A 144,179-nucleotide genomic window follows, 5' to 3' on the forward strand; every position below is an offset into this window, starting at 1 on the left:
ACGGGTTCCCAGGTAGATGCCGTGTCTCTTGACTTCCGCAAGGCGTTAGATACAGTTCCCCACAGTCGTTTAATGAACGAAGTAAGAGATATGGACTATCAGACCAATTGTGTGATTGAAGAGTTCCTAGATAACAGAACGCAGCATGTCATTCTCAATAGAGAGAAGTCTTCCGAAGTAAGACTGATTTCAGGTGGGCCGCAGGGGACTGACATAGGACCGCTGCTATTCACAATATACTGAAACGCGTACGTTTCATATGTATTCGTTACCAGCAATGGCGAGGCGTGACAGAATCTCTGACCAGAGAGTTATTTATCGTTGCTAGTCTGCGCTTGACCGCGCGAGAGTTCAGTAGTGTGAGGTGAGTGGGCAGAGAGAGTGGTTCAGTTGCGAGTTGCACTCTGTCTGCAGTTGAAGTCAGTCGGCAGTAGTTGTAGCGAGTGGACGGTTGTACTGAGCGGGCGTCGGCATGCGTCGGCGGCGTGCTCTCCTTGCATCTCTGGTCACGGTTCGGGACGAGGTATATTGTTATAGAAGATAATGAAGCAGCATTGCGCTCAGCTGATAACATACGTTAATTGTAATTAATTTGTTCAAGAATTCCCTCAATAATAATTTTCTTATAAAGTAACTGTATTAAACAAAAAGATTCATTTCAAGTCAAGTAATACTTCCTATGCATTCCCTCCAAGAATTAAACATGGGCCAGCATTGCACGGAGCTGTGCCGAAAAATAAGAGCAGATATTGATGCAGTTTACTGATGTAAGAATTTTGGTTTTTGTGTTCAGGTTTAATTATTGCACAGGGCCGAAGGTCAGCGCCGCTGCCCTTATAAAATTTGTCAGGTTTAATTATTTGTGTTCAGATGTTACACATACTTTATGCTTCATTATTTAATTAATTTTATTGTGGGTTTAATGAGCAATCTTCATTAGTTAATGTTTGTGGGGAGTTTACATTTGGGTCATTATTATTCCTTTTATTTTGCAAGCAGGTTACGCTTGGTTCATTTTTATTATGCAGTTTTGTGGGAAGATAACATTTCACCTAACATTGACTTTCATATTCTTGCTTGGAGGTTAAAATTTCAATATTATTGACATTTAAAATTTTTGCGGGGAAGTTATACTTGGCGACATCCGGACCAGTATCGTATTTCTTTGATAATCTTCTGAAAAGTAGTCAGATATCTGCTCATGTTTACTTAAATGTAATTAGCACTTGGCGCAACGCTTTTACTAATTTTGTGACTTTATTCCACAGATCATCGGCAATTCGTTGTTCTCTGTTGTATTTGTGTTTGTTGCATTTTGTATTGTGTTTGTCTCATTTGTGAATAATTGTAACTAGTGTAAAAATGCCGCGAAAGACTATTAATAGTGCATCGCGAGGTATAATGAGTGAAATGGTCGACTTAAACAACTTGACCGATAGTACTTGCGACGCGCAGTGTATTGATGACAATCCTCCGTTTACTGACAATCAATACGTACCGACCACTAATAATGATTTTGATCTTTGTGCTGAACAGACGAATTCAGTTGTGTCCTCTGTTAATTCGACGACAATTGATGACGCGGGGCGTTCTGTTGCAATGAGCGCTGCCCACCTTAACACAACCGGTTTGCAAAGTTTACGTAATGAACAAACAAATTTTTCTAATGAAAATGAGCAGTGTAATCAGAGTACGACAAATTTATTTAATTCCGGTGTAGTGACTAACAGTACACATCCGATTGGGAAACCTTTTCAAGAATCACAGAATAACCAACTGGTTACACAAAACGTGACAATTGCAGGTACACCATCAAATAGCACAGAGAATAGAGCCGATATTTTTGGCTGGGATCGGCTTGTGGCAGTATTACTACTAATGAATGAAAGAGCGGAAAACGAGCTCGAACAACTTAAACTAACTAATGAAAGTTATAAACAGTCGAATGAAGGACAAGACAACATTAATAAAAAAATCAAACAACTTAGTGAACGGAATAAACAGCTTACTGAACAGATTACAGCCATTGCCGCGCGATGTCATAATACTAAAGAACAATTACGTGAGGATACCAAGGCTTGTGCTAATAACAGTAATGAAGTTGGAACTGTTGCACAAGAATTAGAGAATAAGCATGCAGTCACAACAGAATCACGTAGAGACGAAATTAGTGCAGTCACTGAACAATGTTCAGAAAACACGACACAGATACGAGACGAGTTTAATTTAAAATCAACGGAACTTTCACGCACTCTGAATAAAGAATTCGATAAGAAATTTGAACAACAGATCAGCCACAGTGACGAACGTATTAAAGTAACCGAAATGAAAAATGTTTTTGCCTTAGGGACAACAGAATCACTTAAAGATAAAATTGTAGTCACTGAACAATGTTCAGAAAATGCAACACAGATACGCGACGAGTTTACTTTAAAGTTACTAGAAGTTTCGTACACTCTGATTACGGAAGTCGATAATAAGTGAACGACAGAACAACCAAATTGACGAGAGTGTTAAAGTAACAGAAATGAAAACTATTTCAGTCACCAATACGTCACAGAATCCGCCACGTTGCGAGCATTTGTCACACTCACACAGCCAGTGTAACTTAAGCAATTTACAGAGACTACGCGAGTTAAAATCCGAAAAGCTACGCGACTTAAAATCTGAAAAGCTACGCAACTTGAAATCCGAAATGACGCAGACAAACAGATTTTCACACAAACCTGAACGTGTTCTCAAATTCAGTGATAAGAACGTTGATTATAAACAATTTGTATGTGTAAAAAAATCTAAGGAACTTAATAATGACAGAACACCAGGTACACGCTTTGAACTGGTTACGTCGATTTATTTTTTTACTTTCAATAGCATTGCCTGTAGTGAAGAAACAACAATTAGCATGGATGCAGCAATTTATTTCTGAATTTTTACCGCCATTGCCTGTAACACAAAAGCTGAAATGTATTTGCAGCGCGTAAATGACCTCAGGGGATTCATTACGCTTTAATGAATGTGCCGTAGCGTGCATAGGGCCCCGAGCTGTAGTAGTGCTGTTTCATCTTTAGTTTTCTGCACTGCTGCCTTTTCTTCTACTATCCTTTATATCTATCAAAATAGCTCTTTAACTATTGCTCTACCTAGAATTAAGAATGACTAATGAAAACCCAATACGACAAATGTTTACCGAAAGTGACATTTTATCATTAGGCACTCCAGAAATGACAAACACGAGAACTTTAATATAAAAAAATTTATAATCATCAGTATGTGTAAAATTAACAGCAAACGCATTTTTTGGTAACAATAGACGTTTTTCACCACAACAGCATGAAAGTCAGCCGGTTAGCATACGTAACCAACAATGCAGTCTACAAGGTCAACCAAACTTTAATGTTTCGCCGCGCGCACGTATAGTCTCAGCTCCAACAAATAGTAACGCACGGCAGCAAAGAAATAACTACGTACAGAAAACACACTATTTCAATTCCTATCGCAAATGCACCGTATAGAAGTGACTATCATGACGAACGTAAAGGTAATGAGCACAATTCTCAGCGTACATTTAATAACAGTCGATCTTTTCAGCAGCAAGAACATCAGCAACAACATATTATCATGAATGAACCAGACAGTAGGTATCATCCAGAGCGTAATACGTCAGGAAAAAATAACAGAACAGTTCAATTAGTCGAAATGCCACATAATTGTCCTGAGAATAATAACACGCCAGATAGCATTTAATTAAATACAGTACAGGTTGTATATTCCAGTAACGTAAGCAATAATTTTGACACGCAGAATCTTGTTCACGAGAATGTTATTTGAAACATGCTTTGTTAAATGCACCACTTTTGTCGCACACAGACCCTACCAGAAATTTTTCTATTGCCACCGACAGTTCTAACACCGCTTTAGGAGTACATATTTTCCAGGAAATTGAAGAAGATGGCTCTACAGTGATTAAAAACATCGCATTTGCAAACCGCATTCTGTCACCTGCTGAACGAAATTATTCTGTTACAGAACTGGAAACGTTGTGTGTTGTTTGGGCTTTTACGAGATTTAGGCACTTTCTTTATGGCAGACATACCACCGTCTCCACAGACCACAGAGCGATACAGTTTTTACTTTCGGCTAAATTTACACATGACAGGTTAAGCAGATGCAAGCTTTATTTACAAGAATTTAATTTCACAATTGTTCACATTCCCGGCACACAAAATATTGTAGCAGACGCACTATCTCGTTCTCTCGGTAACAATCAGCAAGACATCGCAACCAACTTCTGTAAAGCAAATTTCAGCGTCATGTACATTCAGCAAGTTGCATTTGAAAACTTTATTTCATCGTCATTACAGGACATAGCACAAGAGCAAAGTAAAGACAACGTGTGGCAAGATAGGAAAAATGTTACGATTAGAAACCATTACACTGTACGCAATGACATTCTATTTCGCCGCTCTCATCTGGACAGCAACAATTGGTTATTATGCATTCCTGACGAGCTTGTTAACAAATTAATCTGGTATACTCATTTAAGTTACTCACATTACGGAGCTAGAAAATGTTTTCTTATACTGAGACAGAACTGTTATTTTGCCAACATGGAAAAACGTATACGACGAGTTTTAGCGTCTTGCAAAATCTGCCAGAAAACTAAGTCACACAACTTCACATATACCTCCATTATATCCCATTGTACCTGTTAAATTAAGACATATGGCCGCTGTAGACATTTTTGGTCCGATTCCCAGAACTAATAGGTTTTTGCTACATCTTTGTCGCTGTTGAACTCACTTCAAAATTTGTTACCTTCACTCCGTTAAGCAAAGCTACTGGTAAAACTGTTTCGAAAGCATTTGTAAAACATTTTCATGTAGGGCATGTGATGAAAGTAATTTCCGACAATGGACCACAATTTCGTTCTGCTATATGGACACGTATGTTCCGAGCTAGAAACATTTCTCCGATCCAGGTACCATGCTTCTTCGAACCCTTGTGAACGATTAATGAAAGAAATTGGTAAACTGTGTAGAATATACTGCCATAAAAGACATATTGATTGGGACACACACATACTCTCATTCCAGGATGTAATTAATTCCATACCAAATGAATCTACTATGCTATCTCCGTCTGTTATACTGAAAAATGTTGAACCAACTAACAAAATTAAAGAATTAGTAACATTTCCTACATCTCGTCGACTACGACACCATGTAATAATTGACATTGCACTGAACAACATCAAACGTGCCGCAGAGCGCCGGAGAAGACAGCAAAAACGGGTTTGTATACGCCGTGACTTTCGCATTGGACAGAAGATATTAGTACGTACACACCATTTATCTAATAAAGGAAAAGGTAGGTGCAGTAAATTTGAACTTCTATACGCAGGACCATATCGGATTCGCAGCATTCCTCACCCCAATGTTGTACACGTCGAAACTTTGAGAACCAGAAAATCGAATGGAAACCACCACTGGTCAAACATAAAACCTTTTATTGAATAAAGATACTTTATGATTTAACATGCTATAATGCCATTTGCTAATTTTATGATCACTTATGCAATTATATTCACATGAACACTTACTGATGACTGTCGTATTTTTTCTTGGCAAGTGCCCGGCAAGGTAAGGTTAGCAGGTCGCTCTTCTTGTCGTTACATATCAGACTGTGCACATTTTTCCAGATAAACTTACGTACCTTATGAATAATTATGCAATTTTATCTAGTGACATATTAATTTTATTAAATTCTCTATCCATTAAAGTCTTTAATTCTCGCCTCTATTAACTACACAACATACAAGCTGAACTTAAAGGAGGTCACATTTCTTGTCATCATTTTTTTATGTATGTACGATTGTTTCATGTTTTGTTTGTATGCACTATGAAGTAGTTAAGATATAGCAAACATCAGTTGACTTTGACATTTTGCCTTATGATATCTCAACATCGTGACTATTTTGCTGCTGCATTGTGATATTCTGTGTACATTTTTGCATTTGAACACTGTCTATTTTTTTCACATATCACGTTTTCTGTCATGTTATGCTGTATGCTTAATTATGTTACCATAAACTATTCATTATTTAGTGAGTATATGATGTAAATGCAAGGCATTAATCTTTGTTCATCAATTTCAGAAAGAAATGATGTGTGAATGAAATAAATTAAACAAAATGGGAATTTCGCCATCGGAATGATTGAAAAAAGATGCAAACCTCCTGAGGAAGAGTAAATGGATCAGAATTAACAAGCATTAACAAGAATATACTATACACATCGGAGAATAGCAGTCTTAACTAATTTTTTCTTTCAGAATACAAGGCGATTGATGCAGGCTGTCACACAGAACTACACATTTTAGTTTTAGTGATGAAATATGATAGAAATAAGGAATAGTTGTATAATGAGTAATGAAGTGATTTTTTTGCAGATGATAATGAATGCTGATGAATAATGAAGAATATGCTACTATGGATAATGAAGTTTTCCTTTACAGGTGATGATAATGGAGTTATGATAATATAGATAATGAAGTGATGGATAATGAAGTTTTTTCTTTACAGATGAGGATAATGTTGAAGTTATGTATTTATGCTATGTAGTTATTTAAGTATTTGTTGCAGTTCGTTTTGACAGTATGTATTATTTTGCATAGTATGATGACTGAAGGTTTTGGAAGGGACAGCTATGGAACACAATTTTATACACATTTCATTACCTGTTAATTCGAAGTTCACTACTTTTCAGCATAAAATGCGTTGCTTCTTTCAGTTTAATAATCCATTTTTGTATATTTTGCAGGAGAAATTATTTATGAAATTAATGTGCTATAAGCAGTTGTTCATTAAATCTATCACATTTATGAATGTGATTATGAAACGAGTATATGTAATCTTGCTACAGCTGACTCATGACGAAGGACGTTACACATTTTCATTTACAGCAACAACCCAAAAGCAATTTTTTTTCATTCCCCTGTAATTACCCAACGCAATGCATTGATAACACAAGAAAAGTAAAGTATTACCAGTCCCAAATAATGCTACCAATTTGAGTTATGAGTAATACTAAATGATGTTTTCCAACCACAGACTTTGAGTAATGGTTACAGTATAATAATAATGCTTTGTAACTGGGAAATGAATGCTACTGATTACTGTATTGAGATGACCAATGATTAATTATGAACACTATTCTGTAATACTACGTTATTGACTACCTCCTGTTTTATGCTTTGTAACTGGGAAATGAATGCTACTGATTACTGTATTGAGATGACCAATGATTAATTATGAACACTATTCTGTAATACTACGTTATTGACTACCTCCTGTTTTATGCTTTGTAACTGGGAAATGAATGCTACTGATTACTGTATTGAGATGACCAATGATTAATTATGAACATTATTCTGTAATACTATGTTATTGCCTACCTCCTGTTTTAATTAATGACTTCTGATGATTTGTAATTAGGAAATGAGTGCCAATGGTCTCTGTAAAACACCAAATGAGTATAATTATGTAATGACTTCCGATGATTTATAATTAGGCAATGAGTGCCAATGTTCTCTGTAATACGGCACATGAATATTATGTAATATAATTAGGCAATGAGTGCCAATGTTCTCTGCAATACGCCACATGAATAGTATGTAATATAATTATGCAATGAGTGCCAATGTTCTCTGTAAAACGCCAATCTATGAACATTACTCAGTAGTACTACATACATGGTACAGAAATGTTCAATAACTGGGCAATGAATGCCGCAAACTACTAATGTAATTCTCAGTGAAGACTAGTATGTGACTTAATGTCCTTCACCTTCTGACCTAACTACCTTGAATTACTGCAATATCCGTTTGTCCTGTATATCCTCTTGATCATGGAGCACTATATTTGGTTTTTGCACTAATTCTACGTTGATGTACCTTACAAGAACGTGGTGTTGACACGACATGCTGTCCACCACTGTAAGCGATGGAGATGTTATTATGGTCCCACTGTTTGGTGTACCTAATGTACTGCCAAAATAACAACATGGAATATTACTACGACGTTTCAGTGTCTTAGCTACGCTGATAAATACTTCTGGGAAAAGAACTTCAGATTTTCACTTGGTGTTGTGCTTCTCCAGAAAGATACGGACTTTCAGTGCAGCTGTGTGCAACCTAAAGTGCTACAACCATGATGCAATCCTTCCCTTTCCTATCCTAATTCTTGTAACATAGTGAAAATCATTTTTTTGCTAATATGATTTGTATTCATGACCAATACATTTCTTTTATTTGCTGATATGTTCTGAACTACAGTACATGTGCACTTATGTCATTTGTCAAGAGATTTGTACTCATTATGTCTATTTTTTGTGAAAACTTTGAAGAATTTTTCATTGCATGTGCACTTATGTCATTCGTTAATATGTTTTGTACTCTTATCTTGTTATTGCCTAATATGTTTTGCACTCGGTGAATGTGCACTATATTTACTTCATGTTCTACATCTGTATATTCTCTGTTTGTAAAGTCAATTAGTTAAGAAAAATTTGTTGCTCATGGCAAGTCCAAATGACTCACCATCGCTGCCAAATTTTTGCCCCCCAGTGGAGGGTAATGAAACGCGTACGTTTCATATGTATTCGTTACCAGCAATGGCGAGGCATGACAGAATCTCTGACCAGAGAGTTATTTATCGTTGCTAGTCTGCGCTTGACCGCGCGAGAGTTCAGTAGTGTGAGGCGAGTGGGCAGAGAGAGTGGTTCAGTTGCGAGTTGCACTCTGTCTGCAGTAGCAGTCAGTCGGCAGTAGTTGTAGCGAGTGGACGGTTGTACTGAGCGGGCGTCGGCATGCGTCGGCGGCGTGCTCTCCTTGCATCTCTGGTCACGGTTCGGGACGAGGTATATTGTTATAGAAGATAATGAAGCAGCATTGCGCTCTGCTAATAACATACGTTAATTGTAATCAATTTGTTCAAGAATTCCCTCAATAATAATTTTCTTATAAAGTAACTGTTTTAAACAAAAAGATTCATTTCAAGTCAAGTAATACTGCCTATGCATTCCCTCCAAGAATTAAACATGGGCCAGCATTGCACGGAGCTGTGCCGAAAAATAAGAGCAGATATTGATGTAGTTTACTGATGTAAGAATTTTGGTTTTCGTGTTCAGGGTCAATTATTGCACAGGGCCGAAGGTCAGCGCCGCTGCCCTTATAAAATTTGACAGGTTTAATTATTTGTGTTCAGATCTTACACATACTTTATGCTTCATTATTTAATTAATTTTATTGTTGGTTTAATGAGCAATCTTCATTAGTTAATGTTTGTGGGGAGTTTACATTTGGGTCATTATTATTCCTTTTATTTTGCAAGCAGGTTACGCTTGGTTCATTTTTATTATGCAGTTTTGTGGGAAGATAACATTTCACCTAACATTGACTTTCATATTCTTGCTGGGAGGTTACAATTTTAATATTATTGACATTTATTATTTTTGCGGGGAGGTTACAATACATAAAAGACCTTATGGATGACATCGGAAGTTTGCTGAGGCTTTTTGCATATGATGCTGTGGTGTATCGAGAGGTTGTAACAGTGGAAAATTGTGCTGAAATGCCGGAGGATCTGCAGCGAATTGACGCATGGTGCGGGAATGGCAATTGAATCTCGATGTAGACAAGTGTAATGTGCTGCGAATACATAGAAAGATAGATCCCTTATCATTTAGCTACAACATAACAGGTCAGCAACTGGAAGCAGTTAATTTCATAAATTATCTGGGAGTACGCATTAGGAGTGATTTAAAATTGAATGATCGAATAAAGTTGATCGTTGGTAAAGCAGATGCCAGACTCACAAGGGGAGGCCGCCAATTGTGAAATTCAGATTCGATTCATACTGCGCATAATAAAAGCCCATGGCCAGAGGTGTAATGTGGCAAAGCACCAAGATGCACTTCTCAGCCGTTGTCGAGAAAATCGACAGTTAAAAGAAACCGTTGCGGTGAAATGCTCTCTACGATTAATAGTTCTCTGCAGCGTCGTGGGGCAGTGGTAAGCGCTCGGGTTCGTAATCCGAAGGTCGCCGGATCGAATCTCGCGCCATGCAATTTTTTTTAATTATTAGTTTTTGTAATTGAAATATATATATATATATATATATATATATATATATATATATATATATATATATATATTTGAATTAGAAAAAACAAATACTAAAAGAAAGGGTTGCATGGCGCGAGATTCGATCCGGCGACCTTCGGATTATGAACCCGAGCGCTTACCGCTGCGCCACGACGCTGTAGAAAATTATTAATCGTAGAGAGTATTTCACCACAACGGTTTATTTTAACTGTCGATTTTCTCGAAAACGGCTGAGAAGTGCATCTTGGTGCTTTGCCACATTACATCTCTGGCCATGAGCTTTTATTATGTGCAATATGAATCGAATCTGAATTTTACAATTGGCGGCCTCCCCTTGACAGATTCATTGGAAGAATCCTAAGGAAATGCAATCCGAAAACAAAGGAAGTAGGTTACAGTAAGAGTGTTCGCCCACTGCTTGAATACTGCTCAGCAGTGTGGGATTCGTACCAGATAGGGTTGATAGAAGAGATAGAGAAGATCCAACTAAGAGCAGCGCGCTCCGTTACAGGATCATTTAGTAATCGCAAAAGCGTCACGGAGATGATAAACTCCAGTGGAAGACTCTGCAGGAGAGACGCTCAGTAGCTCGGTACGGGCTATTGTTAAAGTTTAGAAAACAGTACATCGCTAGATTGCCTCTTTTTCAGCAAACAGCGATTGGGCCAGTGAACGCTCTACAAACCAAGAACAACCAGCAAAGGGTAAACAGTGCTGATATCACGATTCCGCCGAACTGAAGAGAGTTGTCGGCCGGAAAAGGCCACACCGCAATGCTCACCGTAATGTCGCGCTGTTCGGAGTGCTTCCAGCAGCGAACGGCCTGCACACTCAGACCTTTGTGAATTTTGGCACGCTCTGGCCGGCCCTCATTCAGAGGTAATATCACTGTCGAGGAAGTCGAATATGGCTAGGAGTACTACATTTCCAGTATTGTCCAACAGTAAGAGCAAGCGGAAAAAGAAGAGATTGGAATGAAAAAGGGCGAGCTGACAGTGTTAATATACGTCACGATGTGACTAAAAACCGGAACTGCGCTGTCTGCTCTGAGTGAAGCGGCTGAGCGTTTTGAGAGGACTGGAGTCCAAATGTCCGCTTCACTATCCTTGTTTAGGTTTCCCGTGATTTACCCAAACCGCTTAAGCAAATGTCTGGATGGTTCCTCTGAAAAGCACAGAACCCCCTCCCTGTCACATGTCTATTTGCGCTGGTGCTTCCATTGTAATTAGCTCGTCGTCCACTTGATGTCAAACATTAATCGTCACTCATATTGTAAGACTGCTCCTTACATTGGGAAATCTAGTCAAAACAATGCAGTATACCCATTACGACGCATCGCGGAGTTTTCTGTACATCAAATAAATAAATAGCCTAAATGTAAGGTCGGTTTTTTCACGGTGGAGTAAACGGATATCTTGAAACAGCTGTCCTCAGCAGAGCTGAATTTGGCACAAAGGCTTCGCCATGGTATGAGGCAAAGAAAACTTTCTTGTTTGTGAATAGACCAGTTGTGGTGAGCGTACTGTAAGACTTTCAGTACACACACCTTCAGAGTATTTGACTTGTCGCTCTAACGAAGTAGGCGAGTGTCAGCAATATGTCTCGTGGTCTTATCGTGGCGTGTTTATCTTCTGCCGTTAGGTAAGACGACAGAAATGCCACTTGCATGCTTAGAGTAGCAGATTGATGGTGACCAACTTTAAACAGAACTTGATTAATTTTCACACACATTTATTAAAAATTATAACAAGCATGAAAATTACTTAACTTGGTTCTGGATGTTATTTACAATTGACAATCTGAAGTTCCTATGGTATTGGTATGTTAATCTTATTCTCACATATATCTCTGATACTTGTCAAAAGTGTCTATACTTTTATCTTCATGGCTATGTACAGGAATATGGTAATCTTATTAGGCGCAGACTGAAACTTGACTATAGACTGGTACAGACAAATGTAGACTGGTGCAGACAAATGCAGACTGACTAATCGGAGGTCTGTACACTCGTTATAATACCTTGCGCGTTCATGTATCACTGCGCGAGTGTGATCCGCGAGGAGAAAAGCTTCTACATTAGCAGCAATGTCATTGGCTGCGTTACATATTAATACGCGGATCGGCGGAAGCAGAATTTGGTCCGTCTCTATGGCAGCGCCATCTCGTAATGTGGAGACGGACGAGCGCTGCGCCTGCGCTGTTGTGGTTCGCGGGGCACGCTCTAGTGGGAAAGTGGTGTACGCGCTTACTATGCGGAACTATGTACACAACGCCAGTTTAAGTAGTTTAATACATTTCTTTATGTACCACTCTTTATTCGCCGTCCATTCGTGTACTGACAAACATAGCTGCATTATTTTTGGCGTAAAACTCTTTTCTGCCATGCTGTAAGCCTCTGACATTGAGCTTCACTTCGATTGCATCTCTAATTGAGACAGCTGTAAGCTCTGCAGATTATTAACTTTCGTACGTCGCAAGACCGCGACGTTGTAAATGTTTTGTGAATAAAACCGTGTATAGCGTTTAATACGTATTTTTATATACAACGTAATTTCGGCTACTGCTTTCATGAGATCTGTAATTAAGATTAAAGGAACAAAACAAACGAGAGGTATGTGTTATACATTATCAACCCACAAAAGATGAAATACTAAAAAGTAAAAAGAAAAACTTTCGTAAAGTTCAACCTCACAAATTAAGAAGTTGTAAAATCTGTTTTACAATTCTAAGTTTTATAAGCTCTAAGTTTTCGTGTGTGAACTTTTAAATTTATCTTTTAACTTTGTAATTAATCATCCTTTACCACTTTATAATGTGTAACAAACATCTCTCGTTCTTCACGTTCCTTTAATCTTAATTAACTACTGAAGAGAGTGCCTACACTACACTTGTACGTTCTCTGCTACATAACGGCTATGCAGTGAGTGAACCTCGCTAAATACACTCCTGCAAATTGAAATAAGAACACCGTGAATTCATTGTCCCAGGAAGGGGAAACTTTATTGACACATTCCTGGGGTCAGATACATCACATGATCACACTGACAGAATCACAGGCACATAGACACAGGCAACAGAGCATGCACAATGTCGGCACTAGTACAGTGTATATCCAACTTTCACAACAATGCAGGCTGCTATTCTCCCATGGAGACGATCGTAGAGATGCTGGATGTAGTCCTGTGGAACGGCTTGCCATGCCATTTCCACCTGGCGTCTCAGTTGGACCAGCGTTCGTGCTGGACGTGCAGACCGCGTGAGACGACGCTTCATCCAGTCCCAAACATGCTCAATGGGGGACATATCCGGAGATCTTGCTGGCCAGGGTAGTTGACTTACACCTTCTAGAGCACGTTGGGTGGCACGGGATACATGCGGATGTGCATTGTCCTGTTGGAACAGCAAGTTCCCTTGCCGGTCTAGGAATGGTAGAACGATGGGTTCGATGACGGTTTGGATGTACCGTGCACTATTCAGTGTCCCCTCGACGATCACCAGTGGTGTACGGCCAGTGTAGGAGATCGCTCCCCACACCATGATGCCGGGTGTTGGCCCTGTGTGCCTCGGTCGTATGCAGTCCTGATTGTGGCGCTCACCTGCACGGCTCCAAACACGCATACGACCATCATTGGCACCAAGGCAGAAGCGACTCTCATCGCTGAAGACGACACGTCTCCATTCGTCCCTCCATTCACGCCTGTCGCGGCACCACTGGAGGCGGGCTGCACGATGTTGGGACGTGAGCGGAAGACGGCCTAACGGTGTGCGGGACCGTAGCCCAGCTTCATGGAGACGGTTGCGAATGGTCCTCGCCGATACCCCAGGAGCAACAGTGTCCCTAATTCGCTGGGAAGTGGCGGTGCGGTCCCCTACGGCACTGCGTAGGATCCTACGGTCTTGGCGTGCATCCGTGCGTCGCTGCGGTCCGGTCGCAGGTCGACGGGCACGTGCACCTTCCGCCGACCACTGGCGACAACATCGATGTACTGTGGAGACCTCACGCCCCACGTGTTGAGCAATTCGGCGGTACGTCCACCCGGCCTCCCGCATGCCCACTATACGCCCTCGCTCAAAGTCCGTCAACTGCACATACGGTTCACGTCCACGCTGTCGCGGCATGCTACCAGTGTTAAAGACTGCGATGGAGCTCCGTATGCCACGGCAAACTGGCTGACACTGACGGCGGCGGTGCACAAATGCTGCGCAGCTAGCGCCATTCGACAGCCGACACCGCGGTTCCTGGTGTGTCCGCTGTGCCGTGCGTGTGATCATTGCTTGTACAGCCCTCTCGCAGTGTCCGGAGCAAGTATGGTGGATCTGACACACCGGTGTCAATGTGTTCTTTTTTCCATTTCCAGGAGTGTAGAAGTGATGAAGGACATCGAAAAAGTTCAAAGAGCTGCTCGTTTCGCATTCTCACAAAGTGGGCAGAGAGTTTCACAGATATGAAAAGCGAGCTGGGTCCCAGTCACTACAAAAAAGGCGTAGTTCGTTGTGGCGAGATTTTTGCACGAAATTTGAATCACCAAGTTCCTCTCTCTAATTTCACAATACTTTTTTGTCGCCAACCTACAATGGGTAATCGAAATAAAATAAAATAAATAATAGCTCGTACAGAAAGATTAAACTTTATTTTTCCTTCGCGCTCTTAGGGAGTGGAATGGTAGAGAAACAGACCGAAAGTCGTCCGAAGAACACTATGCCAGGTACTTGAATGTGCACTGCAGAATAATCATGTAAATGTTGATGTACGAGGGAGTGCTGAAAAGCAGTGCCTCGGAATTTTTTATTCTGTTCACACTAGCAGCTGGGAGATAATATGTCATGCATATTACTTGGTCGACTTTCACACTTGGGTGATTAAGAGTAGCAACGTGGCGGGGTGCAACCTCACTATGGCGGCGTGTGAGAGACCTTCAAAAAATTGAATGAACGAATTTGAAAAGTTCGTCCACACACGGAGCACCCCCTCCTTCAGCATGGCAGTTGCCAACGAACACTGCGACTACAATCCGAAGTCTTGGGTTCACTATCATCGACCATCCTCCATACAGTCCCGTCTTCACCCCATCCGATTTTCATCCGCTTCCAGATCTTAAACATCATCTCAGAGGACTGTAATAGTGATGATGCGGTGCAGGCAGACTTAAAGTTGTGGTCCCCTGAATAAAGTCAAACATTCTACAGTGCTGGTGTCAGCAAACTGTTCCCTCGTTAGGGAACATTTGTTGGTCGCCAAAGTGACTGTTGAGAATTAATCAAAATCAAACGATGGAAAATCCATGATGGATTGTAACATTCGTATAATAAGAATAGTTGCTACTCACCATATATCTGAGGTGCTGAATCGCAGATAGGCGCAACAAAAAGCCTGTCAGGAAGTGAACTTTCGGCCGATAAGGGATTAGTCGAAAATAGACAAAGTAACACACACACACACGACCACAGCCTCCGGCTGTTGACGCCAGAGAAATAAGTGAAGAATAAAGACTTAGAATGCTAATAAATCTCATTTTATCTAAAAAGCTTTAAAAACTGTCGCAGAAAAAATTCCTTCGGATAGATTTAAAAGGGCTATTAATGGACTACGTTACCCACCAACCACTCTGAGGTATCTGCGACGAATCGCCGTTGAGCAGTGGAACAATCTGGAGCAACAGTGCTCGGTGAACTTGTGGATAGCATGTCACGATTAATGCAGGTATGCATCAATGCAAGAGGACGTGCTACTGGGTATTAGAGGTACCGGTGTGTACAGCAATCGGGACCACCACCTCTGATGGTCTCCCTGAATGGTGGTACAACATGCAATGTTTCATGAGCAATAAAAAGAGCGGAAATGATGTTTATGTTGATCTGTGTTCCAATTTTCTGTACAGTTTCCGGAACTCGTGGGACCGAGGTGACGCAAAACCTGCCTCCAGATCTCGAAGCCGAGCCTGTGTATACCTGTTATTAAGAAGAGCTCCGGCCACGCGAGAAATCGGTATATTTAGAACGCCGATACCATTTTCTGAATAGTTTCTGGTAGAGCTTAGGAGGGAGGATAATTCCCTAAAAATTTGGCAAAACGGGGACTTATACCGTGTTTTAAGCATTGTTCCTTCTTTGCTATTGTTGTCGGTAACAAGCGAAAACGATGCGAGTCGCAGCGAAACAGTGGATATGTACAGGACCAGCTTTTACATATATCGCACGCAGAGGGGCACCATCAAAATCACCGCATATTTTATTTAAAAACAGCATACAATCATGAACATTTTAATAGCATTAACTTTTAATTAATTGTAAACATAAGCGAACAAGTACTGTTCCAAATAAAGGAACGATCTACATCAACTGTGGCAACTGGCAGTGTTTGAATTTGGGTGCTACGTTGGCACTTATTGTTTCTGGTAAAAGTTCACCAGTCGTATTACGAGGGTAATCCCAAAAGTAAGATCTCCTATTTTTTTCTAAGCACATAGACCTGTTTATTTCTTAAATGCTTTACATCAGTTTACAGCTTGAACATTTAGCTATTTTTCGATATAATCACCATTTCTGTAGATGTATTTTTGTAGACGCTGTGGAAGTTTTTGTGTGCCCATGTCATACCAGCCGCCGTCATGCTGTTCAGGACGTTGTGAACTTCTTCTTTCACCTCGTCTTTGGAGCTGAATCGCTTTCCGGCCAAATGTTCTTTTAACCTAGATAACAGGTGATAGTCACTGGGCGCCAAGGCAGGACTTTAGGGTGGGTGGGTGGGTGATTATGTTCCACTGAAACCGTTGCAGGAGAGCAGTGGTTTGTCGAGCGATGTGTGGGAGAGCGTTGTCATGGAGAATGTGTACGCCCTTGCTCAACATTCCTCCCCTCCGGTTCTGAATTGCCCGTTTGAGTTTTTTCAGCCTCACAGTACCTGTCAGCGTTAATTGTGGTCCCAGTGGGTATAGAGTCGACCAACAATACACATTCCCGATTCCAAAAAAAGGTTGTCATGACTTTACCGGCAGCTGCAAACTCTTTACACCACTTACGAACATTTTTGACATCCATGCACGACTCATCATACACTTCCGTCAGTTGGCGATGGATTTCAATCGGCGCAGTGCTCTTTGCGTTCAAAAACCGAATAACTGCGCGCAATTCGCACTCGGCGGTAACATCCAACGGGACCTTCGTTCTCAACGGCTGCCAAGCCAAGACTGAGCGCCTCAGCGCGGCGTGCGCATGTTTACACACAGCGCGTGAAGCACTCTTCATAACAGTGTGACCAACTGCCACACAAACAGAGTTCTGTACTTATAAAAAAAAAAAGGAGACCTTACTTTTGGGGTTACCCTCGTAATAAAACTATGAGTTTTGCACAAGGGTTCAAATCCTGGGTTATTGGTTAAAATGTTTTCAAACTTTTATGTAAGTTTTCTTGGGAATACCTCCTGCAATGAAGAGTTAGTTAGAATAATCTTATTCCTTACTGAATAGATTCATTCAACGGCAAACCTTTTTAATACTTCCTGGTATATGGGAAAAATGAGTGGTAATCACAGCAATGTCTCTTTTAATACCGAAATCATTAAAAGCTTCCTTGCACTGGGAAACTGCCAAAGCCTCTGCACTATCGAAGTCGTTTACTACCCCTCCAATGGCTTCGAAATGTTCATTGTAAGAAACACAGCTTCAACCCACGTACCCTGACGAGTCACCACTGTTTCGGGAGGTAAAGGCACATTTTGTAGTTTTTCTTTGTAGGTATTGATGCGAGCAGGAGGCTTTAGAAACTTTTTTTGCGGATTGAATGAGTTTATCTACATTCACAAACGTCGAACGTACTTCTTCAGTGAGGCGATGTACTCCATGAGCAAAGCCCGTCACAAGAATGAAACTGGGGAAAATATTCGCAGGGCTTTTCCTGCTTTGATCATATAAGGAGCACCATCTGAAATAAACAGAAACACCCTTTCATCTGCAGAAGGTACTGGAAACATTTTTCTAATACCCTCATTCACAAATCTGGCAATCTTAGAATGATTTACTTTTCCAAATTCTTTGCAGGCCTCTAAATAGGAAGAAGGAGGCTCTCCGTTTAAAGTACCAACAACTAAATCTACAATGCAAAGGCCACAAGTGTCTGTAGTTCCGTCAACTGTAATCCAGATAATGGTGTCCTTGAGTTCATTGCGTATTCCTGCCAGAATATTCACATAAACTGTCGGTATGTAACTTTTACTGAATGTTGATCCATGTGGCATATTTTGATTTAAGAAATATTTGCGCAGGAAGCCTTTGAGGATACGTAATATTGATACTTCACGTATATCCACGTTAAACAAACTTTTTTGGTTACCTTTAAACAGATCCTCGCTATTACAACTTGATGTTGTCAGACATTATTGTCGCGGTTCTTTCTTCCACATTTCTGTGGTATGAAGACTTGTCTTGACATGCTAGTCTTTTGAAGCTTTTTTTGCACGAAACTTTTTTCTCGTAAACTTGACAATATGAAACAATTCCGTCAAACGTAAATGTTCCAGGATGGTCAGTTATCCACGAAACGTCTCTTTTTTCGGGCGGTATGGCGCTCAACACGTTACATACTACACATCGTAAACACGTTTAACTTTATACAAATGAATAGCAAGCTAAACTGAAACAATGGACGTGCGACTAAAAGCTTGCGTAGTTAAATTTGTTGCCGACGCGTACGGTGTGACGGCGGAGGGGATTAACCGGGGACGCGGGCGCAGGAGCATTCATTCTGTCCGCCTGTTGCTGTTCCTCTTCTGTAATTATTTCTCTAGGCAGCGGCCTCTCGGTTAGCGATTGCACGTGGTTCTAGGTCGCCGTCGATCTGCGAGACATCAAAACTACAATATTGGCCAAGAACAATTGCTACACCACGAAGATGACGTGCTACAGAAGCGAAATTTAGCCGACAGGAAGAAGAATGCTGTGATATGCAAGTGATTAGCTTTTCAGAGCATTCACACAAGGTTGGCGCCAGTGGTGACACCTACAACGTGCTGACATGAGGAAAGGTTCCAACCGATTTCTCATACACGAACAACAGCTGACCGGCGTTGACTGGTGAATCGTTGTTGTGATGCCTCCTGTAAGGAGGAGAAATGCATACCATAAGGTTTCCGACCTTAATAAAGGTTTGTCGTATCGCGACATTGCTGCTCGCGTTGGTCGAAATCCAATGACTGTTAGCAGAATATGGAATCTGTGGGTTCAGGAGGGTAATACGGAACGCCATGCTGGATCCCATCGGCCTCGTGTCACTAGCAGTCGAGATGTCAGGCATCTTATCCGCATGACGGTAACGGATCGTGCAGCCACGTCTCGATCCCTCAGTCAACAGATGCGGATGTTTGCATGACAAGAACCGTCTGCACGAACAGTTCGACGATGTTTGCAGCAGCAAGGACTATCAACTCTGAGACCATGGCTACGTTTACCGTTGACGCTGCATCATAGACAGGAGCGCCTGCGATGGCGCACTCAACGACGAACCTGAGTGTACGAATGGGAAAACGTCAATTTTTCGGATGAATTCAGGTTCTGTTTACAGCATCATGATGGTCGCATCCGTGTTTGGCGACATCGCGGTGAACGCACATTGGAAGCATGTATTCGTCATCGCCATACTGGCGTATCACCAGGCGTGATGGTATGGGGTGCCATTGGTTACACGTCTCGGTCACCTCTTGTTCGGATTTACGGCATTTTGAACAGTGGACGTTACATTTAAGATGTGACACGACCCGTGGCTCTACCCTTCATTCGATCCCTGCGGAACCCTACATTTCAGCAGGATAATGCACGACCGCATGTTGCAGGTCCTGTACGGGCCTTTCTGGATACAGAAAATATTCGACTGCTGCCCTGACCAGCACATTATGCAGGTCTCTCACCAACTGAAAACGTCTGGTCGATGGTGGCCGAGCAACTGACTCGTCACTACTCTTGATGAACTGTGGTATCGTGTAGAAGCTGCATGGGCAGCTGTACCTGTACACACCATCCAAGGTCTGTTTGACTCAATGCCCAGGCGTAGCAAGACCGTTATTACGGCCAGAGGTGGTTGTTCTGGGTACTGATTTCTCAGGATCTACGCACCCAAATTGCGTGAAAATGTAATCATACGTCAGTTCTAGTATAATATATTTGTCCAATGAATGCCCGTTTGTCATCTGCATTTCTTCTTGGTGTAGCAATTTTAATGGCCAGTGGTGTAGATCGAGCTATATGATCGCCCGTCTAAATTTTTAAAATATTGTAAACATACAGCGAAAATATGCAACGTCACTAGCTTTTAGTTAAAATATGCAATAACAAGTGAAAAGGAGCCAAATATGAAATGCATATGCAACTTGGAAGTGCATATAACAGTCTCTAGTAATGGGTACGAAATTAGCAGTTACCCAACGGGTTACCTGAAATAGTTCGTTCTTGAAGACAGGGTACATCAGCATGTAACAAATCGAATCAGTACACGTCGACCACTGGGAATGGGCAGTACAAATAACAAGTTACAAGCTTCCAGTGAAGAAAACTGCTGGCGTCACCGGCTAAGCAGGGGCATGAAAACCAAAACACTCTTTCAGCACCTGATAGACAACTCGTTTAGGCACAATTCGACCACCGTTACTTTCGTGTATAAAAAGAAGGAAAAAAACCACACAATTGCCAGCAGCCGCCTCTGCACGCTCAACACCAGCGTGGCACCCATTTTAAAACGTCTGGTGCACACTATGCCTGATACGACAGGCGGCTTCCTCCACTGCTGCCGGCGTCGCCTCGCGCGATGCGCAGTCAACAAGCCCGCACCCCGTTCACAGCCCACACCTCGTCCGCTCACGGAGCTGATAGATACGCTAGTTTCCGCCGGAGGGAGCAAACGTCATCTCTGCCCAGCTATACAAGGAACCAAAGAGGTAGCCAACCTTCTTGCAGAAAACGGTAACAAATTTCTGCGACCAGTGGAACACCGTGAAAGGTCGTCGAGCTGCCCATTACCTGCTGGCACGGTTGCCCCTGCTTGGGGGCAGAATAGCACAGCATCAGAGTAGGACAGAACCAGAGTAATGCCCCACAGGTCGGCGTGCAGATGTGGCCGCAGCAACAAGTGTTCCCGGCGATGTGCCACAGCACCACACGCACCAATCGTTCTGCGTTCTCTGTACGTGTCCGTATCGGAAAAGCTGTCTCCCGCCTGATGGCCAACACATTTGCAAAACTCTTTCTGGGTCCTCAGCCGTACCACTTTATTTCTGAGCCACTCTTTAAAGTTGTGCTCTCGATAATTGTCTCTACTTGTCTTCAGCGACCAATTGTGCTGAAGCCATATCAGACAAACTTCAAGAAGAAATAAGATTAATCGCATCATACCGGAATTATATACTCTTAATTTTATGATACCGTAATCGGTTTCGAGGCTTCCAGCCTCGTCATCTGATATACTTACTTCAGTGGAAATATACAATGAAGCAGTACAATACACACAACTATATTACATATTATGTGTCTGCCCACAATTTTATTGATGCCTTCTGGTCGTGAGATTCATTAACAGCTTTCACATTAACATCAAGGAACCTCATAAATTACACTTACGTGTAGTAACTGAAAATCCGCGTCAGCCCCACCAACTACTCCTTTTTCAACCAAGCATTTTTAAAATGCGTATACATCTTACGGAAGAACGACTGGTTTTAAAATTATTGAAACCGTTTTGACCAAAACGCAAAAAATTGCTTTGTTTCGTTTGTTTTCAGAATAAAAGAAAGGGTAAAACACTGTCTCCCTCTCGCTCTCGCTCTCCCCCCCCCCCCCCCCCCCCACACACACACACACTATGTAACGTCGCGAGTCAAACCGCAATAGCATTTGGTGCAGTAAGCTACCTTGCTCTACGGGCTCGTAGCTTTGGTGTCGGTGACAGCCGCTTGTATATCGGTGTGATTCACTCGCTCCTGTCGCTAGCACGACCGTGGGAAGAGCTAGTTGTGTCATTTACAGCGGCAGAATATTCAAACCCTTAACAATCTAAATAAACCATACTAAATCTTACACAATTTCGAAAAAACATTATATTTAGCCTTTAGTTACACGAAAGATGGTTGCAAAAACTCACCTTTGTGCCTGGGATACCTTCAAAGATAGAGAAAATTACCAAAAATACCAAAAACCGACGCTAGTAAGATTGAAGTCAGTTCGGATGAATAACAGTTTGCTATCAGTTGGAAACATTACTAAAGTTTACAAAATATTAGGTCAGTATGTTTTAATTTTTATACTTACATAACGTTCACTATTTTTCGTTTTCATAATAGAGAATTCAGTAAGAATTATTAATAATTTAATAACTATTTGTTTTGTTGTGCATGCAGGACATACGCAAAGATCCAATGTTATCTCCTGTCAAACATTATGTAACTTGGTCATGGGAAATTGTGCAACAAGCTGTTGCAACGAAAGCTGTAATTCTCCTTACTTGCTGATGACGTATGTCCAAGTGTGCTCGTTTTTGTAAGAAGGCAGCCAGCGTAGTTATATGTAATGTTTTTCTGAAGTTATTTCAAGATTCGTTTTGGCTTGGTTTGGTTTGGTGGAACATTTTATTAATATTTGCAGCATAAAATCACGTAAATGCATCTGTGGATGATGATTGGAGTAAAAACGTTATTGTTGTGGTCTTCACTCCTGAGACTGGTTTGATGCAGCTCTCTATACTACTCTATCCTGTGCAAGCTTCTTCATCTCCCACTACCCACTGCAGGCTACATCCTTTTGAATCAGCTTAGTGTACTCATCTCTTGGTCTCCCTCTACGATTTTTACCCTCCACGCTGCCCTCCAACGCTAAATTTGTGATCCCTTGATGCCTCAGAACATGTCCTACCAACCGGTCCCTTCTTCTAGTCAAGTTGTGCCACGAACTGCTCTTCTCCCCAATTTTATTCAATACCTCCTCATTCGTTATGCGATCTACCCATCTAATCTTGAGCATTCTTCTCTAGCATCACATTTCGGAAGCTTCTATTCTCTTCTTGTTTAACCTATGTATCGTTCATGTTTCACTTCCGTACATGGCTACACTCCATACGAATACTTTTAGAAACGACTTCCTGACACTTAAATCTATACTCAATGTTAACAAATTTCTCTTCTTCAGAAACGCTTTCCTTGCCATTGCCAATCTACATTTTATATCCTCTCTACTTCGACCATCATCAGTTATTTGGCTCCCCAGATAGCAAAACTCCTTTACTACTTTATGTGTCTCATTTCCTAATCTAATTCCCTCAGCATCACCCGACTTAATTAGACTACATTCCATTATCCTCGTTTTGCTTTTGATGATGTTCATCTTATGTACTCCTTTCAAGTCACTGTCCATTCCGTTCAACTGCTCTTCCAAGTCCTTTGCTGTTTCTGACAGAATTACAATGTCATCGGCGAAACTCAAAGTTTTTATTTCTTCTCCATGGATTTTAATACCTATTCCGAATTATTCTTTTGTTTCCTTTACTGCTTGCTCAATACACAGATTGAATAGCATCGGGGAGAGGCTTCAACTCTCACTCCCTTCCCAACCACTGCTTCCCTTTCATGTACCTCTACTCTTATAACTGCCATCTGCTTTCTGTACAAATTGTAAATAGCCCTTCGCTCCCTGTATTTTACCCCTGCCACCTTCAGAATTTGAAAGAGAGTAATCCAGTCAACATTGTCAAAAGCTTTCTCTAACTCTACAAATGCTAGAAACGTAGGTTTGCCTTTCCTTAATCTTTCTTCTAAGATACGTCGTAGGGTCAGTATTGCCTCAAGTGTTCCAACATTTCTACGGAATCCAAACTGATCTTCCCCGAGGTCGACTTCTACCAGTTTTCCCATTAGTCTGTAAAGAATTCGCGTTAGTATTTTGCAGCTGTGACTTATTAAATTTATGGTCGGTAATTTTCCCATCTGTCAGTACCTGCTTTCTTTGGGATTGGAATTATTACATTCTTCTTGAAATCTGAGCGTATTTCACCTGTCTCATTCATCTTGCTCACCAGATGGTAGATTTTTGTCAGGACTGGCTCTCCCAAGGCCGTCAGTGGTTCTAATAGAATGTTGTCTACTCCAGGGGCCTTGTTTCGACTCAGGTCATTCAGTGCTCTGTCGAACTCTCCAAGTAGTATCGTAACTCCCATTTCATCTTCATCTACATCCTCTTCCATTCCCATAATATTGTCCTCAAAAACATCGCCCCTGTATAGATCCTCTATATGCTCCTTCCACCTTTCTGCTTTCCCCTCTTTTTCTAGAACTGGGCTTCCATCTGAGCTCTTGAAATTCATGAAAGTGGTTCTCTTTCCTCCAAAGGTCTCTTTAATTATCCTGTAGGCAGTATCTATCTTACCCCTCATGAGATATGCCTTTACATCCTTACATTTGACCTCTAGTCATCCCTGTTTAGCCATTTTGCACTTCCTGTAGATCTCATGTTTGAGACGTTTGTATTCCTTTTTGCCTGCTTCAATCACTGCATTTTTGTATTTTCTCCTTTCGTCAATTAAATTCACTATCTCTTCCCTTACCCATGTATTTCTACTAGCCCTCGTCTTTTTACCTATTTGATCCTCTGCTGCCTTCACTATTTCATCCCTCAAAGCTACCTTCTCTTCTTCTACCGTATTTATTTCCTCCATTCCTGTCAATTGTTCTCTTATGCTCTCCCTGAAACTCTGTACAACCCCTGGTTCTTTTAGTTTATACAGATCCATTCTCTTTAAATTCCCACCTTTTTGCAGTTTCTTCAGTTTTAATCTACATTTCATAACCAATAGATTGTGGTCAGAGTCCACATCTTCCCCTGGAAATGTATTAAAATTTAAAATCTGCTTCATAAGTCTCTGTCTTACCATTATATAATCTATCTGAAACCATCTAGTATCTCCAGGGTTCTTCCATGTATACAACCTTCTTTCATGAATCTTGAACCAAGTGTTAGCTATGATTAAGTTATGCTCTGTGCAAAACTCTACCAGGCGGCTACCTCTTTCATTTCTTAGCCCCGATCCATATTCACCTACTACGTTTCCTTCTCTCCCTTTTCCTACTGTCGAATTCCAGTCACCCATGACTATTAAATTTTCGTCTGCCCCGTCTATCTGAATAATTTCTTTTATTTCATCATACATTTCATCAATTTCTTGATCACCTGCAGAGCTAGTTGGCATATAAACTTGTACTACTGTAGTAGGCGTTTGCTTCGTATCTATCTTGGCTACAATAATGCGTTCACTTTGCTGTTTGTAGTAGCTTACCCGCACTCTTATTTTCCTGTTCATTATTAAAGCTACTTCTGCATTACCCATATTTGATTTTGTATATATAACCCTGTATTCACCGGACCAAAAGTCTTGTTCCTCCTGCCACCGAACTTCACTAATTCCCACTATATCTAACTTTAACCTATACATTTCCGTTTTTAAATTTTCTAACCTACCTGCCCGATTAAGGGATCTGACATTCCACGCTCCGATCCGTAGAACGCCAGTTTTCTTTCTCCTGATAACGACGTCCTCTTGAGTAGTCTCCGCCCGTAGATCCGAATGGGGGACTATTTTACCTCCGGAATATTTTACCCAAGAGGACGCAATCATTTAATCATACAGTAAAGTTGCATGTCCTCGGAAAAAATTACGGCTGTAGTTTGCCCTTGCTTTCAGTCGTTCGCGGTACCACAACAGCAAGGCCGTTTTGCTTAGTGTTACAAGGACAGATCAGTCAGTAATCCAGACTGTTGCCCCTGCAACTACTGAAAAGGCTGTTCGTTTGATCAACCGATCAGACTGAAGTCTTTCCCGCGCTCTATCACGCCGTGAACAACGGCTTCGAGGCAGTCGTAGTCTCGCTGTCGGACGGGCAGATTTTGTTGAATGTGTCCGAAAAAGCTCTATGTAAAATGAAGAAGGTACTGTTATTTCACGTTCGATTTATATCACCGAGAAAACAGATGCATTTACGGGGAGATTGTGACAATTTGAGCGTTGTGAAGGAATTAGTTGGAGAGATAAACGCGTGTGAACTTTCGGCCATTGTGAAGAATTCCGCGTGGAACATTTCGTAATCGTTTACGGAATAGTTGGCTAGCCACTTCTTTTGAGGAAATCCACTGAATAGGACCGAAAGTAAAACTCATGTTGTAGCCGAGTGTAAACTGTGAAAATCGCGTAACAATTAGGTCTGAACTTTGGTACATTTCTGGCTGTCTAGCGTGTGTACTAGTTGGTATGAATTGTGAGATGAGGAGACTGATATTAGCTGTTAGTTTTAAATGCGAGTTGATGGCACCTATTTGATTTGGCATCTAAAGCAAATGAAGAAATATTTGGCGAATTGTGACATTTTTCTAAGAAATGAAACCATCTCCCTCCACCCGCAAATTGCTATAAGATATTTACATGACATTTAGCTACAGAGTTAATGAACAGTACCTACGTCGCAAAGAAGCGGGTTGGCGAGCAGACGCCGTGCTGTGGTAGGTGGAACTTGTTGACAGTACGACGAAAGAAGCAGTAAGCAGTTACGCAAATTTTAACCCAGCAACGACGCAACACACACGCGCGCGCGCGCCCACACACACACACACACACACACACACACACACACACACACTCTCTCTCTCTCTCTCTCTCTCTCTCTCTCTCTCTCAGTGCCTGACGCAAAGAGGAGCGCTCTGATGTATCACATTTCTATAAAACTTACCAGATTGAAGACATACATCAGAGTTACGTTGCACCCCCTCTGTGCTCCATTCATGCACTGATTTGGTTGGGAAGGATGTCATAAAGCCTTTGTATCTTCTAAAGCATCCTGATTCAGAACTGTTATAACTAGTCTTCGACTTCCTTGATACAAGCACTGCGACAGAATTCCGTGCAAGCTCGTACCGTCTTCTGCAGTGATAGTAACTTACGTGAGTTCAATCGGGTTCTCTTGTTTCATCTGCTTGATAGCCTTTACTTTCCAGGATTCTTTTTTGGGGGATACGAAATTTAAATTTTTTAATAATGATCTGGACGAAATTGTGGTATAGGCCTACATAGTTACCCATTTTCTGCGCATCTCAAACATGTCAACCAAGTACTGTCGCTGGTCCCACAGTAAAACCGTCTAATGTTAAACTAACCCGTGAGGAAATCTCCTTTCTAGGACTTTATTGGCGAGCAGTGGAGTTAAAATAGACTAAGAACAAAATGAGCCGAACTGAGAGTTTCAATCACCTAAATATAGGAAGGGGATCACCGCTTCGTAGGGACAGTGAATGTTTTTAGGTAGTTCGTACCTATATTTGCCCATCTGGCTGCACCATTGAACCAGTTACCTTAGAATGGTGAGGCGTTTCACTGGACTGGAAGCCAGCAGGCTGCATCATTTCATGCACTTGAATACGCCTAGTGTAACGCACCTGTTCTGGCTATCTTGGATTTTGATCGGTCATTCATAGGCCAGCTCGATGCATTTAATTCAGGCATGAGGGAAGTCTTGCTGCAGGAACAAGACGGTGACAGAGGTCCTACTGCATATGCCTCCAGATCTTTGTCTGCCCCGAGGTAAAATATTCGGTCTGTGAACTAGGGATGTTGGAAATCCTCTTTGCTCTAGACAAATTAAAGTTCTGTCTTAAGCATCGAGAGTTCTTCCTTGAAATGGAAAATGAGAGTCCCGGCTCGAGCACGTAAAACAATTTCGATTTCCATTGGGCCATTCGTATTTCAGAATTCTGTTCTTCTTTCAAACACATAAGAGGATCGAAAAATCCGGTGCCAATTCTCTAAGCCGCATATTGGAATAGGATGTTGGATATCTTGGTAATCTCTAAGACATCGAGGGTGGGGCTTGGGTTTCTGATGTTTCAGCTGAGATCCCCTCCTTATTTGGAGCCCTCAAAGAAAGAATAGGACCATAGCCACCATGGGGTGGGACTGCGACTTACTGCTGTGGAGGAAGTTCCTGGTTACTATCTACTAAAGGGATTGCTCTGCCACCTTGCCTGTGTGGCTTAGTGTTTGAAAATCTGCCTTCCATGGAAGTTAGTGCCAGAAATTTTCAAACATTTCCATACTTCGGTGCTCAGATGGCACGTGGGAATATATAAGACCACTCAGAAAGTTAAGGAGCATCCCACTTGACCATCCCTAATCGAAGACGTGAGGAGATTTGTGAATCAGTGTGAAGGTTGTAAGTTTCTCAACCAGACTCGAACAAACGAAGGATTTTCTTCATTCCAGTGGGCTTAGAAACCAGTGGTCAATGTGTTCATTGATTATGTAGGGACTCTGCGTTGTATGCAGAATGGTTACAAATACTCGTCATTGATGCCTTTTTGCTTTCCTTGTGGATAATCCCTACTGGAGGAGTATCAGAAGGACTTAGGATTATCCTTCTCGCTAACATCTTTTCCATATTTGGGACACCTAAGCCTATGGTGACTGACACTGCACCTGCTTTTGTTTCAAGAAACTTTAAGAGATTTTTGCTTTCAGAATGGAATATACTTCATATTCCATTCATTCCTTACTTACTTTAGGCCTTCTTGCTCCGAAAGGATGAATCGTCGTATCGTCTAATAATACACAAACTCAGATAAAAAGAGGCCAGACCTATTACTTGGTAGAACCTGGCATTTAATTCTGATACTCACGAGGCCCTTAAGACGATCCCAGTGTGTTTAATGTTCGCTTGTTCTTTCCATTCTTTGGTCTGTGAGCAACCTCCTCCTACAACAGCAGACCGCTGAAGCCATTACAGATAACTGGAGAAGAGCGAAGATTAATAATCAAAGAGATGCGGAGCGGTACAACTGGGATGGGCGCCCTACCAAACTGAATATTGGAGATATAGTTTTTATTAAGAATTTTGGTGCACAAGGGAAAGCCGACAAAAAAATTGAAATAAACTGTTACTCATTTTGTGGGGTTTGGCAAATAGTGGAAGTACTCATCCCAGTTAAACATTCTGGTTGAGGACCATTCCACCGGTAAGATGAACTGAGTACGCCTAAACCTAGTTAAGACTGATACTGTTACTTAAAATTTTGTAAACCTCACTCCAGGGGTGTTTTAGTTTAGGGGAAAATAGAATCATGTCGGTCCTTATCGATATTGCGAGTACCTAGACTCTTTGGCTGTTACCCAGCAGCCGGCCGCGGTGGTCTAGCGGTTCAGGCGCTCAGTCCTGAACCGCGTGACTGCTACGGTCGCAGGTTCGAATCCTGGCTCGAGCATGGATGTGTGTGACGTCCTTAGGTTAGTTAGGTTTAAGAAGTTCTATGTTCTAGGGGACTGATGACCACAGATGTTAAGTCCCATAGTGGTCAGAGCCATTTGAACCAGTTTGCTATTTGCCGGAACTTCACTCCGTACACGTCGGCTGTTCGTTTCATGCTTGGTGTTCGTTATTGGTGCTGGTAGTCTTGGAAATAGTTGATTATTTATTGTTATGCACTACAATATGACTGATGGTAAAGTTCTCTTGATGAATATATTTGGGTAACTGACGTTCGATCTTATAAACCTTTCGTTTCTGGTATCACTCGTAACTGGTAATTAACTGCAGAACCATTTTGCCTTAGCTTAAGATTTTTCGTATTACAAGGCAGCTACTTTGCCCTGCGGTGAACAGACCGTTCCTTCCCTCTGGTCCAATCTTCGTTCTGCTATGTCTTGAATGGACTCTCGCTCTCGACTTTTCACATCCACGTCTGTGTCTCCTAACACGGGAGTACGACGTAAGTCATGACAATACACCACATTACTCCCCAATTTGAATACGGACCATGTCTATACAGCAACATAACAGAGGTCGGATTCCAGAAAGTTGTGGAATATGGAATCGAGATCAGGATGTTCCTTGTTAACATCGATGTTCAAAATTCGCGTATACCCAACACTAAAAGACTGGAAAACTAACATCACTACATTAACACCTCTCAGGGACTAAGCTGAGGTGATTGTGACCACCTCACGGCCTGCTTTCTGCTAGCGTCATCATTGCAATTCAGACTATGATGTATGAACTGTATTTTTTTTTTTTTTTGTTCTTTGAATAATTTAGTGTGGTCAGTCTAATTATGTGAACAGAGAAGCCAAGTTCTTTTATCGACTATGACAGGTCGGATTACTGATAAAACGTTTCGTTTCACGATGGCGTGCTGAAAAGTAAAGCATTCGATTTTATTATTCTGTTCTCCGTATCGGTTTAGGTATTACATCACATGCATATACAAGGTTATTACAAATGATTGAAGCGATTTCACAGCTCTACAATAACTTTATTATTTGAGATATTTTCACAATGCTTCGCACACACACAAAAACTCAAAAAGTTTTTTTAGGCATTCACAAATGTTCGATATGTGCCCCTTTAGTGATTCGGCAGACATCAAGCCGATAATCAAGTTCCTCCCACACTCGGCGCAGCATGTCCCCATCAATGAGTTCGAAAGCATCGTTGATGCGAGCTCGGTAGAGGAGGTTTAAACACTGAATCTTTCACATAACCCCACAGAAAGAAATCGCATGGGGTTAAGTCGGGAGAGCGTGGAGGCCATGACATGAATTGCTGATCATGATTTCCACCACGACCGATCCATCGGTTTTCCAGTCTCCTGTTCAAGAAATGACGAACATCATGATGGAAGTGCGGTGGAGCACCATCCTGTTGAAAGATGAAGTCGGCGCTGTCGGTCTCCAGTTGTGGCATGAGCCAATTTTCTAGCATGTCAAGATACACGTGTCCTGTAACTTTTTCTCGCAGAAGAAAAAGGGGCCGTAAACTTTAAACCGTGAGATTGCACAAAACACATTAACTTTTGGTGAATTGCGAATTTGCTGCAGGAATGCGTGAGGATTCTCTACCGCCCAGATTCGCACACTGTGTCTGTTCACTTCACCATTAAGGAAAAAATGTTGCTTCATCACTGAAAACAAGTTTCGCACTGAACGCATCCTCTTCCATGAGCTGTTGCAACCGCGCCGAAAATTCAAAGCGTTTGACTTTGTCATCGGGTGTCAGGGCTTGTAGCAATTGTAAACGGTAAGGCTTCTGCTTTAGCCTGTTCTGTAAGATTTTCCAAACCGTCGGCTGTGGTACGTTTAGCTCCCTGCTCGCTTTATTCGTCGACTTCCGCGGGCTACGCGTGAAACTTACCCGCACGCGTTCAACCGTTTCTTCGCTCACTGCAGGCCGACCCGTTGATTTCCCCTTACAGAGGCATCCAGAAGCTTTAAACTGCGCATACCATCGCCGAATGGAGATAGCAGTTGGTGGATCTTTGTGCAACTTCGTCCTGAAGTGTCGTTGCACTGTTACGACTGACTGATGTGAGTGCATTTCAAGCACAACATACGCTTTCTCGGCTCCTGTCGCCATTTTGTCTCACTGCGCTCTCGAGCGCTCTGGCGGCAGAAACCTGAAGTGCGGCTTCAGCCGAACAAAACTTTGAGTTTTTCTACGTATCTGTAGTGTGTCGTGACCATATGTCAATGAATGGAGCTGCAGTGAATTTATGAAATCGTTTCAATCATTTGTAGTAGCCCTGTATTACTCGCTCGATGTTCCCGCTTCATTGACTCAAGTTGCAGCTCTTTGCCGCTACAGGTCCCCGAATCGTACAGAGTAATGTGGCAGTGTGTAACGAAAGCATGCCGCTGCCTGAGAACACCGTGCTGTAATAGAGTTTAGAGTTCTAAGCGTTCGTCCACACATTGAATACCCTGTACTTCAGCAGGACAACGCTAGACCACACAGACGAGCGCTGCGACATCTGCAGCAGTTCGACACCTTGGCTTCACTGTCATCGACCAGCCTCCATTTAGTCCGGACTTGGCTCCATCCCATTTTAATTTGCTTCAAAAACCTAACGAACCCGTTCGAAGCCTTCACTTGGACAGTGTTAAAGTGAGCAAGCAGAGGTGCTTCTTTAGTGACGGTATCGACAAACTGGTCTCTCGTTGGGAGAAATGAGTTCGTTGCCAAGGCTTTGTGTTGAGAAATAAATATGTAATCGAGATGGGGAATGTTAATAGCCATTATTTTATGAAAAGAAATTAAAGAGTTTTTTCATAAAAGAATCGAGGGCATTACTCTTCAGCACGTCTTCGTACATGTAACATTGCTTTCAGCTACAAATGTGAGTACCATTAAATTTATAGTTAAAGTATACCAGCCTACCACCGTTTCAAAAATAAAAGCTCAGCAGAATTCTGTAACGTCATGGCTATCATACCAATGTGATTGCTGCACTGTTACGAAAAGTTCACTCAGAGATCCAAGTGAACGAGAAGAAACACCACGTGAGCATCATGGTGAGATCGAACCAAGGAAGACAAACGAGTCTAAGTTAGCGAATGACATGAAATACTAAAGTTAATGATTTGGAAATTTGGTTGACATTATCAAGATGACTGAAAGAAGAACTAAACCAGAGTTCGGCTTCTGCACAATTCGTATTTTCTAATTAAGAAGATAAAATTACTTTCGCATCCAAACTGCACAAAGAACAATTTACATACCAGCAGCTGAGAGAACGGACACTGATATATTAAACTAACACCTCAGGCTATCAGCAAATGCGACAGTTACACCTTCAGTTTTCAACAGGATCTGACGACAGCCGGGAAGCGAATGATAGGAATTTCTCTGTACTCACTCCAAATTATCTTTGGACGGACGACAGCAAGCCTGAAACCAACCTGATGAATGTAAATGTGTGTCAAAGCATGAAAATAGAGGGAAACGTTGAGAAACATTCCGTGATATGGCGAAAAAATACGGAAAAATTAATAGGTTGGTACCGAGTTTAAGTAGTTCTTAACTATTGGTTGACGTAACACAAACATTGTGTAGTATGGAGGCAACACACTAGATTGGAAGGACAAATACTGTTAACATCTTGAGCACTTTTCACTTTTCATGGTATCGAAAAAGGCGGTGTTTTTGTTGACGTCCATGCTGAATAAATACTTGCTACATCTCAAGAGGCTAATTGGGAGCCAAGGCACCCATGTGTTCGGAAACTAAAACTTCGGAATACGCCGAGCAGGCCCAGGGAGCCTCTTCAGAATGCCTCCCAACTTGAAGCACTCTTTCCTGATGCTAACCCACAGAAAACACAATATGTCCCAGCATGCGTTTCCATATGCGAGGACCTTTCAGACAGCAATTAACAGGTTGTACTGCCCACTTTATAAACATACATTTTATAAAAGTGGATGTACGTATGTTTGTATGTTTGTATGTATGTACGTTTGTTCCACAAGTCCACCCAAGCAACTCGACCTATTTCAACCAAATTCAGTACTCAAAAAACTCACTACCTGCCATGAACCATCCATGTATCAGAGTTGTGGAGATTAGTCTGGAAAAGCAGAGTACCTCGCAAATCACCTATACCCATATTTTACTCATCCAGTATTTGCGATTGACAGTACTTAGTGACTTTCAACAAGCTTTACACATAATTACTCGTTGAAAACTCCCACAAAATGATCATAGGAAAAAAGTTTATCGCTTACTACATTTATGCTGTCCATGCAATAAAAGTGCCACATGAAACGTGACGTTTTGCTTTGTTACTTATTTACTACTAACTGTATTCAGAACACATTTCGCAGACGGTATCCATATCTACCACTGAATGTTCCCGCAAAATTATATAATTGTGCTACGTATACACTACGTGTTCAGAAGTATCCGGACAGCTGGTTAAAAATGACTTAAAACTTCGTGATGTCCTCCATCGGTAATGCTGGAATACATTATGGTGTTGGCTCACCCTTAGCCTTGATGACAGCATCCACTCCCGCAGACACACGTTCAGTCAGGTGCTGGAAGCTCAGAGCCACTTGAACCATTTGAAGAGCGGTGTGCTGACCACAAGCCCCTCCTTATCTGCATCTAGCGACGCCTGTGGGCTGAGGATGACACGGGAGCCGGTCGGTACCGTTGGGCCATCCGAGACCTGTGAGGACGGAGTGAGAGCTATGTTAAATTTATGTAAAACATTTTGACATGTACGCCAGCGGAGCCACAGGTAAAAAGACCATCCTATACCGCTTGAACGATTTCAACCAAATTTAGCACATGTATTAGTCACAGTACGGTAAGGAATGCTGTGGGGGTATCAACCACGGCGCTGTTGTTGGTGGGCAGGTGGGGGTTGGTAAATATACTAGTCACAAAATGTTAAGAAATACGCTGCGGCTAAGAACCACAAGTCTCCTGTAGGGGTGAGGGTGAAAACGTGGAGAGAGAAATGGACAGGAGACGAACATCGAGGGAGAAGAAGATAGACAGAGATAGGGGGAAGGAAGTGGACACAGAGCGGAAATGGGGGGAGGAAGAAGAGATGTTCAGAGAAGGGGGAGGAGGATATGGAAAGAGGAAGAATTTGAGAAAGGGAAGAGGATGTCATGGACAGAGAGCGGAGAGGCGGAGATGGACAGAAAGAGTTGGAGAAGAGATTGACAGAGGTGCAGAAGGATATAGGGTGAGGATGGAGGAGGTGAATAGAGACGGGGTGGAGGTCTTGGACAGATGGGGAAGAGGGAGAAAATCAATTGATATTAATTTGGTGAAGCTGATTACTCAACCAGGTATAAAAAATAAGTAACTGAGCTAACTTAGGATCGTGAAAAGATGTGTGCCAGTCATTTTAATGTATGAAAAATGTTGAAATTAAGTGCAACCTGCAGAGTGCAACGATAAACTGAAACCTCAAATATAGAGAATAGAGGCGTAGGTCAAAGAGTGAGCTCTGATGCCCATGAAAAACATAGAAAACCAATGACGTGTATATTATTTAGTGCCAAGCTAAATATGTTATCTTCACGCCAGTGAGGAAGAACATGAAATTTCTCTAATGTTTCTGAAATGAGAAAATGTGCGCATACGAAATTATTGTTTATATTTCGACTATTGGCCATTTTCGTCTTCTGCGCCATTCTCGAGTGGTACATTGACGAGGATGGTGTTCTGCTGCCAGCTGTACCCTACTGGCTGGGCATCTTGGCTGCGTGTCGTCGTGCATTTTAACTGCTTCTTCAGAATGGGCGATAGTCGAAAAGCAAAAATGGCTTGGTTCATGTGGCTCTGAGCACTATGGGACTTAACATCTGTCGTCATCAGTCCCCTAGAACTTAGAACTACTTAAACCTAGCTAACCTAAGGACATCACACACAACCATGACCGAGGCAGGATTCGAACCTGCGACCGTAGCGGTCACGCGGCTCCAGACTGAAGCGCCTAGAACCGCACGGCCACTCCGGCCGGCTCGAAAAGCAAACAACAGTTATATGCAGAGGCGGAATACTCGACATTCCAAAAACTTTTTAGCACTGTGATGTCTGGTCGACGAAAAGACATTGTCCAAACTATAAAGTAAAGCCCACTTATAAGATGTCGTGGTGTCATTAAAATGTTTCTGGGGACTTACAAATACGAACGTGTGATTCTTGTTGCATAGTCCACTCTAACCAAACCAGGAAACTGATGACTGCTGAGAATTATTCATAATGCCCAATCAGCTCAACGTCGCGGTAGAACACGTGCCTGAATATTCACAGCAACGTTCGGACAATATTGCGTCTCGGCTGCGCCTCATACCTATTCTTAACGAGCTGCGTTAGCAGCGCCGTGTTGTCGCTGCGTAATGAAACCATAACTCTCAGGGCAGTGACCGCGCGCGCGAGGTAAATAGCTGCACCGCTTCACTGTTTAGAACGAGCGTAGTTTGGACGCAGATAAAGCATGAGATTTAAAATTTAACGACGAGTGCCGTTATCTTTTAAACTTTGTAACCACCTTATTTTACAGAAAATTATCCTATGGTACATTTATCACCTTAATTTTCGAAAATCCCTTTGGCTATAACCCGTCAGAGAATATTTGCCCTAGTATAAAGATCTTTGAGTCGAATTAAAAGGCAAACACTTCTTTGTTACAGAAATATTTTTTTAATTAAAATTGATCAGGTTTAATCGCTATCAGAATTTTATTCTTCTTGTTCGTTACTGTTACTCGTTTGCTTCAATATTCCCTCAGCTTCTCTTTTCTTTATTCCACCCGTAATGCACCTATTTTCTTGCTTTCCTATCTGCTAGAATCAAGGAATAACTCTTCTGAGACTGATGACCTTAGCAGTTAAGTCCCATAAGATTTCACATAACTCTTCTGAACTACTTTTTGTTACTTATGTCTCTGAATATTTAACGAATATTCTCTGCTTAGCTAAAAGGTGAGTTTTGTAGGAATACTGAAAGCAGAACAACGGTTATCCATTCAAAGACGCTGCAGCTTAAAACGAAACATTAAAACGGTTATGAAGGTTACATTTGTCATACAACGTAAAGCCAGAAGTGTCTGTACCACTGCTTATTCGTTTTCACTTCTCTCATCTGTATTTCGGACTACTAACTGCTTATCCTCTTCAGCAGTTAATAGTCCGAAATACAGATGATTATCCGCTTCAGGCTGTATACACGGAAGAATACTGGAGATACTAGAAGGTATCAGATTATTTAATGGTAAGACAGAGATTTAGGAACCAAGCTTTAAATTGTAAGACACTCCCAGGGGCAGATGTGGACTCTGACCACAATCTATTGGTAATGAACTGTAGATTAAAACTGAAGTAACTGCAAAAAGGTGGGAATTTAAGGAGATGGGACCTGGATAAACTGACTATACCAGAGATTGTACAGAGTTTCAGGGAGAGCATAAGGGAACTATTGACAGGAATGGGGGAAAAAATACAGTAGAAGAAGAATTGGTAGCTCTGAGGGATGAAGTAGTGTAGGCAGCAGAGGATCAAGTAGGTAAAAAGACGAGGGCTAGTAGAAATCCTTGGGTAACAGAAGAAATATTGATGAAAGGAGAAAATATAAAAACACAGTAAATGAAGCAAGCAGAAAGGAATACAAACGTCACAAAAATGAGATCGACAGGATGTGCGAAATAACTAATCAGGTATGGCTAGAGGACAAATGTAAAGATGTAGAGGCTTATCTGACTAGGAATAAGGTAGATACTGCCTACAGGAATATTAGAGACCTTTGGAGAAAAGAGAACCACTTGCTTGAATATCAAGAGCTCAGATGGAAACCCAGTTTCAAGGAAAGAAAGGAAAGCAGAAAGGTGGAAGGAGTATATAGAGGGTCTATACAAGGGCGATGTACTCGAGGACAATATTATGGAAATGGAAGAGGATGTAGATGAAGATGAAATGGGAGATACAATATTGCGTGAAGAGTTTGACAGAGCACTGAAAGACCTGAGCCGAAACAAGTCCCTGGGAGTAGACATCATTCCATTAGAACGACTGACGGCCTTGGGATTCCCATTCCTGACGAAACTCTACCATCTGGTGAGCAAGATGTATGCGACAGGTGAAATACCCTCAGACCTCAAGAAGAATATAATAATTCCAATCCCAAAGAAAGCAGGTGTTGACAGATGTGAAAATTACCGAACTATCAGTTTAATAGGTCACAGCTGCAAAATACTAACGCGAATTCTTTACAGACGAATGGAAAACTGGTAGAAGCCTCGGCGAAGATCAGTTTGGATTCCGCAGAAATGTTGGAACACGTGAGGCAATACTGACCCTACGACTTGTCTTAGAAAATAAAGGAAAGGCAAACCTACATTTCTAGCATTTGTACACTTAGAGAAAGCTTTTGACAATGTTGACTGGAATACTCTTTCAAATTGTAAAGGTGGGAGTGGTAAAATACAGGGAGCGAAAGGCTATTTAAAATTTGTACAGAAAGCAGATGGCAGTTACAAGAGTCGAGGTACATGAAAGGGAAGCAGTGGTTGGGAAGGGAGTGAGACAGGGTTGTAGCCTCTCCCCACTGTTATTCAATCTGTATATTGAGCAAGCAGTAAAGGAAACAAAAGAAAAATTCGGAGTAGGTATTAAAGTCCATGGAGAGGAAATGGAAACGTTGAGGTTCGCCGATGACATTGTACTTCTATCAGAGACAGCAAAGGACATGGAAGAGCAGTTAAGCGGAATGGACAGTGTCTAGAAAGGAGGATATTAGATGAACATCAACAAACGCAAAACAAGGATAATGGAATGTAGTCGAATTAAGTCGGGTGATGCTGAGGGAATTAGATTAGGAAATGAGACACTTAAAGTAGAAAAGGAGGTTTTCTATCTGGGGAGCAAAATAACTGATTATGGTCGAAGTAGAGAGGATATAAAATGTCGACTGGCAATGGCAAGGAAAGCGTTTCTGAAGAAGAGAAATTTGTTAACATCGAGTATAGATTTAAGTCAGGAAGTCGTTTGCGAAAGTATTTGTATGGAGCGTAGCCATGTATGGAAGTGAAACATGGACGATAACTAGTTTGGACAAGAAGAGAATAGAAGCTTTCGAAATGTGGTGCTACAGAAGAATGCTGAAGATTAGATGGGTAGATCACATAACTAATGAGGAGGTATTGAACAGAATTGGGGAGAAGAGGAGTTAGTGGCAGAACTTCACTAGAGGAAGGGACCGGTTGGTAGGACATGTTCTGAGGCATCAAGGGATCACAAATTTAGCGTTGCAGGGCAGCGTGGAGGGTAAAAATCGTGAGGGAGACCAAGAGATGAATACACTAAGAAGATTCAGAAGGATGTAGGTTGCAGTAGGTACTGAGAGATGAAGGAGTTTGCACAGGATAGAGTAGTATGGAGAGCTGCATCAAACCAGTCTCAGGACTGAAGACAACAACAACAACATCCTCTTCAGAAGCTTTGAGTTTCATTCATCAGTTTGATTAATTTCCATATATACAATGACCCTTAATGTGAAATGGAGTAAGTTTGTTATATTTCTTCTGTATATAGATCGTTTATTCTTTTACGTTAGAAGATTCAATTTCTTCTGCACTTTCCGTGTCAGGCTAATTGCTGCCTGTCACGACTCCCATTTCTTTCTCGGTCGCGTCCCTTCTGGTGCAAAATTTATCTGACGTGGTACTCCCCCTGGATCCATTCTTTGTACATGTTGATTGCATTTCTCTTTGCTTTTTTTCTGGTTTTCTTTTCACACTCCAGTTTTCAACTTTCTTCACATATCTTCATTTCGTATTTTTATTTTTTTCTTTTACATTCCTCCACTGCAGTAAGATATTTCATTTCTACTTTTTTTGTTTTCTTGTCTTTTCCCAATACCTATGATTCACCTCTTTGCAATGGAGTTGGCAATGCGACTGTCTCATAAGTTCTGTTAACACTTCCGTAGATACTTTCAAATCTATTCAACTTAACATGCCTTTATTCTTCATTTACATATTTTACATCCATGATAGTCAAATATTTTCTCTTTTTTCATCGAATACTGTCTTAGTTGTCACTGAATATTTTCCACAAAATGTCGTTGACTCAGATTTACTAAAACATATTTCCATATATTTTTCAGTATATATTCCAATTACTTCATAAATTCCTTTTTATAAATCTTATTCTCTTGGAACAATCAGTGTAATGTCATCAGCATATAGGGGTAATTTGACCGTACGGTATTTATGCTAGAATTGAATCTGCGAACTGTATCACAAATATAAATACGAAAAAGTGTAGGGGTTCAACGACAGCATTGTCTCACTCTTTATTTATTTGTATCGGTTTGGTACATATCCCTCCTATACTTAACAGTCGTTACGTTTCTAAGTATGGGCTTTTGAGAGCTGATATAAGCTCTAAAGAGCAGCCTCTGTGTGCCGTTATAAGGAGAAGTGGACCGGAAGATAAGCTCTAGAAAGCTTTCATATGTGTCTTTTTCCTACTAAGAAATCACGAAAATAAAGGAAGACAACAGCACACTCTGTGGAAGATCATGTCATTGATAGATAGAAGTCACTAAATCAATTATACTCCTGTCAACTGTGGATAATAATGTATGGTATGTGTCCCACTGGGACTCTCGCTGTGAAACTGTAGATACATACTGTGGTTATGGCGTGTCATTTCTGTTTCAAAGGTATTTTCCGCAACCCATGGGTATCCGCAACATACAAAGCCTACGCTGCTCATTGCACCCCACAGGGCACAGATACAAGCGGGAACGTGCGAATACAACCACGAAAATGTCGCAAACTGAGAAAGGGTCGCTGCTCTGAGGGCCCATGTCGATTCCAGCGCACAGTTAAGGGAAAAACCAGCTGAGGCAGTAGATTCTGCGAGCTAAGATAGCACCATTCAGTCAGCTGTGCGGGGTATGCAACTGTGGCAGATGTTTACACTGTATAAAGCAGGCATCCTGAAGTGTGAGCGCAACCGTCTCCCGTCATGAAAGAGAAAGGACTCTGCTGTCCTATTACTTGCATCCATTTCCTTGCCTGCAGCATCCCACTGTCGCCCTACCTTTATCAAAACAATCCGTACCGCATGCTGGTGTGATAATGGCCTGACGATTACGGACATGAGCATACTTCTATGCCACTGCCCCAACTGATATGTTTACCTGGTGCCAGAAGTCCCACTGAAAAAGTCTGAGATGCAAGTTAGATTTTCGTGAGTTGGATCAAGTTGCTACAAACCTCTACCAGTTGTGGATAGGAGTCGTGGATTGCTGCCCTCAGTGTTACGTGGAGTCCATTCAGTCTCGCATCGTTACCATCGTAGGCGTAGCAAAGGATATCACACTAAGCTAGAAAGGTGGTTGGTTGGTTGGTTGGTTGGTTTGGGGAAGGAGACCAGACAGCGTGGTCATCGGTCTCATCGGATTAGGGAAGGATTGGGAAGGAAGTCGGCCGTGCCCTTTCAGAGGAACCATCCCGGCATTTGCCTGGAGTGATTTAGGGAAATCACGGAAAACCTAAATCAGGATGGCCGGTCGCGAGATTGAACCGTCGTCCTCCCGAATGCGAGTCCAGTGTCTAACCAGTGCGCCACCCCGCTCGGTGGAAAGGTGCCTGTCACGCGTATACAGGAGTAATGCAATGATGACACATACGTTGATGCCTGATGCACTTGGATGGTTATAAGCAGAGATCGCAAATGATGCAGTCACCTCCCTGACACATTTTCCCTCATGTTTCGAACCGCTTTTGGAGATTGTATCGATCCCCATGATGTTCTTGAACACCTATTTCTCTCATGAAAGGAACTTTGTTCAGCTGAGGTTTGACACGGTAGTGACAGATTCCCCCGTCTCATCGCAACACACTGCCCTTCCATACTAACAAAAACGTAGGTGAAGCGTTTTAAAGATTCTGGAACAGTAGTATTCACTGCTTGTTGCAATATCGCTCTATACAATCATCCCTCAGTCTCTGACGGTCGCGGTACGCAAAATTACTGTTATCTATGATAAACCTTTGAGCGATGAAATTTACAGATCTTCGAAAAATGTTTGGATCATGGTGAAAAGACTAGAAACTAAACATTCGTATATGAAGTAAATAAGTAAATTAGTGGTGGTGCACTTCGCTTCAGATTCAAAAAAATGCTCGTTTCAAATTTAGAATACATTTACTTTAAAACACACAAACACACACACACACACACACACACACACTCGTATTTTCTGGTCATCGGGGCTCTTTTCGAAGCGGGGCTCGTCACTGAAGAAATTCTATTCCAGTCACTGAGATTCCAGGCCGAAGACGTATCTGGTTCAAATGGCTCTGAGCACTATGGGACTTAACAGCTGAGGTCATCAGTCTTCTAGAACTTTGAACTACTTAAACCTAACTAACCGAAGGACATCACACACATCCATGCCCGAGGCAGGATTCGAACCTGCGGCCGTAGCGGTCGCGCGGTTCAAAACTGAAGCGCCTAGAACCACTCGGCCACTCCGATCGGCTACCTTGGCCAGCAGGGTCACCGGATCTCCCCTCAATTGTTAACATTCGGACCACTGTGGGCAGTGTCCTTCAACCAGATACGGATTCTGGCTACCTAACGCGCCAGTTGGACATAATTTGGCACGATATCCCCCAGGACATTTCAACAACCCTTTCAGTCAGCGCTAAGCCTAATAACTGCCTACATCTGGGCCAGAGGGGGGACCAACGCGTTTGTCCACATCTACATCTACATCCATACTCCGCAAGCCACCTGACGGTGTGTGGCGCAGGGTTCCCTGAGTACCTCTATCGGTTCTCCCTTCTATTCGAGTCTCGTATTGTTCGTGGAAAGAAGGATTGTCGGTATGCTTCTGTGTGGGCTCTAATCTCTCTGATTTTATCCTCATAGTCTCTTCGCGAGATATAAGTAGGAGGGAGCAATATGCTGTTTGACTCTTGGGTGAAGGTATGTTCTCGAAACTTTAACAAAAGCCCGTACCGAGCTACTGAGCGTCTCTCCTGCAGAGTCTTCCACTGGAGTTTATCTATCATCTCCGTAACGCTTTCGCGATTACTAAATGATCCTGTAACGAAGCGCGCTGCTCTCAGTTAGATCTTCTCTATCTCTTCTTTCAACCCTATCTGCCACGGATCCCACACTGCTGAGCAGTATTCAATCAGTGGGCGAACAAACGTACTGTACCCTACTTTCTTAGTTTTCGGATTGCATTTTCTTAGGATTCTTCCAATGAATCTGTCTGGCATCTGCTTTACCGACGATCAACTTTATATGATCATTCCATTTTAAATCACTCCTAACGCGTACTGCCAGATAATTTATGGAATTAACTGCTTCCAGTTGCTGACCTGCTATATTGTAGCTAAATGATAAGGGATCTTTCTTTCTATGTATTCGCAGCACGTTACACTTGTCTACATTGAGATTCAATTGCCATTCCCTGCACCATGCGTCAATTTGCTGCAGATCCTCCTGCATTTCAGTACAATTTTCCACTGTTACAACCTCTCGATATACCACAGCATCATCCGCAAAAAGCCTCAGTGGACTTCCGATGTCATCCACCAGGTCATTTACGTATATTGTGAATAGCAACGGTCCTATGACACTCCCCTGCGGCGCACCTGAAATCACTCTTACTTCGGAAGACTTCTCTCCATTGAGAATGACATCCTACGTTCTGTTATCTAGGAACTCCTCAATCCAATCACACAATTGGTCTGATAGTCCATATGCTCTTACTTTGTTCATTAAACGACTGTGGGGATCTGTATCGAACGCCTTGCGGAAGTCAAGAAACACGGCATCTACCTGTGAACCCGTGTCTATGGCCCTCTGAGTCTCGTGGAGGAATAGCGCGAGCTAGGTTTCACATGACCGTCTTTTTCGAAACCCATGCTGACTCCTACAGAGTAGATTTCTAGTCTCCAGAAAAGTCATTATACTGGAACATAATACGTGTTCCAAAGTTCTAGAACTGATAGACGTTAGAGATATATATATATATATATATATATATATATGTATATATATATATATATATATATATATATATATATATATATATATATATATATATATATAGAAAGAGAGAGAGAGATACATAGAGAGAGAGAGATATATATATAGAGAGTGAGATATATATATATAGAGAGTGAGATATATAGAGAGAGAGATATATATAGAGAGAGAGATAGAGTGTGGCCGGGCGGTTCTATGCGCTACAGTCTGGAACCGCGAGACCGCTACGGTCGCAGGTTCGAATCCTGCCTGGGGGATGGATGTGTGTGATGTCCTTAGGTTAGTGAGGTTTAAGTAGTTCTAAGTTCTAGGGGACTGATGACCTCCGCTGTTAAGTCCTATAGTGCTCAGAGCCATTTGAATCATTTTTTTGATTAGCTGATGTAGATTTGAAGTAAAAATAACTTTTTCTAAAAATTGTCTGGTCTGTTCATCTTATTTCCAGAACGCGGTGAATGTCATAATTTATCACTGAGTTTCACTCACAGTCACTAAGTTCTTAAAGATGAACTGTGTAGTTCAATTCAATATTCAACAGGGAAGCTAATAGAAACGTGAATTTCTATCACATATTACAATTTGTGCTTTACAGTCCTTCGTCAAAACACTGCATGTTAGTGTCTTTTTCACGTTGTAACGTTATTTATTTTACACTTCGTGAGCAGCGTCTTATAAACATGTTGGTCGTCGGCGGAGTCGCTAATTACTAGAGATCTGCAACAGACCGGTTTTCGCTGGACTCTCAGGCATATACAGGATCTTTCTAAACCGACTTCGAAAATTCGTATACATTTATTCACATGACTTACATATGTAGTTTTCGTGTCATGTTTTAGCAAACTGCACGAGATGGCTTTGCGTTACAGATGAACAGGTTGAGCATGGCTTGCGTTGGTTATGTTTAGCCGTGCATCATGCCAGGCACAGTGTGTTCAATTCTCCTAGATACTCCAGTAAGGGTGTTGCAAACACGATAAACGGGACGTATCCTCGCAAGAAGTAAGCAAGAGATATCCGATGAACGTCAGCCAATCCATTTACGTTGACACCGTCTACCGTTGGAAGATACGTCAACCACTCCACTTGTCTGAAAATCGGTTTGTGGAAACCCCGGACGTGGGTGAGGCAGTGCGGCTGTGCACCATCTTGCAGGAAGTTTGCACAGCACTCTTGCCTCGTCAATCGGCTGGATTAAGAGGTTTTGCAGTTTTCTCTTGGATAAAGAAGGGCAGTAATCTCTATTCTTGCTCAATGCCCAGAAGATGTTAATGTCTAGGTTATCATGAACATGTTCCAAGGTGTTTCCTTCTCTGCAGATAGCGGTGCAGATGGGACGTTAAACTCCAATCTTTGTTCTTTCCTTCGAAGGTTTGTCGTGAATTTTCGCTGTCGAAATTGTGTTGTAGTTATAAACTTCACCAGTTAGTAGAACGTCGACTCATCACTAAAGTTAGTTTCTAATCAAATCTTCGTCCTTATCCGGTCAATGTAAGAGTTCCCCATTTCATTGTCCTTTAGTTCTTCTACCACTGGTGATTTGTACGGTTTGAGAAGCACATAACTTCTGAACTAACGCCAAATAGTCGCATGTTGGACACACAGTTCGCAAGAAGTACCTCAGTCACATTGTGTAAGTCTGTTGATAAAGCTTTTCGTCACTTGCCCTGGACCGTTAACTAAGGTTTGCATCGCTTGCTCCACGACGTCATCAGACACGCTCGGTCGACTTGATGACCTTTTTTATTAGTTGCCGAGAATATAGTTCAATCAGAGCGCTTTCTCCCCTTTTCTTTCTGTCCCCGGTACGAAAGTTACGTTGTACAGTTGTCGCAGACATTGACGCTTCAAGTTAAAACTCGCAGCGAGCGCTCCAGGTGCTAGTGAAGACAACCATCCTCGCTAAAACTTTCGCTGACGCTCGTTGAGGTGTAAAATGTACTAGCCCTACTACGCGAATCAAAACTAGATCTACTTTGCAACAGAATTACGCCAAGGCTAGGTTTGTAAGTCGTGCGAATAGGTTTTTACGAATTTTCAGGATTGCAAGGTCAATTTAGGAACACCCTTAATGAGCAACGCAGAAGTTGTGGACGTCAGTGTAATCTAGCAATTAACAGTCAATGGTTCAAATGGCTCTGAGCACTATGGGACTTAACGTCTGAGGTCATCAGTCTTCTAGAACTTTGAACTACTTAAACCTAACTAACCTAAGGACACCACACACATCCATTTGCGCGGTTCCGGTCTGTAGCGCCCATAACCACTCGGCCACCCAGCCCGGCAATTAAGTCAGTCAAGAGTCGTGTGCGGATATGTAAGCAGTAAGGTTGCCACGACACAGTAACCTAGAATGTTTGACAACATCGATGGAGGAAGTTAGCAATCAAATTAAAATATTTTTAATTATAAAACAATCTATATCGCAAAGGCACATTTATTACAGGGTGACCAGTTTAGATCATCACATGACCATCTTCAGACGCCCAGTTGACTATCGTAGTTCAGCGGTTCCTGTTCCGTGTATAGGCTCTGACCATCAGTTTCGATCATCACATCAGCATCTTCAGATGTCCAGTTCACCATCGTAGTTCAGCGGTGCCTGTTCCGTGCACAGGCTCTGACCATGAATATTGTGTTGAAAGTCTGAAGATGATCATGCGATGATCGAAACAGGTCCCCCCGTAACAACGGTGCCTATGCGATCTAGACTGTTTTATAATTGCCTTCCTACGCAGAATGCTTGTACGGTTACAGGTGACGGGTCACTGCCCAGCTGCCTGCTACAGCCTGCCACAAACAGTACACGTGATGACGCACAAGCGGGGGGTGGGAGGAGGCGCCGCTAGGCGCGCGGTGTGAGACGCGCGCGCTGAATAATTGAAGTGGCGGCTGTAATTACGAGGCACCTGCGGGCGGCCCAAAGAGTGCCGCCTCCACTTAAATATTGTAAGGCCGGCGCCGCATAATGTAATGGGAATAAGGCGGCAGCCAGGTGCGCCGCTGATGGAAACCTGAAAACTTGATGAGCCGGAAAAGTCGGCCCGACGGCCGCCGTAACGCGCTTTAATTGCTAGCGCACGCAGTGCGGCCGCAAATTTTAATTTTCTCAGTTTCTGCTCCGGACGTTCTTCGCCGAATTTCTCCACTGCCTACACCGGCGGTGCTCCCTGCAGAGCACAGCCGATCCTGTACGCTCACGTTTATCAGACCAAAAGACCGAGTCAGCAGTTTGCTGTATCAGTCGCTTTCCACTTGTTCGTGAACGCAGATGTGGAGAAATTGGAAAAAAGCGATAAGTGCTTGAATTTCTTGACAGAGTGTGAATAGACAGATAGGGGTTAATAATAGTTAATATTAATTAGTTAATATGAATAGTAGTTAATACGAATTAGAAAGTGCAAACAGTTGAAAGGTCACTTCTTCGAAACGTATTTGTCTTGCTTTACGATGTAGAAGCTTAAGATTTGGCTTAAACGTGCCTCTAGCCACTTGTGTAATGGAGAAAAAGCGTGTCGCCCTGCAACCTACCCTTGGACTCGGCTACGCTTCGAGCAGAAATATGCTGACACAGGCGAAAAAAAAGTGATCAGAAGCTCATGCGAGCTACAATGTGGGATAACATATCACCTTGGTTTTAAAATGGATAAAAACAGCCTCGACTGCAAAAAATTTAAGTTTCTTGATAACTCGTTTCGGTCAGTTTTTTACCATCCTCAGATCGTCATATCATCAGACATGCCGTTAAATGCGTTCTATATTCATATTTCAGTTAGACACTCCGAGGATGGTAAAAAATGATCGAAACCGGTTTCCATCAGAATAAAAGTTTTTGCGATCGAGACTATTTGTGTGATTCTTCAACTTCTCCGGGCGTATCTCTTGCTCGAACAGTCCACGGGTGTACTGCCGGTCCATAGTGTCCAACGGGCACAGTATTTCGGCGATCAGGCGTATCGCCATCGTCCTATGGCGACATGTCTGATCGCGAAATATTGAGCCCGTTGGACACTATGGACCGGCAGTACACCCGTGGACTGTTCGAGCGACACTATTTGTGTACAGTTTTAATGTACTCTTTTCCTGACCGCTGTTCTCCACGAGAAATGTTCTCAAAAGTTACATCACATTGGCTCTGAATTTCACGAAAATACTTCCCAAACAATCAAGGACATGACACACTATGGTACGTTCGTCACACCCTTTCTTACTCAAATTTCTACCCATCTTTTGACGCCTCTGCGATGGATGTCAGAACTGCGACGCACAGTTTTAAAACCACGCGATTTGCTTGTGGGTGTCCAAGGAAAACAGCTCAAAGTGCTGCCTCAGAACCGCTACGAAAGGCTCTAGGGGGAGGCACAACTGGTGTCAATGAAGCTACTGTCCTCCCGGGGCCGTTGGTTGCTACGCATTATGCGATCGATTGCTCGCAGTGCGATGACAGACAGATCGACATTCTTGACGAACTTCAACACTGCTGATTCCCTCCGGACACCCTTGACACCCTCCGATTCAGCATCCCTGCTAGCAGGTGCGAGAGCAGCAGCGTAACATACCTGCAGGGGCGCAGGGCTCTCGTCAACAGTTTCTCATTTTTGAAGTGCTCAGTAAAGGCGGGCGGGTGACACTGAAGATATTGTGAACTGCTCCTCCCCCGCCTTCCCCCCCCCCCCCTCCCACCCTGCCACCCAGTGATCACGCCCACAGGATAGCTGAAAAAGCCCTAGCACCCACTGCTGCTTCGGATCGCGTTCACATTTCGTTGAATGGCTTCGAACGATCGTTGGATGTCCACGCTGTCCATCAGCTTAAAAACAGCGTTCACACTGCACTCCGAAGGGCTGTCACCGGGGTACAGTGCGGCTGCTGGCCCACGATGTCCATTTAGAACGGCTGAATTGGCAGTGCGGTGTGAGCAGTGTGGTACTGCATTGATTGGATTTGTCTACAGGTTTAGATAATTCCGTTAATGTAGGCAAAGGTGACGCAGTTCCGTGAAACTGAGGTACTTTCGTTGTAACCTCGTGAGCTACAAATACACTGACGGGAAAAAAGATCGCAGCACGAAGGAGGAGTTGTGCGACGTAAACAAAAGTTGATAGGCGAACCGTAAAATTACTACTGGTTCACCAAAGGTTATTAATCTCAATCAATACACAACATGTAAAGTGGAAGTAGGTGCCAAGGAATAACTGGTGAAATTACAATTTTCAGTTATACTTTTGTTTTCAGATTTGGTGCAAGACTTTACGATAAAGAAAAAACAATCATTTAACAAATAAGTCACAATTTACGAAAAGAAAGGACTTTCACATTATTGAATTATAAAAAGTATCTTACGCCAGCAAAAAGCAAGTACAGGCAAGCAATTTAACGTATACATCGCAACGCTGTATAATATTTCAACCTCAGCTAAATTACAGGTGAATTTCACGCCATTCATTAAATGGCGCAGAATTTAACTTGCCTGCAACATATTAAGACAAAAGTTCGCAAAATAGAAAAACCAAAACGCAAGTCTCATGCACACGGAGGGGGGACACTCACAGTTAATAACATTAACATTTTCAGAACACATAAAAAAACTAATTTTACAAATTTCTACCAGTTAACTTACGGCAAACACACACGCTCGCCAGGTAGGACATGCGAACTTCTACAACATTCTCCTGTCAAGGCAACAATTTCTACCCGTAATGAAATGGCGAACTTTTTCATGGCAAGTAAACACACAAATAACCAACTACCTGTATAAAACACATAAGCCCTTTGAGTAAAAGCCTTAAAAGGTACTGAATTGGAAAAATACAAAACAGTTTTTGCTGACTAGAAACAATATAAAAAAATCCACTACGGCGTACATTAACATCCTTGCTTACCTATAGCCAAATATACATAAACACAAATTTACGTGCGTTACAGCCTCCAGATTACCAGGAATTCGTTATGCAATTGACTAGTTCTTACCACGAGGCAAGAGGAATTTTTCTTCTTTCTTGGAGTACCTTTTACACGTGAGGCTAGTAGTACTAGTCATGACAGGCGAGAGAATGGATCAGGTCTTAGTGGCTTGCATGGTGCCTTTGACTTTCACACACATGGCTGACGTTAACAGTCGAATAAACCCGTAGGTAAGATGGGAGGGAAAGAAGCAAGCCGAACCACAGATTTACTCTGACCCCCCCCCCCCCTTTCGTCCTCAAAAGGGGACAAACGGACCATCCTTTCTAATATTACCACCTTCTCGCGGGTGGGCAGACGAGAATGATTGGCGGGAAACCCCCCCAAAAATACCGCTGGTATAATTAACAAAAATAAATAAATTGAATTCAGTTAAGCTTCATAAAATCTGTTAACGATCAATACTCAACTTCTGGTGCGTTACGACTCCCAGGACTGAACCAACGCAGCACCTCCAAATGCGCTGCCGGGCCGCCCGCTGCCAGCCGTTTCAAAGGACGCAGGAAGGCGCGCCGACTTTCAGAACCTCCTCGCCGGTCGACAGCACACGGCCGAACTGCAGATTAGGCCCCTTGTGGACCCACGCTCAGGAAGATTCCTTTCGCGACGAGCAGTTGACGCCCCATACCACGGAGCCGCTGCTCGCGTCGCTTACGCTGATGCCGCGGTCTGCGTGCTGTCCCTCTAGCACCGGCAGAGAAGTCGCTTCTCGATGCCCCACCCATCAACCCTCAAAAAGAGCCCATACAGCCACCTCTTAAAACCACGCGAACAGCCCACTTTCCCCCTTTCCCGCTAGAGGGAGACACCGAAGCCTTCAATTGCGACAGCGGCGCCACCGCCAGGAAACGAAGGGCGACTGCTTCACGCTACGAGCTGCGGTGCGCTTTTCAAAGCTAATTTTATTACGGCTCAGTAGGCGTGTTCTTACATCTGAAAGATGATTGTTCAAATTTCGCGCCTGTAGCATACGAGTGACATTAGTAGCGCCACATTAATGATGCTAATCAGGTTTACTTTAAATATCTGCCGTAACAATATGCGCTGTAACGGCCGTGAGCGTTAGTTTCCTTTGAGACTGGACGTGGTGAGTTTGTTACTCGAGAATGCCCTTAAGGCTACAAAGACGCGATTACCAACACCTCACTGAGTTGGAATGAGGTCATGTAACAGGGCTACATGTAACTGGATGTCCCTTCTGCGATATTCCAGAAACACTTGGCAGCATTGTAGCCACTGTATATGATTTCTGGTAGAGTTGGTGAGGAGAAGGAACGATAGCAAGAAGAACGATCTCCGGACGGCCACGTGGTACCACCCAGAGGGAAGACCATAATGCACCGTATATGACTCTGGCGCATTGTACTGCATCTGCTGCACCAATGTGGGTAGCACTTCCCACCATAGTGACATAACAAACTATTAGAAATCGGTTACTTCAACGACAGCTTCCAGGTAGACGTCCAGCAGTGTGCATTCCACTAACGCCAAACCATCGCCACTTGCTATTTCAGTGGTGTCAATCAAGGGCTCTTTGGTGGGTTTGTTGGAGATCTGTTGCGTTTTCCGATGAAAACTGGTTCTGCCTCGGTGCCAGTGACAGCCATGTGTTGGTTTGGAGGAGGTCAGTTGAGGGCCAGCAAACAACCTTTCTGCGTGCTAGACACACTGGATCTACATCCCAAGTTGCGATCTGGAGTGAGATTTCGTATTAAAGCAGGAGCTCTCATCGTTATGCCGAACACCCTGACTGCAAATTTGTACGTCTTGTGATTCGACCTCTCGTTCTGCCAATCATGATCAGCATTCCTGGGGGGGGAGTGAGTTTCGTAACAGGATAACGTTAGTCCACATACCGTTGTTGTAAAGCGACATGGTCTACAAGTCTCGACATGTTGCCATATCGAAGTTCGAAACCTCCAGTTGTCGAAAAATCGGCAGGAGAACTCATCGGTAACAGGTCTCATAAGTTTACAGAATAGTAACTTCGGATGAAGAACCGAAAATGACGTCATTACCGAGGCTAATCCACAGCACCGATCGGTATGAACGACACAGAATAGGGCCCTCGACTGCACAGCGAACAGTGGTGTCGTCACGAATCTCTGGGTGCACATGTGGCTGTTTCCCTATGCTTTGAAAACAGGTCTGAGGCATTGCTCACTGCTGAAATTTCATCTGCATCCCCGTGGGACACCTCAGGGTTACTGGGGTTGATCTTTCCGTAAGGTTCGAACAAGTGGAATTGAGATTTCTTATCATGAGGGGCTCCAACGTCAGGCAGGTGGTGGACCACCTTAGAGAAACAATGCGCAGGTCGGGAAAGACGGCCATTGTTCATTCTATTCCTCTGTCCCAGAGGGCGGTGCGGCGGGGGCAGCAGATGGGGCACGTACATGTTATGGACGAGGCCCTGATAGCAGCGATTGAGAACTCTGGTTGCAACCCGCTGCAAACTGTTTCTCAAGTCAGCATGAATGACTACTGCCACCTGGATTCAGAGGCCATCCTCGTTTCCTATGGGCTATTATTTACTAGCCCAATTTGCTGGGTGAAAGCACAACTAGCGTTTGCAGTAGAACATCGTTACCATAACAGATCACAGTCCTCTAGTTTGGAGCCAAGTGAAAGGCTTAAACCAGACGCTCAGAAGATTGTGTCGCTCTTGGATGTTGATTTCTCCACCTCCGCTATCGACTGGGAACTTGTCGGTGACGCGCAATAGATCAAGACGAGCACTACAAGCAGGCATCGGACGCTAGGGTTGTGGAGTACATCTCATGTACATGCGGTTTTTTTATGATAGCGGAATCCCACTACAGGCTCAATAAGATACAATCTGGTATCAGACGCTAAATAACATCATCCCCATTGGTTAAAAGGAGTGGCCTTCGTCATGGCAGATTACAGAAGCTGTTCATATACGATTATTTAACTGCAGGAGCGTCTTTATTGAGGTCTCCGAACTTGTCTCGCTTATAAACGGTAACAATCTCGATATACTACTAGGGATAGAATCCTACCTGAAACAAGATCTTAACAGCATTGAAATCCTAAATTCAAAACATAATGTATACCGCGAAAGGCCCAACGCCGTTAGTGAAGACGTGTTAGTAGGAGTAAAATCAGCTAAAGTACCTAGCAAAGCTAGTACACAATCTGAATGCGAAATAATGTGGATGAAGACGTTAAAAGTCTTTGTTGACCATCATTGACAGGGGACATCAGTGGTCAAGTAATGATCAATGAAATTCGCCAAGAGGGGTGTAATTTATTTTATTTTAACTACCGGTTCCGGCATTCCACTATGACATCTTCAGGTCCAATATGAATCTCTCAAAGATAAATTATATTGTCATATTGTGCAGTATATTCATAGATGTCGTTAATGCAAACCGTATACTAAGCGCTTCATTCGAAGACTTGACTGGAATCATATGTATTGCAATACATATTATAAAAATGGATGTGTGCGTACGTACGTAGTATTTGTGTATTTTCCAAATTTGCTCTTAACCATTGATTGGTAAAGATTCCTATGGCTGTAAGAAGTACCTAGTGGTGGAGGTGAGAAACAGTGTAGGACAAGACGCGTGAATACCCATCGTTGAGTCATCCAGTATTTGAGGATGAGAGCAATTAGAGACATGGAACGGACTTCATACATAATTTCAAATCTTTACGAAACTTCTCGTTGACAAAATGACGAAAGGAAAGAAGTTGACCGCTTAATATATTTTTCCTGTTCATGCAGTAAAACTACAGCATGAGCCATTACGTTTTAATTCTTTTTTTACTGCGGACTGTATTCGCGGCTTATTTTGCAGACAGTATTCAGATAAATCACTGAGTGTACCAGAAGTATTATTCACTCATCAAAAACTGTTTTGCTTCAACCCAAGTTCCAGAACTGGACTGTGGATATTTTATCACAAAAATGGTTCAAATGGCTCTGAGCACTATGCGACTTAACTTCTGTGGTCATCAGTCGCCTAGAACTTAGAACTAATTAAACCCAACTTACCTAAGGACATCACTCACATCCATGCCTGAGGCAGGATTCGAACCTGCGACCGTAGCGGTCGCTCGGTTCCAGACTGTAGCGCTTAGAACCGCACGGCCACTCCGGCAGGCTATTTTGTCACAGACACAGTCCCTTTTACATTTCTGAGACGTCACTAAACCCTCCCAAAGATGTAAACAACCATGCATTAGCAGCGCCCATTAGACGGAGGGGGTCCGACACCCGAGTGTTCCCGTCATTCCACATTCCACCAGGAAGGAGCTACGTGGCTTGTGTGGTCTGTAGCTCAACCATGCATAGACGGTCAATACCACGTTTCGATCACGTCCGCATTGTTACTTTAGGCCAGGAAGGTCTCTCAACAAGGAAAGTGCCCAGGCGTCTCGCAGTGAACCAAAGCGATGTTGTTCAGACATGAAGGAGATACAAAGAGACAGGAACTGTCGATGACATGCCTCGCTCAGGCCGCCCAAGAGCAACTACAGCAGTGGATGACAGCCGCCTTCGGATTATGTCTCGGAGGAGCCCTGACAGCGACGCCACCATGTTGAATAACGCTCATCGTGCAGCCACAGGACGTCGTGTTGCGACTCAAACTGTGCGCAATAGTCTGTATGATGCGCAACTTCACTCCCGACGTCCATGGCGAAGTCCATCTTTGCAACCACGGCGCCATGCAGCTCAGTACAGGTGGGCTCAACAACATGCCGAATGGACCACTCAGGATTGGCATCTCTTCACCGATGAGTGTCCCATATGCCTTCAACGAGACAATCGTCGGAGGCGTGTTTGGAGGCAACCCAGTCAGGCTGAACGCGTTAGACACACTGACAAGCGAGGGCAGTAAGGTGGAGGATCCCTTCCGTTTTGGGGTACCATTATGAAGGACCGACGGACGCCACTGGTGGCCATGGAAGGCGCCGTATGGCTGTACGATACGTGAATGCCCTCCTCCGACCCATAGTACAACCATATCGGCACCATTTTCGCGAGGCATTCGTCTTCATGGGCAACGATTTGCGCCCCAATCGTGCACATCTTGTGAATGACTTCCTTCAGGATAACATCGCTCGGCTAGATGATAATGATGATGTTGGGTTTATGGGGCGCTCAACTGCGTGGTTATCAGCGCCCGTACAATGATCCAATCTGTGCTCAGTCCAATTTCGCCACTTTCCTGGATGATGATGAAATGATGAGGACAACACAAACACCCAGTCATCTCGAGGCAGGTGAAAATCCCTGACCCCGCCGGGAATCGAACCCGGGACCCCGTGCTCGGGAAGCGAGAACGCCACCGCGAGACCACGAGCGGCGGACCGCTCGGCTAGAGTGCCCAGTATGTTCTGCAGACATGAACCCTATCGAACATGCCTAGGATAGTTTGAAAAGAGCTGTTTATGGACTACGTGACCCTCCAACCACTCTGAGAGATCTACGCCGAATTGCCGTTGAGGAGTGAGACAATCTGGAGCAACAGTGCCTTGAACTTGTGGATAGTACGCCCAGACGAATGCAGGCATGCATCAACGCAAAAGGACGTGCTACTGGGTATTAGTGGTACCGGTGTGCAGCAATCCGGACCACCACACCTGAAGGTGTCGCTGTTCTGTAGAGGTTCCGGATCTCTCGGAACCGGGGGTGATGCAAAACCTTTTATGGCTCTGAGCACTATGGGACTTAACATCTGAGGTCATCAGTCCCGTAGTACTTAAAACTACTTAAACCTAACTAAAGTAAGGACATGACACAGATCCACGCCCGAAGCAGGATTCGAACCTGCGACCGTAGATGTCGCGCGGTTCCAGACTGAAGCGCCTAGAACCGCTCGGCCACACTGGCCGGCGAACTTTTCTGCATGTGTGTATAATTGTACGATATTTAGTACAGAAGACATGTCACGAACATTGAGACGCTTGAAAAACTGGCTCATCATGGAAGATGTTTTAATTTATCGTCCTTACTACTAACTCTGTTCGCAACACATTTCGCATACGATATTCAAATGTTCTACTGAATGTAGCTACCAAATTATAATATTGTACAGCACATAGTTCAGAAGATATGACGTCATAAATGTTGAGCTGCGCGAAAACTATACAGCACGGCGAAATTCGTCGGGGTACAGGTGAAATATGTGTACAAATTCACGTCAAATACGTTGAATAGGTATGTGAAGCATATTTTGCACATGCATTCACGGGCAAAGCCACAGGTAAAAAGCTGCTCCTTATTCCCTGGAACCATATGTCAAATTTTGTACACATATCAGTTGTAATCTGGAATGAAATACTGCGGAGATAAGAACCGCCAGCCTCCTATTGCAATGGGCGTGATAATGTGGGGAGAGAAGACGGGAGGAAGAAATGTACAGACAGTGCGGGGAACGAGGAGAACGGCATAGATAACTGTAGGAGGAGATGGAGAGAGAGAGAGAGAGAGAGAGAGAGAGAGAGAGAGGGGGGGGGGGCAAGATGTAGAAGAGAGGGTGAGGAAGAGATGGTCAGAGAAAGGAAAATGGTGAAGATAAACAGGGAGAGGAGAGAGAAGGAGATGGACAAAAAGAGAGATCAGTGGAATGTGGACGTAGAGGAAGGGTGGAGGAGATGGACGACAGAGGCAGAGGGGGGGGGGAAATTGAAGGAGAAGATGAAGAGAGAGGGGATGGGGAAGAATGAGATGAACTAATACAATGAGACTGGAATAAAAACATACTCTGGCAACACTGTGTACTCTTCTTGTATAAGATAAAACCAATAATGAAATCAGCCGATACTATCTGTTTAAACAATTAGTCGTGAACATCTTGAGCACCTCACGTAGTATAAGTAATTAGGCATAATATTATGAAGCGATATGAAAAGAACCGATAACGCAAAATTGATACTTGGTATTTCGGATGGAAGACAGAGATTTGTTGGAAAGTTTCTGGGAAAATTAAATCCATCTGTAAAGGAATTTGTGTGCTAGTCGCCTGTGCAACAAATTATGGAGTATTTTTGTAGTATTTGAACTCTTTAACAACTAGATACGAGAAGAAACATCGAAAGAATTGAAAGACACGGTTCTGGGATTGTAAATACTCAAAAGTAACGGGGCAAACGTAAGTAGGATTATCTGGATGAAAGACGACACTCATTTTTCGCAAGTTCATGTTGGCAAATTGGATATGAAAGAAGATCGAAAACTTTAGTACTACACTGTACGCTGCCCTTCCCTTGCAATGCGCTACACATCTGCTTGCGGAGTGTAGATGTAGACATCCTGTACAAGTGAGTTTCGAACAGAGCACGCCTTAGCACACCTTATGCTCCGGCGTTCTTCTCTTCCGCCTGAGGGTGCAGCATAGGCGACGATGCTGGCTGGGGGGCGGTGTTCAGAGCTGGCGAGGCCACCGGCCCGGCGCCTCGTGTGTTAATTACCGCATGATTAATGGGCCGCAGCGACGGCGTACAACTGCGCCGCAGTTAGCGTCTCCTGGTCAGCGGACGGCCGGCGTAATTACTGAACGCGCAGCGACCGGAGCCCGCCTGGCCGCGTCCAACTATACGCCTGCAGCGGGAGTCGTCGAGTTACTAGAGAAGCAGGTGTCCGCTATGTACACCCAGAAAGTGACTCCCTTCTCCACCACCACCTACAGTTATGGTCTCACGTTGGGGCAGTGGTACCTAATCACCGAATATGTCGAAACGACTACTCTGCAAATTGCAAATACACTTACAAAGGGAAGCCGCCAATTGTGAAATTCAGATTCGATTCATACTGTGCATAATAAAATCTCATGGCCAGAGGTGTAATGTGGCAAAGCACCAAGATGCACTTCTCAGCCGTTGTCGAGAAAAATCGGCAGTTAAACGAAACCGTCGCGGTGAAATACTCTCTAGGATTAATAATTTTCTGCAGCGTCGTGGCGCAGCGGTAAGCGCTCGGGTTCGTAATCCGAAGGTCACCGGATCGAATCTCGCGCTATGCAACTTTTTTAATTTTTTTTTTCTAATTCAAATGTATACACACACACACACACACTATATATATATATATATATATATATATATATATATATATATATATACAGGTGCGTCATTCCCTGTTGGTATCCTATATTGAACTAATGGAGATAGGCGAAGCGATCAACCACTAAATGCCTATAGAACTGCATTGCGTGACAAAATTAAGCATTTGAAAGGAGAAGAAAGGGAACAGACGGAAGAATTATTGTGGGAGTTTAAGGATTTGTTTTTCCCACAAGGGCGGTTACCAGCAACTCCATTAGTTCAATATAGGATGCCAACAGGGAATGACGCACCTGTTTGGAGATTATATATATATATATATATATATATATATATATATATATATATATATATATATATATATATTAATTAATTACAAAAACAAATAATAAAAAAAATTGCATGGCGCGAGATTCGATCCGGCGACCTTCGGATTACGAACCCGAGCGCTTACCGCTGCAGAAAATTATTAATCGCAGAGAGTATTTCACCGAAACGATTTCTTTTAACTGCCGATTTTTCTCGACAACGGCTGAGAAGTGCATCTTGGTGCTTTGGCACATTACACCTCTGGCCATGAGCTTTTATTATGCGCAGTATGAATCGAATCTGAATTTCACAATTGGCGGCCTCCCCTTGTTAGTGCAAATGTTTAACCACCGTGCCATCAGACTTCTGCCACACCAGTGGGAAGTTGCAGTATGCAGTTGTAACGTAGCACATTATAACCAGTTGTCATCTTGCATTTAAAGCGCAGATTGCCACGGAGCCGGGAAGAGAGCAGCTGTTGGTTCTAAAGCTGGCACAGATGACGCTGTTAAACTTAACGCTGCTTGCAGTACGTTACACATACTCTCTGTTTGTCTTAAGAAGTACTATTAAAATGTAATCTATATTTTTCATATTTCGTATACCAAATTCTATGGATAACAGAACCATACTGTTAAAATTTCAAAACGATAACTTCAATACTTCCGGAGTGTTAAATTTTACCTGAAACACACAATAACCGTGCAGCCGTTGTGAAACTTGAGTTAGGGACTGTAATGTATTCAACTATAGTATCAATTGAAACTATGACCAAGAGGAATTTTCTGGACTTGTCTGAAGATGGTAGAGCACTTGCCCGCGAAAGGCAAAGGTCCCGAGTTCGAGTCTCGGTCAGGCACACAGTTTTAATCTGCCAGGAAGTTTCATATCAGCGCACACTCCGCTGCAGAGTGAAAATCTCATTCTGGAAACATCCCCCAGGCTGTGGCTAAGCCATGTCTCCGCAGTATCCTTTCTTTCAGTAGTGCTAGTTCTGCAAGGTTCGCAGGAGAGCTTCTGTAACGTTTGGAAGGTAGAAGACGAGATACTGGCAGAAGTAAAGCTGTGAGTACCGGGCGTAAGTCGTGCTTCGGTAGCTCAGTTGGTAGAGCACTTGCCTGCAAAAGGCATAGGTCACATGTTCGAGTCTCGGTCGGGCACACAGTTTTAATCTGCCAGGAAGTTTCATAATTACTAGTAGATCGCTCTTTTAATACGTTTTGGTTGTGTTTGTGTTTTAGAGGGACTGAGAAAGTGAATGGAGGACATACGTAGAGTGACAACGTGATATTGTATTAAAACTCTCTAAAGGTATGCGAAACAATGTTGTTGTGCAATAGGGGAATTTATGACGTACGTCCGAATGAGATACATTTTGTATAAGGTAGCCAGAAGGGGAGTTGAGTATTAAATTTATTGGGAATTTATTTGCGGAAACGAATCGTAGTTTGTTTTCATTAAATTTTATTTACTTTCGAAATTACGAGATTTCTAGTTAAATTGATTGGTGCAATCTGATTTGCTGACATTGGAATTACCGCGAATATAGAAGAGCTCGAAATGATCTGATTCGCTGCTTAACATACTAGCCAATAGGAATTCAGCATTTCCCGCGCCGCTGAGTAGTGCTTCGTGCCTCAGATCTGAGTCGAGTTAGCCGCTCGGGAGCAGTTGTAACGCCGGAAATGCATATCCTCCTATTTCCATCTATTGTACTATTATTTTTTTCCTTGTTTTGTTACCTCAAGATATGACGTTTCTGCCTCTTTATATATTGTAATTGCTTTACTGTTTGGATATATATATGTTTATGCACTTATGTCGATGTATAATTGGTTTGTTTCGTAAATATTATTTGTATTTTTACGCTGGGTCTTGCCTAGGGAAAACTGCTATCGAACGATTACATCGGTGGGTCGTGTGAAGAATCAAAGTGTGTAGGATCTTTGGTAGTGTTAACTCTGCCGCGTGGAGCGCGGGCAGAGCAGGGAGAGTCTGGCGGGAGTAGCGAGTGGAGCAGGTGTTGTGTGACGCTCCCGCGAGTTGCCGCGCTTTCGGGGTTTGGCAGCATGTAATTGCGCTCGACTCGCGATGATAGTTTCTGACATGGTGTCGCGGACGGGAAGCATTAGCTGGCGCACATCAAGAGCCCGTTTCGCCTGGTGACCGTGTCGAGAAGAAGGCGCGCCAACATCCAGCTTCTGCAACAGCGACGGCCGACAATGAGTGACTGTCGCCACCTTCTCGATCGACGGCTTCAAACCTTCAATCAACCAACAAGGAAGACTAAAAGCACGTAAAGTTTCAGAACTGTATGGCAGACCTCAGCTTTTCAAATTGTTCCGTTTGCCTCGCAAAATTACAGCAACTTAGCATGAACCTTTGTTGCTCATTGTCCCAATTTCATTGCCAAGCAGGGTCCCTTCCTTTTCCGAAATGAACCCGAGTGTCGTTGAAATTCAAACGCCAGCATTAAAATAATATAATTAGATTTCACTGCTTTAATTTCAAAGTTCAGTAGCTGGCTACAATATTTAGGATACACGAGCACACATTTAGAGTGCGAGTTTTGTTAGCATATTTTAGCTTACCTGTGACTGCAGCTCAGCTTGGTACGTACTAAATTTTACTATTGTTAATAGTTCAGAATCATTTAATTCAAGTTCAAAGTTAAATCTCTTATTTCTAAATTGCGTAGAGTCAAGTTGCTTTTGAAATGACTGTTGAGGTAGTCCAAGACTAACCGTATTTTTCTGGATTTCGATGTGCTTCAGAAAGAAAGCTCACTATTAACTTCAGTCACTAAATTAACTTTCGATTTTCCAGTTTTATTAATTCTTTTGCTAAATTAAGTCAGAGTGTAGCGAAATTTATTACTTCTGACAAACTTTGTTTTCACACTACACGTGTCAACCTTCAGTTGCCACGCTTCTAGTGTTAATTATATGTGTAATAACCTTTCTTTTTCAGTTACTATAGTAATTGTCCTTAGGACTGGCGACCGTGATTTCCCCCAAATCTCAAATATCTAATTACTGCTAGTTAATTGTTAACGTAACGGCCGCACATTTACTTTCTTTATTAACTTTACCCCTTTTCAAAATTAATTTCCACCAGTTTCATTTGCATTTTTCCTTTCATTTAGATGTAACCCTTTCCTCCCTCTTTACCGATAGATTAACTTCGGTGACGATTGCTTTTCCCAAATTTCCATTAGGTACACGTGGTTTAATTTTTCACTGTCATTAAGGTCGATAAGTGAGGGGGGAGGTTACACGTGGCGACCTGGTGACAGGACAATCTTCAAATTTGAGGTTGTTCTGGACACGAATTTTGCATTGTGCAAATCTCGTAACAAAGTGCTGGTTACGAAATGGTCGATACGTCAGCGAGAATATTCGTGTGAGGAATCCTAATTAGAGTTGAAATTTTGCATTTATATTGAAAATTATTAAAATGAGTGAAGGCAACAATTACCAAAATTTGGTAGACTTGGATACGGAACAATCGGTCGAACAGTGGGAAACGCGCACAGCGGTACCCATTGTTCCGGGGCAGGCGGCTAGCATGAAAGATGCGACCGCCGAAACGCAACAAAGAGCAGAAATGGAATTCCAGACTTTAGAAAATGTTTCGGAATCGGAAGTGAAAATCAAATATGAATCCCTTGATGACGAATACGGGGGGACAATGAAAGAGGAAGCCGCTACGGAAGTAAAACCGGTGGTTTCCGGGAATTTAACTGATTTATTGAATGTTTTGATTAACGAAATCAAGAGTCAATCGGCAGAAATTAAAGATCAGGCTGCCAAGCAAGAAGCTCAGGCTGCCGAGCAAGCAGCTCAGGCTGCCAAGCAAGTAGCTCTGTCTGAAAAAATTGAACGAATGCTAGACAATCAGAACAAAGCTATTAATGTTGTTAACAACAATGTTGAAGTTGTTAACACAAAAGTTGATAAAATCAAAGACGATATTGTCGTGATTAATACCGAAATCGGTAACCTTAAACAGGAAATGATAGGCGTTCAGGCGGAAATTGCGAGCATAAATACTCGTTTTGATTCCGAAATTAGCAGAATCGAGAAAAGTGTAGGAGACGCAGTTGCTCCGATCATCGAGAATAAGGTGACGGAACAAATTCAATTAGTGAGAAAAGAGGATCAACAGAAGGTGGAAACTTTAAAGGCTTTAGTATCCGAAGTAGATACCAAAGTGACGAAGCAGGCTAACACCTGCGAAGAGAAAAAGAGGGAAGTGGAAATGCTTGCGACAACCACTTGCCAAGTGATTACGAGGGTGTCGGAATTAGAAAGGAAACTTGACGAAAAACAGAGCTATGTGCCAATCTGTGCACATAGTTCGGAGTTGTTGACGAAAGAGGAGCGGTTCGACCCCTTGAGAAAAGGCGGTATACACCCGACGGATTTCATTAAAAATTGTGAAAGAGTTTTACCCAGATCATGGACTAATGAGAGAAAAATTAATGCGGTTATTGATGTGTTGGCTGGTGATGCCAAGCGTTGGGGCCTAAACCTCAACATTACGAACCTGACTTTGACGAGTTTAAAAATTTGTTTCTGGCTGAATACTGGTCAGAGCAAAAACAGCAAAGTGTCTGGCGCGAATTTGTCGTATCGAGGCCTTTCGATGCGAATTCGCGCGGCTCGATGAAGGAGTTTTGTGAGGGCTGGATCCGCAAGTTGGAATATTTGCGTGATCGCCGCACGGAATCCGAAATAGTCTGGGAACTCTACAAAAAGCTTCCAGATGATACAAAACGCTACGTAGGAAGCAATTACAGGACAATAAATGATTTCCTGGAAAGAGTGGAGGACGAGGACAATTGGCGCAATAATCGCGACAGTGGTAGAGGCCGTGGTAACAACAACGGGTACCACAGCAACCACAACAACGATAACCATGGGAATAATGCATACCGCAACCATGGCAGCAATAACAATAATGGTTCGGACCGTAATAACAATCGGTACAATGCAAATAATAACCGGAATGACGGAAACCAGTATCATACTAGCGTGATACGGGCTGCGCATAATAGTAATAACGCCAGAGGGTGTGATCAGCCGCCTCAGCAGCATCCGGGGAGCGTATCTGCTGGGACGAGACAGGGAAACCATTAGCCGCGCCGGTGAGGGGCCGACCGGCCGTGGAGAAATTTTGGCGGCCCAATAACAGGAGAAAACCCAGGTGTCGTCGTTATGAAAATTCCGTATGGAATAATCAACGGCGGGAGAGTGTGCCAGTGTTAAGAGTAAGGAGTGCGCCCACAAGCAGATCAGCTGTATACACGGCAGTAGAAAATACATTCACTGTCAGTGAGAACAATTTAAGTAGTGTTCCGGAAATCGACTATAAAGTGGCAGCTGTAATACCCACAGCGGAACTGGAGATTGAGTTTAAGAATGATTCGCAAGTGTTGAGAGAAGATCAGATGTCGGATAAAACGTCCGTCATCGAGCGAGGGGATGCAGAGAGGGATGAGGTCTGGTTAAGGCAGTTCGGTCGCTTATACGACGAACTAAGAGATTATAGGGGCCTGTATGGGAGAAGTGTTTATGGGGAGCGCGGGCAGGATTTGCCGCGTCTCGTCCCGCAGGAAGATAGTGATTGTGAAGTGATGGAAAGTTCTGGCCCTAACCGGCAGACTTTACCGAAAGTTGTAGTGGTAGAAGTAGCCGACCCATCCGACGCGAACATCCAGTTTAAACATTGCGAGAGTATTAAGGAGAAAGATTACGAAAATTTTAGTGATAGCCGGACACGATTGGTAGAAAAGCACATAGATTACAGCGTGTATGAGGTTAGAGCTGACATTATACGGTCAGAAGATAACAGTGTGAGTTGCGCAGATCTAGAGGAAGTAATTGCAGATACTACTGGGCACATGTCTCCAGGTAAATTGGCAGATGAGATCAATCTGATTAAAGAGGAATCAACGAAGGTGACAATTAGTGAATTGATAGCAAAGCAACACTCACTAGTTGACGAGTTACAGGAAAAGGTTTCGGTATTGGAGGCTACGCTACAGACTAAGCCTCAGGACAAACGTATTGAAATTAAAACTGTATGTGAACAGAGGCTGAAAAAGCCGCCAGATAAACCGGATTTAGGATCAAAGCCGGATGGTTTTTTCTGGAATGACCTGGATATAGACGAGGATTTACTGTGGGAAAATAAAGAAACAGTCGAGGACAAGTGTAGACAGATAGTAGTGTCTGTTAATATGCACGACCTACAACTAAACGTGTTGATTGACACCGGTGCAGAATTGAGTGCTGTATCTGGCAAAATATTTGAGTTACTGAAAGACAGACCTGGCATCGTAGTTATGCCAGTAACAGGAGTGAAAATTATCGGTGCTACTGGGAAGGCCAGTAAACCGGTCACGAAACAAATTTTTGTCAACTTCGAGATATGTGGGGCACGATTTGAACAAGAGTTTGTCGTCGTGCCAGACTTAACTACGGAAGTAATTATCGGGTTAGATTGGCTATTAAAGTACCGTGCAGTGATTAACTGCGAAAGCAAAACTTTGACATGTACGTCCCAAGATAAGATAATAGTAGTTAGTTTTGACGAGGCAGGAGACGGTGTGCATAGGCAATACCAGCCTATACACATTAACTGGCCGGATGCTATTGACGTAGGTATGAATTTGAACTACTGTAATGTGAGGAATTTCGGCATTGACAACAGTGTAGAAAGTTTAGTGGAAGAGATAATCAAATTCCCTCCACGGATTGACATTAGTATTTGTGTGAAAAAAGATCGTTTGCGAGAAGTAATGAAGCTAAAAGCCGATGCTCGCATACGTCGTCATGACGCTAAAGCGCGTTTTGCTAAGTTTGCGATCGGAGACTTAGTACTTGTAAAAGCTCATGAGAAATCGAGCGAGATAGACAATGAAATCTCTAAATTTAAGTTTGTTTATAATGGGCCATATAAAGTCATTGGTATACCTCACACAAATGCTTATTGCTTAGAGTATCCAAGCTCTGGAAAGCTATTAGGTATACGAAACATTGTAGACCTGAAATTGTACCAACCAAGGATTGATTAGTACCACAGATAGGGTAATTTGTACAGTATGTAGATATAGAGTGTAAGATTTAAGGATGTGCCATGTGGCGATGCTTTTGACTGACCAAGGTAATTAAAGAAGTTGTAATTAATAAGTAATTAATTTTGATTAATCAATTTAATTTTAATCAATTTAATCATGATGTAATCAACTGAAAAATCCAAGCTGCTAGTTTAAGTTTTCAGCTGAGTCACAGTAGATTAAGGAATGTAAATATGATTTTGTAAATAGCTGTAAGATTCCATAAATATGTGATTTACTAGTCATTGCCGATGTACTTAGACGCTGTTTTAAGTTTCAGGCTAGTACATGCGTGTGATGATGGACAGTGTTGAGTTATCCATTGTGATAGTGTTTATGGACTCCTTGAGATTACTCGGGAGTGAGTTTTACCGAAAGAATTCAGTGAAACGGACGTTCTGGAAACACCGTCACAAGGGCGAGTGAGATCAAGCGTGCCGCACACGCGGGCGCAACAATACTGGCGAGGCGAGCCGCTGTCGGCTCTTGTGCCGCTGTTGGCTCTTGGGCCGCTGTCGGCATTCTTTGTACTTGCGAGTACGGAAGGCGGAATTATTTTTCTTCCTGGACAGCTGAAAGAATTCTACTGTCAATATTTTATGTTTTTTTCGATCTGATGTGTGTTATTTTCTTGTTTAGCGTTTAATGGACTCCCATGACGAGAATATTGATTATGAAAGGGTTATGTAAAAATGTGTATTCTATGTAATTAATTATTAATTTGCGTATTTTGATCTACCTGTTTTTATGACCATGTACTCTGATTAATAGTTTTCCATTTCTTGATACTGTTGGGAATTTTGACAATTTTAGAATAGCTAAACCATTTTCTATGTTTTCTATGAATTTTAATATGTTGTCAACCTGTTTTATTTTGTGCAAGATGACAGAGTGGAATAAGATTAGGAGTGTCTCCACTCAGTTATTATGGTCTAAAAATTGATTTATGCTTAATTAGACGAATGCTAAATTATGTTGATGTTTTGAGCATATGCATTTCCGCTGTTTCTTTTTTGGGACATTTTCTGAGTCTGTTTACGTTACACGAACATCCTCAGACAATGTGGGGCACGTGTAACGCCGGAAATGCATATCCTCCTATTTCCATCTATTGTACTATTATTTTTTTCCTTGTTTTGTTACCTCAAGATATGACATTTCTGCCTCTTTATATATTGTATTTGCTTTACTGTTTGGATATATATATATTTATGCACTTATGTCGATGTATAATTGGTTTGTTTCGTAAATATTATTTGTATTTTTACGCTGGGTCTTGCCTAGGGAAAACTGCTATCGAACGATTACATCGGTGGGTCGTGTGAAGAATCAAAGTGTGTAGGATCTTTGGTAGTGTTAACTCTGCCGCGTGGAGCGCGGGCAGAGCAGGGAGAGTCTGGCGGGAGTAGCGAGTGGAGCAGGTGTTGTGTGACGCTCCCGCGAGTTGCCGCGCTTTCGGGGTTTGGCAGCATGTAATTGCGCTCGACTCGCGATGATAGTTTCTGACATGGTGTCGCGGACGGGAAGCATTAGCTGGCGCACATCAAGAGCCCGTTTCGCCTGGTGACCGTGTCGAGAAGAAGGCGCGCCAACATCCAGCTTCTGCAACAGCGACGGCCGACAATGAGTGACTGTCGCCACCTTCTCGATCGACGGCTTCAAACCTTCAATCAACCAACAAGGAAGACTAAAAGCACGTAAAGTTTCAGAACTGTATGGCAGACCTCAGCTTTTCAAATTGTTCCGTTTGCCTCGCAAAATTACAGCAACTTAGCATGAACCTTTGTTGCTCATTGTCCCAATTTCATTGCCAAGCAGGGTCCCTTCCTTTTCCGAAATGAACCCGAGTGTCGTTGAAATTCAAACGCCAGCATTAAAATAATATAATTAGATTTCACTGCTTTAATTTCAAAGTTCAGTAGCTGGCTACAATATTTAGGATACACGAGCACAAATTTAGAGTGCGAGTTTTGTTAGCATATTTTAGCTTACCTGTGACTGCAGCTCAGCTTGGTACGTACTAAATTTTACTATTGTTAATAGTTCAGAATCATTTAATTCAAGTTCAAAGTTAAATCTCTTATTTCTAAATTGCGTAGAGTCAAGTTGCTTTTGAAATGACTGTTGAGGTAGTCCAAGACTAACCGTATTTTTCTGGATTTCGATGTGCTTCAGAAAGAAAGCTCACTATTAACTTCAGTCACTAAATTAACTTTCGATTTTCCAGTTTTATTAATTCTTTTGCTAAATTAAGTCAGAGTGTAGCGAAATTTATTACTTCTGACAAACTTTCAGTTTTCACACTACACGTGTCCACCTTCAGTTGCCACGCTTCTAGTGTTAATTATATGTGTAATAACCTTTCTTTTTCAGTTACTATAGTAATTTTCCTTAGGACTGGCGACCGTGATTTCTCCCAAATCTCAAATATCTAATTACTGCTAGTTAATTGTTAACGTAACGGCCGCACATTTACTTTCTTTATTAACTTTACCCCTTTTCAAAATTAATTTCCACCAGTTTCATTTGCATTTTTCCTTTCATTTAGATGTAACCCTTTCCTCCCTCTTTACCGATAGATTAACTTCGGTGACGATTGCTTTTCCCAAATTTCCATTAGGTACACGTGGTTTAATTTTTCACTGTCATTAAGGTCGATAAGTGAGGGGGGAGGTTACACAGTCTTCTAGTAAACACGTGTCTTAAAACTTTGCTGGTCAAATTTGTACCAAGATGAACAAATTGGCGCATTTTGATTTGTCTTGTCGTTGAAGAGTGATAGGACTGCTGAGTATTGTTTGAAAGTTTATTCCTTCAGAGTGGTTTATTTTAGGAGATATTCACATATGAACATTTCATGTAGTACACAAACTGCTTGAGACACTTTGGAGTGCACCTCATTACAAGAAGCCTGCTGGACTACTTGATCTGTCAACTCGCAGGTAGTAGTGGGTCACTGCCTGTTCAGAACGTTCAAAATATGTGGTCGGACTAAATATCTTATAGCTGCTTTCGGGTATGCACTTGTCAGTAACATTGAATAATTGATGTCCGGATATTACATACGGACTTGATAGCCATTCTCCACGTTTTAAAGACAATAAAACAACATAAAGGATGTTTTAGACATTTTTGCAAACGCAATAATTCCGAACTCACGGTAGTTTGACCAACTTTCAGCAACTGCCCTTGGTCTGGAGTTATGTGGCCTTTGCGTAACTCGTATTTAGCTGACTTTTCGTCAAAGCTGCTTTTACCGGCCAAACCAGTATCTATCATCGCAGAATGAAGGGGCACAAAGGCCACAAATAAATATATATTTTGATTATTAGTTTCAGCTACACGTGAGCCATCTTCAGATCTTAGATATAAAATTGCACATAAGAACACAAAAACGTGCAACACCTTATACGAATCAAAATTACATCTCCAAACTACAAACTGTACACTAAATTATAGCAAAATTCAAAAGTATACGAAGGAGATGCTGGATAAGTACCATAAAGGAATTCTTGATTATTATAATTTTCATAGCGGTTCAACGTGTACTTAAATTCTTTTTTAAAAACCAACATCCATACAGACTGCATATGTAAAATAACTTCACGTCGTTGACAACCAATCAAGTTGAATTAAGGGCATAAAACCGAAAAATGTACATTAAGATAAGGAAGAGCCATTGAAAATGAGAGGTATCCACTAGAATGAATATGTATGTAAAAGGTATCTTCTTCTTTTAGGCGTTATACGGTTAAACTTAGCAACTAACACACTTTAATCACTATCTGTATTAGCACATAGCAGAGATCGTCGTGAGTACGCTATTACAACGTGATACACTACGTGTTCAAAAGTATCCGGACACCTGGCTGAAAAACAAGTTCGTGGGGCCCTGCATCGGTAATGCTGAATTCAATATGGTGTTGGACCACCCTTAGCCTTGATAACAGCTTCTACTCTCGCAGGTATACGTTCAGTCAGTTGCTCGAAGGTTTGTTGGGGAACGACAGCCCATTCTTCTCGGAGTGCTGCACTGAGGAGAGGTATCGATGTCGGTCGGTGAGGCCTGGCACGAAATCGGCGTTCCAAAACATCCCACAGGTATTCTATAGGATTCAGGTCAGGACTCTGTGCAGGCCAGTCCATTGCAGGGATGTTATTGTCGTGTAACCACTCCATCACAGGCCGTGCATTATGAACAGGTGCTCGATCGTGTTGAAAGATGCAATCACCATCCCCAAATTGCTCTTCATCAGTGGGATGCAAGAAGGTGCTTAAAACAGCAACGTAGTCCTGTGCTGTGTTAGTGCCACGCAAAATAACAAGGAATACATGGCCCCTCCATGAAAAACACCACCACACCATAACACCACCGCCTGCGAATTTTACTGTTGGCACTACACACGCTGGCAGATGACGTTCAACGGGCATTCCCCATACCCACACCTCGCCATCGGATAGCTACATTGTGTACCGTGGTTCGTCACTCCACACGTTTTCCCACTGTTCAATGGTCCAATGTTTACGCTCCTTACACCCGGCGAGGCGTCGTTTGGCATTTACTGGCGTGGTGTGTGGCTTATGAGCAGCCGCTTGATCACGAAATCCAAGCTTTGGCACCTCCCGCCTAACTGTCATAGTACGAGGGTTATTCCAAAAGTAAGGTCCGGTTATAAAAAAAAAATCAAAACTAAAATGTTTTTTCAAAACAATTGTTTTATTTACATTCCTTACATCTTTATCTATTTTTCTACATAACTTCCATACTTATTTAAACATTTGTCACATCGTTCAACAAGCTTTTGAACGCCCATGTTATAGAAATCGGCCGCCTGTGACGATAACCAGTCCTTAACTGCTTCTTTCACTTCATCATCTGTGTCGAAGCGCTTGCCGCCGAGAAACTCCTTTAAGTAACGGAACAGGTGGAAATCACTTGGCGCCAGGTCCGGACTGTAAGGAGGATGGTCCATCTGTTCCCATCCAAATTTCTTGATCAGAGCTTGCGTTTCATTTGCAGTGTGGGGTCTGGCATTGTCATGCAACAACAAGATTCCAGACGACAAAAGACCACGTCGCTTATTCTGGATTGCACGTCGAAGTTTAGTCAGGGTAGCGCAGTAGGCGGCTTTATTAATCGTTGTTCCTCTCTCCATAAAGTCGACTAACAATACTCCACGTCTATCCCAGAACACAGTCGCCATAACCTTACGTGTTGAGATTGTCTGCTTTGCCTTGACCTTGACTGGCGATGACGTGTGACGCCATTGCATTGACTGACGTTTAGACTCTGGAGTGATGTGAGAAACCCATGTCTCATCCCCTGTGACAACATTGTCTAAAAGACTGTCACCTTCCTTATGATATCGCTCCAAAAAATCAAGAGCAAAAGCCATTCTTTTCATTCGTTGGGGCTCAGTAAGCAGCCTGGGAACCCAACGGGCACACAATTTGTGAAACTTCAAATGTTCAGACACAATTCTGTACAAAGTTGTTCTACTCACATTCGGAAAATGCATGTCTACGTCTGTAATAGTGAATCGGCGATCTTCACGAATTTTTTTGTCAACCGCATTGACCAAATCGTCTGAAATCACTGATGGTCGGCCACACCGTGGTTCATCGTGCACATTATTCCGTCCTTCATTAAAAGCTCGCACCCACTTGCGCACTTTACTGTCGCTCATTATGTTAGGACCGTACACTTCAGTAATCTGCCGATGGATTTCCGCCGCTGAATTGTTTCTTGCAGACAAAAACCGTATCACTGCCCTTACTTCACAATCGGCGGGCTGATCAATTGTCTTAAACATTGTAAAGTGACACTGTGAACTACACTCAGCAACAGTAACAAAGCGAATGGCGGCGTTTGACGCGCAAGGCTTGCCGGGAGTCGGCGCGCATGCGTGTTTTGTCATTGGCGCCAAATTTCAATAGTTACCTTACTTTTGGAATAACCCTCGTACTTTCAGTGAATCCTGATGCAGTTTTAAATTACTGTGTGATGGTCTGTATAAATGTCTGCCTATTATACATTACGACCCTCTTCAACTGTCGGCGGTCCCTGTCAGTCAACAGACGAGGTCTGCCTGTACGCTTTTGTGCTGTACGTGTCCCTTCACGTCGGAAACAGTGGACCTGTTGATGTTTAGGAGTGTGGAAATCTCACGTACAGACGTATGACATAAGTGACACCCAATCACCTGACCACATTCGAAGTTCGTGAGTTCCGCGGAGCGCCCCATTCTGCTCTCTCACGATGTCTAATGAGGTCGCTGACATAGAGTACCTGTCAGTAGGAGGCAGCACAATGCACATAATAGGAGAAACGTATGTTTTTGGGGGTGTCTGGATACTTTTGATGACATAGTTATGTTAGATAATGACCATTACAATGATCAAGAAACATAATATTTGAAAAGCACACAGTGTAAAGATATGGGGCCACTATTATAGTGAAGAGGGGGGGCTAACTTCAGTAAGCTGATGAGGCGATGATCGCTAGACGGCGTTTGCAGTCAGCTATCTAATTACGCAAAATCTTATATCTTAATAAAATTTAAAGGAAATACTGGACACTTGTTAATGGCTAAATTAACTTCCATACAGTTCATAATATGACTGAATGAAGAGGGTTTTAACTGATAATATCACGATACCACCATAGGAGCCTACTGAAGTTACATAAAGCGATCCAGCTTTATGTAGTGTTCTACAAAGCGGCAATATACAAATGGGTATAGGCATTATCCACTGTCTCATAATTAAAAAAAGAAATAAAATAAACTACATGTCTATATAACAGATCAAAATATAAGGAAGATAATTAATATAAAATATTATTGGCCGTAATTGAGGTCATCGAATATTGACAATGTCAACAAATATGATTAATTTTTTCCATTTTTGTAGGTTTGTTTTATAAATTGAGACAACGGATTACAGTGGCCTGTGTGCTGCACTTGCGGTTTGTGAGCAAGGAGATGGCATACCTGTGAGTTAGTGCTCCGTCTATGTTTACTTTTACCTTAAAAGCAAGGTTTTACAACTAGTGTCCTACTGAAAATCGAACAGTGCCGAATATTTTAGATCCTCCTCCTTCCATTGGTACACCACGGATAAGTTCCATTCTCAGTTCAATAATCACAAAACTAAGAATGCTTGTTTGAGATCTTTGCTGAGTGGGGATGATTAAAGTAACTGTAAACAGAAAATTATTTTGAGATATTGAGTTAGTAGGCCTCTGTAATGCCAAGGTCATGCTATAAGGGACGTCGACATATCTCCTGATGTACGAGAGCTTCAACGCAGTTTCCATTGACGTTGCTAACCCTTCCAACAAATATCAGATTAAAATAAGGTGGTATTTTCCACTGTTACTGTATTAATCTTTTTTTAAATAATGCATTCCAAAGCACCAGCTGTACCAACATTACCTCTGCCCGTTTCCGTTTCTTAAATCATCGTCACTCGAGAGAAAGCTGAGCTTTGGTGATACACACATATATATCACCGCAATGACACCTCACTATAAACTTGCATCTGCCCTGACTTACAAAATATTTGCTAATCGTTACAGCAACATATGTCCGAAGGTCACGATCACAGATTTGAAACATTAATTTCATTTGTTCCCAACTAGCTTTAGCCAACTATACCATTCTCAAGTCATTATGTGGTTCTAAAATTAATTGTGAGCGAATAAAATTAATACTTCAAAATACGAAAACCCCATTTTCCTTATATATTCATTGCTGTGGTACCCACTGTGAAGAAAACGTATAACAGATTATTATGTTCAGGGTGGTCATGAATGTTCATAATTACAATAAAAGGAACACGATTATTTTCATGCTGAAATCTGAGGTGCAGAATTTACAACATTTCGCTTAAAATTTGATTTTAAAGATTATTCATTCATATTATGGGTTGCAGTATGGTAATTTACACGTTGGAAAATGATTTCATTGAAATGTGTGAAACAAAGTAGGGAATTTTTCCAACGTTTGGCGACACACCATCGTGCAAGGCAGAGACGCGTTATGAGTGCGAGAACGAAAATACAACTATAACGAAGTAAAGAAGTCGAATGTCTTCAACGAATCCATATTGAGACAACATACATTGCCAAATTTCATATGTAAACACGTATTGGACCACAATATTAAAAGTTTTTCAGCTGTTTCCAAGAACACACTCCTCATCTCGACCGTTACTGCCACCGTCATCAAGACGTGCTGACTCACCAGTTCCTCTGTCAAACGTCTTACACGCTTCAGCGAATTGGCCGCGTCTGATCCGTCGATTGCCCTAACGTCTTGTATATTGCGCGTCCTTCACATCGGAACGCTAGGTGTCTGGCACACCGAGGTGGTAAACTTCTCTCAGGAAAACACACAGTTCCAGTACCCAAAGATCAGAAGTACATAATCTTGCACAGTGACACTTACGTTCCTGTTTAACAAGAATAAATGTGCCATGTGCGGAAGGAATGATTCTTTACTTCCGCTCTGTCTCAAATACACCGGCACTGACTGAGTACATGTTTCCCAAAGTACCAATAAATTACATTTCAACATTACCGGCTATCCACACCCCGAGTGTAGCCACAGAATTCTCTGATGTTAGTACCGAAGTCGTTTCTGAAGGTATTTGTATGGAGTGTAGCCATGTACGGAAGTGAAACATGGACGGTAAATCGTTTGGACAACAAGAGAATAGAAGCTTTCGAAATGTGGTGCTACAGAAGAATGCTGAAGATTAGATGGGTAGATCACATAACTAATGAGGAAGTATTGAATAAGATTGGGAAGAACAGGAGTTTGTGGCACAACTTGACAAGAAGGGACGGTTGGTAGGACATGTTCTGAGGCATCAGGGGATCACAAATTTAGCACTGGAGGGCAGCGTGGAGGGTAAAAATCGTAGGGGGAGACCAAGAGATGAACACACTAAGCAGATTCAGAAGGATGTAGGTTGCAGTAGGTACTGGGAGATGAAGAAGCTTGCACAGGATAGAGTAGCATGGAGAGCTGCATCAAACCAGTCTCAGGACTGAAGACCACAACAACAACAACAATACCTGGTTCTCCACTTCAGAACGTAACTTTATAGACTGTTCGGATGGACAGTATCGCAAGAGCACTAGTATCAGAACCGCGACTGAATTTTCTATACACTTCTGCTCTTAACTCCAATTCGTCTTCATTCACTCAGTTTCCCCAATCAATTACGTCTCTGTCATCTCGTCGTCCCTGTCTACTACCCTATGACGTACAGTAAGGGACCACTGATGCCGATACGCAAGTCAACACGGAAAGAAAGCAAAGAGTGGAACAAAATCAGACGCTAAAAGAAGAATATAAATTAGTAAATGCACCGAACTTCCCATTAATAATTTCACAAACTGTGCCCCTTCGTTCCTAATCATCGAAATTTTTCCAAATGCTTAACATCAAAACATTCTGACTACAGCCCAGAAGAAGCTACAATCCTAATTAACATGATCCTCCCTGGAAAAAGCCAGTTTGATAGATGGTAAGTCCGTTTGTCTTGCCGTAAAACATTCGTTTATGCGTAAGGAAACTCTACTTAATTGTTAATTGACAATTAGTAACAAAAATGCCTTCAACAACTGCGTTATAGTGGATATTAACGTATCGACTATAATCTAAGTAATCCCGCAAATTATGAAATTAAAAATCATGATCCAGAAAGACTAGCATATTTATGAAAACGACACAATGTTAGAGTCGCCACAAGCGTCACATAAGCTTGAAAGAAAAGCGAGATTGAAGTTCTTAATACAAGGAAAGGTATAAATATAACAATAAAAAGAAAGAATTGTAATTGATTTTTAATCGTAAGAAGTGAAAGAAAGAGTGGAGTTGAAGTAAGAAAAGTTCGATTACTTTTCTTCTATTACCTCGAGAAATGTTCTCACAAATTCAACTGATTAAAGGAGTGACCATTAGGCTCTAATAGAACATGAAGAGAAAGGTAAAAGCCGGCCGGGATGGCCGAGCGGATCTAGGTGCTACAGTCTGGAACAGCACGACTGCTACGGTCGCAGGTTCGAATCCTGCCTCGGGCATGGATGTGTGTGATGTCCTTAGGTTAGTTAGGTATAAGTAGTTCTAAGTTCTAGGGGACTGATGACCTTAGAAGTCCCATAGTGCTCAGAGCCATTTGAACCAAGAAAGGTAAACATCACTGCTTGCCTAAGTATTGTTCTCCACTCTACACGTATCACTGTTTTTCTTAACCTCCACATTAACTGACTTGAATCCAATCTGTCAATACGTAACACTAACCGTATTCGGTAGTTGCAGCAGCAGTGATAGCCTCTCACGATGTTGCCTCATTTTCCGGCAGCGGACGCAAATGGAATGCTACTTCGGTTTGCCTCCGCGGTCCATCGATGTCACTGGATGGATTTTTCGATACCACTTAGTGGAAAATGGCAAACCTTCGACTGTAATCTGACGCAAGCTGCAGCCCACGGAAAACTTTCTATGTTCAACAAAACGAGGAGTTGCTCTTGGTAAGCCAGTTTGGGTAAGACTGAGAGCATGCACAAAATCACCCTTCCAGCTCCGCACACAGGTCGTTGGATTCCTCTCCCATCAGAATTTAGCCAAATGCCAAACATACAACTTCGATCGCTTCTCTGATTTCATAAGCCAGGAGAGCATGCTATTCAGGTCTGCAAGCACTCCCGTTGCATTCTTCAGTCATGTGCCTTACTTGCAAACGGCAATATCTTGTATCTACCTGTGAGCTCCCTGTAACCGAGGATCAGTCTTATTAACTCGCACTCATTTCTGCATTGTCCGTTCCCTGCTTGAAAGAGGAAACAGTCCCGCCATCTCAGCTGGACTCGGCGTCAGACATGCCCTCCACAGATTTTAGGTACAACCCCCGGTTCCCTGAAGCTGCCCCATCGGAGTATAGTCTCCCCCCTCCCCCACCCATCTGCTCCAGGCAGACGTCCAGGCAGGGGCCCAGCTAAAAATTCCTACCGCGCAGTAGAACACTATTTGTTTATGGTTCACCGATCTTTTTAATTTTTCGCTGTAAAATTTCCGCATATTGGTACTATATTTTCTGTATATGTAAAGTAAAGTGTGTTATACTACAGGCTGACGTTCTTTGCATTGTATGTGAGTAATATATGTAAAATTCTATGTAAATTGTTTATTACTTTAAACAATTTTCTGAAGACATTTTGTATTTTAAAATATTTATGTGTATATATTATTCATATTGGTGTAAATTTTACAATTGTAAGAAATGGTCACGCTTAGGAACAATGTAACAAATAGGTGTTATGTAAATCCCAGTGTTTTTGTTTGAAACGAAAGTGTCTCTGGGGAGTGGAAAAGGTGTCAAGGGCAAACTGGAGCCCTACCTAGAGCAAGCGCGGGAAGCAAGTCACACAGTCCGTAGGCAGCAGTGATTGAGGCAACACCTTTGCGAAGGAGGAGAAGCTTTGCCTGCAAAATTTCACAAAAATGTCTCGGATGAAGTCCGCAAACGATTTACGGTATAGTTGCGAGTTGTTGGGCTACTGCACGTAAAATTGAACGACGCAGAGAACAGAAATTGAGACCGTAGAACACGATACTTGCAGGCCGTACTGCGGGTAGTGTAGCCGCTATGAATTGTTCACCAAACGCAAGCTACAGCCACAGAAAAGATTTTTTTGGCATTTTACTTTTGTACAGCCTGAATCATTAATTTAAACTTTGTTTTAGCAGTGAATAATCATTCCTGAACTTAAAAGATACTGGTTCTCCCTGTTATTTTATCCTAATCATACATCTATATGGATTTCCTTCCTGGTGTTTCATTAATCCGAGAGTCCTCTTTTACAGACTTAAGTAGTGCCAAGTTAATATAAAGAGGCACTATTTAAATTGTTTTTGTGTAAACAATGCGATATATGGGCTAGGGACTAGATCCTGTAGTAATTAAATTACGTCTCTGTAGTGAAAGCTGTAAATTGAATTGAGTGAATTTAAATGTAATTTTGCATCATAAAGTTAAAGAGTTCATAAATATTTTCATCGTGAGCAATAGTTAAAGAAAAGTTGTCTCAGATGTTTCACTAAAAGGCATGATGAAAGTTTTAGAGTAACACGTCCATACTTTAGTATATTACAGAGAAATAAAGTCGAACTACTCTTGTTTTAAAAGATTTCTTAACAACTGCAAAGTGTTACAGTAAAAGTTTTCTTACGCAAAATTCAATCAGACTGAAGCCAAGTTACTAGAATTTGTTAAATGACTATACAGAATTAGTTCAGAGAGTAATAGCTTTTGAAAGTATATTCCAGTACGAAAGAGATTTGCTTGAGGTTAAATGTTGAGTACAAAAAGAGTGTGTTTTAGTAGCTAAGTATTTTAGTATTTAAGTTTGTTGATTATGGAAAGTGATTTTCTAAATGTGCCCCTGGCCAAAATTTTTTAGCTTCCTTGAAGTTATCTACTTTGCTCTCTCTCTCTCTGTTAAAAACGTATGTATAATGGTGTAGTAGTCAAAAAATTCCAGTGTCTGCACCAGCCTTGTTTAGGCGGAGTAATATTTATTTGAAGAAGCAACTTAAACAGCGGAAGAAAGTAGCAAAATTCATACTTTTGCTTTTCCAATAGTTCACCGTTTCATTGTCTGGACAGGCTGGCGACCGTTAGTACATATTTTAAACCGCTAAATGCACTTGGAACTGAGTTGTCCTAGCTTCAGTATAATACTGTTCATACTGCGTTTCTTTATAACCGTTGGATAAGATCTTATAAAAAAAATGAATAGTCTGATTTACTTACCTGTTAGACACAACACACGGTTGATTAGCTTTCCGTATTAACAGTATTATCCTCCCATAGTGTACTTTATTTGGAAACTAAATTTAGTAACAGGGGTAAACATGGCTACATAAAGAGGGTGTTCTGTTATTTAGGCAAAAGCTTACTAAATTACAATAGTAATGGTAGGGTCATAACACCACTGCTGGGGGAACCGAAGTTTTGGCTAAAACCTACTGCCCAGAATGTCACATGCAATACTGTACCGTACTTCAAGAGCAGTTGTGAAATGAAACTAAGTAAATAAATCATTATGAATCTAGTAATGATCGGCTGTCTGATGAAAGAAAAGTTGGCACTAGAGGAAAATGATATTGTATAACTCGAATTTATATTAATCTTTAATTAAACTGACACGAGAAGCGCCAAACCAGGATAACGGAACATACAAGGTCTGCTGAGGATTTCCCATCATGCTGTGTGATTAGTTCCTTAAAGTATAGCGGGAGGATCATTTGTCTACAGCGATGTGTATGGTGGCTCCGACACGACAAAACTGTGGCAAACGTGACATACTTGGAATCATGATGCCTGTACTGTGTGTTGTCCTAACAGTGCATTGGGCGGTGGGCTTTATGTGTTTTCCGAGTGCATTTAGAGTACGTTTGGCTCCCAGTTCTGTGCACTCAGGAATTAGGGTGGCGCACAGAACGCAGTTGGAATACGTTACGTCTGACTCCTCAGTGAGAATCTTTAGGCCAAGCACAATGTGATGCGGTTGTAGAAGGCATCGCGTATGTAGCGCCGTGTCGAAGTATTAAGGAAGAACCCATCCAACGGCAGTACTGGTTTAATCGACCACGTTCTACAGCCTATTTCCAGGGTATTTGTCTGGAGCGCATGAAAACTCTGCCCTACAAAATAGTCTCAGAACACTTATTAGAAGTGACCAAAAACATTCAACGAATCCTGTCCCTGCCCTGGTTACGGATGTCACACAGATTATATGTCCTCCATCTTCCATAACACTGTGCATATACGGCAGTAAGTCTCGATTTCTATCTGTATGCTGGGCTACTGCTCTCACACAAGAGCGCAGTGTAGCTCGGAAAATGTTATACAGTGCACGCTCACTGTACAGTTAGGTCGTTTTCCGTAGGCGAATGAGTCACGATTTATCCTTCTGAGTGATTTTCCTTCTCTTTTGATACCACATTGAGATTCGCTACAAGCCTAAAAGTATTGTGGAAAGCATCACGAGTGTCCCCGATACGGGCGACTTCATAAAAGTGGTTATGCAGTTGCATGTTATACAGTCTGTAATGAACTGTGACGGCCCATCCACTTCCCTTATTAAGAAACTTTACTCATTATGTAGATACATTACATAATTACGAAGTGTGTGGCTTAATTAATGCGCTAATGAGCAACCAAAGAGGCGTAGTATAAATATGTATGTTTGTTGCTCTAAAATCCAACATCAGTTCATCGTCGTCTTTACAGTAACTATGCAAATAATGACACAAAATGTACAGACGAATATCAGGCAACTGGTCTATGTAAATATCAAGCAAGACTGTATTCAGAGATAGAAGTTTCGAAATATTAATGCAGCTTTATTATCTGGGCGTGCCGTGCTCTAACAGACTTGTAAATTGTCAGTTCTTCCAAGCTGTACTTTTCTTCTAAATTATATTTGAATAAAACACTGGTTTCTTAGTGTTTATACTTCCGTCACGCTGAGTGTTGACTATCATCATGTGTCATGTGAGCACATAACACTTGGCATGTTCTACGCTACTGGCGACAGCATGTAGCAAGTGATACCCAGTGCCTATTGTCTTCTTCTGATAGAAGTTCATGGTATAAGTTCTAAAGGTGTTTGCTCTTTATGTGCCACGTAGGTCAGCGAGAACGAACTGATCGACTGTCAACCCAAACACACTGTAAAGATGAACGATGTGATGGACAGAGAGAAACTGCGTTGTACCTTTTGCCTTTATTACAGTCTCCTCTTTGGCGATTGGTTGTCGAAAACTTCTTGCAGTGCCTTCTCTTTGTGGAGAGCTGCTGGTGTTCAGAGGGCCTCGTTATGACGTGTAGCAAAGTTTCCGTTCTGGAACTCCTGTTAGCATTGCGGTTTACACAAGAGCGAATGGAAGTGCGAGCGAGCATTGACAGGCAGTTCACCTGTTTTCGCCACCATTCGCCTGTAGCTCTTTACAAGAATTTACGCAAGAGTTAACGGAAGACAACACAAGGTAACTAACATAGTTTATGATCGCTATGTTCCCGTTTCATGGAGCAAATGATCAGCATATGGGATCCAACACTATAATTACAGTTAGAGCCACGATACAAAACTTTGATATTCAATCTGGGGTATTTTGCATGGCAAAGTTCATCGTTTTTGAAGAAGTAAAATAAATTAGGAAAGAAAACAATGTAGGTGTCAGGATTTGTACACAAGAGTGAAATGCATGCTCTTAAACAGTGAACTGCGGCCTTACTTTCCATAACATCGTTCCCAACTGTGAACATATGATGGTTGATGCTGTTCGTTGGCTTCTGATTACAACTGAGAAGGAATTCCAAATTAGGATACTACTTGCCGACGACCCACATTACCTGAAGAAAAACTATTGATTACAGTCTGGTTCTGGATTCATTTACGGTACCGATGATTTTACATTTCAGTAGTTGCTATGTCTAACGTAGACTTTGATCTCTGCAGAGTACTTCAAAGTACATCTGAGCCAAAAAGATTTTAAATGTCTTACGCAGACACAGATATCCCAAAACATCATTGACAACTTCAGGCATTTATTATTTTTTTAAAAATAATATGCACCGGTATTTTGACACCAGATGATAAAATTTATAACATCCAACTTGGAATTAAAAAGAAAATGGGATTTTTGAAAGATATGTTATCAGGAAAGATTATACAATTCATAGCACTGAGCAAAAAAATATGCCCGCAAAACTGAGGTAGAACTTGTACTAAATTTGGCGAAACGTATTATTGGCTCGTTAGCAAGATAAATTAGCATTGATGTTTACTGGGAATGCGTGTTAAATGATTCCGAAAAATCCACATTCCACTACATAATTCGTTCTAAGATGTACGCAGTTGTGACCATAAAGCAATGCAAATTAAAACATTACGCAAAAATATGATAAGCATTTCATACTTCTGGAGAATGTGAATACATTTGCTTGGTGTAACTACAACCGAAGAACTATAATGATGATTAATTTTATTGTAAATAATATAAATACCTGAAAAATATAAGTAATGTAAATATCTGATAGTATGAAATATACGTGTACACCTGTGTGTGTGTGTGTGTGTGTGTCATAGAGAGAGAGAGAAAATATCTGAAAACATAAAGGAAGCGAGTAGGGGGTGTAACGACAGATACAGGAATTAGTGACCACAAGGTAGACGCAGCGAAACTACATACGTAACATCCGAACTTATCAAAATTAAGCGCAAAATATATCTAAACATAAATGCAGATAAAAATTCCCCTGACGGCATCATAAGAAAAAAATATCCGTTCCTTCCAAGAAACAGTCTCCATTCCTTCCAAACTAACCATATAATCGTAGACCAGATGCGGCTTAAACTCAAAGAAATAGTGTCCAGAACAACTAAGAAATATTTCCCAGATAAATCAAAAAGACACGGAACTGATCTCTCAAAACACGTCAGAACACTTGCAGATAAAATTATCACAATATTATAACAATGAAGTTCCAAAGATACGAGAAGTTTTAAAGAAACTCTAAATTTTGGGCCGATTCCTAAGCGACATGTTTTTAATCAATTATTCAAATTGACAGTCACAATCGCATTAGTCTATTTTTCCGCCAACCGGTTTCAACCCGCGATGGGGTCATCTTCAGGGCAATTTACACCATTTGATCGCTCTCTAGAGTCGTCACCCTGCCTATGCACGGTTGGTAACCATAGAAGATCAAAAACAACTGAAAAAGGATTTAAACCAAATTTTTGTATGGTGCGAATACTTGCAGTTGATCTTAAATAGTGAAAAGCATGAGGTCATCCACATGAGTACTAAAAAGGATTCCGTGAAATTTCGTTTACACCATAAATGAAAACTAGGACTATCGGTTCAGCTAAATACATGGGGAAAAGAATTACGAACAGCTTAAATTGGAACAATTACGTAGTGTTATGGGAAAGGTAAACAAATGACCGTTATATTCGCAGAACACCTAGAAGCTGAGATAAATCAAATAAAGATACTGCCTACGTTACAAGTGTCTGTCCTCAGATGGAGTAATGCTGTATGTTATGGGATTGTTACCATGTAAGTTAGATGACGGAGGACGTGGAAAAAGTTCAGCTAAGTTCAGCGAAGATCAGTTGGTTTTGCAGTATTGTGAGGTAGGGGAGAGATAGTGACGGATATAATACGAGAGTTGGGGTGGCAAATACTGAAAGAAAGGGATCCCTTGCTGCGGCGGGAACTTCAAACAAAATTTTAATCCAACACTTTCTCTTCTGGATACGAAAATATTTTTTGATGCCCACCTATATGGGGAGAGATGATTATAGTAATAAAATAAGATAAATCATAGCCTGCATGGAAATACGGAAATGTTCATTTTTCCCACGCGCTACTCGAGAGCGAAACGGTAGACAAACTGTATGAAACTGGTTCGATGGACGCGCTGCAAGGTACTTAAGTGTGAACTGCAGAGTAGTCATGCAGATGTAGATCGAATGTCGAATCATTGTACAGTTAAAATTCTTGTGATTTACTGTGTGAAAATGTAAAGAAAATTGGAAAAATTTGAGTGTAAGAAACATCGTATATCATGAACTATTGTGATTATTTCTATGAAGAGCAGAAAAAGGGTTATAAAGAATTTAACATACGCAGCAATTTTTGTTTTAGTTTTTTCCTCCCATTCCCTAAGTAACACACGTACACTGATTGTGCTTCATGGAAAGAGGTAAATACAGATTGACAGCAAATAGATGAGACTCAAGTGAAGACTTGTTCCCAGCTGATGGGATGTGAGCTATTGAGAAAACTGTTTCATTCACTCTGTAATATATTATAATGTTATTGCCTTATTAAAAGAAGCAGTAAAGAGATAGAGATAGAGAGAAAGAGATAAAGAGAAAGAGATGACAGGGAGAGGGTGGGAGGGAGGTAGACAGGAAATTTACGGGGGTGTACGAGTAAATTAGAGAGATGATGAAGCAGATGTGGAAATGAAGATTTCAGTGCTATTTGCTGTAACCAAAAAAGCACGGTAAACATTAAACCTGAACAGTAATTTAAAACTACTGTTTATAATATGATTTTTCGTGTAGCACTAAAATGTAGGAAATTAAAAAGTCAACGATATTTTCGATGCGAATGAGGAATTTGAAAACCTCATAGTGAATGAGAGAGAGAAATACGATCCCCGTCTCCAGAATAAATATACTGCAGTGGTATGGTGATATCACCCATCTGTAGTGTGCGAATACGAACAATTCATTCTCGATATTTGCCACATACAGTGGCAGACAAACTGGTTTTACAAAGAGTAATTCGTGTCTGCCTGTGCAAGAGTTTCCTTCTTCCGATTTCTTAAGAGCAAGCATCATAGTCATTTTCATGTTAGTATGGTAGTCAAGTTTGATGTGTCTACTTGTTGCAACAGGCTGCCTAGACTCTCCGGTAATCAATTATTTTAATGACCCTTGTTACTTAATGTTCCTTATTTAACAGGAAAGGCATCGATTTCGAAGAACAATGCTAACCGGAAGATTGCAGTCATGATTATAACCGGAAGTCATATAGCTTTTGTAGCTTTTATTTATGATTCTCTCGGTAATAGTGATAAAAGGATGGGATACTGCTGATGGTTAATGACTTGGTATCATCAGTAGCATTCATAGAGTTTATATTTCAAATAAAAAGCACTATAGTGGTTCAAAAAATGGCTCTGAGCACTATGGACTTAACTTCTGAGGTCATCAGTCCTCTAGAACTTGGAACTACTTAAACTTAATTAACTTAAGGACATCACACACATCCATGCAAGAGGCAGGATTTGAACCTGCTACCGTAGCAGCACTAAAAGTGCTGAAACCATTACGCTGGCGTGCTACGTAATTCATTTTGTAACCGCCATTATTGGCAAAAGGCGGTTCGTTAACCATGGGCAACTTTTAATAGTTTTGGCAACACAGTGTGCTTTTTCAATTGTCAGTGCTTCTCATATGCTTTGTACAGCGCCCCAGGTTTGAGTTAGCTCACCCTTTCAATGCCTTGCCCTGCTTAAAACACCATTTCGAGAATACTCTCAACTAGGCCCTTGAGCAACGCTACTTTGAGTTCATTCTTCATTATAGTGGACTAGCAACTCCCTCTCTGCTACCGACTAAGCACGCGATGGCTCTCGGCGATATATTTGTCAGCTTTTAAACAGATTCTTTGGATTCTATACAATACAAACAACCCTGCGTTTTAATACAATTATGTTTCGGTATTTTTTTCTGAATCATATTGCAGTTTTTAAATAGTGAACAGGATCAAAATTAATCAAGCATTTGGGTTTATAAGAAATTACTCCAGCATTACAGATTTGACTAATTGAAATATTACGAGGTACTATGTAGTATTGTTATAGTATGACAAAAAAAATTTTAAATGGTTCATTTTATGACGCAAAAGCCTTTGTTAGTGGGTGGAGCATTACGCATTTCCCGTCTCTTCGATGACTTGGCCTGTTGAATTCTACTTATAGAATCATAAAGTGCACGCAACCATTCTACATCTACATTTATACTCCGCAAGCCACCCAACGGTGTGTGGCGGAGGGCACTTGACGTGCCACTGTCATTACCTCCCTTTCCTGTTCCAGTCGCGTATGGTTCGCGGGAAGAACGACTGTCTGAAAGCCTCCGTGCGCGCTCTAATCTCTCTAATTTTACATTCGTGATCTCCTCGGGAGGTATAAGTAGGGGGAAGCAATATAGTCGATACCTCATCCAGAAACGCACCCTCTCGAAACCTGGCGAGCAAGCTACACCGCGATGCAGAGCGCCTCTCTTGCAGAGTCTGCCACTTGAGTTTGCTAAACATCTCCGTAACACTATCACGGTTACCAAATAACCCTGTGACGAAACGCGCCGCTCTTCTTTGGATCTTCTCTGTCTCCTCCGTCAGACCGATCTGGTACGGATCCCACACTGATGAGCAATACTCAAGTTTAGGTCGAACGAGTGTTTTGTAAGCCACCTCCTATGTTGATGGACTACATTTTCTAAGCACTCGCCCAATTAATCTCAACCTGGTACCCGCCTTACCAACAATTAATTTTATATGATCATTCCACTTCAAATCGTTCCGCATGCATACTCCCAGATATTTTACAGAAGTAACTGCTACCAGTGTTTGTTCCGCTATCATACAATCATACAATATGGGATCCTTCTTTCTATGTATTCGCAATACATTACATTTGTCTATGTTAAGGGTCAGTTGCCACTCCCTGCACAAAGTGCCTATCCGCTGCAGATCTTCCTGCATTTCGCTACAATTTTCTAATGCTGCAACTTCTCTGTATACTACAGCATCGTCCGCGAAAAGCCGCTTGGAACTTCCGACACTATCTACTAGGTCATTTATATATATTGTGAAAAGCAATGGTCCCATAACACTCCCCTGTGGCACGCCAGAGGTTACTTTAACGTCTGTAGACGTCTCTCCATTCATAACAACATGCTGTGTTCTGTTTGCTAAAAACTCTTCAATCCAGCCACACAGCTGGTCTGATATTCCGTAGGCTCTTACTTTGTTTATCAGGCGACAGTGCGGAACTGTATCGAACGTCTTCCAGAAGTCAAGAAAAATAGCATCTACCTGGGAGCCTGTATCTAATATTTTCTTGGTCTCATGAACAAATAAAGCGAGTTGGGTCTCACACGATCGCTGTTTCCGGAATCCATGTTGATTCCTACATAGTAGATTCTGGGTTTCCAAAAACGACATGATACTCGAGCAAAAAACATGTTCTAAAATTCTACAACAGATCGACGTCAGAGATATAGGTCTATAGTTTTGCGCATCTGCTCGACGACCCTTCTTGAAGACTGGGACTATCTGTGCTCTTTTCCAATCATTTGGAACCCTCCGTTCCTCTAGAGACTTCCGGTACACGGCTGTTAGAAGGGGGGCAAGTTCTCTCGCGTACTCTGTGTAGAATCGAATTGGTATCCCGTCATGTCCAGTGGACTTTCCTCTATTGAGTGATTCCAGTTGCTTTTCTATTCCTTGGACACTTATTTCGATGTCAGCTATTTTTTCGTTTGTGCGAGGATTTAGAGAAGGAACTGCAGTGCGGTCTTCCTCTGTGAAACAGCTTTGGAAAAAGGTGTTTAGCATTTCAGCTTTACGCGTGTCATCCTCTGTTTCAATGCCATCATCATCCCGTAGTGTCTGGATATGCTGTTTCGAGCCACTTACTGATTTAACGTAAGACCAGAACTTCCTAGGATTTTCTGTCAAGTCTGTACATAGAATTTTACTTTCGAATTCACTGAACGCTTCACGCATAGCCCTCCTTACGCTAACTTTGACATCGTTTAGCTTCTGTTTGTCTGAGAGGTTTTGGCTGCGTTTAAACTTGGAGTGGAGCTCTTTGCTTTCGCAGTAGTTTCCTAACAGTTTTACTCGGCACGTACCTGTCTAAAACGCATTTTACGATTGCCTTGAACTTTTTCCATAAACACTCAACATTGTCAGTGTCGGAACAGAAATTTTCGTTTTGATCTGTTAGGTAGTCTGAAATCTGCCTTCTATTACTCTTGCTAAACAGATAAACCTTCCTCCCTCTTTTTATATTCCTATTAACTTCCATATTCAGGGATGCTGCAACGGCCTTATGATCACTGATTCCGTGTTCTGTACATACAGAGTCGAAAAGTTCGGGTCTGTTTGTTATCAGTAGGTTCACGATGTTATCTCCACGAGTCGGTACTCTGTTTAATTGCTCGAGGTAATTTTCGGATAGTGCACTCAGTATAATGTCATTCGATGCTCTGTCCCTACCACCCGTCCTAAACATCTGAGTGTCCCAGTCTATATCTGGTAAATTGAAATCTCCAACTAAGACTATAACATGCTGAGAAAATTTATGTGAAATGTATTCCAAATTTTCTCTCAGTTGTTCTGCCACTAATGCTGCTGAGTCGGGAGGTCGGTAAAAGGAGCCAATTATTAACCTAGTTCGGTTGTTGAGTGTAACCTCCACCCATAATAATTCACAGTAACTATCCACTTCTACTTCACTACAGGATAAACTACTACTAACAGCGACGAACACTCCACCACCGGTTGCATGCAATCTATCCTTTCTAAACACCGTTTGTACCTTTGTAAAAATTTCGGCAGAATTTATCTCTGGCTTAAGCCAGCTTTCTGTACCTATGACGATTTCAGCTTCGGTGCTTTCTATCAGCGCTTGAAGTTCTGGTACTTTACCAACGCAGCTTCGACAGTTGACAATTACAATACCGATTGCTGCTTGGTCCCCGCATGTCCTGACTTTTCCCCGCACCCGTTGAGGCTGTTGCCCTTTCTGTACTTGCCCAAGGCCATCTAACCTAAAAAACCGCCCAGCCCACGCCACACAACCCCTGCTACCCGTGTAGCCGCTTGTTGCGTGTAGTGGACTCCTGACCTATCCAGCGGAACCCGAAACCCCACCAACCTATGGCGCAAGTCGAGGAATCTGCAGCCCACACGTCGCAGAACCGTCTCAGCCTCTGATTCAGACCCTCCACTCGGCTCTGTACCAAAGGTCCGCAGTCAGTCCTGTCGACAATGCTGCAGATGGTGGGCTCTGCTTCCATCCCGCTAGCGAGACTGGCAGTCTTCACCAAATCAGATAGCCGCCGGAAGCCAGAGAGGATTTCCTCCGATCCATAGCGACACACATCATTGGTGCCGACATGAGCGACCACCTGCAGATGGGTGCACCCTGTACCCTTCATGGTACATAGAGGTTGGAATAAATGTTTGATTCTTAAAGGGCGAGCTGACAGATGCAGTTTCGCTGTTTGCGTGAAGCACAAGGCATTCTTGCGAAGTATTCCTGTTGTTTAATATTTTGAGAGTACAACAGCGCTGAAATAACATTCCCATGTGCGCTGGTCGTTATTTCAGTTCACAGATACTGCGCATTCTAATCTTGTTTGTGAAATCTGTCGTAGGTACGTCCTCCTTTGAAGGAAGAAACAAACAAAGTATTCGTTTAAGTGAGAGACACTGCACCCCAACATTGTTCCTTCTCAGTAAAGTAAATGAATTAATTCCGCCAACTTATGCGCCTTCTTTTGTCTTTGGAATTCATTTCACGGCAAGGACTTCGTAAAGCTTCAGTGACGCATTTAAAAATTCGGTTAACCCTACGACGCACGCGTTCGTATAACGTCTGTCGCATACCTGCAAATAAAAGTCAACAACTACTAAATGGTGTAATATTTCAGTGTTCTCCTGCACGTAAGTCACATATAAACAAGTAGATCCCTCGTGCTCCCAAGGCCGGTGCGAGGCTATCAGTTTCTCAGCATTTCGGCGGATCACGTATCAGTTTCGCTGCTTATTTATTCAAACAACATGTCAACTGGCCTTACGACGCTTAATGGATCCCGTAATACACAAAATTTCAGAGTATTTACTGGGTATCTAACCCAGCACCTCCGCGTTAAAAGTCAGAAATTTTGACCAGTAAACCACTTAGGTCCAAGAGCACTGTATGGTGATATAAATGCTTCTTAGTGTGTTACTGGCAATTCTTACTTAGTTTTACATCTTTTATACAGTGCTCTGATTTTCTAGCATAGTAGCAACCCATTCTTCGATGAGTCTGCTCACGATAGACAAAACTGGTTTTTGCTTTATTATTCTGTCCAGAATTTCAGAGTTTTCTAGCAGAACTGAGATGTGTAGCAGCCATTAGCACCTTACGTTGCTTATTTCTCAGATCGTTATACTGACAGAAGCTAAACATTGGTATGACTTACTGTTCTTCAACACTTTTATGTAAGCACGTGTCCCCAATCACACAAGTTGCCTTTCTTCTCGGCGTCGTCAATAAAGGAACACAAACGATTGAAGTCTTCGCAACACCGAAGCATCATAGCTATCTACCTTTCTGCGAAGGCTGACCTCTGTAAAAATACTTTATCCGTATATTTACTTATTTTGCGAATGGTTGACATAATGGGATGTTTCTAACAATAAACAAAATTTTAATGTTGTTATAGATGGAAATACTAACGAAAGTTCATTTTTGAGCAGGCCTCTACGGTTAGTTGAATGTTTCATTTCAATCCCATGTTGGTTGAAAATGTAGATGAGCAAATTGTAAGTAAGAAACATTTTATATAGAATCTTTAGTATTTTGCAAGTACTAAAAAAGATTTAGTAGGTATGAGATACTTACCGTAATTCCCGCTTAGTTTACAGATATCTACTTCTGTCGACAAACAGTACATCAAAATTATACAGAAGAAACATTGGGCGCTTCTACTGCTTGCCATCACTTTGTTCTTCTCCAGGTTTACTCTCAGACCATATTCTGCAATAATTAGACCGTTCATTCCATTCAGAAGATGATGTAATTCATCTTCATTTTCACAGAGGACAGCAATGTCATCAGCGAATCTTATCATTGACATCATTTCACACAGAATTTTAATGCCACTCTTGAAAGTTTCTTTTATTTCCATAATTGATTCTTCGATGTATAAATTTAAGAGTAGGAGCGATTGTATTACAATCCCTTTAATTTTTGGAGTAGTTATTGGCCATTCAGTCTTATTCTTCTGTCTTGGGTCTTGTACATGCAGTATATTACACGTCATTTCCTGTAGCTAACGCCCATGTTTCTCAGAATTACGAACAACTTGCACCATTTGACATTTTTCGAACGCTTTTTCTAGCTCAATGAATGCTGTGAGCGGTTGTTGCTTTTTCTTTAGTCTTCTTCCATTATGAACCGCAATGTCAGAACGGCCTCTCTTCTTCCAAAAGAAAAACTAATCGTCATCTAACAGTTCCTCAACACTCTTTTCCAATCTTTGGTATATTGTTCTTGTCAGAAGCTTAGGTTCATGTGCTTTTAAGCTGATTGTGCGATTGTTCTCGTACTTATTGGCCCTTACTGTTTTCAAAACTTTGTAGAAGGTACTTTTCCGAAAATCGGATGGTGCGTCGCCAGTCTCATAGATTCTACACACCAACTTAAACAGTCGTTTGGTCATTACATCGCCTCAGTTATTTTTGTAATTCCGATGGAATGTTATCTATCTTCTTCTTATTTGATCTCAGTTATCCCGGAGTTCTTTCAAATGCTAACTCTAGCACTTGCTACCCTATGTCTTCCACATCGACTTCCATTTCTTCTTCTACGAAGCCGTCAGACAAGTGCTCCCCCTAACGCAGGCCATCAAGATACCCTTTCCATCCATTAGCTCTTTGCCTACTCGAAACTGTGAAATTCTCGTTGCACTGTTGATGTTAATACCCAACAGCAGACTGTTTTGGCTTCTCTGTATGCTGTGTCAGTACATCCAATTGTCATTTCTTTTTAGAAATTTTCACGTTATTTCCTGCAGCCCTTTCACCTTGGCTTCTCTGCCCTTCCTGTTTTCTTTCCATTTCTAGGTGGGGGGAAATAAATACAGTAGAAGAAGAATGGGTAGCTTTGAGGGATGAAGTAGTGAAGGCAGCAGAGAATCAAGTAAGTAAAAAGACTAGGGTTAGTAGAAATCCTTGGGTAACAGAAGAAAAATTGAATGTAATTGATGAAAGGAGAAAATATAAAAATGCAGTTAATGCAGTTAATGAAGCAGGCAAAAAGGAACACAAACGTCTCAAAAATGGTTCAAATGGTTCAAATGGCTCTGAGCACTATGGGACTCAACTGCTGAGGTCATTAGTCCCCTAGAACTTGGAACTAGTTAAACCTAACTAACCTAAGGACATCACAAACATCCATGCCCGAGGCAGGATTCGAACCTGCGACCGTAGCGGTCTTGCGGTTCCAGGCTGCAGCGCCTTTAACCGCACGGCCACTTCGGCCGGCACAAACGTCTCAAAAATGAGATCGACAAGGGGTAAAAAATGGCTAAGAAGGCATGGTTAGAGGACAAATGTAAGGATGTAGAGGCTTATCTCACTAGGGGTAATATAGATACTGCCTACAGGAAAATTAAAGAGACCTTTGGAGAAAAGAGAACCACTTGTACGAATATCAAGAGCTCAGATGGAAACCCAGTTGTAAGCAAAGAAGGGAAAGCAGAAAGGTGGAAGGAGTACATAGAGGGTCTATACAAGGGCGATGTACTAGAGGCCAATGTTATAGAAAAGGAAGAGGATGAAACGGGAGATATGATACTGCGTGAAGAGTTTGATAGAGCACTGAAAGACCGAAGTCGAAACAAGGCTCCGGGAGTAGACAACATTCGATTAGAACTACTGACAGCCTTGGGAGAGCCAGTCCTGACAAAACTCTAGCCGGCCGCGGTGGTCTAGCGGTTCTGGCGCTGCAGTCCGGAACCGCGGAACTGCTACGGTCGCAGGTTCGAATCCTGCCTCGGGCATGGGTGTGTGTGATGTCCTTAGGTTAGTTAGGTTTAAGTAGTTCTAAGTTCTAGGGGACTTATGACCTAAGATGTTGAGTCCCATAGTGCTCAGAGCCATTTGAACCATTTGAACAAAACTCTACCATCTGGTGAGCAAAATGTATGAGACAGGCGAAATACCCTCAGACTTCAAGAATAATATAATAATTCCAATCCCAAAGAAAGCAGGCGTTGACAGTGTGAAAATTACTGAACAATCAGTTTAATAAGTCACAGATGCAAAATACTAACGCGAATTCTTTACAGACGAATGGAAAAACTGGTAGAAGCGGACCTCGGGGAAGATCAGTGTGGATTCCGTAAAAATATATGAACACGTGAGGCAACACTGACCCTACGACTTACCTTACAAGCTAGATTAAGAAAAGGCAAACCTACGTTTCTAGCATTTCTAGACTTAGAGAAAGCTTTTGACAATGTTGGCTGGAATACTCTTTCAAATTCTGAAGGTGGCAGGGGTATAATATAGGGAGCGAAAGGATATTTACAATTTGTACTGAAACCAGATGGCAGTTATCCCCGATGATATTCAATCTGTATATTGAGCAAGCAGTAAAGGAAACAAAAGAAAAATTCGGAGTAGGTATTAAAATCCATGGGGAAGAAATAAAAACTTTAAGGTTCGCCGATGACATTGTAATTTTGTCAGAGGCAGCAAAGGACTTGGAAGAGCAGTTGAACGGAATGGACAGTGTCTTGAATGGAGAATATAAGATGAACATCAACAGAAGGAAAACGAGGATAATGGAATGTTGTAGAGTTAAGTCGGGTGATGCTGACGGAATTAGATTAGGAAATGAGGCACTTAAAGTAGTAAATTGGTTTTGCTATTTGGGGAGCAAAATAATTGATGATGGTCGAAGTAGAGAGGACATAAAATGTAGACTGGTAATGGCAAGAAAAACGTTTCCGAAGAAGAGAAATTTGTTAACATCTAGTATAGATTTAAGTGTCAGGAAGTCGTTTCTGAAAGTATTTGTGTGGGGTGTAGCCAAGAATGGAAGTGAAACATGGACGATAAATAGTTTGGACAAGAAGAGAAAAGAAGCATTCGAAATGTGGTGCTACAGAAGAGTGCTGAAGATTAGATGGGTAGATCACAAAACTAATGAGGAGGTATTGAATAGGATTGGAGAGAAGAGGAGTTCGTGGCACAACTTGACTAGAGGAAGGGATCGGTTGGTATTACATGTTCTGAGGCATCAAAGGATCACCAATTTAGTATTGGAGGGCAGTGTGGAGGGTAAAAATTATAGAGGGAGACCAAGATATGAATACACTAAGCAGATTCAGAAAGATGTAGGCTGCAGTACGTACTGGGAGATGAAGCAGCTTGCACAAGATAGAGTAGCATGGAGAGCTGCATCAAACCAGTCTCAGGACTGAAGACCACAACAACAACAACAAGGTGGTTTATATTGTATTTCTGTCTGCCGCTAAGCATTTTGAACTTACTTCTATCGTCGATCGATTGCGGTAGGCTATTTCATTTGTTAGCCAAGGTTCCTTCGCAGTTGCATTCCAAGTACATGTGTTTGTCTGACCAACATTTGTGATGGGCCTTTGTAAAGATGCACACTTCTTTCCATCTGAATTCCCTACTCTGGTATTCCTTGTTGCAGTATTCACCTCCTCAGTACTTCAGTATCCTACTTAATTACGTACTGATTCTTCCCGATGATTCTCTTGCAGTTCATTCTACTCTTCATCATTAATAAATATCGGTCTGAGTCAGTATCTGCCACTATTTATGCCTTACAATACAGTACGTGATTTCTCGAAATCTCTGTCTGACGATAATATGATCCAGCTGTAACTATCCTAAGTCTCTGGGTCTTTTACAAGTGTACCTCCTTATCCTATGATTCTGGAACAGAGAGTTCGCTTTTACTGTTTGAAATTTATTGCAGCAATCAATAGTCTCTCTTCCCTCTCATCGTCCTGCAGAGCCCACATCCTTTCTTCTACACCTTACTCTACAATCACATGTCTATTATACACTACTGGCCATTAAAATTGCTACACCACGAAGATGACGTGCTACAGACGCGAAATTTAAGCGACAGGAAGAAGACGCTGTGATACGCAAATGATTAGCTTTCCAGGCATTCACACAAGGTTGGCGCCGGTGGCGACACCTACAACGTGCTGACATGAGGAAAGTTTCCAACTGATTTCTCATACACAAACAGCAGTTGACCGGCGTTGCCTGGTGAAACGTTGTTGTGAAGCCTCACATTGTAGGGAAGCAGCATACTCACGCCGTATAAAATTCACATCGGTCTTTCCATTGTGTGCCAGCCTAGTCCGCTGTAACTAATTTTGGACGTTTTTCTGTAAAAATCATTGGCGCAACAAAAAAGAGCTAGAAACTTAAAAATTTGTATTTAGATTCCTTTTGCATGACAGTTTAGTAGAAACAGTATTCTGGATCACACAAATTAAAATTTTAGTTGAAATTCATGATTTTCTGGTTTTTGTCTTAGAAATTAAGGAAGCAAGATTGATTAAGTAGGCGAATAAATAAAGCTAGGATGTTTAAATTCAAGTAGAAGGGAGATCCGCTATAGTCATAAAGATGTGAGAAGTTTCGACTGAATAACTATAAAACTATAGCGATAAGTTCAGAGCCCGTCTACTGCATTTAGTGTAATTAAATTATCTCGCCCAAAATTTTTGACTTAGACACGTCAGACTTTTATTATGTTTACTTACCTGTGTGCTGATTGCACAATTAAATTGAGAGCTTCATCGGCCATCAGCAAAGAAAGCCACGATTTATTCGATAACTTAAAGTGGTGCATTACTAGCCCAGCGGCTAGTCGGGAGAGCAGATTTGATCAGGCATTCCTTTAGCCGTCTGCACCGTGGCTTTACATGTAAGAACGCTGCGCGAGAAAAAGGAAGGCCCCAGTTCTCTCCAGACGCTGATTAGCGCACCACCTGTGCCGGGAGTCTCGTCGCGTCGGTATCGTTGATATAAGCAGCCTCAGATGCCGTAATAAGTTACTCGGGATACGCATAACCATGAAATCGTTTTCGAGTGAAGTGTTAATTCTGGGATGACTTTAATGATCTATCTTCAGTTTGCGTACGTCGTATTTTCACGTGCCGCCGCAGAACAGACATTCTACCATTATTTTAGCATGGCGTTTGATGAACAATATCATCAAATTATGGCGAGCATTCACTTAAACATTTAATTTGAACAGTTATAGTGGCATCAGCGCATTAGACTCTGAACTGCTCTGGTAGTTGGATTGTGTGGATTCTTTTTGGTCTGTGACTTTCATAATATAGTGAACATCTTAGAGAGAATGGTTTTTGATTATGAATCCCAGACAATCTCCTAATTCCTCAGAGAAGTAAGCTGAAGCTATAAATGAATTTCTCAGATGAAGTGGGCACTAGGAATTCTAATTACAGGCTACACGTTTTGCTAATCACTTTCTGGTTGCCAATATTGTAGTTAGAGAGCCAGTGTTGAGAACGGCAAACAACAGCATTAAATAAATAATAGGAACATTAACAATTATACCACCCGCCGCCCCACAGTGTGAGGAAGAAAAATGCGTACCATCACGTTTCCGACTTTGATAAAGGTCGGATTGTAGCCTATCGCGATTGCGGTTTATCGTATCGCGTCATTGCTGCTCGCGTTGGTCGAGATCCAATGACTGTTACAGAATATGGAATCGGTGGGTTCAGGAGGGTAATACGGAACGCTGGGCTAGATCCCAACGGCCTCGTATCACAAGCAGTCGAGATGACAGGTATCTTATCTGCATGGCTGTAAAGAATCGCGCAGCCACGTCACGATCCCTGAGTCAACAGATGGGGACGTTTGCAAAACAAGCACCATCTGCACGAACAGTTCGACGACGTTTGCAGCAGCATGGACTATCAGCTCGGAGACCATGGCTGTGGTTACCCTTGACGCTGATTCACAGACAGGAGCGCCTGCGATGGTGTACTCAACGACGAACCTGAGTGCACGAATCGCAAAACGTCATTTTTTTCGAATGAATCCAGGTTCTGTTTACAGCATCATGATGGTCGCATCTTTGGCGATATAGCGGTGAACGCACATTGGAAGCGTGTATTCGCCATCGCCATACTGGCGTATCACCCGGCGTGATGGTATGGACTGCCATTGGCTACATGTCTCGGTCACCTCTTGTTCGAATTGACGGCACTTTGAACAGTGGACGTTACATTTCAGATGTGTTACGGCCCGTGGCTCTACCTTTCATTCGATCCCTGCGAAACCCTACATTTCAGTAGGGTAATGCACGGCCGCATGTTGCAGGTCCTGTACGGGGCTTTCTGGATACAGAAAATTTTCGACTGCCGCCTTAGCCAGCACATTCCCCAGATCTCCCACCAATTGAAAACGTCTGATCAATGGTGGCCTTGCAACTGGCTCGTCACAATACGCCAGTCACTACTCTCGATGAACTGTGGTATCGTGTTGAAGCTGCATGGGCAGCTGTACCTGTACACTCCATCCAAGCTCTGTTTGACTCAATGCCCAGGCGTATCAAGGCCGTTATTACAGCGCCAGAAGTGGTTGCTCAGGGTACTGAGTTCTCAGAATCTATGCACCCAAATTGCTTGAAAACGTAATCACATGTCAGTTCTAGTTTAATATACACTCCTGGAAATTGAAATAAGAACACCGTGAATTCATTGTCCCAGGAAGGGGAAACTTTATTGACACATTCCTGGAGTCAGATACATCACATGATCACACTGACAGAACCACAGGCACATAGACACAGGCACCAGAGCATGCTCAATGTCGGAACTAGTACAGTGTATATCCACCTTTCGCAGCAATGCAGGCTGCTATTCTCCCATGGAGACGATTGTAGAGATGCTGGATGTAGTCCTGTGGAACGGCTTGCCATGCCATTTCCACCTGGCGCCTCAGTTTGACCAGCGTTCGTGCTGGACGTGCAGACCGCGTGAGACGACGCTTCGTCCAGTCCCAAACATGCTCAATGGGGGACAGATCCGGACATCTTGCTGGCCACGGTAGTTGACTTACACCTTCTAGAGCACGTTGGGTGGCACGGGATGCATGCGGACGTGCGTTGTCCTGTTGGAACAGCAAGTTCCCTTGCCGGTCTAGGAATGGTAGAACGATGGGTTCGATGACGGTTTGGATGTACCGTGCACTATTCAGTGTCCCCTCGACGATCACCAGTGGTATACGGCCAGTGTAGGAGATCGCTCCCCACACCATGATGCCGGGTGTTGGCCTTGTGTGCCTCGGTCGTATGCAGTCCTGATTGTGGCGCTCACCTGCACGGCGCCAAACACGCATACGACCATCATTGGCACCAAGGCAGAAGCGACTCTCATCGCTGAAGACGACACGTCTCCATTCGTCCCTCCATTCACGCCTGTCGCGACACCACTGGAGGCGGGCTGCACGATGTTGGGGCGTGAGCGGAAGACGGCCTAACGGTGTGCGGGACCGTAGCCCAGCTTCATGGAGACGGTTGCGAATGGTCCTCGCCGATACCCCAGGAGCAACAGTGTCCCTAATTTGCTGGGAAGTGGCGGTGCGGTCCCCTACGGCACTGCGTAGGATCCTACGGTCTTGGCGTGCATCCGTGCGTCGCTGCGGTCCGGTCCCAGGTGGACGGGCACGTGCACCTTCCGCCGACCACTGGCGACAACATCGATGTACTGTGGAGACCTCACGCCCCACGTGTTGAGCAATTCGGCGGTACGTCCACCCGGCCTCCCGCATGCCCACTATACGTCCTCGCTCAAAGTCCGTCAACTGCACATACGGTTCACGTCCACGCTGTCGCGGCATGCTACCAGTGTTAAAGACTGCGATAGAGCTCCGTATGCCACGGCAGACTGGCTGACACTGACGGCGGCGGTGCACAAATGCTGCGCAGCTAGCGCCATTCGACGGCCAACACCGCGGTTCCTGGTGTGTCCGCTGTGCCGTGCGTGTGATCATTGCTTGTACAGCCCTCTCGCAGTGTCCGGAGCAAGTATGGTGGGTCTGACACACCGGTGTCAATGTGTTCTTTTTTCCATTTCCAGGAGTGTATTTGTCCAATGAAGACCCATTTATCATCTGCATTTCTTTTTGGTGTAGCAATTTTAATGGCCAGTAGTGTATCATCATTTTCCTTTACGTACTGAATAACTCGTTCAGTATCCTAATATGCTGTCCGTCTCTTGGTCTTCTGCTTGAGACGTCAGCGTGTATTCATGAAATACTATTGTCGGTTTTCCTTCGCCGTTGATTCTGATAAGAACAACACTGTCACTGAACTGCTGACTCTAACTCACTCTCCGTCCATCTTTCCATCCGTAACGAATCCCACTTTGCTTATACCATTCTATGCTGCTCTTTGTTACCCTATATTCGTCTGACTACTAATCCTTACCGTACTTCCATTTCACTTCACTGGCCCCCAGTTCATCTAAATAGCACTTGTATTCTCCGTTTTAGATTTCCTAGCTTTTCTGCTACGTTCAAATTTCGATACTCCGCCTCGAAGAATGTCATGCCTCCATTGGTTATTCCATTTTTCTCATGAGGGACTATTCCGCAATCTTTTCCTGTGGAGACATCATCATGATAATTTTCCAACAAAAGACCACATTTCCTGTGGATACATATTCCGTGCCTTTAACGCAGTGGTTTCCATTGCCTTCTCTAACCTTATGCCGTTTATCACAGGCGATTCTTCCGCCTTTTAGGGGCAGTTTCCCACTCCAAGGGCAAGAGAGAGTCCTGAACCTCTGCTCTGCTCTCTTTGACAAGGCCGTTATTTGAACGAGGGTAACTTATTACATCCGAAATCTTCAGTTGTAATGCTGATGATTTTTCTTCAAATTTTAAACAGTGACTGGGTTCGAAGAAAGGCGCTATACAGAGATCACGTGTGATGCAGTGCGATTAACATGTGAAGATATGACGGACACACATACTCCTCACACTCCTGCTGTGATGGAAGTACTCACAACTGAGGACACTAGCCACTGCGGGGAATGTACCGTCGAGCCTGTTTACCATCCCTTTCAGCTTTTGAGGTTACCATACCGCCCGAAAAAAAAAATCATTTTGAGAAAAACACGTTTGAAGTTTTGACTACATATAAATGCAATATGATGCAACTTACGTTCAATATGCTATTCCGGGTCCATAAAATAGTCCTTCCTCATAGAAGGCGTTCTGCTCGATGTGGGCCATCCTGCGCTGCATCAGAGCCGCTCGTACGAATGCTTGGCGAACTGCGTCGAATAGAGTCCCAGGGTCACGTCCATCGTTGCCATGGTCTTCAGAATTGCTGAATACCCTTCGTTGAAGCTGCTCACTGCCAGGAAAGTCGCAATCTCCACAGTCTTTGCACCAGAATGCAAATGCTTGGGGGCTAACTTCAAAACACACGCGTTCAAACATTCATTTGAATTTTGTGTGTTTCCTCCCAAGCACCGGTACAATAACTCGTCCTCCGAAAAAAAAAAAAACTGGTGCGTGACAAAGGCTGATTTCAGGCAGGTGCACTTTTTTTTGTTCAACCGCGAATAACAATCATTTCCGTCCCGTATTCGGAAAAAACGTTTCAGGGGTGGATTCTAAACGCTTTTATGGTTCCAAAAATGCAGTTTTAAAAAAAGATTGTTTTAACCTAACCAAAAGATAGCAAACCTCCCCTTAATGTGGTTTAGACTGGTAACTTCAGCGTAGTTACGGGCAGAGTATAAGCTACAGTTCGAAATTGAATCACTGAAAAAAGATGTATACTTATACACGTTATAACAATGCACGTATGTTGCTCATCTCATTCGAATTAACAAGACCAATTTCAACCAAAACAGGTTCACATATCATTTACAGACTTGAAAGAAACTCTGCTAAGGGATAAGGGTGGGGTGAAACAGAAGTGTAGGCCACAACGCGCTATTATCTATATTTCATTAATCCAATATTTGATACTTGGTGACTTGCAACAAACTTCCCACACAATTTCAAACCTTTATGAAGGTTTTTGTTACTTTGTTGTTCGGGAGCCTGTGACAGTTCATTCACGACTACCACGTACAGTAGTGATGAATGAAATGGTTCAAATGGCACTGAGCGCTCTGGGACCTAACATCTGAGGTAATCAGCCCCTAAAACTTAGAACTACTTAAACCTAAATAACCTAAGGACATCACACACATCCATACCGGAGGCAAGATTCGAACGTGCGACCTAGCGGTAGCACGGCTTCAGACTGAAGCGCCTAGAACCGCTCGGCCACAACGGCCGGCCTAGCAACAACACATTCAGCACACAGTACCGACATATGCCGCTGAACGTACCTATAATATTATGTCACTTTACGACACATAGTTCAGGAGATATTAGGAAAGGGACAGGGAGAGATGGGAGGAGAAGGACAGAGGAGGGGAAGAGGAGGAGATGGACAAGGAGAGAGGGTAGAGAGGATGGATATGGAAAGGAAAGAGAAGAATGTGTACAGAGAGGTGCTTGGAGCAGGAGGAGGTGGACATAGCGACGGGTAGTATCAAATGGACAGAGAGAGAGGTAGGGGGAGACGGATAGAGTGTGGGGGAGGGAGGAGCAGGAGGAGGTGGACACGGAGATAGAGGAGATGGAGAGAAAGGGTTGCAGAGGAGATGGACAGAGAGAGAGGCGAGCAAGAGATGGACTAACACAAGTGAAGTAAATACATACCAGGCTGACGCCAGGTACCCCGCTTGTTTTATTATATCTCTACGTGATTATACGAGGGTTGTCCAGAAAGAAGATTTCGAACGATCTCGAAATGGACACCACAGTGAAAACCCGATGAAGCTTTGCACAGATGTGTTCGGTAATGTCTCCAGTTCAACCGTAGATCGCATCAAGACGCTCTTTTCAGTTGTGAGCGCACTGTGAGCGAGTAAAGGTGCCTACAACAACGATGTCTCACGCCAAGTAGGAGGGCCCACTGAGAGGCTTCGCCTTAATGAATGCAGCCCACCTAACACAACTGCCACGCTCTTCCTTCATGGCAATTCCCAGCCGCGCTCTGCAGGGGCAGTGAAGACGCTCCTGCAGTCTTTTCGATGTGAAGTGTTCTATCACCCGCAACACAGCCCTAATTGGCTCATCCTGAGTATCATCTCTGTTCACATGAAACGCTGGATACGAAGACAACACTTGGGCGCAGGCTACTCGCTATAGACCAGCGTAGAGAATTATCGGAAAGCACAGACGGCTGCCTTCTATCACGATGGTGTTGGAAATTTGGTGTAACGCTCCGACAAATGTCTAAGTTGGAGCGGCGACTATGTAGAGAAGTATCTGGAAAGTGTAGCTCACTCTTGCTAGTACAATGTTTCTGGTTTTCACTGTGGTTTCCATTTAGTGACCGATCGGAACTTACTTTCTGGACAACCCTCGTAATTGTTACGCTTCACACTAGAAGACAATTTTTGTTAATGTCATTAATTTTGCGGAATGTATGTTACAGGAACAACAACATAAAATTTTTTATTAAGAGTTCACATAAGGGCAACATAATTACAACAGTGTATGTTTATTTCGATAATCATCAGAAAAATAAATTAAGAAGTGAGGAATGTATTATACAGTGACTATTGCTGTCTGCAAATCGTTATCGTTATATTCCCTACAAAACGCAGGTTAGTTTCCAATGACGCTGTCGTATATATTTTTGGAAAGCGGTATGTGTATCTCGAATAACTGCCGCATCAATCGCTCAGGTATCAGGCAAGAGATGCAACGTATAAATACTGGAAAAAACCCCATGTTCCTGTCTATCATGATAACATTGATTTACGTCATCGAACGTCGTGTCACGTGGAGAGGACTGACGTTACACTAAACAGGCAATTTTTCGGACACAGCAATAATAATTAGTTTACAATTAACATCCTATTGTGTGTTTGGTTATTTGATCGTTTTTTTTTCCCCCAACCCATCTGGATATTTCTGGAATTCCCGTCGCGCAGTAATTGGAACCGGGTTGTGAAATTTGATCATTCTGGCGTCACGGGAAATTGGAACACGGGTAGGAGCCGTGCGTCAATTATTCCGCCGTCACGCGATATTGTAATTCGGAGTAATCACTCGCGTCCGGCCGTGACAGCACGCGCAGGGCGACGCGTCCTGGAGGGCAGCTTTCAGTCCAGGGGATTAGCGAGGGCCCACCCACCTACCTGCCGGCCGACGGTCCCCACTGTGCGTGCGCGGAGCGCTTCTCCTGTTTGCCCGCTCACCCGACACCAGAGTCCGGCGTGCGTCTCGCACAGCAGTCCCCATACAAGCGACGTGACAACGTGGGCACTAAATAACCAAGCGATTATACTCTGCTTCAGGGTGTAGAATTTCTTCACAACGGTGCGCTGGAAACTCTGATGATACCGTTCACAGCAATTTCTGTTAAACACCAAATGTCAGTCACTTTTGTCGAAATACCACAGCGCCATGGCCGCGAGGAACTTTAATAATGCCTTCCCTCCACAACTCCCCTACATAATGATCCATCCAATCTGGAAATCCAAGTGTTACGAAGTCTTTTTTGAGACAATCCGTATTGGTTTCGTCCGACGACCACCTACCCCCCCTCCCCCCAACCCCACCCCCCCTTGCCCCCTTGCCAGTAACCAACAGTGTACCAGTTTTACTTCATCGGTGGGGTATACACTGAAGTGCCAAAACTCATGTGACAGCCACATGCACATATACAGATGACGATACCATCGCATACACAAGGTGTAAAAGGGCAGTGCATTGACGGAGATGTCATTTGTACTCAAGTGATTCACGCGAAAACGTGTCCGACGTAATTATGGCCGCTCAACGTGGATTAACAGAGTATAAACGCAGAACGGCAGGTTAGAAGGCCTCGGGAAAGTACGGGGTGGGCTGCAATCTCAAAGGGTGCATGGCAAATACAGAACGTGCTTGGGTCAAGGAACAGTCGGAATTGTAGTTGTAAATTGGTGTAGTTGTGCTGGGAAAGTCCCTGAGCTTCAAGCGCTAATAGAAAGCACAGAAGCTGAAATCGTTATAGGTACAGAAAGCTGGCTAAAGCCTGAAATAAGTTCTGCATAAATTTTTACGAAGTCTCAGACGGCGTTCAGGAAAGATAGAGTAGGCAGAATTGGTGGTGGAGTGTTTGTGTCTGTCGGTAGTGGTTTATCTTGTAGTGAAGTCGAAGTAGATACTCCGTGCGAATTGGTATGGGTGGAGGTTATACTTAACAGCCGAACTAAGTTAATAATTGGCTCCTTCTACCGACCCCCAGACTCCGATGGTATAGTTACTGCAGTTCAGAGAAAATTTGACTCTCGTAAGAAATAAATACCCCACTCATACGGTTATAGTTGGTGGGGACTTCAACCTTCCCTCGATATGTTGGCAAAAATACCTGTTCAAAACCGGTGGTAGGCAGAAAACATCTTCCGAGATTGTCCTAAATGCTTTCTCCGAAAATTATTTCGAGCAGTTAGTCCACGAACCCACGCGAATTGTAAATGGTTGCGAAAACACACTTGACCTCTTAGCCAAAAACAATCCAGAGCTAATAGAGAGCATCATGACTGATACAGGGATTAGTGATCACAAGGTCGTTATAGCTAGGCTCAATACCGTTTCTTCCAAATCCACCAGAAACAAACGCAAAATAATTTTATTTAAAAAAGCGGATAAAGTGTCACTAGAAGCCTTCCTAAGAGACGATCTCCATTCCTTCCGAACTGACTATGCAAATGCAGACGAGATGTGGCTCAAATTCAAAGATATAGTAGCAACAGCAATTGAGAGATTCATACCTCATAAATTTGTAAGAGATGGAACTGATCCCCCGTGGTACACAAAACAGGTCCGAACTCTGTTGCAGAGGCAACGGAAAAAGCATGCGAAGTTCAGAAGAACGCGAAATCCCGAAGATTAGCTAAAATTTACAGACGCGCGAAATTTGTCTCGGAATTCAATGCGAGATGCCTTTAATAGGTTCCACAACGAAACGTTGTCTCGAAATTCGGTAGAAAATCCGAAGAAATTCTGGTCGTATGTAAAGTACACAAGCGGCAAGACGCAGTCAATACCTTCGCTGAGCAGTGCCGATGGTACTGTTACCGACGACTGTGCCGCTAAAGCGGAGTTATTGAACGCAGTTTTCCGAAATTCCTTCACCAGGGAAGATGAATGGAAAATTCCAGAATTTGAAACACGAACAGCTGCTAGCATGAGTTTCTTAGAAGTAGATACTTTAGGGGTTGCGAAACAACTCAAATCGCTTGATACGGGCAAGTTTTCAGGTCCAGATTGTATACCGATTAGGTTCCTTTCAGATTACGCTGATACAATAGCTCCCTACTTAGCAATCATATACAACCGCTCACTCACCGATAGATCTCTACCTACAGATTGGAAAATTGCGCAGGTCGCACCAGTGTTTAAGAAGGGTAGTAGGAGTAATCTATCGAACTACAGACCTATATCATTAACGTCGGTTTGCAGTAGGGTTTTGAAGAATATGCTGTATTCAAACGTTATGAATCACCTCGAAGGGAACGATCTATTGATAGGTAATCAGCATGGTTTCAGGAAACATCGTTCTTGTGCAACGCAGCTAGCTCTTTATTCGCACGAAGTAATGGCCGCTATCGACAGGGGATCTCAAGTTGATTCCGTATTTCTAGATTTCCGGAATGCTTTTGACACCGTTCCTCACAAGCGACTTCTAATGAAGCTGCGGGCCTATGAGGTATCGTCTCAGTTATGCGACTGGATTCGTGATTTCCTGTCAGGAAGGTCGCAGTTTGTAGTAATAGACGGCAAATCATCGAGTACAACTGAAGTGATATCAGGTGTTCCCCAGGGAAGCGTCCTGGGACCTCTGCTGTTCCTTATCTATATAAATGACCTGGGTGACAATCTGAGCAGTTCTCGTAGGTTGTTCGCAGATGGTGCTGTAATTTACCGTCTAGTAAGGTCATCCGAAGACCAGTATCAGTTGCAAAGCGATTTAGAAAAGATTGCTGTATGGTGTGGCAGGTGGCAGTTGACGCTAAATAACGAAAAGTGTGAAGTGATCCACATGAGTTCCAAAAGAAATACGTTGGAATTCGATTACTCGATAAATAGTACAATTCTCAAGGCTGTCAGTTCAACTAAGTACCTGGGTGTTAAAATTACGAACAACTTCAGTTGGAAAGACCACATAGATAATATTGTGGGGAAGGCGAGCCAAAGGTTGCGTTTCATTGGCAGGACACTTAGAAGATGCAACAAGTCCACTAAAGAGACAGCTTACACTACACTCGTTCGTCCTCTGTTAGAATATTGCTGCGCGGTGTGGGATCCTTACCAGGTGGGATTGACGGAGGACATCGAAAGGGTGCAAGAAAGGGCAGCTCGTTTTGTATTAACACGTAGTAGGGGAGAGAATGTGGCAGATATGATACGCGAATTGGGATGGAAGTCATTACAGCAAAGACGTTTTTCGTCAAGGCGAGATCTATTTACGAAATTTCAGTCACCAACTTTCTCTTCCGAATGCGAAAATATTTTGTTGAGCCCAACCTACATAGGTAGGAATGATTATCAAAATAAAATAAGAGAAATCAGATCTCGAACAGAAAGGTTTAGGTGTTCGTTCGTCCCGCGCGCTGTTCGGGAGTGGAATGGTAGGGAGATAGTATGATTGTGGTTCGACGAACCCTCTGCCAAGCACTTAAATGTGAATTGCAGAGTAGTCATTTAGATGTAGATGTAGATGGAGCTAGACAGATGGGACATTCCACTTCGCAAATCGTCACGGTATTCAATATTCCAAGATCCACAGTGTCAGGAGCGTGCTGAGAATACAAAATTTCAGGGATTACCTGTCACCACGGATAACGCAGTGGCCGACGACCTTCACTGAGCGACTAAGAGCAGCGGCGTCTGCGTAGAGTTATCAGTGCTGACAGGCAAGCAACACTGAGTGCAAAACGACAGAAATCGATGTGGGACGTACGACGAACGTATCCATTACGACAGGGCGACGAAATTTGGTGTTAATGGGCTATGGTAGCAGACGACCGACGCGAGTGTCTTTGCTAATAGCACGACATCCCCAGCAGCACGTCTCCTCGGCTCGTGGCCATTTCGGTTGGACCCCAAACAAAACCGTGGACAGGTGAGACGGGTCCCGATTTCCGTCCGTCAGAGCTCGTGGTAGGGTTCCAGTGTGGCGGAGACCTCACGAAGCCACGGGCCCATGTTGTCAATAAAGCACTGTGAAAGCTTGCGGAGGTTGCATATGGTGTGAGCTCTGTTTGCATGGAATGCTCTGGGTCCTCTGGTCAAATTGAACCGATCGTTGCTGTAAATGGTTAAGTGGCTACTTGGAGACCATTTCCAGCAATTCATGGAATTCATTTTCCCAGACAACGATAGAATTTTTATGGACGACAGTGCAACATGTCACCAGGCCAAAATTGTTCTCCATTGGTTTGAAGAACATTCTGGACACTTCGAGCGAATGGTTTGGCCGCCAAGATCGCTCGGCATGGGACATGTTCGAGAGGTCAGTTCGTGCACAAAATCCTGCACTGGCAACACTTTCGCAATTATTAACTGCTGTAGCCACATCAAGGCTCACTATTTCTGCAGGGGACGTACAACGGATTGTAGACTCCATGTTTAGTTATGTAATATTCCTAGATTATTTTCACGATTATTTTGTCGATATGATGTGGAACAAGTCAGATTACAGGATATATACACACACACATGAATAGTGCTAATATTAATATTACTGAAATTTTTAGTTTTACACATGCAACTGCATTTAGAGGTATAGTTTATTTTCCTTTTTCCCCTTTTTTTTATCAGTTTTGAAACAGAAACTCGTCCATGGAGCGGCGACCGCGAGAGCCGCGGTCTATCGGCCCCCAGGTCGCCCGGTCTCTTTCTGTTCCTGATCTTGCTGCAGCTGGCTCCATTATGCCACACAGCCCTCCTCGATCTCAGCCTGAAAAGAAGAAGAAACATAAGTCCCGGGACAAAGAGCCTCTGGTGTCACCGGAGGTCCCTTCCCCGGCTTCACAACCGGATTCTGACCTGTCGTTTATGGATGTCGCCCCCTCCTTGTCGGTGACGGGTGGGGACCCGGCGGTATGACTGGATTTAGCGTGTTCAGCCCTCATTTAAACCATCGTTCTGTGGTTCTCCAATGGAATTGTAATGGCTACTATCGTCACCTTCCGGAATTGAAATCCCTTCTTTCGTCCTACTCAGCAGCTTGTGTGGTTCTCCAGGAATCTCATTTTACTGATGCTCACTCACCGACCCTCCGTGGGTTCCGTGTTTTCTGTCGAAATCGGGTCGGACCCTTGCGGGCTTCTGGTGGCGTTTGTACGTTGGTCCGTACAGACATTGCTAGCACGTGGATTCCTCTCCAAACTACATTGGAAGCGGTTGCTGTTAGGGTCCACTTAGACTCTGCAGTCACAGTATGCAATCTTTATCTCCCTCCTGACAGGACTCTTACACCTGCTGCCTTAACCACCCTTCTTCAGCAACTTCCTCCTCCCTTCCTCCTCCTTGGGGATTTTAATGCTCATCATCCTTTGTGGGGCAGTGCCTTTCCATCTAGACGAGGTCTTCTTATCGACCAATTTATTGCAGACCACGACCTGTGCCTTCTTAATGATGGCTCCCCTACTCATTTCAGTGCTGGTCATGGTACTTTTTCTGCCATTGATCTTTCTCTTTCTTCTCCCTCTTTCCTCCCTTCATTACACTGGTCGCCACACGACGACCTTTGTGATAGTGACCATTTCCCGTTGATTATCACGCTCCCTTCCCGCTCCCCGATGGAGAGGTTACCTCGTTGGTCTTTCCACCGCGCCGATTGGCCTCTATATACTGCACAGGTCGAGTTTTCTCCCTCTTTGTCGGGTTGTATTGATGACGTCCTACGTGACGTGTCTGACGCGATTGTTCGCGCTGCTAACCTTGCTGTCCCGCGCTCATCTGGACAATTTCGTCGTCGGCAAGTCCCGTGGTGGAGTACGGCCATTGCCATTGCCATCCGTGATCGCCGTCGAGCTTTGCAACACTTTAAGAGGCACCCATCTGTAGCCAGCCTTTCTACCTTTAAGCGCCTTCGCGCTAAAGCCCGTTATTTAATCAAACAGAGCAAGCGGATATGTTGGGAACGATTCGTTTCTTCCCTTGGTTCCACTGTCCCTCTGTCACGGGTATGGGCTACACTTCGCTCTCTCCAAGGTTGCCTTCGGCAGTCCACCCTCCCAGGCCTTCACCTCCCAGATGGCATTTGTACGGACCCATTAGTTCTCGCAGAACATCTTGCGACCCATTTTGCAGTGGCATCAGCGTCGGCCTCCTATCCAGCTGCTTTCCTTCATCAAAAACAGCAGGCTGAAGCTGTCACCTTATGTTTCACCACTTGTGAGTCAGAATCTTACAACGAACCTTTCACTGAATGGGAATTTCTTTCTGCTCTATCTGCTTCTCATGATACAGCTCCTGGCCCAGATTCCATTCATAACCAGCTGCTTCAACATCTCAGTGCTCCACAACGGCACCATCTTCTTCGGGTGTTTAACCGTATCTGGCTCCAGGGTGATTTCCCTTCTCAGTGGAGGGATAGCGTTGTGGTTCCTGTCCTTAAGCCTGGTCAGAACCCCCTATCTGTTGACAGCTATCGGCCAATTAGTTTGACCAATGTTGGTTGTAAGTTACTTGAACGGCTGGTAGCCCGTCGGCTCACTTGGGTCCTCGAATCTCGGGATCTATTGTCCCCTTACCAGTGTGGCTTTCGAGAGGGACGATCTCCAATCGATCATTTGCTTCGCTTAGAATCCGCAGTTCGGCAGGCTTTTTCCCAGCGCCGCCATTTGGTTGCAGTGTTTTTTGACCTTCGCAAGGCCTATGACACGGCCTGGCGCCGTCACATCTTACTAACCCTTCATCAGTGGGGTCTTCGGGGCCCACTCCCGATTTTTATCCGCCAGTTCCTGATCCATCGGTCATTCAGAGTTCGAGTTGGTACTGCTTTTAGTTCTCCACGGACCCAGGAGACGGGCATCCCACAGGGTTCTGTCTTGAGTGTCCTTCTTTTCCTCATTGCTATCGATGGACTTGTGGCCTCTGTCGGTCCCTTGGTCGCCCCTGCCCTGTATGTGGATGATTTCTGCATTTGGGTTAGTTCCTCCTCGATGCCATCTGCAGAACGGCAGCTCCAGGTGGCTATACGGCGTGCCTCTGCATGGACCCTCTCCCACGGGTTTCAATTCTCTCCTTTAAAATCGCGGGTGGTCCACTTCTGTCGCCGTACTACGGTCCACCCTGATCCAGAGCTCTATCTCGCTGCACAAAGATTGCCTGTGGTTCCACAGTTTCGTTTCCTAGGTCTTCTTTTCGACAACAAGCTCACTTGGCTGCCCCATATCAGACTCCTGAAGGTAGGATGTTTCCGTAAACTCAATGTCCTTCGCTTCCTTGCCCACTCCTCCTGGGGTGCGGACCGTTCCCTCCTCCTCCATCTTTATCGTGCTCTAGTTCTGTCACGTTTGGACTATGGTTGTCAAGTTTATGGTTCAGCTGCTCCTTCCACGCTGCACGTGCTGGATCCAGTCCACCATCGTGGTATCCGTTTGGCCACCGGTGCCTTCCCTACTAGCCCTGTTGATAGTCTCCTGGTTGAAGCTGGGATCCCCCCCCTTTCTGTTCGGCGGTCCCAGCTTCTGGTGTCTTATGCCCTTACTATCCGTTCTTCTCCCGCTCATCCTTCCTATTCTATCCTATTCCCAGACCATGGACGTCGCCCGCCTGACTCCCGCCCTCGGGCGGGTTTACCGGTTGGGCTGCGCCTTGCGTCTCTTACCCGTGATTTTCGGCTTCCTTCTTTGTCCTGTCTTCCTCGCTCCCTCCCCTTCACCCCTCCTTGGTTAGTTCCTCGGCCTCGAATTCGGATGGATCTCCGCCGCGGTCCGAAAGATTCCATCCCCCCGGTGGTGTTCCGTTACTTTTTCCGCCAAATTTTATGGGAGTTTCGGGATGCTGTTGTTTTTTACACTGATGGCTCTAAATCTGCTGATCATGTTGGGTATGCCTTCACGTCCTTTGTTGGAACGGAAAATCATCTACTGCCACCCTCATGTGGGGTGTTTACTGCGGAATTGATGGCAATTTCCCGGGCCCTTACCTTTATTAAACAATCCCAACACAACCGCGTTTTGTTATGTACGGACTCGATGAGTGGCCTTCTTGCTATTGACCGGTGTTTTTCGCGCCATCCCTTGGTCTCTGCCATCCATGACCATCTCGCTGATCTTCACCGTGCTGCTTGTTCCATTGACTTCCTATGGGTCCCGGGCCATGTGGGTATCCCGGGTAATGAGCTCGCTGATCGTTTGGCTGGGGGAGCAGTTACTTACCCCCCGTTTTCTGTAACCCCTCCTGCAGCGGATTTACGGCTTCACATCAAATCCCACTTTGCACAGTCATGGGCCAATTCTTGGGAGGCTACTCCACTGTCTAATAAACTTCGTGCCATTAAGGTGAATACAGGCCCATGGCGTTCTTCCTTTAGCCTCTCCCGCAAGGCCTCGACCACACTGTGTCGTCTCCGCATTGGCCATACCAGGCTGACCCATGGTTTCCTTTTGCGTGATGAGCCACCCCCGCTATGTGGTTGTGGAGCCTTCCAGTCAGTGGCCCACATTTTGGTTGAATGCCCCCTTCTTTTGGCTCTGCGTGCTAAGTACAGACTCCCCCACACTTTACCTTTGATGTTGGCTGACGATTCCCGGATGGTCTCTCTGGTTCTAGGTTTCCTCCGGGAGAGTGGTTTTTATTCTCAGTTTTAAAGTTTTTAATCTCCCTCTGGTGTTGGGGCAGGGCGGTGAGTGTTTGGGTGTCTCCCACTGTAGGCAGTGTTCAGAGATTCCCGATTCACCTCCCTGACCGGAATCCTCTTTTCTTTCCCTTTTACTCTGTTTTTACCCCTTCTTTTTAAGGCTTGGTTAGTTTTTCTATTCCCATACGTACTTTCTGCATTCTAGCAGTTGTACCTTTTACGTCACAGGTGGTCTTGCCTTTGCTGTTTCAGCATAGTGTTGGGTTCGTTCTCTTGCCAACTTCCCTCCTTTGTTTTTACTAATGACAACGTGACTGCCCTTTTACGTTTCCCCTTTATCCGTTTTATTTTTCTGACTATACTGAGATGTCCCGTTAGCAGAATGGAATCTATTTGAAACAAGGGACTGATGACCTTGCTGTTTGGTCCCTTTAACCTCAAACAACCAACCAACCAATCGTCCATGGAATAGGAGTTGTCCAAAAGAAATGATTTTAAGCTAGATTTCAAACTTGATCTGCTACCTGCCAAACACTTTATGCTGTTGGGCAAATGATCTAATATTTTTGTTGCTGAATAACGTACTCCTTTTTGAGCAATTGACAGATTCAGTAACGGATAGTAAAAGTCATTTTTCCCTCTAGTGTTTTACGTATGAACATCACTGTTCTTCGCGAATTGAGGTGCACTATTTACAACAAATTTCATTACCGGATATATGTACGCTGATGGTGCAGTTAAAATACGTAACTCCTCGAACAGGTGCCTACATGACGTCCTTGGGTGAACACCACTAATTATTCTGTCATCCAACGGTAGCTGAGTGGTCATTCCTAAGAGCCCGGGTTCGAGTCCCGGCTGGGTTGGAGATTTCCTCCGCTCACGGACTGGGTGTTGTGTTGTTCTAATCATCCTCATTTCATCCCAATCGACACGGAAGTCGCCGAAGTGGCGTCAAATTGAAAGACTTGCACCCGGCGAACGGTCTAACCGACGGGAGGCCCTAGTCACGACATTTACATTTTCTTACTAATTATTCTTACTACTCTCTTCTGTGCAATCAATACTTTATGTCTAAGTGGTGAGTCGAGTGGCTGCACTACGCCGGGCAAAAAGAGGACCGACGCGATGTTACGAGATACGCAATGACTCGTCACCTCGGTGTGCAAGGTGTTTATTTTAGCTTGAGAGAAGTAAATACCTCGAAAACGCCGCACCGTACGATAAAAATGCTATAGGGGTCACCTGTCTGTGCTACACTTGGTCACCTTCTAAGCTACCCACCTCCCTGGGTTGTCAGCTTTTTATTCTCTAAGCGGGATCCCCTTTTTAATGCTTGTTCGTATTCTACCCCCATAAATACGTACAGTTTACTCAAACCTTTGTTTTCCTTTCATGAAGGATGTTGCAGTAATCGAAAAATATGGAGTGTGCCTGTTTTGCCATTAAGGACCGAAAAATTTGTTTCTACAGACCATTTCCGATGTAAATGTAAACCTTCGTATCATAACGGTTCAAATTTATGTTCGAAATTTACTTGGGTGTTGAAAATGGGATTCTATTACATAATATGGTTAGCCATGTCAGTGTGTCATTAGAAACTACGTTAAGCATGATGCAGGAAGCAAGACGTGGATGTAATAGTTTCCTGCTACGAGTGAGACCACGGGCCCCTCACCATTTTAGTCCTTCTTGCAGTCTCACCATGAATTAAAATCATTTCGATCCTCCCTGCCGCAGGTACAACATCCATGACGCCAGCTTTGCCACAACGGAGGAGGGGTGCCTAGACTTCCGGTGCACATGCTTATGATCGCCGTAGCGCTGCACTGCGGCGTCCCGTGTGCTGGGGCGCAGAGCTGTGGGGTGGACCTGGATTGTTTACGTGATCTGTGTGTATACGTGGCAGGTGCACCTCTCTCTCTATCGCTTTATCCATACCTCGCCTTATTACGATCGTTGTGGTCTGCGTTCTGCCGGTAGTCTCATAGTGGACAGCGCGAGAGTTACTGCGGTTGGATGGAAACGCTCACCGAAATTATTCACCCTCATGGCAGGTTTGAAGGCAACCACGGAAACCAAGCAGTCCTATGGTTTAGGGACTCACCACATTCAACCACTTAGGTAACAGAAAACTACGTAACCACACAAGTAACTTATTTGACAGAGAAGTCCAAGTCTAGCCGTATTGTTTGTGATGTACAGTCACATTTGCAACACTCCAGTAACATTTCAACATTAGTGTCCACCGTTAGAATAAAAAAAAGTTTAAATTTTGCATTGTAAAGGAAATGTAGAATCAAATGCGTCGGTTCTTAATCGAAAAAAAAGGCGCACTTTATATTTTAGAATATAGCGCCAGCCACCACGAATGGAAAACAGTGGCTGGAGTAAACCGTACGTATTTTAAGAAGTAGAAATAAAAAGGGGGGGGGGTCCGATTTGAAAATACATAGTTGACCCGCCCACGGAGGATGGTTAAGGGATGTCCAGTAGTAGCACAGATAGATATTCCATTCACTAACATCAACTTTTCACCTAGAACATTTCTTTCGAACGCTGCGTCGGTTTTGGGATATTTAGTCGTCTCAAGTCAAAACGATCGCCTTGTGCACGAGTATTACTTGCGTGTGAACTATTTAAAAGACGGCGGTATCCAGCTTTCACCTACACGTTGTGTGGGTCTCGATGTTTATGACGTTTTATTTCTTGAACTACATGCCGTGTCGTGATGTAACTGTACAGGCTGATTTAGTGGTGTATGTGCCTATCTGCAGAATATGTTCTCACAAGACATACACACAGTTTCTAATTGTCTTACTAAGCTAAACGTTTTACATAACATTTCACCTCTTAGTGATTTCACATCCTTGTGGGAGGGGGAAGAGCTGGGGGTGTTCCTACAAATGCCGCCACATCCGGCAACTGTCACCAGACGCTTCGATCTCGCCATTCTTCCTCATCGTCTTCCATTCTTTGCACCGATCCTAGGACGACCCTTAGCCGCATTTTCTGTTGTCTTCCACTTCCCCTTCCAGAAGGTTACCGTGAAAGTGTTCCCTTTGGCTGACTCTTTTTCCTTTCTTTTGGCATACAATCCGTGATACTGCACTAGGAGTGCTTCCTTTCTCTTATTTCCCCATTTCCTGGCAAGAGCAGGTAGCATTCTTCCCTCCTCCAGTACCTACTTACCCTCTTCTGCTCGTTGTTCGGGTAGGAAGTTCTTGTTTTTGCTGCTGACTTGAGTGGATCGCTTTTTCAGATTCCAGCTCTCTAACATACGCTGAACTAATAAACTCTCTGATCAACAGTACCTGTCCGCCCCGATAGCTGAGTGGTCAGCGTGTCGGATTGCCGTCCTACAGGTCCGGGTTCGATTCCCGACTGTGTCGGAGATTTTCTCCGCTCAGGGACTGGGTGTTGTCTTGTCTTCATCATCATTTCATCCCCATCCTGGTTAGACACTGGACTCGCATTCGGGATGACGACGGTTCAATCCCGCCTCCGGTCATCCTGATGTAGGTTTTCCGTGATTTCCCTAAATCGCTCCAGGTAAATGCCGGGATGGTTCCTTTCAAAGGGCACGGCCGACTTCTTTCCCCGTCCTTCCCTAATCCGATGAGACCGACGACCTCGCTGTCTGGTCTCCTTCCCCCAAAAACCAACCAACCAACCAACCATCCCCATCCGGCACGCAGGTCGCCCAATGTGGCCTCGAATGTAATAATACCTGCACCGAGGAGGCCGGACCTGCCCCGTAAGGGGACTACCGGCCAAAGGCGCCAAACGCTCATTTCCATTTACTGCAATGGACCAAGGAATGAGACAAGTGGAAGTCGCAGTGAATGTCGCTGTGACTCAAAGTAATGTATCACTAGAATATGAAACAGGTGCGTGACAAAAGTGGCTGTGGAAGAAAAACAACAGAAGTTCAGGGCCAATATCTGCTTGTAACAGCCAACAGATGCTAGCTGCACATTCTACGTACATGTCTATGACGGCAGTTTCAAAGAGCTACAGGAGGGCAGGTGCCTGCACAAACAAAGGAATAGGCTCTATGATTAAGGATTATGTACCAGAAGACCTTTCAAGACCCTTCCGCTACATCCTCAGAGGGCCCGTGTCGCATTGGCACAAGACCACTGCTTGTGGGCTGGGCAGCTGACGGACATAAGTCTCTCCTCTGCTGAGACTTGCGTCGGTGTGCACCCTGACAATACTCACACCTGTTTGTGTGAGGCAACGAGGACAACCGTTCCACCGTAACTGTTCGTAGTCCTTGTCACCCTTACCAAGGTAGTTCAGTCATGTTTTGGAGTGAAATCGCGTATGGCCACAGGATGACTGATGTGAAGTATCGGGACGACATCTTTGCACTCACTGTGGCTCCATTTGGTGAACATATCTGAGGGGGATTCACGCTGGTGGATGACTGTGCACACCCCAATTGTCTCAATCCTGAGAACGCCTTCGCAGTGGAGTTCAGAATCAGTTGGATTTGATGGCCTCCATATTCCCGAGATCTCAGATGCACTGAGAAAGCAAGGGCCGTACTAATAGAACCGGTTGGTAATCGTCCTGTACCACCAGAGATCTTACGATCGTCACAGAGGCTGCTGTGGAGGAATAAAGCAACAGCTCGCACGCTTATCTGGACAATTTGGTAAGTACTATTCCGTACGACTAACCAAATTCAAAAGTGCCTCCAATTACGGGAAGGGCCAGTTGATTCATAAAATACGTGAAACCTCCTGGCAAATTAAAACTGTGTGCCTGACCGAGACTCGAACTCGGGACCTTTGCCTTTCGCGGGCAAGTGCTCTACCAACTGAGCTACCCAAGAACGACTCACGCCCCGTCCTCATAGCTTTACTTCTGCCAGTACCTCGTCTCCTACCTTCCAAACTTAACAGAAGCTCTCCTGCGAACCTTGCAGAACTATCACTCCTGAAAGAAAGGATATTGCGGAGACATGGCTTAGCCACAGCCTGGGGGATGTTTCCAGAATGAGATTTTCACTCTGCAGCGGAGTGTGCGCTGATATGAAACTTCCTGGCAGATTAAAACTGTGTGCCGGACCGAGACTCGAAATCGGGACCTATGCCTTTCGCAGGCTAAGCCATGTCTCCGCAATATGCTATCTTTCAGGAGTGCTAGTTCTGCAAGTTTCGCAGGAGAGCTTCTGTAAAGTTTGGAAGGTAGGAGACGAGGTACTGGCAGAAGTAAAGCTGTGAGGGCGGAGCGTGAGTCGTGCTTGGGTAGCTTAGTTGGTAGAGCAATTGCCCGCGAAAGGCAAGGGTCTCGAGTTCGAGTCTCGGTCCCGCACACTCCGCTGCAGAGTGAAAATCTCATTCTGGCATAAACTACGTGTTACACAGGATGACACTGAGAAGAAACTGTAGGATTTGGAGTGGAATCTTCTGCACGGTTTTGTTTCTATTATCATCAAGAGAAAATGTTCCATTTCACTTATTTTTGCTTACTTTATGACAATACCTGACAGAAAAAAGCAGTTTTGTTTAACTATTCAGGGTTTCCCGGAGATCTAATGACATCTTGAGTTGTCGGGTGTTCTGCCGGATATCAGCGTCGTTCTTGCACGATATTTCGGTAACGTAGCTCGAAACCTTCATCAGGTGCGACCTGAGACTGAGCTACGTTACCGAAATATTGTGCAAGAACGAAGCTGATATCCGGCATAACACCCGACAACCCAAGATGTCAGTTTTGTGTAGTGTTGTATCCACTGCTGAAGATAAAGTAATCTGCAGCATTTATTTTGACCACTGTAAGTACCTAGCAATTATAGTTACGAACACCTTAAATGAGGACGATCACATACGTAATGTTGTGGGGAAAGCGCACCAAGGACAGCGCTTTATTCGCAGAATATTTAGAAGATGCTCTAGATCAGGCTCATCCAAGAATTGCGTCCGGCGGGGGCGCCCGCGCCCCGCGGGCGCAAGGCAGTTTAATTCAGCGCCCCGTACACGACCGTGTGTCGCTAGTGTCGACATAGGAGCGAGAGAGAGAGAGAGAGAGAGAGAGAGAGAGAGAGAGAGAGAGAGAGAGCTGCGGAGCGAGTGACACCGCACAGCACTGCTCTGCGCTGGTGCGCTGGACTGTCCCGCCGTCTGATCCAACGTAAACAAAATAGTCTATTTTAGAAATAGTTTTATGTAAGGGATATAGTGTCTCATTCTGACTGTTAGTAGTTACAAGTAAATACTTTTTGTTATACTTCGTGCTACGGTTTTTTGTATCCCTTTTCAGAGTTCAGAAATCGGATCCTTAATTTGCTGTTTTGTACGTGATAATTTTAACTGACCAAGTTTGAAAATTCATTAAAAATAGAAATAAGGTTATAAAGCTCTTTAATTCTTACAGTCAGCATTGTTAAAGAAGACAATTAACATTTTACACGTTTTTCTTTTTCGAGGAAACTATTTTGTCTAGGTATGGTGCAATATTTCGTGAGACTGCTAACCTCAAAGAATTGGTCAAATTTTTATCGCCAAGTAATGAACGGTTCTTAGTTTTAGCAAGCTTTAAAAGAGAGAAAAAGCGCTCACAAATATACGTAGCACCAAACACTGAGAGAAATTTGGCCCCGTGCTTGTGCGGAAGAGGATATTTCTCTCGTCGAAGACATCTGTAAAAGTCATCCAAAGTTTTACACATAAGAAAGCGGTTCTTCAGGCGGATATCGTACTGCAGGTCAATCAGCTATAGTTGAAGCACTTGTGAGACGTCCTCAGCCCGAAGGGAAAACCGGAGAACAAATATATATAAGGCTGGTTGAAGCTCACTTATCTCCAGAAATCTGTTTTCAAACTGTTCTTGTAATTCGCAAATGATTTGAACATAATCTGAAAAATCTACATCCTCTTTAACACTGTCTAGTGCAGGAAAGTGTCCACAATTCTTCTCGCGCAACTGTTTTCGCCACAAAATAAGTTCTTTTTTGTTTTTTTTTTTTTGTTTTGTTTAATGCCTGAATCGTCTTAAGGTCACTCAAAAAACCAAATTAGCCACCCACTTACGATCACAAAGTAATTCTTCTGGACGTCCTTTCACTGAAAAAACCGATGAAGCACCTTTCGTCTGCTCAGACATCTTACTTCGGTGTGGCATGGGATGTCTTGGTATTCCGCTTCGATATCAGCCAAAAATTCTTTAAATTGGAGCTGTGTGAGTCCATGTTTTCGAAGATAATTAACCGTTCGAAGAACTGTGTACATAACATTTTTTATGTTGACAATCTTGGCACAAAGTGCCTCCTGGTATATCAGACAATGGACTGCCGCGAATAAGGAACAGCCGACTTCAGCCAATGTTGACCTGAATCCAGTGCGTATCCCTCGTAGCGCAGGAGCTCCATCCGTTGTTACAGTGGTCAGGCGTTCCCATTTTAAACCCATTTACTCGAACACGTTTTCCACGGCTAGAAAAATATCCAAACCCGTGGTTGTGCCTTATTATGGGAACCTTGCCAGATAGGGTTGATGCATGACATTGAAAAACTTCAGACAAGTGCTACTCGCATTGTAATACTGCGAAATAGTGGATACAGAGTCACCCACGTGGTACGTGAGTTGGGTGGCATTCATTAAAAGAGTGGGTTTCTCACTGCGGTGAGATCTTTTCACGAAATTTGTCTCCAACGTTCTCCCCGAATGTTAAAATACCGTGTTGGCATTCATCTACAAAGGGAGAAATGGTCATCCTAATAAAATACAGTAGAACCCCTATAATCCGACCTTGGATGGTCCGTCACTCCAGTTAGTCCGACCATGCTCAGGCTCACGAGCCTGTGCCTACTTGTCACTGACTGGACGCCTGTCGGGCCATTGTTGCGGTGTCTATTGCGGTGCATATTACTATACTGTAAGTTATTGTGCAAAAAATGGCTCTGAGCACAATGGGACTTAACTTCTGAGGTCATCAGTCAGTCATTGTGTAGTTTTATCCTTTGTTGGGATTTAAAAGACCGTCGTTGTTTGCTTTATTCCGTGTTCTCTACAGTACTTATTACTGAAGATTCATTGTGTGTACAGTTGTCTGTTTTTCAACATGTCTGGAGTCAAACGTAACACGTAACTTTTTCACTAAATGAAAAATTAGCAGTTCTACAAAGACTAGGCGAAGAAGAATCGCTCTAAAAATTTGGAAAGGAACTGAATGTAGGTGTTACGACAGTTACGTATTGGAGGAAGATTCGGAAAAACATTGAATCCTATACAGTTACGATTGATGGTGAAAACACTCTGAAGAATCGCAAAACATTAGAAAAGCTTAAACTGGTTGGTAACGCATTGTGGGTGTGATTTTGTCAAGAGAGAAGGAAAGTAACTCCAATATCCTGGCTAATTCTCAAAGAAAAAGCTATAGTTTTGCACAAAAAACTGGAAGCAGAAATTAAATTTGCTGCCAGTGAAGGCTGGATAGAACGTTGGGAAACTCGTCATGGTGTCCGATTTGTTTCTATTTCCGGTGAAAACTATCTGCCGATGCCGCAGCTGCTAAGGAGTTTTCTGTCAAGTTTCAAGAAATTGTAGAAGAAAATGAACTGTTACGCTGCCAAGTGTATAACATCCACGAGACAGGGCTGAACTTTAAAATGTTGCCAACAAAAACGCTCGCAGCTTCAAATGAATCCGTGATAGGAACGAAACGTATAAAACATAGAATAACAGTCATTTCTTGTAGCAACGCAGATGGGACCCACAAGCTCCCCTTGTTCGTCATTGGCAAATCTAAGAAGCCAGCGGCATTCAAAAATATATACTTACCTTCCTTGCCGGTTGGTTACCACAATCAAAAATCTGCTTGGATGGACTGCAACCTTTATAAATCCTGGTTTTTCGACGAGTTTGTGCCATCGGTCGAAAAAGACTTAAAGCAAAAAAAAAAAAAAATCTGCCTGTTCATGCTCTACTGCTGTTGGATAACGCACCATCACATCCCTCTAAGAAAGATTTGGTGAAAGCTCTCTTTCTGCCTCCTAATGTGACCTTACTCATCCAACCAATGGATCAGGGCGTTATCGAATGGTTAAAATGGCGATATCTCAGAAAGTGTATCAGCTCAACCTTGGAAAACTCTGAAGGAGGTCATAACTTATTTGAGGCAATGAAATCCCTGAACATTAAAGATGCTGCAGCATGGGATGAACTGAAACCTGACACACTGCAGAAATCGTTGCGTAAGCTTTGGCCACAAGGAATGATTCAAAATGAGCATACCGAAGATGAGCAAAACAACGACGCATTGGAAATCGTTAAAGATCTACCACCTCTGGAGCCGAACGTCCCTGCCAATGAAGAGTGGATCAACAAATGTAACAAAGACTGAGACACTTTTGAAGAGCTCAATGACGATCAGATTGTTGCCGCTGTTAGCCAGGAAACTGTGAATGAGGACTCGGACGGCGAAGACGAACCCCCAACCCGGATTTCACACAACGATGCAAAAAACGCTTTCGACATCGCCCTTCAATACATCGAGCAGAATCCAACTTCAACTCCAATGGACGTTTTGTGGATAAAAAAAAATGGAGGAATACGGCAGCTAAATCTCGAATAACATCTGATAAACAAAAATGTATCACTAACTTTTTTCAAAGTAATTTTCTTTCGTTTTTACTGTAAAAACAATGCATACAGTATAATCGTTTCTTAGATTATTTATTTGTAAAAAAATCTTTTTTATATACAGTGCTATAAACATTTTTAGTTTACAGTATATATCGTTCATACGTTATTAACTGCAGTACAGTACTGTAATTTGTTTGTCGTTTTTCCTTTCAAAACCAATACATATTATAATGTGTGTAGACGCTTTTTAGTTAATATATTGTTTAACACTGTGTAAAAAACATCTTTTATATTACTGTAGACGTCTTTTAGTTCTTAAGTCGTTTAATTTTTTGTACTAAAGGTCTTTTCTTTTGCAGTAAATAGTTGATTTTTCGGATAATCCGACCTTTTTTTCGTACCGTCCATGGTCCCTGTCCCGAAGGTGACGAATAAGAGGGGTTCTACTGTAAGAGAAATCAGAGCTCACACAGGAGGATTTGTTGGTTTTTTCCTACGGGCTATTGTTGAGTGGAACGGTAGAGTAGTAGTAGTGTGAACGTGGCTAGATGAATCCTCTGCCTGGCGCTTGAGTGTGAGTTTCACAAGAGCCATGTGGCTGTAGATGTGCGTCTCGCGACGCCGCGTGACGAGTATCTTTGGCAAGTAGTAGAGGTGGTGTTCAGCGAACGGCACGGGAGAGGAGCAGCGCCGGCAGATGCCGCTGGCGGCCGCCTTTCTCGAGTGCGGTAGCAGCCGCGCAGCCTCGCAGCCTCGCAGGTTCGCCGTAAGCCGCGCGTAACGACGCAGCCGGGCTGAATGCGGGCGCGACGCACAGTGGCGGCTGCACGGTGGGGGCGCGCTGCCCGCGGCTGCCCCCGCCCCTCGCCCCCTCGTTACGCAGCCAGCAGCCAGCAGCCGCCCACCTGCTTTGTTCGCCGCCGAGTTTTCGCTGTAATGAGGGCAGGAAACACGATCTGCCGGCCTTCCCGCTTTCCCGCTCTCGCAGTTCTGGCATCGTCATACGGCAGCTTTCATTATAACGTGCCTCCGTGCCATCCAGTGTAGGCCGTTCCTGAGAACACCGACTGCGCAACAATACGCCAGGCATTACCGGACCCGATCGTTTTATCCGATAAATTCTGACTCCCTTGTAAGGAATTACCCATCAGATTCTCTTCACATTCTACAAATTACGTGGCCTAATGATCACTTTACGGAGAAAGCAACGTGTATTTTCCACAGCAACACTATCGCTGAGTGAAAAGGGCGTACACAAAGCCGTCAGACCGGGAATGGTGGAATGAGGGGGAAGGCAGTCTGAAGCTCGTCCCCCCCAAGCTTCATCCCTCCAGCGTTCACCTTGCCAAGTATTCAATCCTGCAGAAGTCACTTCAAGAACTGGCAATACAAAATACTGTTTCCAAACACTTATATTTATTACTTAATAAAATCAGTTATACATAATCACTTTTTCAAACCAACAGCTAATTCATGGGATCAGTACTACCAATAACAATAATCTTCGTATGAGGTAACGTCAGTTACTTCAGAAAGGCATCGAGTAACGAAGAACGCAAATTTTCATCAACTTTTCAATAATTGTATAAAATTTAGATAAGCGTTTATTGGCAAAAAACCGCCTCTAGCCCATACGTGAATTCCTCAATAGCACCGCCTGACCACATTGACTATGATCAGTTGATTCATAGCATGTTGGTCTACCTTCAGAAACCACTATTCGGCATGGTATGGATTAGACGTGTCCTTGGTAGTTTTCTGGAGGTACGAGGCACTAGATATCCACATAAATGTCACACTCTTACAGTAAATTACGGGAGGTGGCTTGTGGTATCGGAGCTCCAACCAAATAGCATCCCAGATGTTCTCCATTGGCTTCAGATCAGGCGCATTCGGTAGACAATCTGTCAGCGTGAGTTCACTATCATGGTCCTTAAACCACTGTTGCCCGACTCTGGCCTTGCAACACGGAAATTTATCTTACTGCAAGATGCTATTGCCATTGGGGAAGATATCAAGAATGACACATATGGGCAGCAATAATATCCACTTACTCCAGAGCGTACTATCAAGTATACCGTAGTAGACCAAATGAATGTCCCCCACAGCATAATAGTGCCCTCAGCAGCCTGAATCCACGGCACGTTTCTCGTTTAGAGCAAATATTCGCCTGGATGAGGAGGTACATGGAGAAGTCGGTCATGATGTAAGAAGACGACTTTCCGCTGATCCACGGTCCAATCTTGGTAATCCCATACCCAATACGGTTGTAATTGAAGATGTCGTCGTAAAACTCAAAGGTCGTCTGCTGCAGAGCCCAACACGGTACAATGTGTGTTGAATGGTTCATATTTATATAATATTTAATTGAAACACTGCAGAATATTGAAATTAGAGATAGTCCGCAAAAATCACCAGATTTCTCTAACTGGAGAGTTATGAAGAAAGGTACCCCCATGGTTCAGTTTTGGGGCCCTTATTGTTCTTAATGTATTTAATGACTTGCCACTCTATATTCATGAAGATGCAAAGCTAGTTCTTTTGCTGATGTTACAAGTATAGTAATCACACCAAACAAACAAGAATTAGCTGAGAAAACTGTAAATAATGTCTTTCAGAAAATTAAGTGGTTCTCAGCTGATGGACTCTCAATCAACTTTTAAGAAAACCAAGTACATACAGTCATCTACAGTAAATGACGTAATACCGTTGTTAGACGTAGGTAGACTTTGAACAGAAATCAGTTACTAAACCAGAATATTCAAAATTTGTGGATGTGTGCACTTACGAGAAATTGAATTGGAAGAAACACATTGATGATCTTTTGAAACGGTTAGTTTTACCTAGTTCTGCTATTAGGTTAACTGCAAATTTTAATGAAAACATATAAGTGAATTAGCCACTTTTTTCAGTCATCAGTCTTCTGACTAGTTTGATGTGGCCCACCACATAATCCTCTCCAGTACCAACATCTTCGTCCGAAAGTAGTACTAGAAGCCTACATCCTCATGTATTGTTGGATGTATTCCAATCTCTGTCATCCTCTACAGTTTTTACCTCTACAGTTCCCTCTAGTATAATGGAAGTTACTCTCTGATGTCTTAACAGATATCATATCATCCTGTCACTTCTTCTTGTCAGCGTTTTTACCATATATTCCTTTCCTCTCCAGTTCTGCACAGAACCACCTCATTCCTTACCTTATCGGTCCACATCTCAAATGCTTCGACTCTCTTCTTATCCCGTTTCTCCACAATCCACATTTCACTACCATATAACTTTGTGCTCCAAACGTACATTCTCAGTAACGTTTTCCTCAAATTATGGTCTATGTTTGAGAGTGTTAGACTTGTATTGGCCGGGAATGCCCTTTTTGCCAGTGCTAGTCTACATCTGATGTCATCCTTGCTTCGTTCGTCACTAGCTGTTTTGCTGCACAGATAGTATAATTCCTTAACTTCATATACTTCGTGCCCATCAATCTTGATGTGAAGTCTGTCGCTGTTCTCATTTGTGCTACTTCTCATTACTTCCATCTTTCTTCGAAATACTCTCAACACATAGACTGTTCATTCCATTCAGTCGATCATGTAATTCTTCTTCACTTTCGCCCAGGATAGCAATATCATCAGTGAGTCGTGTCATAGAAATCCTTTCAACTTGAATTTAATTCCCCTTCTGAACCTTTATTTTAATTTCCGCATTGCTTCTTCGATGTGCAGAATGACCACTAAGTGCAAAAGACTACATTCTGTCTTACACCCCTTTTAATCCGAGCACTTTATTCTTGGTCGTCCACTGTTATTATTCCCTCCTGGCACTTGTACATATTGTATATTACCTGTATCTCCCTATAGCTGACCCCAATTTTTCTCAGGATTTCGAACATCCTGCATCATTTTACATTGTCGAACGCTTTTTCCAGTTCGACAAATCCTGTGATTTGAACTGTACACAGTAACACACTACCTGACCTACCTTCCTATTCATAACGAATCCTACTCCCGTTATACCATTTTTCGCTGCTGCTGATATTACCCTATACCGATCTGAGTAGAAATCGTTATCCTCTTTACATTTCACTGAACTGACCACTACTGTATCCAGACTGAGCCTTTGCTCCCCTTTTCATGTTTTCTAGCTTCCCTATCACGTTCGAGCTTCTGACACACCACGCCCTGGCTCGTAGAACAATATCCTTTCCTTGGTTCTTCATGCTTTTTCTCAAGGACATCCACCCCCCCCCCCCCCTCCCCCACTCACCCTTGGCAGGTCCCACCCACCCAGAGATCCCAAAGTTGGACTATTGCGGAGTCTTTTGGCAATAGAGATACCGCCATGACACTTCTTCAGTTACAGGCCCCATGCCCTGTGGATACACGTTATGTGTCTTTAATGCAATGGTTTCTATTGTCGTCTTGTATCCTTGGTATCACGCTTTCCATTTGGTTTGCTGTGGCTATTTTAATACGCTGCTTTCATATGGCCTCATATTTTTACGGTAATTCATCATGAAGAGAAAAAAGTATTCATTGCACAAAAGCGGGTAATCAGAGTAATAGCGGGAGCCCACACGAGATCACCTTGCAGACATTTATTTAAAGAACCCGGGAATTCACAGTACCTCCGCAATACATATGTTCACTTATGAAATGTGTTATTAATAACCGATTCCGGTTCAAAAGTAATAGCGAAGTGCGTAGCTACAACATTAGGAGAAATGATGATGTTCACTATTGTTTTAAATCTGGCACAGAAAGGTGTGAGCTGCACACACAAATTAATGCAGTGTCCTCAGAACGGAAAACAAGAAGGATCAGTCACAACAAAACGTGAGTTGTAAGAAATATATACGCAAAACATTTTGACTCGCCAAAAATCAAGGTTCTTTTTCTAAAAAAAAATAAAGGGATGTGTTAACTCGGCGATGAAATTCACATTTACATAGTTTGGTTTACAGATGACTATCAGTGCAGGACATAATAGAATATGCCCTGAAAAACCATATAATGCAAAATCGCGGTAAGAAGCAAAGCGTAACAAAAACTTGGTTTAGGCTTCACTTTGTTGGATGAGTAAAAAATGTTCACTTTCTACAGTTTTCAGTAAACAGAAACCCACTGATGCGGGCACAAAGGTCTGGAGCATGTTTGGGTAAAAAGAAAAAACAGTGTGTTTGCAAAAAGACGGAAACATATTATAACACTCCCTGTCTGCTAACTACTGTACCATAACCTCAATGCCAGAAGCAGGTTGTAACATAAAACAATTTTGTAAAAGTAACTATGGCACAAAGCAACAGAGCAGTGTTACCCTCTGAGAGGAATTTTGTTAAGTTGACCGTATTGTTCCTAATGGAAGTGGCTTATCGGAAATGAAAGTCAGAATTACGTTAATATTGGAATAGTGACAAACAAAATTTTGCCTAGCTATACTGTTTATAGAATAAGGGAAACGGTCGCCAGCCTAATTAGGCAAGAGAAAGATTAACATTCTCGTTTATGAAAGTAGGTATAAGTAACTATAATGGACAACACAACAGACACAACCTAGACTTAGCAAGACGCGAGTGCAATGAACTCTAACACACATATGTTTTAAGATTGAAGCTAACAGTTAGAGCAGCAGGAACTATTTTCAAAATTATAACAGGTACAGAAAAACACTATCACTTTCAGGGTTTACACAAACTGAGTGGTCTTTATACTGTTAATATGCACACAAGAGAGACAAACACTTGGCATACATGAGAATGTAACGTTTCACAACTGCAGCTTTCTCACTTTTACTACAACGAAACACAATGTTGACAAAATTGCAAGGAATTGACTCTCCTTTTTAGAATTTACTACAGACAACAACGTGATCATTTACTTTATAAGACTCAGCCTAAAGTTTGAAGTTGGTAACAGCACTTTAAATAACAGTTTCAATAGGAAAATTATTATTGGACAAATAACATTTGCTTTAACTCACTCTGTTACCACATTAGCTTTAACTATCTTTCAAATAAGTTCAAGAGGCATTATTTAACAAAGCTCTAGGCTTCAACGTACTTTGAGTAAGGACACTCGGTAATCACTTTACTTCAAACGGAGAGGACCCTGAGAGGTGTTATGATGAGGAGTAAAATCAAGGTAGGTAAATAAATTCCGATATGAATTACCTTATATTTCAGCACACTAACACATCCATTAGGCTGATCCTTCACTGTACATCAATATAGTATTACGTTACAGTGATTGCGCAATGTGGTGGCAACTGCATGTTGGTAGGTGGAATTACAGGTAGAATTGCCGGACTTTATCGTATCTTCATGGCGATGATTCATACAAATTCCAGAATAGATCCAGCTATTTATCCACCCATCCGAGGCATTGGAAAGAAGCAGTCAAAGCCTCTCTCTGAATCAGCATGATATGCACCTTTACATTGACAGTGCACAGACTGGTAGCTCCTTTCCGACTGGTGGCTCGTCTCCGACTAGAGGCTCGTCTCCGACTGACTATCAGTTCCACCTTTTCCACCTATGCCAACCACAATTTGCGCGTGCTACGCATTTCCGTTCCAGAGGGGAACCACTACACCATTTACATACAAACTAACTAAGAACCCTAAGTGAGGATCAGCAATTTACATAACAGCAAACAAATACATTAAATAAAACAGAACATTTTCACATATTGACACTTCTACAAAAAAATTATTCACACAAAATTACAATTACATACAATAAGTTCTGTTCCCTCCAAATGGGACAAAGAAAACAAATTGCAGATACACTACTTTGCATAGAATCAAATCACGACATCAAAGGTTTGACAAAGAAAAGAATACACAATTTTATGCTATCGATTTGAACACATTCACAGGCGATCAACAATGTAACATTAAATAAAGCAAAATGAATCCATACAGCATAAGAGCTGTGGTGTTACAATATATCCTATAAATTATCTGCGAACGTGGAAAGGAGTAAAAGACCAGCAGATTCAAAAGATGAATATGGTGAGAGTGTGGTGCTAAAATGAAAACCAAGTACTTAACAATAGCCAATATTTATTTACGTATGAGTAGCATAAAAATTTGTTCAAAGGAACAAACAGAAGGGCATGGCAATATTAAAATGACTCAATTTAAATATCTGAGATTCACATATTATCAAATTTCAATTCAATCAAGGTCGTTTGACCTACTGCAGCAGGTTCTGGACTGGTATCCGATCTTCAGGATCCATTGCGGTACCTTCAACAACTTCGTCGTCCTGGAACATATCTTCAATCTCTTCCTCATCCTTGTTGCGCTCAATTTCTGAGGCGTTCTCTCAAGATATTCCACAACAGTGTTCACACGTCGAGTAGCGGTTCAGTGTAGACGTGCGACTCCCATATACCACTGTGAATACTGTTTTGCGTGCGCAGGAGGTCACCTTCAGTAGCGTGTATGGTAACGAATCTTTCGTCATCGTAACGGGAAACAAGCCTGATAAGTTTTCCTTCCATCCCTACTGGTATGGATCAATTTTATTCCCCAGCCAAGATGATCGTAGGATCGCAATGGTTCCACCTCGCAGCGTCAGATGTCGGAGGTGTCCTTTCAAGTTTAAAAGATCTTCTCGGGACAGACTTAACAAAAATTCGTACCTAAGCTGCTCCAAAATCGCGCAATTGGAATTCCCACACAGTACTAGCGTCAGTTGTTCTCCTGCCTGCGCTATTGCGTCTTGACCAAATTCAGCAGCATGCACATTAAGGTGTGGCCACCGCTCCTGTAGATTTAGTAAGTTCCCTTTTTCTTGACCAAACAAAAAGTTTGAAAAAGGTAAATTCAGGATCGGAATTGAAAGAATGACTGGACTGCCACACTGCTGCTGATTTCCCTCTTCATGGTTTATGGAAATACACCTCGTAGTCGTTTCCTCGACGCCTTAGAACAAGCAGATCAGTGTCTTCGCTTACGAGTGCCACACTCTCAGACTCCGCAGCTTGGTAAATGGCTGATTCCACCATTAGTAAATCCGCAATTTCTTCTGGCTGTAGCACTTGAATACCTCCATCCTTGTATTTCCGCACGAGCGTCAAAATCAAGCCGTTCTTGTTGCTCTCATTTGAAAGAAACTTCTCCTGCGCGACTGCAGCATTTTTACCTTTATCGAAAACGATGTTAAGAACATGGTGTCTTTTAACGACGAGATCTTTCAGAATACTTTGTTCCTCTTCGCAAGTACCACTTGGGTAACCATCGGATATAACTGTGATTTCGGATCCGTAGTGCTTTCTCAAACAAGTTCCATACTTCATAAAGATTGCTACAGTCTTTTTTTGTTGTACCAAACACCTTTATGGACCAGGTGACCACCAGCCACCTCAACCCTCTATTTTGGATACTTAGTACTGTTGGAGAGGACCGGAGGCATCATACAGAGATGCTTTTGTACCCTTACTGAGATTGTCTTCTTGGAGTTTAAATGAGAAACACAACTGTGAAACAATGTAAATGGGTTTATGACAGGAATCCTCCTCTTCCCTATCTTGGGAGACGTAGTACAGGATTCAAGTTTTATAGCCTTGAGGTCGCGTTGAAATGAGGCGTTTTTAAAGTTCTCTCCTTTAATTCTGGTAATCCCCTTCATTCCTTCTACTTATGTCTCATGAGAATTTACTGATTCATCACCGATTACTCCAGTGATTGCTGACATAAGCACATAAAAATTTTGGAAAAGGTGGGTATTTATCAGCCATTCATACGATTTGTCACTGTCTGCTGCATTTAGAACTGTGTGTGAACCTCTTAAATCTACATGTTTTTCGCTTGTTCCTGATGATATATGACAGAATTCTTCAATTATCTGACAAACATCTTGTAAGGATGCCATCCCTGAGGGCCACTTCGTGAGCATAGAATCTGGAAAACCACGTCCGCAAGTTAAACCACCTGTCACTCATTGCCCTCGTCGAAGTTTGCTCTACTGTCGTATCAGACTACACACCACACTGATATTTATCACTTCGCCAATGGCAAAGTAGCTTTCAGCTGTAAATTTCGTGAATTTAGCAGCACTCATTAGGTCTAACAATATGAGCGTCTCTTCTAAAAAGAGCACTTTCAGAGAACAGGAAATGACCAACACCTCGCAAGTACAGTAGCATTTTCTTAACGTTTTTTACAGTTATAGGCATGGCTGTATATCAGTAAACGTATATTTTTTCCACAGCCAAGCTGTAGCAAATAACTGTTTGGTACAATGTACCTAGGTTTCGACACCTCCATTGATATCTTCTTCAGAAATAACTTTTGAGAAACCCTGTAAAATAATACACAGAAAATTAAGTATGGCAACAAGCATTACCAAAATGACAATTGTCATGACGTACAAAGGTCACTCATGAAAATTTACAATGCAAGAAACCAATGGTCAGAATTAAAAGCAGATATGCTCAAGTAAAAATTTAAAAAAGAACGTCTGAACCTTCCTCACGTGTGCCTAGCTAGGAATAACATCATACTGATCGGAGCAGTGCCTTACGTCACTGCCACGAAAACAATCTGCGCCTCCTATCGGAGGCGGACAGTGACAGGAAACTATTTGAAACATCATAACAGAAATAATTGGAAAAAACTACAGTTAATATTAAAACCAAAATAGTAAGGAAGAGAACTGAATGTATTTTTGAAAATACACAACAGTCAGGAACATTAGGTACAACTAAGAGCCGTCTATTAGCCTTTACAGAAATAGCTATTATGCACAGGATAGAATAATACAGAAAAATCATACAAATTGCTGTGCACCCAGAAAATATCTGCATGAAAGTAACTTTCGTAGCACACATCTATCAGATTCGAAGAAAATGTTTCGGATCCAGAGGCAGGAAAATACTGAAGGATGGACCATCCGACACGTCCGATTGTGAACAGTATCAACAATGCATATCATGAGTAAAGTTCCTTCAAGAAAAAATAAAAAAAAATCTTTGTTTCGAAATTATTTTTCTGTCGTCAATAGCCAAAATCTAGTCAGTAAAGTGAATGATCTACAGTGTGAACAAGATACGAAATTGTTTTCATTACATAATCCGAACCTATACACTAACATACCTGTTGAAACAGCCATTGACATCGTTGAAAAATCCCTACGTATTTTTAAAAGAAGATATTTCTGATGAGCAAATCACTGGCCCAATTCGTTATCTAAGAAAAGTAAAATAAAACTATTTTATTTTCGATGGGAAACCAAAACATTAGCCTGACTACGTGGTAATGGGTGGTCCAGTAGCAGGCATCTTGGCCAATATTTTCATTAATCTACTGGACAGGAATTGTTCAATTTTCACCAGCTGATGTGAGTATTTTTGTCTTATTCTCGGCACATTTTGATCATGTACAGTGGTTCCCGGGAAGGAACTCAGCATTTTCAGTAGTCTTCATGAAAAAATCAGCTTCACTTGTGCGTTAGAAAATAATGATTGTCAGCTTAATTATTTGGACCTCAGTATTGATATTGACAACGACAGACTTTCTTTCGATATTTTTCGAAAATCCACTAATACGGAACAAACTGCGCCCGCTAGTTCAGTATATCCTCATTCGCACAAGAAAGTATTTTTCCATTCAGACATCCATCGTGCAGTATCTGTACCTGACTAATGAAGAGATGAATATAATAAAAACTATTGCAGCTAAAAGTGGCTATGAACCCACGTTAGTCGACAAGACTTTCAAAGTTAAAACTGACGCTAAATTGACACTTTAGGCAGCAGTGTTGTTCCTGTCAGTAACGAGTACATAAACGTTTTCTCGATTCCATTTTCAGGCCCTATTTCGTATAGAATTCGTCGTATTCTGACTTAAACATACAGATTCAAAGTTATCTTTTCCACTAACACAAGCGTTCAAAAAGATCTAATTCATAATATCACGTCCACAGTTGCTCCTACACACAATTAGCGAGTGTGTAAAATCACTTGCGATACGTGTTAGGTTTATTATATAGAACAACCTGAAAGACCGTTTAGTGTCAGGTACAAGGAACATTTACTGGGAAGAGGAGGCACTGTTGTGCAACATTCCACTTTTTCTGATAATCTGGTAATTTCCGGACACAAAGCGAAAAGCGTTGAAGAAATTTCCATCCCACATAGAAAAATGAAAGGTCATTGGCTCGACGTACTCAAACAGCAGCAGATTTTGTAAGTAGGCTGTTTATGTTTTCTTATTGGCAACGTTACGTAGCGCTCTGTATGAAAATCACTGGCTGTGCTGTGTGCAGTCTGTGGCTAGTTTGCATTGTTGTCTGCCATTGTAGCGTTGGGCAGCTGGACGTTAACAGCGCATAGCGTTGCGCAGTTGAAGGTGAGCCGCCAGCAGTGGTGGATGTGGGGAGAGAGATGGCGGAGTTTTGTAATTTGTCATGAACTTCTATATATATTATGACTATTAAAGTAAATACATTGTTTGTTCTCTATTAAAACCTTTCATTTGCTAACTATGCCTATCAGTAGTTAGTGCCTTCCGTAGTTTGAATCTTTTATTTAGCTGGCAGTAGCACCGCTCGCTGTTTTGCAGTAGTTCGAGTAACGAAGATTTTTGGTGAGGTAAGTGATTTGTGAAAGGTATAGGTTAATGTTAGTCAGGGCCATTCTTTTGTAGGGAGTTTTGAAAGTCAGATTGCGTTGCGCTAAAAATATTGTGTGTCAGTTTAGTGTTGATCAGAATAGGTAAAGAGAGAAATGGTTCAAATGGCTCTGAGCACTATGGGACTCAAATGCTGTGGTCATAAGTCCCCTAGAACTTAGAACTACTTAAACCTAACTAACCTAAGGACATCACACACATCCATGCCCGAGGCAGGATTCGAACCTGCGACCGTAGCGGTCGTGCGGTTCCAGACTGTAGCGCCTTTAACCGCTCGGCCACTCTGGCCGGCAGAGAGAAATGTTTGAGTACGTTCAGTTCTGGTCAGCTGTTTGAAAATCAGATAATGTAAGAGGTTTATCAGCACAGTAATTAATCAATATTTCTAAGGGGACGTTTCAATTTTCAAGCATATTTAAAAGAACGATGGCCTCATCCTCAATGCCTCATCCTCAATTAACAGTTACAACTAGGTAACAAAATTTTTTTCAATCGTTTTAATCCACTGCTCGCGGAATTTCGGTTCGTCTACTTTTTTTACTATATGTACCTGTCCTCGGTTCCTAAACATATTTTTCTGCCAATCTCACACATTTGTGTTACTAAAGTTACCTTCATTCAGATATTTTCTGGATCGTACAGCTACTTGCATAATTTTTTGTATTATTCCGTCCTTCACGTGATAGTAATTTCTGTAAAGGCTAATAGACGGCTCTTATACTTAATCTGCTTGACTACTGTGTATTTTCAAAAGTACATTCAGCTCTCTTCCTCCGTATTTTGTTTTCAAAATTAGCTGTCATTTATTTCAATTACTTATTTTATGTATCAAATGGCCGGGCAACGGCCTTGCCGCAGTGGATACACCGGTTCTCGTGAGGTCACCGAAGTTAAGCGCTGTTGGGCGTGGCCGGCACTTGGATGGGTGACCATCCAGCCGCCATGCGCTATTGCCATTTTTCGGGGTGCACCCAGCCTCGTGATGCCAAATGAGGAGCTACTCGACCGAATAGTAGCGGCTTCGGTCAGGAATACCATCATAACTGCCGCGAGAGCTGTGTGCTGACCCCATATCCTTCATATCCGCATCCTCCTTTGAGGATAACACGGCGCTCGGATGGTCGCGGTAGGCCACTCGTGGCCTGAAGACAGAGTGTTTATTTTTTGTTTCAAATGGCCACATGTCGCTTTCCGCAAACGATACGCTGCGCAATTTGTTTTGTTTTAGTGGTAACAATGTAAGCCCCTGGGTCGATCAATTTGATGTTCCTAGCTAGGTACACGTGCCAAATTCTGGAATGTGTTTTATTTTATTTTTTTACTTGAACACATCTGCTTTTAATACTGACCATTGGTTTTTCGCAATATAGTTTTACGTAAGTAACCTTTGTACCTCATGACAATTGTCATTTTGGCTAATGCTTGTTGTCTTAGTTAATTTTCTATGTATCACTTTATTTCTTTCTGAGGAACAGTCATTCGCAACCGCTTGGCATTTTCTTAATGGTGTTTAAATGCAGATTGCAGTTTCCAGGACCCTCAGCCTCAATGAACTGTTTTGTGATCGTAGCGATGCGACAATATTGCACCCACAATTTGGCTGTCCTTCCTCTTGTTCAATGCTGGAAATTTCATTTTCAAACTGGTTATTCCTGTACGTAATTTTCGTTTTCAAGGCACTTGAACACTGATGGTCTGTTACGTGGAAGCAAGAATTTCTCAATTATTTTCATTTCATCTTCTTTGAATTCAGTCTCCTGAAGTATGTAATATGAGCATACCAGTGTACAAGCTCTTGCTCCTCGAGCGTATGCATGCCAACTCAGAACTTTATCCAAACAGTTTCCAACAAATACTGTGGTCAGTAAGTAAGTCAGTCTCTCAACCCTCTTCCTGACATTGTTATACTGGTGCACCTCTACAAGAAACTAGAAAGTGAAACCCACCCAATCGTACAATGACATATTCCGAATCACAGACTTCGCTTCTTACAATTTCCAGCGCCTTCACATAAAGTGGATGATCGCACCTGACAAAGCACCACCTTTGACCATGTTTTATGCATTTTTTCAATGCTGTTCGAAGAGATGTGAATATTGTGGTGTACAATGTTGGAGGATAACTTTGGAATGGGAGGCGTATTATTTTTGAACGAATCGACTGTCGATAATTTGTGGCTTTTTCCTTGAATCCATTCCACTATGGCACGTCACGGACTTTTTTCCGCTTTCCAGAAAGCCACAGAATCTCGTATCCAGAGAGAGATACAGTCAAGCACTCACATGTCATAGAAATTAAGATCCTTTACACTAATACCGTTTAAGCCAACTTCATTTGCTCTTTGATAGGTGATCAGAATAGTTACAACAATTCTAGACAATAATTCAGAAGCGGAATAACTTCTTTCTCGATCAACATTTTTGTCAGACTCCACAGCGGTGAAGGGAGTGTTTGCCATCATTCCTCCCATGGAATGAAAGGTATTCAACCCGTCAATCCTGCAGGTGTTAAAATCGGCGTTATCAAAGATGAACTGGATGAATCCTTCGCTGGTTATGTGAGGATGCTCAGGTCGCACAGTCGAAGACGTCTCGCATAGGAAACCTTTCTTATATGGAGCTGCGAATCCAGTTGTACTTGATCCGAATCTTTTGTACATTAATGAAACGAGTCCGATCAATAGTGAAGATAGAAATTCCCATGGCCGTATGTAGGAATCATTGCTTTGACGAAGCAAAACACTTTTTTCAGTTCATCTAGACTCCTCTTTTGTTCTTCAAAATCAACAACTCAAAGACTGGACGTCTGAAATGAAATCATCAGGTGGAGCGGGGGTACTGCGATGTATCATAGACCTACGTTCGAATGTCCTCACGGAGTATATCTGCATCAGCGCGTACACTTCTCAGACACTCTTCCTGTGAATCTGATAGCTTGCCCTGAACGTTTCTATCAGGCAGTATCTTAAGGCCTGTACTTTTGAAACGCTCCACTGTTCTCTTTTTATGTCTGTTAACAATCGTTATTTCCTCACCATACTTCCGGAAGATTCGACTTTTTGTGTGCCTACATCTGCATCCCTGACAATCGTGATTCGGTCCTTTAACTATTGCAAAGTGAGCTGGCTCTCTTCTGATTGTTCGATGTGGGAACAAATAATTCCCATTATCTATCCGTATGGATCCAGGCCTTCCTTGTTTACCTCCACCCTTGAGTGGCCGATAAAAATCCCTCTGACAAAACGTATGACTAAGAGCGTATTTACCACAAAGGTCCTCATCATGGATACGTTCCAGTATTTCGTTAGCCTAGTCATCAACACGCCTTTCAGCTACTCCGGTATCAGTATCTCATAATTCAAGTTTAATCACTTTACGAACATTATTTCGCTTTGCATAGCGAAGTCTGCTAAGTGTCTGCCAGTTATCATCAATTTGCTCGCCACAAAAGAGCAGTGTTTATTATAATCAAATACCTTCTTGTGTGATCGCAGATTAGACGTTGACGGAACACATCCTTTTGTGGAAGTTGATCTAATCCGTTTTGGGTTATTGCATTTTTTGTGACAAGCACTGTGCTTTTCAGCTTCAGCCAGGCCAGTTAATAACTCACGGTTTGCTCCGATTTTCGTATCCTCATTGGATTGCAGTAGCGTTTCCATTACTTTCTCCTTCACTTAAACTGCATCATTACCTGCCAAATTGCCGTCCGTACGATCTGGATCACTCATTTTAAATGCACTGATCCCACAGCACAAGTAAACTCGAAAGAGGAAATCAGAATTTTACACGGCAGAGGAGTTTGAAATCGACTCTCGCACAACACAGGTTGGAAATTTTATTTCATTTCATTGAATAACTTCGACTTAAAAAAAGGAATTACTTTGGCTTTCAACTTTATGAACGTATAATATTGCCTAAAACTGAAAAACTGGATACTTTTCATGCTCTACAACTTTACTGAATTGCCATTTTTCATTTAGTGTAGCCGTTTTTCAGTTACAGGAGTTGGAGTCGACTTTTAGCTAAGCTGGCAAAAATGATCGAACTTTGACAACTAATGGCGGGTGAACGGCTGCAACGACTTCGACATTTAAGTAGATCATTCGACCCAAAATTTAATGCTCTTTCATTTCGTTTTGATAATGGCTACATTATCAGTGGGATGGATAATTTCCGAGTAATCGGCAAAAATCTGAAAAAGTGGCAAAATTACGTATTTTATTTCGCGAAAAGTTGTCCCGAGGATTCTGAAGGTCGAGAAGTTGGGTCATACATACTCTCAACTATGTGCGCAAGATATAAAAAATAAAATGTTCTACCTCATTTTTCAGAGGCAAAGGGCTTTTTTGGTGACGCCGTTACTGGACTAAGGATCTAGCAGAATAAACTTGTCGCTTGCTCCTGGAGAACGCCCTTCTGCGAAATGTAGACATATCGAAATAAATCTAAAGGCTGTAAATTCAGCTAAATACACACTGATTACAATTGCGAATAACTGAAGTGGGAACGATCACATAAACAATGTTGTGAGTGAAAGCAAACTAAAGACCGGAATTTTTTGACGGAAGGAAAATGAAACAGGTGTACTTAAAGAGATACCCTACACTACACTTGTCCGTTCTCTACTTGGGTATTGCTATTCGATGTGGGGTCCGCATCAGATACAGTTGGCGGTGAATATCGAAAGAGATCAAAAGAGTCAGTCATGGACTATGCGGCTGGTCCCGGCGGAGGTTCGAATCCACCCTCGGGCATGGGTGTTTGTGGTTGTCGTCAGGATAATGTAGGTTAAGTAGTGTGTAAGCTTAGGGACTGATGACCTTAGCAGTTAAGTACCATAAGATTTCACACACAAATGATTTTTTTTTTTTTTATTCAAAGGAGGGCGACTCGTTTTGTGTTATCGTGAAAGTAGGTGTGACATGATAGCGAACTGAGCTGGCAATCATCAAATCAAAGGCGATTTTCGTTGCGGCAGTATCATTTACTGAAGTTTCAATCAGCAACTTCGGCCTCATAGGAAGAATGATCATCATAATAAAATAAGACAAATCACAGCTCACACGGAGAGATTTATGTGTTCGTTTTTTTCTCGTGCTTTTCGAGAGTGGAACGGTAGAGATATAGCGTGAAGGTGGTTCGATGAACCTTCTGTCAGGCACTTAATTCTGAACTGCAGAGTAATCATGCAGACGTAGACGTAGATCCACGCACGTTAACTACAGTTAGTTACCGAGGACTTTCATACAATAAACAGGTTTATCGCCATATTTCAGATAAATGTCAATGTCGTTTGACTAGGACCTCCCGTCGGGTAGACCATTCGCCGGGTGCAAGTCTTTCGATGTGACGGCACTAAGGCAACATGCGAGTCGATAGGGATGAAATAATGATCATTAGGACAACACAATACCCAGTCCGTGAGGGAAGAAAATCTCCGACCCAGCCGGAAATCGAACCCGGGCCCTTAGGATTGACTTTTTGTCGCGCTGACCACTCAGCTACCGGGGGCGGACCATATTTCAGATACATAGACTTCATCGACTTAAAGGCCTATATAAGAATGACCTTCTTTCCTAATCGAAATACATTCTCATTTTTAAAGAACATTGTCGACATTTTTACACGGAAGGCCTCTGCTTGAAATACTCCGTGGACTGACGCATGGCACTGGAGTTTCTCTGCTGCCGCTGTGCTGACGTCAGAGTGTCCTCCGTTACGGCCACAACACCGTACGTGCTCCAACGAACACCTCGAACAGAAATTTAATCTCGTACATGTTACCTAAATAAACCACCGACTATCAAAATCGAAAACTTATTTAATGGTTATTCATATTACATCAGACTTAAAATCTATAGCTTTTAAGCACTTATCTTTAATGCCCTAAGTACAGAAATTTTAAATCAAAGAAGACATTCACTGGCATTTTCCCAGTCTAAACTTCGAAATTTCTATAGCCTCAGAGTACATCCTTGAAAGACGCATCCAACAGAGATGATACCTACCAGAGAATACCATGCTGCATCGTACGTACGGCATTAGCAACAAGTCTTCACAGTGCTCCATTTGTAGACTGACACGAAGAGTAAATACGAAGATGGATCTTTCCTTGTGGGAGATCAGCCATGTAGAATTTCCGCCATTTTACTATAAATTGTTCATTTAATTTACATAATCGTGATTTCGGCTTTATAGCCAATCTCAAGTGTATGTTGAAATATTAAAATATGTCTGACCTGTTTGTGAGATGCCGTCGTCGAAGAAAAATATTTCTGTTCTTACACACCGGTTGTCGTATTACAAACTATGAGTACATATCGAAGATACATAATATTGCTGACAATGTTGCCAGTGAAAGACTATGAAAAAATAGCGTGGCACTTTAACAGCCAGTATATTCCAGTGACTTGGATTTGTCTGTAATGGTAACCAACCAAAAACTGTCACTAACATTACAGAAGGTCTTACAATAAGCTGACCCCGTATAGAAATGTTAGAAGGCAGTTAGGAAAATATGGATGTTCAGATAATAACTGTTAGCTTTTACTTTTCACCACATGACCTGTTTGGGCTGGTTCCGTCTACGACAACGCGGCTGATAATGGTTCAGTAGATCCTGATTTGCTTAAAAACTGCAGAAACAGTTATCAAAGCTTGCTAACTTCGTAGTAATTGTTGCAACAGTAATGTAACGTGATGTGTCTACAGTGGCCACCAACGGGGAGAAGCACAAGATTAAGCACAAACACATGCAACAGTTCGTGGAGGTATATTCCTTCTATGCAACTTACTGAAGGCAGATTTATTATTGTCACATGCGTTTTGCTTGTTTTATTTGTGAAGCGTCTTCAGTGGCCTGTAATACATCTTTCTTCTTACACATACACTCCTGGAAATTGAAATAAGAACACCGTGAATTCATTGTCCCAGGAAGGGGAAACTTTATTGACACATTCCTGGGGTCAGATACATCACATGATCACACTGACAGAACCACAGGCACGTAGACACAGGCAACAGAGCATGCACAATGTCGGCACTAGTACAGTGTATATCCACCTTTCGCAGCAATGCAGGCTGCTATTCTTCCATGGAGACGATCGTAGAGATGCTGGATGTAGTCCTGTGGAACGGCTTGCCATGCCATTTCCACCTGGCGCCTCAGTTGGACCAGCGTTCGTGCTGGACGTGCAGACCGCGTGAGACGACGCTTCAACCAGTCCCAAACATGCTCAATGGGGGACAGATCCGGAGATCTTGCTGGCCAGGGTAGTTGACTTACACCTTCTAGAGCACGTTGGGTGGCACGGGATACATGCGGACGTGCATTGTCCTGTTGGAACAGCAAGTTCCCTTGCCGGTCTAGGAATGGTAGAACGATGGGTTCGATGACGGTTTGGATGTAGCGTGCACTATTCAGTGTCCCCTCGACGATCACCAGTGGTGTACGGCCAGTGTAGGAGATCGCTCCCCACACCATGATGCCGGGTGTTGGCCCTGTGTGCCTCGGTCGTATGCAGTCCTGATTGTGGCGCTCACCTGCACGGCGCCAAACACGCGTACGACCATCATTGGCACCAAGGCAGAAGCGACTCTTATCGCTGAAGACGACACGTCTCCATTCGTCCCTCCATTCACGCCTGTCGCGACACCACTGGAGGCGGGTTGCACGATGTTGGGGCGTGAGCGGAAGACGGCCTAACGGTGTGCGGGACCGTAGCCCAGCTTCATGGAGACGGTTGCGAATGGTCCTCGCCGATACCCCAGGAGCAACAGTGTCCCTAATTTGCTGGGAAGTGGCGGTGCGGTCCCCTACGGCACTGCGTAGGATCCTACGGTCTTGGCGTGCATCCGTGCGTCGCTGCGGTCCGGTCCCAGGTCGACGGGCACGTGCACCTTCCGCCGACCACTGGCGACAACATCGATGTACTGTGGAGACCTCACGCCCCACGTGTTGAGCAATTCGGCGGTACGTCCACCCGGCCTCCCGCATGCCCACTATACGCCCTCGCTCAAAGTCCGTCAACTGCACACACGGTTCACGTCCACGCTGTCGCGGCATGCTACCAGTGTTAAAGACTGCGATGGAGCTCCGTATGCCACGGCAAACTGGCTGACACTGACGGCGGCGGTGCACAAATGCTGCGCAGCTAGCGCCACTCGACGGCCAACACCGCGGTTCCTGGTGTGTCCGCTGTGCCGTGCGTGTGATCATTGCTTGTACAGCCATCTCGCAGTGTCCGGAGCAAGTATGGTGGGTATGACACACCGGTGTCAATGTGTTCTTTTTTCCATTTCCAGGAGTGTATAATAAACGTATAATATGATAGTTACAAATATAAAAATAGCCATTCTACCTTGTCACCGCACCTGATAAAACATGGACACGAGCCATCCTACATGAGTCATTAGAGGGAATAATCACAACAATAAACTCTGGCAGTGCAAGAAAACTTTCACATACAAAGAGCCATTGCAATGAAAAGGAAGATACTTATTGAACAAATCCATAAAACAATCTCTGATAATGCCAGCCACTAAAACAATAACGTACAGAGATCTGAAACATAACCAGAATAAATAATTAATTAATCTCCCCTGTCTCTCTCTCTCTCTCTCTCTCTCTCTCTCTCACTCTCTCTCTCTCTCACTCTCTCTCTCTCTCTCTCTCTCTCTCACTCACTCTCTCTCTCACTCACACAATGAAAAAAGGAATGAAAATATCAAATCACGCCCCCAATACAAACATAAAACGAAAGATAAAAACACACCGACAGTTGGCAACTCTGCACACCATAAACACACACTTGTTGAACACAAATTGTAAAGTTCGGGTGGTGCATGCGATATGTTAAATCAAATGTGGGTGAAAGAACGTCGTAAATAAGCCAACTGGAGCATGAAGGCTAAAGAATACGTCTTCAGGCCCACGCAAATGGGATAACAGCGTTGGAATCGTAACACCGAACGATAATTTCGCATCACGAAATTTGTGCTACAAAAGTTGATTACAACCTAAAAAACAAGTGAAAAACATGACAAAGGGTAACACACTAACATATTGTGACTACCACATAATACGCTTATTATATGTATAAAAGAAACAATTATTACAGGCTACTGATGATCTTCACACATTAAAGAAGTTAAACGTTTATGGCAATAATCAAACAGCCTTCAGTTAGTCACATAGACGGAATATACCGCCACAAATTTTGAAGCAATTAGGGAAAGACGGAAAGAAAAAATGAAGAACGTGGAAGAATAATTTTACCATCTGGAAATTCACTATCAAGTATAGTCCGAGAAGCAGCTTCGGAAGATTGGGTGAAAGAATAGTAACATACATCATACAGAATCATTCTAAAGAATTTCGTCTATCAGTACACCAAAGACTGACGATTACCTGTCTCTCCTAACTCCACAGCGATGTTAATGGAACACGGAACACGGAATACTGAGTAACTACGACGTTCGATTCAGAATAACCGAAGATGCCACGTGTCCATGTACTGGAGGTAACTGAACTGTGGGGCACATATTACTGGAACGTACGAGCTACGACATGCTAGGAAATATGCCACTGAAAAAGATAATATTGAAAGGCGGAAATTGGCCAACAAGCAACAACGAGCTGGTACTATTCTAAGAAAAACTTCTATAAACTTTATAATTAAATAGAATTTTCAAATTTATGATGAACTGAAATACGAACGCTGTACATATTTTAAGGCAGTTGCCATTGTAGGAGAAAATGTGAAATATTTAAATTATTTTTTACTTGTCTACAATATAAGTCGTAATTAGGTAACCCAATGTTAACTATAATGCTCTGTGTAATGGAATATATTAATAAAAATTTAGTAGCAAACAATAACTATCAACTAACATGATTTTCGGAAGACTCCTGTGTTCGCAACACTACTGCATTAGCTTCATTGCCTGCACCGACAAGTACCAGTTGTTAAAATAATTAAGAGTATAATTACTGTTCTTTATTTCATATTTTGTGTTTAAAATGCAAACAGGAACAAGGCATCATAACATAAACTGTCAAGAGGATTCGTACAAGTTGTTGCGATGTGTCTTTATTAATGAGAGCAATATCTACCAAATTACTTGTCCATCAAAAGCTTCTGAATCGTAATATCAGATGCACATAAAATATGAGTGTTATTTTGTTATTGATATTCATTGACAATGTAATACCTCGATTCAGCAATAAACAACTTGCTCAGCGCTTGATAAGGATTTTTTAAGGGCTTCTGGTTGCGCATTGAGAATTTTTCTGTTGCCGTGGTTGCCGTTTGGTACTGAAGCATGAAGAACGCATCTTGTTACGTGAGTTTAAGATAGAAACGGAACTCAAGCTCGCGGTTAGGCCCGCACGAACTCAAATATTTACAGACAGTCCTACGAGAGATGCTCTCGACCATGTTTGATAAGACGATGTTCTTTTGATTCAGTCACGGAGAAAAGGAAACGTACTCGCTTGGAACTCCCAATATTTGCCAGCGGTAAACACGAGATGTTGTCTAAACTTTGATTTATCCGTTTATATATCGTTACCTCTAACATTTCACAGTATTTACCTTAAAACAAGTTATTATTAACAGCGATTTTGAGAAGCAGTCATTATACCGTGGAAACTCAGTCAATTTAAAAGAGCTTCAGACGATAATTATAACTTGTTTCTTCTAATAAAGAAGTTAGCTCATGCTCCGTAATTTACTTTATGTAAACAAATCGTTCTCCCCTCTCGTTGTGTAATCGGCGGAATGCAGGGTTTTAATTGTGTTACCATAGAGAAACTCACGGAGAAAATACTAGGCATTAAGTCACTAAAGTTCGATAATTGTCAACGAAAGAAATTAATTATAGCCCCGCTGTATTCTGTACAGAGAGTGAACTAATGTCAGTGGTTGATATTGCGATTTTTTGTCAATACTATGCTGTAGTGAAATATACAAGGAGACGTCTGTTATAAAATAGTAAGTATAATGTTTTAGGGAATTGCTCAGCAAAATTCAATAGAACCTCACGTATAAGGTGTTTCAACTATTTCCATTGTGATTCTTTAATTCAGGTAAGTCACTGTTTACAAATATTTCTAGAGTGACGATATATTTCTATAATCGCCATAAAATTCTTTAAAAATGTGTTAGTACTACTTAACATTTATTACTGAAAATCTGAGTGCACTTAATTAAGTTAAAATTTGCAGTGTTTACTTGCTACAAGAATTAACAAAACACTATTGAGAAAACTCTAAACACACAAATTTAAAAGTTCCGAATTGTTTCTGAAACTCAGGCTGCAGTCCAGTTTCTTGAGGATGGATGCAAACTGGGCTTCAGCACCATTCCCTTCCTCGTAATCTAATGTTTAACAGTGAAATAAAGAAATGTCAGTTGGAAATCAAAGAAATTGTTTCGACTCCGATGCCACTGGTTTAATCGGCGACTGAGGTACCATCTCACTCTAAGACACAGACGTAGAACAACCTTTAAATGCGTACAACAACAACAAACGAGATTAACGCTCCACATACCATAATACGAGGGTTGGAACTTAAATAGTGGCAACTATTTATTCACAACCGATACATAATAGTTAGATGTTTGCACGTGGTACTGTCGTTCAAAGTAGTCACCAGCGTTGTGTAGAACCCGTTGCCAGCGATGTGGAAGGCGTAGTATACCGTTAGCAAAGCCTGTTCTGTTGATGGTGCGAATAGAGCGGTCTACTGCCTGTCAAATCTCTGGAACAGTACTGAAGCGAATGCCACGAAGTGATTCCTTCATCTTCGGAATCAAAGGAAAGCCACAAGGACTTAAGTCCGTGGGGAACATGGAGGATGGTTGAGTACGTCCCAGTCCTATCGACCGAACAGAGCAGCCACAGTTGCGCTGTATGAGCCCGCGCATTGTCGTGCCAAATGACGGGTGGGTCTCGCAGAAGGCGCCGCCGCTTCTTTCGCAAAGCTGGCCGCAGGTGTTGCTCCACAGTAATACTGTGCATTGACTGTCTGCCGTGGAGGAACGTAATGCGTTACTATAACACCATCACCATCACACAGCAGAATCACAATAACTTTCACCATACTGGGGCTCTGACGCAAATTCGACTTTCGCGGCGACCCATAATGACGCCGTACGTTGGATTGGCGTTTCAGTTTTGGCTCGTACGATGTGGCCCATGTCACATTCAGTGTTACGATACGGCGTAGGAAAGCCTCTCCTTCGCGCTCATAGCGCTCCACGTGCGTCTGAGCATCGTCGTAACGCATCCATTTCTGCATTTCCCTCAGTTCCTGCGGAACCCATCGTGATGCAATTTTTCGCATGCCCAGGCGCTCCTTCAGGATGCGAAGCACAGTCGTATTCGCTAATCCGGTTTCGTGGGCGAGCTCACGAATCGTATGGCGTTGATCACTGTCCACTAACGCGGCAAAAACATGCACTACTTCTCCAGAGACGCTAGGACAACCTGCCCGATGCATGTCTGCCACAGTTAGCCGACCTTCGTGGAAGGCTTTTACCCAACGTGCCACTGTTCTGTACGGCAATGCCGATTCCCCGCACGCCTCTTGAAGACCTTGATGATACTGTCGTCCCGTA

The sequence above is a fragment of the Schistocerca americana genome, chromosome 4, assembly GCF_021461395.2.
Source record: "Schistocerca americana isolate TAMUIC-IGC-003095 chromosome 4, iqSchAmer2.1, whole genome shotgun sequence".
Lineage (NCBI taxonomy): Eukaryota > Metazoa > Arthropoda > Insecta > Orthoptera > Acrididae > Schistocerca > Schistocerca americana.